Source organism: Dermacentor variabilis, chromosome 6 (assembly GCF_050947875.1).
Source record: "Dermacentor variabilis isolate Ectoservices chromosome 6, ASM5094787v1, whole genome shotgun sequence".
Taxonomy (NCBI): Eukaryota; Metazoa; Arthropoda; class Arachnida; order Ixodida; family Ixodidae; genus Dermacentor; species Dermacentor variabilis.
The window spans coordinates 148328621-148457217 of record NC_134573.1 but is presented as its reverse complement, the minus strand read 5'-3'; the positions used below and the strand labels follow the sequence as shown (position 1 = coordinate 148457217).

General features: G+C 46.3%; 4 protein-coding genes across 5 annotated transcripts; 2 read left to right on the top strand and 2 right to left on the bottom strand.

Moving 5' to 3' along the window:
- Positions 1-30969: 30969 nt before the first annotated feature.
- Positions 30970-90235, top strand: LOC142585441 (solute carrier organic anion transporter family member 74D-like). Of its 2 annotated transcripts, XM_075696212.1 has the most exons (13): positions 30970-31665; positions 63599-63932; positions 76860-77104; positions 77936-78188; positions 80004-80240; positions 81395-81481; positions 82311-82553; positions 83536-83700; positions 84445-84646; positions 85129-85276; positions 85888-86063; positions 87014-87078; positions 88134-90235. In XM_075696212.1, exons 2-13 carry the CDS (start codon positions 63920-63922, stop codon positions 88472-88474), a joined length of 2175 nt encoding a protein of 724 aa, XP_075552327.1. In that variant the 5' UTR covers positions 30970-31665; positions 63599-63919; the 3' UTR covers positions 88475-90235. The 2 variants fall into 2 exon arrangements, with proteins under 2 accessions (XP_075552327.1, XP_075552326.1); XM_075696211.1 differs by lacking the exons at positions 30970-31665; positions 63599-63932 and adding an exon at positions 65433-65793.
- A 143-nt stretch (positions 90236-90378) lies between these two features.
- Positions 90379-114076, bottom strand: LOC142585445 (enoyl-[acyl-carrier-protein] reductase, mitochondrial). Its single transcript, XM_075696215.1, has 4 exons — positions 113735-114076; positions 108836-108946; positions 106172-106446; positions 90379-91430 (listed from the first exon to the last, which is right to left on the bottom strand). Exons 1-4 carry the CDS (start codon positions 114068-114070, stop codon positions 91019-91021), a joined length of 1134 nt encoding a protein of 377 aa, XP_075552330.1. The 5' UTR covers positions 114071-114076; the 3' UTR covers positions 90379-91018.
- A 4883-nt stretch (positions 114077-118959) lies between these two features.
- On the bottom strand, positions 118960-120788 carry LOC142585446 (uncharacterized). Its single transcript, XM_075696216.1, has 2 exons — positions 120606-120788; positions 118960-119903 (listed from the first exon to the last, which is right to left on the bottom strand). The coding sequence occupies exons 1-2, from the start codon at positions 120644-120646 to the stop codon at positions 119345-119347; spliced, it is 600 nt and encodes a 199-aa protein (XP_075552331.1). The 5' UTR covers positions 120647-120788; the 3' UTR covers positions 118960-119344.
- A 129-nt stretch (positions 120789-120917) lies between these two features.
- Positions 120918-123380, top strand: LOC142585444 (chitinase-3-like protein 1). The gene has a single exon (XM_075696214.1). The coding sequence runs from the start codon at positions 121179-121181 to the stop codon at positions 122925-122927; it is 1749 nt and encodes a 582-aa protein (XP_075552329.1). The 5' UTR covers positions 120918-121178; the 3' UTR covers positions 122928-123380.
- The last annotated feature ends 5217 nt before the right edge of the window (positions 123381-128597 follow it).

The following is a 128597-nucleotide window of genomic DNA, read 5'->3' as shown; positions in this document are numbered from 1 at the left end:
AATTGGTTAATTTATGGAGTATTACGTGCCAAAGCCGCGATCTGATTACGAGGCACGCCGTAGTGGGGAACTCCGGAAATTTTGACCACCTGGCGTTCTTTAACGTGAGCCTTTAAAGAGCCCCAGGTGGTCAAAATTTCCGGGGTCCCAACTACGACGTGCCTCATAATCAGATCGTAGGTTTGGCACGCTCTGAGTGCATCTTGCAAAATTTATTAGTGTTCGATAGAACGTCGATGTGTCACGACGGCAGCGCTTCAACCTCAAGAGACGCGCCTAGGACTGTCCTTTGTCATGTTTCTCCAACAAGTGTTACTGTTTTGTCATAGTCATCATCGTCACCTTCAGCGCACACATATCAGTGCAAAACGACGACCTCCGAAACTCCTTCATTCACGCTTTCTTGCGTCAATCGAAGACACCTTATTGAGACACATTTGCAAATGTTACAACCCGTCGCCATGAACTAAGTTTCCAATTCCTTGGTCAACTGTGTAAATCCAATAGAGTTTCACTTATCTGATTCTGTTTTACGCATTACATGACCTGAAAATCTTCACTGCTTCCTGTTTATCTTAGTCACAGTGTCACTTATGCGCGTTTGACCACTGATCCCTGCTTACATCTTCGTATATTGTTTATCTTGCTACGTTGTTCAGTACGAGGTCGCGTGTGCGACCCCGGAGTCGGCGGCCGCATTCAGATCGGGACGGAATGCAAGAAACCTCCTGTATACTGTACGTTACGCGCACGTCAACGAGCCCCCCGGCAGTCAAATTTAGTCCGCAGTCCCCCACTACGGCGTGCCTCATAATCGGATCGTGGCACAACGCCAAAGCCAATAAACACCCGCATGCATGGCCCCTGCCGTAAGCTAGAAAAACGTTTGCCCACCGCTCTGAGCTCAAATAAATCTATTCGTCACTTTCAGGGCAAAGACAAGCACATATGCCATAAACAACGCTCTACCGCCTGGGTAACTGTAAGAATGCTAATAATAATTTAAAATAAAAACATCAGCATTCAGTCCGGTCCCTCGCTCCATTAACGATCCCCGCGCACGTTACGCATACACTTCCATATCTATGTGCGCGCTGGGTGCCCGAGAGTGGCCTTTGAACGGTTAGCGAACATATGGCCTCGATAAAGCAGAGAAAGAGCAAGGTCTGGATAGATACAAGCGAAAGCGCCGAGGTACCCGACTGGAGATATTGGCCTGCAGGCGTAAGCGCACAGCTGGACGCGAGAATCACACCCCCCTCAGCACCTGCCAACTCTTCGCGACGTGGCTCTGCCTTCGAGGGGCAGTATCGTTCGCCAACTTGCACTGATCTGCTCAGATTGTCGCTTGCAGTGAACGTTTAAGGCTTCCGATTGCCACCTCTGCCGAAGATGTAGAAAAAAAGGAAAATAGAGGAAATAGGCGGGGCTATCTGGGGATCGGGAGGAGAAGGTGCTGCTGAATTCCTGTTCTTGAATGCGGCCTTCGTAACGTGAGCTGTAAGGTGCTACGAATGCTTAAAATGATTTAAAAAAATAACGCGCACGCAGAAGTCCAAGATGCCTATAGAAGGCGAGGAAGCAGCGAAAATCAGCAGACTTAAGCGATTTTTTTCGGCTCCTAACTTATCTAACGCCACAACAGCAGATTGGGCCATATTTTGGAGAACAACATCCTTGCAGGGCGCACAAAGTTGCCTTTGTCCATTTCAGTATTGTTGGGGCTTCCGAAATACATGTGCAGATGCCACTAATCTCGGAGTCTGCGGTGCGCATAAACCCCAGCAGAAATTACCAAGATCAAATGTTGCGCGGTAGCCCTCTTTCGATGGTTCGTTGCAATATGCCCGATAAAATACATCACGACAAAGAATGCCTACAGCGTCTGACAGTATTTGTTTCATCCCATTAAAACGGGTCATCAGTAGTATATCACATGATTTGTTTATGGTAGTGGGACTATATTCGTTACGGAGGAGCCGCATGGTCTACAGGCACGCTGAGCCACTTCGCTCGACATGGTCCGTCTCACGAGAAGCCGCTGCTCAAGTGCGTAGCGTCGACACCACCTCTGATCTCGTTCCGGAGTGGCTTCTGTATGCTCGTGCTTGTTTGTCCGAGTTTTCACTTTTCATTGGACTCTTCAACATAGAGTGTGTTTATTGTTTTGTGTGTTTCGATAAAGTCTTCGCTTTCTTGTCTGGCGTTACAATCTTTCGGTGAAGCCGATGCGCCTGTGTCTAGATGCCATGGACACTCGAGGATCAGGTGCGCCAAGGTGTCCGGTACGCCGCACATTGGGCAGTGGTATCCTTGTAGCGTTGGGTATAGTCTGTGCATGAGTATTCCGTGGGTGTGTTAGTCTGTAGCCTTTTGAGTGTGGTACTTATTTGTTGAGCTGTGGATGAGGTGGTGGGTACAACCTGCGTTCCAGCCTGTGGTGTTGAAGGATCGCTGAGTAGGTGATGGGTAAGGTCTCTACCCCCGCTGACGCAGACCGGGCATCTCCAAAGTATATAGGAAGGGTTGGCCCGGCAGGTGCGGCCTTGGGCCGCGGCGTGTGCCGCTTCGAGTTCCCCTCCAGCCCCTCGTGCCCAGGAACCTACGTCACGCAGGTGTAGGGGATCGGATTGCTGCGGTGCTTCAATATTTTTAGTGCTTCTGTCGACGCGCGCCCCTTAGAGTAGTTCCTTACAGCTGCTTCAGAAGCGGAAAAGACGACAGCTGCGTCCATGCACGTGGTAGTTGCTAGGGTGATCGCCGTCTCTTCTGTAATCTCAAGGTTCTGTGCACAGACTGCGGCAGACGCCAGCTCTACGCCCTGACAATCTACGACGCTAAGGGCATAAGCGTTTCTTATGTCCTTTTTTTTTACTTTTACTTGCCACCTTCTTCCTTCCTCCCCGCTCGGCTATCGATTTCTCTTCCTTCTTTTACGCCCCCCCTTCCCTTTCCTCGTGCAGTCCTGTTGAAGTGACCTCGCCTGAGAGTCAGTTACGGCGCTGCACATATCTGCACTTATCTCTTCACTCTTCCTAAAAATCACTCACACATACGGGTATTTGACTGCGTCGGTGTATCTGGCGTCCGGATCTTGCCTGTGTCTTCGCTGTAGGGCATTCACTTGGGCTTGTCTTCTTTCCTTGTGGTACGTGGGGTGCGTGTTGCATGGAATCGGTGCTATGCACAGAGATTCGCGGATGTTTGGAGGAATTTTTTTTTCCTTTTCGGTCCGTAGTGGCTATAAAGGTTTCACCGTAGCTCAGCCATTGCAGCACTGATCTTCCGGTGGGCGTGAGCTTCAGTCGGTATAACTGACTGGCTTTATGAGCTTCAGTTCATAAAGGGAACAGAAAGAAAGCATAGGAGCCATGCCCATTCCGCCGGATTAAGAGAAGCTTGTGAACACTTTCACAAATGTATACAGAATATCTATGTGCAATAACCTAACCATCCGACAACAGGTAAATCATCCTCGTCGTTTTTACTTTTATTTTGTCAGGAAAAGCACTAGAATTATGATAGTTAGCAAACGTTTCTCCGAAAAGTTGGCTAGAGGGAGAAGTAAAAAAATATGCTGAGATGAAAAAGAAAGAAGAGATCGCTAGATATAGGTTGCCAAACGATTCCTCGCAAATAGTTTTTTACGAGACAGTGAGCGAATAGGCATGTTCACGAGCTTCGCTGTGAGCCGAAGTGTGATCTGTAAAACACAAATAAGGCTAATTAACAGCTGGGGAAATTCGGTTGGATAACGCTTTGAACGAAAGCGAAGAAAAGTGACGTGCATTTTCAACCACATAATAGTGGGGAGACATAAACTGAAAAAAAAAGGAACAAAGAAAAACAATTTGAGATTTTACGTTCCATCACCCCGATGCGATTATGAGGCATGTCGTTGTCGGGGAATTCGGGAATAACTTTTACCAGCTAAGATTCTGCAAAGTACAGGAACATTTTCTGAATCTCGCCGCCCCATAAAAATTCGGCTTCCGCAGCCGGGATCGAACCCGCAGCGCAACGCCATAGCCACTGGGATACAGCGACGGGCGTGGAAGGGCGTGGCACACTGAAATATAGTAAGCGGCAAGAACCGATAACGCTTCCAGCCGTTATACGTAGATCGCAGCAGATGTGCAGATTACGCGTCGGGCTAGTTTCCCTTCGCGCTCTGGCTCCCCTCCTGCACTTGGCCTATGTAAATTTCTCCGTTATCTGTAGCATATAACGAACTTTAGGACTTGGTGCAAGTCCTCCAATCCTTTCATTTGCAACAGAATTGTAGACATACATGCAGTTTATTTCGTAATCTTTTGTTTACTGTCCATAACATCATTGTGCTATTTAAGTTGCAGCAAAGAAGTATACGTAGTAATAACTCGTCACAATTTTTTTTTTTAATGAATGAGGGCAAAAACAAATATGATGTGGCTTTTCAACTGACATGAATGGTTGTTAATTTGGTGAGCAATGAAGGGAGACGTTCCTTGCTATTTCGAAACAGAACCACGGTTAGTAGAAAAGAAAATGACGAAGACACACTATGTATTAAAATAACACTTTCGACTTAACTTCAGGCTGTAGAGTATTGTTAACCTAATCTTCCGCTCAATACTCAAGTAAATCGAACTTGGAAAAAGAATACGCTTATGAGGCCCTATAGCGACTGCCTTACATATCCTAGCAAAGATTTTAGTAATTAGCACAGGCGTTACGAAGCATCGTCATAAGAGCTCACACTTGCGAGCTCATTATGGCTCATTAAGGTTTTCACAATAGCCACAGGAGTGTCCACACATTCTGGTCGGCATAAACGCTCGGGCACCATCAAAAAGCCGCACACGCAGTTTGGGCACATGTGCCTTTAGGTTGCCTTGTTGTGCTATAACACATGCCTGTGTTATAGTACAACGAAGCAACCTAATAATGATAATAGACAAAACGCAGCACATCAAGCCACGACAGGGACTTATCGTACACATATGGGCACTCATGACTGCTTTATTTTTTCCTTCCTACTCGGCGCTCGAGCGCGAGTGGTCATGATAAATGGCAAAACTTGCGACTTCCCTGCTACGCTAACATCGCTCGTGCATTTGCTGCAGGTGGAACAGGTTATCGTTAATGGGTCGAAGCATCACCTTCCGCGATGGCACTAACAACCGCTGTTCAAACAGACGCACGAATATGTCACCGCGCACGATGAACCCACTTGCACTCTACGTTTCCATGCCAGTTTCCATCTCAAAAGCTGATCAACGCCCGATGTTGCTCGACGTCGGTAATACGACAACAACCTGCATGATTAGCATGACATGGCGGATGACCATAAACGACAAATAAGTTCAAGCAGATAATGTTCCTCACACTCGCAACGTCCATGCTTAATTTCGTTACAAGGTCTCGCACGATCTCCGTCGCAAATTACGGCTATGGCACGCGCGTGAAGCACAGATTCACTCAACCGCGACCAATGTCGGGCTCTCCCTGCAGAAACTTCGCCAACCACAGCCTTCTTTCTTTTGGCGGCGGGGAAACATATGCACCACACGGAGATGTTCTGTCACTCGCGAGGTATAGCTGTCTCACTTTACGCGTACTCTTTATTACTAAATCCTTGCAGTGTTGTATACCTGTCATGGACGATCTACTACATGTGGTAAGGAGTCTTCTGGCTTTTATCGAAACGCCAATAAAACAGTGATGCTGCGCAAAGGCACCTTCCAGAAACCTCCAATCAACCTGCCCTGCGTCAAACCGAAGCAAAGCGATGTAACCACGTACTTGAAAACCCGGCGACCGCCTCAAAATCTGTGCCTTCCTTGGCGCATATATTGTTGTATACCACAAGATAACACGGCATCGATTATCCATTCGACGCGCTACAAGACCTACCAAACTTCAGCTCTTTCTTCCTCTTGAACTCAAATGTATTAGAATAAGATATGTTTGCGTTTGATAGTTAATTTTTGCCACTTGGCGTTACGCCTGCGTCTCGGCTGCGCGCCAGCAGCATTCTACAGAATCGCTTTCGGGTTAGCTGACAACCGCACTTCGAGCAGCGCACCATTTCCTTCGCCCCCCAAGGCGCAGCTGATAACTATTTCATCCTCCTAGTAAATTGCGCCGGGGCCTTTTGCAATGACGGAGGAAGCGCCGCGGTTACGCCGCGGCACGCAACCGCTTTACAATATACGTTAGTATGTACAATGTACGTGTATCGCACGTGCTATAGCACCCAGCTTCAGCGGCGCGTGCCGCCTCCGCGAGAAGCCATTAGAAGAACACAATGCGTTTAATGCTTTTGTTCTCCTTCCTCCGAGGAAACGTTCCGCAGCCAGAGCCAGGCACGGGGGGATTGGCCCATGCCGCGTACGCGCGACGGGAAGACAGGCCTGCTCGAGGAAGCGGAACGACTGGATCCCGCCCGATGATTACACCGCGCCTCTTTCGTCGCCCGCGCTGCACCCGAGGGCTGTTATTTTGTCACCCGCTTCGGGACGGGAAGGACGTGTAGTGAAAAAAACGATTCCCGGCAGAAGCAGCGTTCGCCCGACGCCAACAGTCACGTAAGAATCCACTCGAAGACGACGTGGTCTGGTCCATGGCAGTCGCGTGTTCTTCACGGTTGTTCAGCGCGCGGCGACAAACAAACAAAAATAAGGAAAAGTGAAAACGTATAATCAACCGCGCTAGAGGGCCAGTAGGCCGGGGACAGTTTGCACGCCATCGTATCTTAGAAAGAGAACTGCGCCTGACCTTGCCATATTGTCGCTCTCGACGCATGTTACTCGAGTATTGCGCCGTATTTGGGGGAAAAGAGGGGCGAGAACCAGAAAGCGCACGCATTCATTCGATTGTCTTTCCATCCAGGCGCCAATTAGTATAATTGATCGATACGATTTATCGCCGAGCTCGCCACAGGCGTTGGTCACATACATTTCTCTATTGAGACACCAACGAAACGCTCGAGGCATCTCCCGGTCAGTTCTTTTTTTTTTCCTTTTTTCTCTGGACGACAGCTTATCTGTCGTTCGAATCTTCCGAGAAGAAACAAGGTGTGCGCGGGTAATTCCATGCATTAACGGTATAGGACTTGGCGCTGGCAACGTATATATAGGATGTCGCGCTGCCCCCCATCTCGTTATTAATACAGCGGATAGGATAGCTGCGCCGAAGGAGCACTGCGATGAATAAAGTGCTGGGTTTTACGTCTCGCATGACGTCCATTACATACATCACCTATCAGCGCTTCCTGTTAAAAAGCAGACTTCGTGTATATTGATATATACACGACATGTGCAGCAAAGACTATAGCGAGTACAATACGCGTGCCTTCTTTCGCATCAAGTTCCTTCATCCTTTGTGAAACGCTTCAACAAACGCAACGGCTGTCTAAAACTGAGTGTCCGTTCAAACGGACTTGTAGTATCAGGGTAACGAAAATAAAGAAGCGAAGTAATCATGTGCTATAAAGAGAGGTAAGGAAGAGCAGTAGAAACAATACACACACAGGAAGCTTAGAACGATAACTAATATGGCTTGCTACCTTAGTCGTGAGAATTCGAACCCGGGTGTGTGTGTGTGGCGGGGGGGGGGGGGGGGGCGCAAGTGAGTGAACAAACTTTATTGCGGAGACCAAGCTGTTAATTCCCGAAGATGGGCGGCCATCCTATTCCAGGTAGCCGTGAACGTGTGCTGATAGCCTATAGACCTGTTCACCAGCCATGGCTGGTCTTGGGCTTGTCAGCTGGGCCTCCCACTGGTCATCTGTTGGTGCTTGGCATTTCTTTATCTTTTGCCTCCCCTATTTACGTGGTCTGGGAATACAAATAGGGGGCCAAAGAAATAATGGAAAAGAGCGCGTACGCCGGCACTCGATGAAAGTTCTTTTATTTGAGCTTTCCGTCTATGAGAAACAGAGCAAGGCTTTTAAAGCCTCCCACACTGTCGTCTGTCGAAGCCAGCAGCTTATACCTCTATACTGAAAAAGTAGATGTCCATAGCGCGCTGTTCGTTTTATTTTGACGCATGGTTGAAAGGTCATTCGGGAATATCAGCATCAGTAGGAAAAGAAGCCAAGTTAACGCTAACAGCACCGCACGCCATCTTGTGGATTGAATATAAAATTCACCAAGAAAATAGGACCTCACTCCGCATATTCAGTGCTAACAAAACAGCAGCCAAGCTAAAGGCGAAACACCCTTGATTAAGTAACTGCCAGTTATCATGAAGAAAATAAGCTTCACCTCATAGTTGCTCTGTCACCGGCAGTTTTGTGCTGCAACATTCTCTCCTCGAACATTCGGGGACAATACTAGGAACAAAAAAATAATAAACACAGCTTAGAGAGTACGATGGTGACTTGGTTAGCCGATCTAAGCTTTCTAGCTAGTATTTCTTGCCTCTACCCATGGTATGCACAAGGGCTACATCACTGCAAATATGTTTAAATCTCGTTCTTTTGCATTTATTTTAAAGATTTCATACACTTTTGTACATGTTTTTCAATTCTTTTGTGCATACTTTCACTTGTAAACGGAACTTCGTGTGTCTCTGAGCGTCCTTTTACATAATCTACTTATGTGCCTTCTTTTACTCCTTTGCAGAACTTCGCAAACGTCAGTGATTCACTTCTTTTTTACTGTCGTCAGCGTTTTTCAGAGCTTTCCGTGCTTTTGGTATTGTTTGGTGTAGCCGACACCACTATAGACGCCAAGCTTTCCTTAAATTTATTTAAACAATAATGATAATAAAAACCGCTTCACATCGAGCCGATCCTTTCTTTCCATCCACGCTATGCCGAGGGCCCATACCTGAGATGCGCCAAGGTCTTTCATCTAGGGGAAACGCCAACTGTATGCATCGTTTCGTATGTCCCCGTTGCCGTGTCGACTATAGCATGTCAAATTTCATTATATTGAGTTTCTGTCTCCATATGTCCCTTTGAGGAATCGCCTTCAAATGCACACACATGTCCAGGTTTCACAACCATTACATCTGCGAGCGCGTTTTCCTCTCACGAAATAAAACGGCACCGAAATATCATTGAGTAATGTGTCAGTTACGGCTGACGTTAAAGAACTGCCTAAGCAGCAGCTGCGTCGGATAATGGTCAAAGTTGGATCGGCGACTTCCTCCTCGACACCATGTCAACGACACTGGGGTATCCCTGCTCATTGCGTCAAGTCATACGTCACTTATACGTCACGTTAAGCGTCACTGCGTGCGCTGTTATGGGCGTCAAACCGTGTCATTAGGCGATGCTTTCTCTTTTACTTTTCGAGCGAACGGAGGCAGAATGTTGAAGGAAACAATACAGAAAGATCACAGCAATACTGTCGAGTAAAGAAGTATGCGCTTGCTCGAAAGGAAGAGACGAAGCAGTGTGCAGCTTTGAACGTTACGTTCAGGTGAAAAACTGTGTCAAATTATTACTCATTAACTATATGTTTATGACTAAAGGTTGGCATAATGTAACCATTTATAGAATTTCCCGAATGACGGACCCCACGCCGGTCCTTTCCAATCCCTCTTAGTTTATCGAGTGTAGCTGGGTCTAAACATATCTTATACATCAGCAGGATACGCGCTCCGCGAACACGTGAGCCATCGACGTGCAGGTCGTCGGCACTTGTTGATGGAGCACATGACTGCGTGTCCTAACAGCTGTTGCAACGGAGAAAGAGGGTCACCGGCAACACGCTCGCCGGCATCGTTGGCCAACCTTTTCCGTGGTCTGATGGTGCCGTAACTGTTTCGAGACCTCTGGCTTTCGTAAACAAGATGGACTGCACGATTGCTTCTACGCGACTGGAATTAGGCAAAGCATAGCGGAATACACAACAAACCATGCACTTGATTTCCAATTATCTTGTGATTCTGCTCTTAGAAGTGCCTTAATGTGACACTAGAGATAAACATTAATATTAGAGTTCGATTGACAGAGAGCGCTTGTCGACTTGCGACCAGGTCGACGTCAGCGTGAACGCTGCCTTGGTTTTACCAGAAAGCATCTGGGCACGAAAGACGGCTGGCGACGGTAAACCTCGAGATTCCCAAGTCAGCTGTCCCTAACGTTATAAATTTTGACAGTGAGCTTTCGGCTCGAAGTGTTGTCTGCTCTTTATCAATACGTTCCGAAGCTGGGAAAATAGGCATTAATTTGTACATCTACAAAAAGATATAGATTACATCGCACTCAAATGAAAGCAAAGAATACAACCTGACAATTTCTGTTGAGTTGTACTGCAAAACAAAAAAAAAGAAGGTGGGCGCGCGAGAAAAGTTTCTGAAAAAAATTACTAGAGAGAACTGTGACGTCTGTGTTTATAGAAGGTGCAAGTATATATTGAGGTTCATCGAGCACGTGAATGATGGACAGCACATGGTCTCATCTAAACTTGTTTTTTTTTTTTTGGCTTCAAGTGGCTTTGTGGCTTTGCAAATTGATAATGCTCTATAAAATATCGCGTTATATATGCAACGATTCCTAATGATTACGCATGCAGGCAGGGATTATTCGCCTTGCCGTGTCTGAAAAGCTACAAGTCCTTCAAAATTTAGAAAGATAACGCGTAGTAATCAACGTCACAAGAACGTTTGAAGCCGCAATCACGAATATTAAACACATTGCTCCGTTACTTTCGTCGTGCCGGAATCCTCCATTGACGCTCCCAACGAACCGGAACTTACTTGATGTTCACGTCGACGGTGTCCCTTTGACGGCGTTAATTGACACTGGAGCACAGGTGTGCGTAATGAGTGCTACCTCCGTCGTCGACTAATGAAGGTTTTCACGCCTGCTCCTTCACGAGCCCTAGACGTCGCCGATGACAGCACTGTCGCCGTCACTGGAATGTGTACTGCCCGCATAAGCACCGCCGGCCGCCGCGTTCCAGTTATGTTTACAGTGCCGACCACGACCAGATCGCCGCGGACTAGACTTTCTTACGGCGCATTCCTCTTTGATCGACTGTTCCGCCGGTACCCTTTGCCCCAACCTTCCTCCTCTCCCGCATATTCGGGCCGAACTCCCGAATAACTTTAGCACGACCACCTTCGTCCGCCTGCCGCCTAAACGTGCGACTCAACTGCGTGCGACTAAGAGAACACCTGGCGACATACAGTTAATCCGGAGCGACACAGCTAGCCGCCCACTGTAGCAAATGTGGTTGCCCCCAACCTGTTTTGAAAGATACTCAGATTATCTAGAAGGGCAACGACCAGCTAATCCGTGATACGGCAGAGGCCTACCACATAAGGTGGAGATAACTGCGTCAGCCACCCTTTGGTCTTGCTACATGATAAGGAATTTAAGTTTCTTGATAGTTAGAATTTCTTTAATTTTAACGTTGCCTCTAACCCGTGATCCTTGACACGCACGCGCAGTCAGCCCCTCTACTCCGTTTCTGCGCGCATATATTCGTTTTCTTTCAAGATGCAAGTAAACCAACTAGCCCAGTTGCCCAGCCTGTTATAAGCATTGACTTTCGTCGATGTGCTATCATCTTTCCCTGTGCCCGACGGTGATTACGTCTCACACTTGTTCCTGATGTCCTTTTGATGCGGCATATAACTCTGCCCCACTCCGTCGTAACCACTGCCGATAAAGGGACGTGCCTCCCCCATCGTCAATTTTGGGCTGACCAAGCAAGTTCCACCCCAAGGCATGTCGGTTGCCACGCTGCGTGCTATAGCACATGAACACGTCAGGACTTTTTCAGTAGTCGTCTGCTGCGATTATTCACCATGGATGCACTATGCCTCGACGCAACATTTAGCCCCATGATTGCTGCGGACCTATTGCCTGAACAAGCAGCAGCTCTATGTTGCCTTTTGATTTCCTACCGCGACATCTTCTACCTCAACAATCGGCAACTGGGGCAGACTTCACTTGTTAGCATCACATAAATACTGGTGATGCTAGTATCATTCATCGCCGACCATGTCGAATTTCCGCATCAGAGTGTAAGGTTAGTCAAGATGAAGTGAACAAGATGCTTGGCAAAGGCATTGTTGAGCACTAGTCGAGCCCTCGGGCGTCGCCCGCTGTGCTTGTTAAAAAAGAAAGACGGCACGTGGCATTTTTGCGTAGATTATTGTCATCTAAACCGAATTACCAAAAAGGACGTCCACTCCTTGCCTCGTATTGATGACGCCCTCGATGGACTCTACGGTGTCACCTACTTTTCATCAGTAGACCTTCGGTCTGGTTATTTGTAAATTTCTGTGGATGTAGAGCACCAAGAGGAGACCACGTTGTCACCTTTGATGGTTTACATCATTTCAAAGATATGCCATTCAGTCAATGCAACGCCACAGCAACGTTCGAACGTATGATAGACTCTTTGCTTCAAGGCTTCAAGTGGTCAACATGCCTCTGCCACCTAGACGACGTTCTCGTATTGTTCCCTGCATTTGACACACTTCGAGCGCTTATCATCTATTCTTCAAGTTCCCTCGTTCGCGTAGCAATATTCATGTACTGCCCATAATTCCCATGGAAGAGAAATGATCACGACGCTAGAGTTCGCTCTAGTAAATGTTGTGAAAAATTTTCCAAAAGCCAGAGGAACTCATACTTCAAAGTTTTTTTTTCTCTTTTTTTATCCCTAGCTTTACTCAACAATGCAGTATAACAAAAACAGATGGTTCGCCCTCTACGCGGATCTGTAAACGAAAATAAACCCACCTGGGAGTTTTTAAGAGGTGATGTGCCCTAAAACCTCCCCTCTCAAATATTTACTCCGATGTATGGGAGCAAAACAGCGCCATCCCCTCGTTTCACTCCGCTGGCTAGCTGCGGGAGTATTAAGGCGACATGACGCGATTTTACTCCGCTTAAAAATCTTGTTCTCCCGTGAAACTCTGATAGGGAGTTTTAGAAAACTCCCCTCCGCCGATACAGGTTGGTCACGTGGCGCTTCCCATGAGGCTGTGCGCCTCTCCAGCGACCGGGCGCGTTCGGCGGAGCGGGCAGTGTTCATGGCTGACGGTTTGTTTACGTCTGTGAAGTGTCGTTCCGTGACAGCGTTTCGTCAATTTGTTTCCCGTATTTCCTTCCAGAAAGTGTTATAGGCATGCCTGAAGCTCACTGTATCTCAGCATCAAGTACATTAGCTGTGATCGCTTTGCTGACAACGATGATTGCAAGAACCACGTTTTCAAGTGCGGAAAAAGGCTTAGGTATACCTCGAAGCTGCTCACTGGCTCGTGATGTCGGCTCACGTTCTGGCTGTGTTTTCGTGCTGCGTCACCCTGTCTTGTGTTCTTCAGTACGTGAAATGCGACTTCTATGTCCTTTTGAGTACATGCTGACAACGTCCAGTGTAGTGTTTGGAAGGACCGCGTAGCAATGGCAACAGTAGCCACTGTTCGAGCGACGACATCCGTGCTAGTCGCGCCTGTATGGCGTAACCCAAGTTTGTTGCGGTGCTGTGTTGCCAGTGAGAAAGACCGGAGTGCAAGCAACTGTTTTTATGTATCTGTGAACGGATATCCTCGCCCGAAGAAAAACGGTAGGACATAAGTATGCGTACTGAAAATAAAGCTTCTTATTGAGCGATGTGAATCGAATTGTTATCGTGCATATATGTTTTGGTCACGTCGTTGCTTCCTATATTGCATTAACATTACGCTCTATCCGAGACACTGATTTAGACGCATGCCTGCTGGCTCCGAGTTTAGGGATTCACTCGACAGATCAGCGATGTAGCTCCTTTTCGCAACCGAGACAGATTGCTCGGACGCAGAGCAAGTAGTGCGGTGTATAAAATGTATGAGTGCGCATTTCTCGGTGTTAATTATGTCGGCAGCTGCGGGTCATGCTCAAACGTAATAATTTCTTGCTACGCTACCACTATATCGCAAAATTTAATTTTGCTATGCAACACATGCACTTACATTTTTCTTGCTTACTGTAACTAACGCACTACTTTTTGGCCGCGAACGCCGGCAGTGTGCGAAGTCGCTTCAGCACTCACAGAATGGCATGATAATTTTGAAAAATTACGCCATTAACTTTTTTTCTCTCACTATTTTGAATTAACAGTGTTGTGTTGCTTAAGGTATTCTGTTAATTTCAGAGAGAGAGATCTCGTATGAACGAGCATGTGAGTCGTAATTCTGAAAACAGCACAGCTGCTCCCTAGGCGGTTTCGAGGCACACAATATCGTGGCTATATATACTGGCACCGTTGCTTCTTGAGTATCGCGTGTACGTGTGATGTCTTTCAAATTTCTGCATTGGGCGTTTCTAAAATGTTTATGTATGTCATGATATATGTGCTTTCATTGACTTGTTCCGTCGAATTCGACGCGGTCTCGTGTGCGTATTTCGAGATTTGACCAGCAGCCTCTGCATGTAAACATGTTCGCGCAAACTCACGCGATGGCTCTTTTTATACTCCCGTTGCACCTCGAAAAAACTCCGTCAATAGCAAAGCAAAAAATAAAGAAAAAACAGAAAAAAACTCTCATAATTCCACGCGAAAATTCCGCTCGTACGGAGTAAAAATTCTACTCCGATCATACGGAGCAAAAAAAACTCCGAACCGGGGGGTCGCTATAGGACAAGCAGTATACTCCCACCTCGGAGTTATTTCCGTTTACAGTGTGGAATCGTCAGCACACAAATGGCAACAATTCAGAGAATACATCCTATAGAGCCTCGAAAAATAAGGAGAAAAAAGAAAAACTGTTGAAGTAGTAATTCTGTTGAGGCAACTTCCCAAAATCATGAATCACCTACTGGCCTACACCTACACTTTGCTGTTTTAGTAATTCTTGTGTAGGAAGTGTTGTGGGCCAGGATGCGCCATACTACGGGGGGAAATTATGACGTCAGACTTGCATCGATCATCGGCGTCGTGGTTACACGCGGTGCAAAATTGACCAAGGGTAAACTTGGCTTTCACTTTCTTTTTCTGCCAACAATTACCTTCTCCTAGCAAAGAAGTGAGAATAAATTTTTTGTGAAGATGAATCTACAAGTGTGAGCTAACTTGGAGCTTCGTTGTAGTTAGCGTCCCTTTAGTCTGCGAGCTAAAGAGGGGCCACAAACCCGCCAACCCTTACTGCACAGCGTCATTTATTTTTGAGCTGATGTTCTCGCGCAGTAAAAAAGACATAAACGCGCCTGTAATAGTGTGGACAAGCGGAACGCGAACGGGATAATTCAAACCAAAAGAACAAAAAGATATTTTAGAAGAGTATGCTTACGGAAGAGGCTCCATTGGTGTGCTTTTTAATTAGACTTCGATTTGCCATACAGCGTACTTTGTACAGAACAACTGTTCTCGTACATGAAATCTAGCAACGAAGCCATTGCATATATATTTTTGTCTGCGTCCGCGTTTCATCTTTCATTTGTCCAAGATATAAATCCTTTGTGTGGCTTACCCGTCGTGGTGGCGTAGTGGCTACGGCATTGCGCTGCTAAGCCCGAGGTCGCGGGATCGAATCCCGGTCGCGTCGGCCGCATTTCGATGGGGGCGAAATGCAAAAACGCCCGTGTATAGTGCATTGGGTACGCGTTAAAGACCCTCAAATGATCAAAATTAGTTCGGAGTCCTCCAATACGGCTACCCTCATAATCATAGTGGTTTTGGCACGTAAAAATCCAGTATTTAACATATCATTTCTTTTGCTTGCTTTTCTACAGTACTTTTCACTTTTGCGTCACAAAACGATGCCTTGCCTTTAACTTTTATAAACCCATCTTTTTCACACTCACCATCATTAAAAAAAATTAAGGTATGATGTTTTACGTGCGAAAACCACTATGTGATTATGAGGCACGCCGTAGTGGGGGACTCCGGATTCATTTGGACCAACCTAGTGTTCTTTAACCTGCACCTAAATCTAAGTGCACGGGTGTTTTTCGCACCCATCGAAGTGCGGCTTCCGTGGCCGGGATTTGAGCACGCGACCCCGTGATCAGCAGCGCAACAACATAGCCACTAAGCAACCACGGCGGGTTCGCCATCAATCATCCTAATCGTATTCTTCACGTTCATCCTCATTACCACCTTCTTCTTTGTTGTCTTCTTCTTTCTTCTTTCTCAATCAAAAGTGTAGCACCACTAACGAAAGAAACTTGCGAACGTTGTAAAATAATCACGTGCCGACGTGGGCCGCGACACCCGGACTGCGCTCCGCGAAGCGATACATTTATACATTCAGGAATTATTGCCGACCCGCAGGCAGCGGTCACTTCCAGGACCGTATCGCCGGATTAGCATGTACGGCGTGCGGCGGTCACTTCACAAGCTGCTCGACACGCTTAACCACTGTCCACTTGCATCGATTTGTTAAAGCGAGCATGCCTAGTCAAGGGCAAAGCGCCGCTTGCCTCACGACGGCGGCAGCCTCGCTTCCTGGTCAGCCTTCGCCGATCGAGGTATGCGCGGCGGTGTCGATATAGTGCCCGGGTTGCGTGGTCGCAGCCGTAGCGGCAAAAAAACACACACACACACACAAAGAAGGAGATACCGAAAGAAACGAGTGCCATTACTCGTAGGTTGTAGAGATTTCTTCTCTCGTTATTTTCGTAGGCCTCATCAACTTGCATCTCGCTGCGTGTGCGTGCGCGCTTACTGCCTTTCCTTGTTCATATATAGTACTAGTTATAGTCTCGCGACACTCGGCTTAATGCGGCGCGCCGCTTACAGGAGCGAGTACATTCTTCTTCCTTCTTTTGCGTGCGGAGCCCAGATACGTTATAAGGAAGCGCACGAGCGCGCGGCCGTCGATAGCTGCAGCGCCACCTCGTGATAATTACCTGCGTTATCGACGACGGTATGCCCCACCATAGAGTTTGGTTCCAACGGGCCATTGCCTTTGGTAGGCTGGTACTGCGCACAGTTGGATGGATGGATGGATGGATGGATGGATGGATGGATGGATGGATGGATGGATGGATGGAATAACTTTACTGAAAAGTCCGGCGAGCTACGGGACGCAAGGCCCCACAGAGCGGGCTGCTCCCAAGTTGGGACCGGGAGTTTTAACTCCCTGACCACATCGTGGGCTCGCTGGACGGCCCAGAGCTGCTACGCCAGGTCCGTGCTGCGTAATGCTTCTTGTAGCCTGGCGGAGTCTTGATTCTTGTTTGCGTGGGTCCGACCACATGGTCAGAGCAAGTGGTGTACGTCTAGTGTGCTAAGACAATTTTCGCAATATGATGTGTATAGCTCCGGCATGTAGCGATGTAGTCTGTTCTGCGTGGGTACGTGTTGGTTTGAAGCATTCTGAACGTGAGGGCTTGAGGCCTGCTGAGCTTATTGTGAGGTGCGCTATATTGTGCGGTCTAGATAAAAGTTCTTTGTGATCTCCTTGTATGTGGAGGGAGGGTCCCGATTCTCGCTGGGATGGTCACGACCAGAATAGGTGGCGTCGCGGAGGGTTAGGTCTCGCGAGCTCCTGTGAGCCATCACATTGAGATTGGGAGGGGCGTCCTCGATCTCTCCGAGGTGTGCTGGCAACCAGCAGATGGTGTGAAGCTGCAGCGGTGCGGATGTGTTGACTATTTGTAGTGGGCGCAGTTGAGCGGTCGACGATAACACAGGTGGTTATCACGAGATGGCGCTGCATGCAGCTATCGACGGCCACGCTTTCGTGCATTCCTGCTAGCGTAACTGGGTTCTGTGCACCTCGCTTTCTGCACCGAGTGAAAAAAATAAGACAACCTCCAACTGCACTCTACACTGTGACACCCCAGACGCTTCTGTGGAACACTTTCTCGTAGACTGTGCACAATATGACCAGCAGCAAGTTCCTTTTCGAGATAACCCGCTTGACAAGATGTGATTTCTTATATTACGAAAGTACTTGGTTCACGGACATACTCCGCTAAACAGAGATGTTCCTTCACAGCCCTCTACGGGATTTCCTTGTACACAGCAATTAACACGAATTAAATTGTAAATTTTTATGAACTATATGTGAATTAATAGTTTATTGCCAGGACTATATGAAAAAAAAAAGATGCGTTTGTGCGTTAGGCGTGTACAGCAGTGTTTTATTGTATACTTGCATTTGTTGTATTGATTTTTTTACTCAATGCGGGTGCACATGGGTCCCGTTTTCTGGTTTGCTTTATTTCTGTTTTTCTTTTGTTTGCATTAATATCTTGTTTTGCTGACTTAGTATGTTTGTGGTATTTGTGACGTGCGTGTGTATTTCTTAGCTGTGTATTGGGATAGCCGGTTCTAATGCAGCCTACCCACCCATCTGTCTGCAGTTAATGAACGACAACAAAAATGGGCAACTTTTGTCACTGTGCATTAAAACGGATTGAAGGCTTTAATACCTGCAATAAATCCGTTTTTTCCAGTATGCAAGAAGAAAATTAGATCTTTAAATTTATAACTGAAACAGCCACCGACACGACTTGAATGCACCAATGGCCGATTTCCTTTCGCTGTAGTTCAGAAAATTTAGTTAAGCAAAATCTAAAATACAAAACATTCGCGCAGTAATGTTAAATATAGCTAAAGTTAATCCTTTCTATTGAAGTTTAAGATGCACAGACATAAAAATATTTTTGTTATCTCTTCCATTAACATCAAAACCAGAGCTTTCCAAGAGCTCGAGTACTTACATTTAGGTGTACGTCAAAGAACCCCAGGTGGCCAAAATTAATGCGGAGTCCCCCACCGTACAGCCTGCGTCGTAATGAAATTGCGTGTTTGGCATGTAACGCCCCAGAATGTTTAACGCCCTTTTTTGGAAAGTGCTCTCCATACGAAAACCTTTGTTAACTGCTTTTTTTATGTAAATTAGCGCCAGATAAAATTCATCATCGTCTCTGACAGGCGGAATGAAAAAAAGAATGTTCACTTACATTTTAGTCTGCTGATAGATCAATTGTAGTTAGGCTGTGCAGATTTGTGCTGGAACACACGGTTCAGTGCAAAACAGATAGCTCAACTTGGCGACAATATACCTACCCAAAGTAACGCTGTCAACGTTGCAGTCGCAACGGTTGTATACAAGGTTGCGCGGCCGTGCTCCTACAGTGGACCTGCTAATAAAGGCGTGATAACAGTGTTCACGCACCCCTGCAGTATCAAAAAAAAAAGGACAAAAGTTATGAACATCCAACGCACAGGCTGCATGGAATCTACGTGAAGCGATCGCTTTCGTGAAACCGTTAATGAAATGCTACACAACTAAATTCGATAAGTATACAGTTGTCTTTATTTTACTTCCTACATGCAACGTGTAACCCGTACAACGTCTATCTTTATAGGCACCGTGTACAGGTCGCAACTTCAATCTCGCGCGATGTCTATGTTTAGAGGCGCTGCGAGTATTGTGTATACAGCACTTTAATGCGTTATACTTTTCTCATGCGTCACGTATTGCACGTTATTTTCACATTTGTATGCTGTATAGGTAACCACTAAAACACTGCGTGCCCTACCTCTTGCACTGCGGCAGTGGAGAATTCCTCGTGTCGGCGTAAACCAGAGCGCTCGATAACGCCAACGTGCCATGAATATCCATGCAGCCGGCAGGTTTTCACCTGAATTATCAATGTCCTTCGCGTTGTGTATACACCCCGCTTTACTGCCGCCTCAAGTGGTATCGGCCGCTTTCAGGCAGCAAGCGCCGGCAGACCACCATGTGACAAATGATCGTGGAAGTGTTCGTAGGAAAGAGTGTGGACGCCGCCAAGGTCAGTCGTAAAGAGCCGGCGACGTACGCCTTATAGAGCGTGCGATTAACTTAAGTCGCCGGCGCCAGCACGCGCCGTAAGTGAGAGAGAACGTGTGTGTCATTTTCTTTCTTTCTCTTAATCGGCTCTTTCTCCAGCAAAAAGTTCCTTGCCTTCGCATTCTAAAGCGTTAAATTTAAGCGAGCGCCCCACCCATTTACGTTCTTGATTTGCCGGGGCGCAATTATTAGAAGCGATCGGTTTCTCAAGCCAGCCTGCCCGGTAAAAGAAGGGCAAAGTTTTACCTACATCCATGAAGCAAACTTTCACGTAACTGCTTAAACAGTGCAAATGCGGTGAAAAGTAAAACAAGCACGATGATTTGAAGCCGAATGAACTGATGCGAAAAAAAAAAGAATGTGGGGTTTTACTTGCGAAAACCACGATATAATTATGAGGCACGCCGTAGTATAGCGGCCTTGGGAATAATTTGGACCACTTGGGCTCTTTAACGTGCACCTAATTCTTAATACAATAGTTTTTTTTTTTTCAGCATGTTGCCCCCATCGAAATCCGGCCGCCGTGGCCTGTATTTGATACCGCGACCTTGTGCTTAGCAACCCCATAGCCACTGAGCTACCACGGCGGGTTGAACTGATGCGAGAGCAGTAGTGTTGCGAAATTGGCTGCTCCTTCAATCAGCCTGTCGCGCTGCTGCTTTCTATTCTGATTTACTCAGGGTTTGTGCGCATATAAATATATGTCGCTTTGCATGCAGGAATTTTTATGAGCTCGCACAGCCAGCAGTGCAAGTACAGCTCAGCGGCCTTACAAATTTTATATCTGAAGTTCAGTTACATCTCAACAGAAAGTGTAATTCAGCCATCAAAGTGTAAGCAGAAACACCGCAGAATGTCCTTAAAGGCTTTAGTTAGGGTGGCGGCAAGTTACAGTGCAGATACGGTACATTAATACTCGCGTGGCACCATTGAATGATGCGCTCGCACGCGTTAACGCACACATCTTTATTCCTAGCTTTATGACAAGGCGGAAAACAAATTTGTTAAAGTGGAAGAGGAATCTGACCACGAGCAGCGGGATTTTCTGGAGTGGATGCTGGTATCTGAACTAACCTATATACCGCATCAACGCACTGCATTGTCTGCAGATGGTCAGCAGCCCTGTCCTCTCCAATTCGCCAATTTGCCTTTCATAGGCTTTGTAATTTTTTTGTTCATACAAGGTGGCAAGTCGCAGGCGTCCACGCGAGGAGTATCATTGCTGTGTTTTATTTTCATTTCGTCGCCGAACATCACGAGCGCTCGCGATGCAAGTCTCACCTTTTCAACCGGGACAACTGACAGCAAGGAAGTGGAGAAAATGACGTTCCTATAGATAATGACGCGTAGTACACTATACTACAGCCACGTAAGACCCATTGTACATCACAAGACACAATGCATTCACTCCATTTCAAAATTAACACGGCAACAATTTCGTCAAAATTTCATCCCTGACATACAGTATGGTGCATGCAGTACTGCGTGGGAATACTTTAGTCATATTCCTACCCTGAGCTTTCGTGAACATTACCTAATTTGAAGTGGACAGTTTTGTCGTCACGCACGACGGGAAGCACCCGTATAGAGTGCATTTAGAATTGCGCTAGTTGACATGAAAATCCTGAATGTAGCATCAGCGTGACAACCTGTCACACGATGTTGCTCCCCATCTTTTTGTTTAGGCAAAAAAAAAAAAAATTCCTTCGCGCATGCGTGCCAATCTGATCCGTAGATGCATCAAAGATAACGAAGCTGTATCAGAGACTTGTCACGCCTTTCGTAAACCCTATAGAGGTCTATTTGCTGGCTGTTTTTCGTGAATATTCATCACCGACGCGCTGGTCATGCGACCGCTTCGAGGCTCCCACGCAGGCTGCGTTGCTGGACCACGCCTTCAGCTTTCACGGTTGCAGCCGCACAAACTCCGAGCCGGCCTTCAACACGGAGCCGGTGAAATGCGACGCGAGAAACCAAATCACGGAATACTGAAAAAATTGAACGGCGAGAATATATTTGTCTATTAGAATGAGATATGGATAATGTAACTTAATTCATAATCAATCATAAGTACGTCTCAAGGCGAAAATTCGAGATTCCTAGGCGGGTTGCGTTGCCTGCTTAGACCGTGCAAACCATCGCACGTTGGCCCTTCACTGCCACACGAGAACGGACGTATAACGGATATATATATATATATATATATATATATATATATATATATATATATATATATATATATATATATATATATATATATATATATATATATATATATATATATATTAATACTCTCAACCCTCATAGAGGGTCATAACAGAGAGGACAATACAATTACATACATCAAATATGTACAATGCCAATGTACGTAAAGTAGCTCAACACATGTGACTTCACAGTGAATAAGATGTTCACTTGAATGATGTTCAGCACACTTCCGACATTTATCAAAGTACTTACAATGAACATCAAGTCGCACATATCACTTGGCACTTGAAAACTAAATTTGAAACTCCCGTAAATGCGCCTCAGCAGCATTTTCAAAGTTGGTGACATCTTTTAGGCGAACAATAGCGTTTGGCAATTGGTTCCACATTTCTATTGCATCCGGGAAAAAATAGTATTGATGTGTATCAGTGTTGGTATGGTACGGCTATATATATATATATATATATATATATATATATATATATATATATATATTGAAACTGGCAGGATCTGTGTCACGAGCTTCTGAACACTTTGCAATGTGGTTTAAATCATTGATACGGGCCCTCAAAGATGTGCGACGTAGTGTGAGAATTTCTCTATCATTTACCGACAAATCATCACTGAATATTTTACGACACTAAACGTAATAGAGTTACTTTCTCCATGGCATGGAAGTGGTTCCTTCAGAATTCAAAACCAAAATCTGTTTTTCGCGTTCTTGGCGTATCAATCGATAATGAGAACCGACTTGAAGTGTGATTATGTACTTGTACTCTCTTCGAGTCTACAGAAGATAGCGCGCACCCGCTCTGTTTCAGGATCGTGAAGCCGATAAGGTAAAGATTTGTCGACCGTGGAACGCAGATGACAATCTCGAGTGGCCGAACTACCCCTTGCGTCGACGCAACCCACAGATCACGCTGTGAATCACTTCCTGTCATGAGACACGCTAAGCGGATTTGTGGCACTCAGCTCCAAGTATCAAATGATAATTTTATCTCTTTGCAAACAAATTATACAGATTGCGCGAATTTCCGGCCAAGGTCTTCGCCTCCCCAGTGGAATTAAGGATGTATAACGCTGTACTGGTTGTCGCCGCGCCAACACGTGTACGGCTTCGAGCTTTTCAGACGTTGGAGATATCACCCACAGTGGGATTAAAATGGCCGGACGATTGAGGCGTTCTTCTTATTTTTTCTTCCTTCTCTCTCTCTCTCTCTCTGTCTCTGCTTCGTTCTTACGACACAATCCTGACCCGTCTTGGTCGTCTCAAGCATGTGACCGCATTTCAGGCAGCGCGCGCAACTCCGCGCCTGTATAGAACACGCTTTGTTAAGCTATTAAGCCAATTTGCTCGTGCGTAAATCGTCTGCTCGTGACGGGGACGAAGTCAGCAGTTCTTCACACGCACACAAAGAGAACTCCGGTTGACGCAAGAACAGAAACGACTGCTGCTTTGCGATGCTTGCGAAACGTTCGATTAAACGAGTCACGTCGAAAGAGATGGATTCATGAAGTGCCCTGGAAGAAAAACGACAGTCAAAAAGGCATGCCTTGGAACCACAGCGCGCATCTTCATAAACTTGAAGAAACCTTGCATCGCTTTTTGTGAACATATCTATACTTCGAATCACAGATGGTAACTTCCGTATATAATAGCTACATCATCGTCGTCGTCGTCAGCAGTAGCAGCGGCGGCGGCGGCGCCGGAATGACCACACACCTTTCTTTTCAACCCCAGTGAATCGCCTACATACTAGACAGCAAAAAAACATGTGGGCCATTTTGTTACCATAGGATATAGTTCGTGCGACTTAATGAAGACAACAGCACGCCAAGACGAGTGCACGAGAAGAGATTGATTGGTCGATTCATTGGGTTCAACGTCCCAAGGGAACACTGGGCGTGTGAGAGACACCGTAATGGAGGGATCCTGATTAATTTCGATCAGTCGGTATCCTTTAACGGGCGCATAAATCTAAGCACGGAAGCGGTTTTTTTTTTCTATCCCGCCGTAATGCGGCCGCCGCGGTCGGGACTTACACCCGCAAACTCGCGCCCAGCAGGAGAATGCCACAGCCACTGCGCGACCACGGCAACTGCACGAGAACAGAGAAATGACACGTTTTTTTCAATAAAGAAAATGAAACGTCACTATTTGCATGCGCTCATTTGCATCCGCTATAAGGCGTATTTCTCGTTCTCCGGTATAGCGCACCTTTCTCGTTATGAGATGGACACAAAGGCGATTGGCGGGATGCCTAGCGGGTCGCTCAACAGACACTTGCATACTTGGCACCGAACAAGAGACGCGCGCGCAAATAATTTCAACGATACATCTGTCTTCCCATGTAAGCGCACAGCAACGTTTGCTCGTGGCTACACATGCATGCCCGCCGCGCTCGTTCGACGCCACAAAAAAACCGGCAAGTGGCGTGTCTACATAAACGCTTCGTGCCAGGGAAGGACCTTTTAAACTCGTTCCGCGGTGACAAACAGGGGGAAAACACCCAACTCAGTCGGGCAGTCTGCCGGAAAGCGTTCGAACGCCCCTTTCGCCCAGACGACACATTTCAATGCCAAGGTAAGTCGTGCACAGCAGATGTCAGCCCCTCTGGGCGTCTCGCCGTCGCTCGACTGGTTCACCACTCATGCGAGGAGACGACGGATTCAAAAGCTCTCGACAGTTTGAGCCTTGCGTTCGCGTGCGGCGTTCGCGTGCCCCGCGGCCGCTCGCATTGCGCCACGTGTGTTCCCCCCCCGCCCCCCTCGCCTCCCCCCTCGCTCGCCCTCCCCCGTTTCAGTGAATGGCACGGGTGAGGAGGCGCTGCACGAGAGGCCTTGGCTGAAGCGTCGCACCCTTGCGGCAGAATCTCTGCGGTGCTGAAGGCCCCTGGGCGCGGACATGGACGGCGCCAGGCTTTCCGCGACCGAGCGAGAGGGGTGGGCGCCGACAAAGAGGACTTCCGAGACCTCCGTTGTTATCAAAGAATAGGGAGCGAATGGAAACATCGCTTGGCGTATAAAGACGACAACCGTCGAATTTACCATTCGTCTGTGGTATATTGTGCGTTCCACGAAAGCCATAATTTAAACCACGCGAGGATAAAAGTTGCGCTCTCAAATGGAACACGCAAAGCTAGAGGAAATGAATGCATGTTTATTATTATTATTATTATTATTATTATTATTATTAGTAGTAGTAGTAGTAGTAGTAGTAGTAGTAGTAGTAGTAGTAGTAGTAGTAGTAGTAGTAGTAGTAGTTAAGGAGATGTTGCTGCCTATCTATGACGCCAGCTACTCCTGTTCTCTAGCATGATATCATCATCATCATTATCAGCCTGGTTACGCCCACTGCAGGGCAAAGGCCTCTCCCATACTTCTCCAACTACCCCGGTCATGTACTAATTGTGGCCATGTTGTCCCTGCAAACGTCTTAATGTCATCCGCCCACCTAACTTTCTGCCGCCCCCTGCTACGCTTTCCTTCCCTTGGAATCCAGTCCGTAACCCTTAATGACCATCGGTTATCTTCCCTCCTCATTACATGTCCGGCCCATGCCACCCCCCCCCCCCCCATTTCTTTTTCTTGATTTCAACTAAGATGTCATTTACCCGCGTTTGTTCCCTCACCCAATCTGCTCTTTTCTTATCCCTTAACGTTACACCCATCATTCTTCTTTCCATAGCTCGTTGCGTCGTCCTCAATTTCAGCAGAACCCTTTTCGTAAGCCTCCAGGTTTCTGCCCCATACGTGAGTACTGGTAAGACACAGCTGTTATACACTTTTCACTTCAGGGATAGTGGCAACCTGCTGTTCATGATTTGAGAATGCCTGCCAAACGCACCCCAGCCCATTCTTATTCGGCTCAAAACGATGAAAATTATAGAGGTCACTATTATGACAAAAAAATGCGCTGTCGTACTTTCTAAAGTACAAGATGAACGTTTCGGGTAGTTCAAAGAACACGAATGTACTAGGGAAGGCGGAATCACTGTAATAATATTCCCTCATGTGTAAGCTAGATCACCTCAAACGCTGTCCTGTCTACTTCCTTTTCTGCGCACGCGTCTTCTGTGTGCTTCAATTTAACCCAAATATGAACTTCATGTGTGCCACATTTCAAGTAAAGCATTGTCTAACATTCTCGAGCTGACCCAAGAGCAACGAAAACACTAAGATACTAGAAAACACAGGAACGAGTATGTCAGCGATTCCATAAAAGAAAAGAGTTATTATCGACGAATACGATGAGATAAAAGGCGCCCAAATCAGAGTTAGCAGCTTCCTAATGTTCCTGATTTCTCCGCAAAATGAGCCTCGGCTCAGGCAGGCAGCGTTGCAATTTTTCTGACGTCCATGGACCCAAGATTTTTCTTAAGAATATCTGCCCCCCCCCCCTCACGCCTCTACGTAAAGTCACTTAGCTTTGTCGAAAGTCTCCTGCAATCAGTGTCATATTTATTAGTTTTTCAATGATGGTTTATGGCATAATTAGTCTAACACAGCAAGAGTAACGTGACAAAGGCGATGCTTTTAAATTAAATTATGGGGTTTTACGCGCCAAAACCACTTTCTGATTATGAGGCACGCCGTAGTGGAGGACTCCGGAAATTTCGACCACCTGGGGTTCTTTAACGTGCACCTAAATCTAAGTACATGGGTGTTCTCGCATTTCGCCCCCATCGAAATGCGGCCGCCGTGGCTGGGATTCGATCCCGCGACCTCGTGCTCAGCAGCCCAACACCATAGCCACTGAGCAACCACGGCGGGTCACAGGCGATGTTTTTAAAGCTAATGAAATGCGTTGGCATGTTCGCACTGTAGCAACCAAGCTTCACGTGTCGAAAAAAACAAGCGCTTAATGGCGCTTCAACATGTACACGATGCATTGATAAGGCTGTCAGAACTGAGAGTCCCTTGAGAACGACGTTTTCATCGTTCCCCAGTGTAATAGCACACATGTCAAAAGAACAAACGTCTCTGTCTCTTCGTGTCCTGTTTTCTCTCTTGCTGTCTAACCACGTAAGATTGCAGAACTAGTCCTAGCGGCTACCAATGTGACTCGTGAGCATTACTCCGCAAAATCTGTGGCATTCTTAAGTTCCGCATTGTGCATGAAGAAGCGTACGCTGTTGGTAATCTAAGCAGTCTTCTTGAGGTTGTTGGTATTGAATTTTGATAGTTTTGCTGCATACCTTAGGGAAAGGAAAAACACGCCCCTCTCCTCTCCTCGCTCACTCCACCTCCTCCCCGGTTGCCCTGTATCTGGGCGCAAGAATCGGCATGTACACGAAGGCCTGTCACGTCAGCCTCTCGCGTTTCGGCTACTGTGATCAGAGGAATATGAGAACGCGAGTCATACAATGCCGTGGCGAGTCAGCGAAAAAAAAAAAGGAACCAAAGAAAGAAGCTCCCGAGAATGCCTCATCCGGTGTCGGTCACGGAATGCAGCAGCAAGGGAGAGGGGGCTAGCGAGAAGAGGGGAGGGGCGTGTTTTCCTCTGTTCGAGTTCTTTTGCGTTCTGTGTGAAAGCGCGTGTCAGCCTGGCAGCATCGTTTCTGCGATTGAAATTGGTTTGCTGCCAATGAATCTGGGCATGTCTGAGCACGTAAAAAAAAAATAGATAAACTTCGCCAGAAAGGGTCGTAAGTTACCAGATGCTTTCAACAACACGCCAGCCTATGTTCTTTTTTTTTCCCCCTTCCTTTCCTTGTTTCTTCGTTATCAGAAAAAACAGAAGTTGGCTCTTCATGGAGAAACCTACCGGTTCCCAGTTAAGTTGTGATAGCTTGGATTAGTCGAAAGCGTTATCTGTTTCCGGTAGCCGAGCCAAAATCAAGGTCTCCTCGATGCGTGACAGAGGTCTCCAGACTAGTCAGTCGTAATGCGCTGCTTGTAGCGCATGGCCAGCGCGATGGCGCATGATAAAGAATAACGCCATCCACAATGTCAACAGTTCACTATTCCAAGGACAAAAAAAATACAGCTGTGTTTGACCCTACCCTCACACAAGTGCCACTTGCTGCAATAATCTGGGTGCATATGGTCCCCTGGGAATATTCTGAATGCAAATACACGTCTTTTGTGCAATTGGAACACGGCCACCAAATTCCACCAGAATTATAATTTTTTTACCATTTCGCCTTTGCTTTAGAGCGGCGTTCTTTTTTTTTTTTTTTTTTTCCCTGAATATTTTGAACGTTGCTTCAAGCTGTGTTTGAGTTCACGGGGAACGAAGCCTGGCTTCAACTTTAGATTTCAAAAACGGGCTCTCCTCAAAAATTGGTTACTGTTATATGTAGTAGCTATAACCGTAATATCAACATGCCGTGGTGGCTATGGCGTCGCGCTACTAAGCCCGAAGGCGGAGGATCGAATCCCGGCGGCGGCGGCCGCATTTCGATGGGGGACGAAATGCAAGAACACCCGTGTACCGTGCATTGGGTGTCCGTTAAAGAACCCCACGTGGTCAACATTAATCCAGAGTCACACACTACGGCGTGCCTCATAATCAAATCGCGATTTCGGCACGTAAAGCAGCAGAACTAAATTTAATAAACGTAATACGTATAGCTTACCTTGCCTGGCTATTGTTTTCTAAAAATTCTATCTTTAGAAGCACACAGACATATACCGGGTGTTTCGGCGAACACTTTCAAACTTTTTTTAAAGGTGGCTCCTGTGGAAGATAGCACAATTCTAGCTCATGAGCTGGTCTATTCAACGAGGCGGAAATTAATTGCGCAAAAAAAATGGAAATGCATAATCGAGTAATTTACAAATACTTACTAATTGAGTTTTCAACTAGTTACCTTATGGCCCATATTGCAATTTACAAATTCTAGCCGTGGAGTTTGCAAGGCAGATCCACTTGGAACGAATTCTGAGGATGACACCAGTTTCGAGATATTAATTCCCGAACTTTGCGGAGCAATGCATTGGCGTTCCAGTTACCATCTTTAAGAAACGTCGTTTCATGCACTCAAGCACAAACGTAATGGTGAAAAAATCGCTGGAGTTGCCCTTTGAGAACACGCCCGAAGCGGACACGTTCCGCGTAGAAACGAGCGTACGGCGCTTACCTGGCACGTGTTCTGCGTGACGTTCTTCCTGCCAGTGCATTTCAAATAAAAACACGTTGCTTCCGCGAACGCGTCCATCTCCATTACGCAATCGCAGTACGTAGGTAACGATATACGACTGCAGCAGAAATACGTGCATCCACATCGTTTTAGAGACGTTACCGTTAGAGGCGTACTTTGCGTGCATTCGCGGGCTTCTTTCAGGCTCGGAAAAACACCTTTAAGTAGCACGTATTGAGGAACAGAAAGGTGTACCAGGAGTTTTTCATGTCGCTCTACAATTTTCTCATTGACACCTTTAATCTAACTATATATATTACTTGAAAACCTGATTAATTAATTAGGGCTAATTATCTCATTAGGCGGAATGAAAGAAAAGTAGTTTGAGTATCTCCAAGCGACAGCAAACAGCGTTACCTTTGATCTGTAAAGTTACATGGCATTTGCATATCTTTAAACTCTGGCTAAAGTTAGCTGAGACACCCTTTATATGCTATGAAGGAAAACGCGGTACAGATGGATACAGGCCGAATGTTTAGTGGCTGATGGGCGCTTGGGTAACGAAGGGTAACTGGAAAAATTGGTGGAGCGATGTAGCCAACCTTTAGTTACTTTGCTGCTGATATGGCGTAAGAATGAAAAAAGAAAGCAAGAAAAGCAAGGCGAAATGCGCTCCCTCCATATGAACGCATCCCTAACGTAACCAACCAGAAGCAATATCGTTAGTAGACAAGCGCAATCCTTTATCGCTATGTTACAGCTGAACATGTCCTTGTTTATTGAAACAAGGAGTCCCGGATCACCTTGACATCTTCGATTATACGTTTTCAACGAGACAAACGTGTGTTTACCGTAAGAGGAAGACGCCGCAACTGGATCTGCGCGTCTCACAATCGACGTTGTTGCGCATTAGCAAGGCCGAGTTAAGGAGAGCAATAAAAGAAAGTTCACCTGGGACTCGAAAGACTGATAAAATTGCACTTAAGATCGGGCATGGCTCACTGGCATACTAAGCAAGCGAATGCACGAGATAGAGCTACGCTCGTGTCCTCACACTATATACGGAGCAACAACTTCCTTTTCGCGTCAAGCGCTGAATCGATAACAACAAAAAGAAAGAAAACTCCTGCGCAATGCTAGAGACATCGCAGAGAGACGTGTAACGGAAGACCGAGGCAGTTCCCGCTTTCCTTTTCGCGAAAGACAAACTCGCCCCAATACGTCAACAAGCGAAATCTTTCCTCCCTCCGTACCGAACAGCACTGCCGGTGCGACAGTGCGCGACGAAACATGCACTGCAAATAAACGACGACGCAGAGACAGCCGACGGTACACGCAGCCCGACGGGACTTTTGCGGCCAGCGCGGTATCGTACCGCCGAGCGGAGCGCGAAACCGGAAAAACAGCGTCGAGCTGACTTCCAGAACGGGCCGCTGACTGACCGCCGCTCCCCGGCAACTTCAAACAAAAGAGAAACCAAATGCGACAACGCCCTCGTGTTGTAGAGGAAAGACAGAAGATGCTTCGCCGACGAGCAAGGAGGGAGATGGAGGCACATCCGATGCTCCTTCGCGATACACTTCCTCCATTCTACATCGCCGCTTTACAGACTTTCGGCTCTTTGTCGTTCTGTCTGTAACACACGTCACACAGCGCGGCCGTCCACTCCTCTTGCCTTGGGAAGCAGCGAGCTCCCTCACTTCTCAGTTTACCTTCCATACGAGCTTCCACGCAGCCTCCGCGCCACGCGCGTGTGCACTTCATATGCGATTTCCCCCCTCTCCCACATCCTCGAAATCGAGACAGTCAAAGCCAAGCGGCGCTTGCAGCCCTTCTTTTCTCTCTACCTCCTCCGGCTTCTCTCTCCTCCCTCCACCTCCCGCATCACACTTTCCTTACGTCGGGCGTTGCGTTTTTTCGTTTCGTCATTATATCTTTTCTTCTCGCCAGCGCCGCTTTGGCAACGAAGAGTCGACCAGGAACGTCGGCAGAGGCTAGATGTCTGCTGGCCTGCTCCGCGGTCGGAGGGCCACGACGGTTCGCAGCTAACGCTCCAAAAGCTCCCCCGACGCACCGCGAGGAACTGGAGAGTCGTCCCAGCAACGTCCTCATCGGAAGATCTCACTCGGATGCGAGGAGCCCAAGACGACGGCGGCGGCGGCGACAACACCCGTGCGTGAGTGTGGGACACAGACGCGTGGCCCCGTTTAGGAGCACAGAGGAACGCCCGATACTGTACCCACTCCCGCCGCCGTGCCTGGGCGTTGTATAATATACACACGAGCCGGCTGGAGGTGATGTACCGGGACTGCTCTTCGCCCAAGCGCTGAAAGAAACGCGGTCGTCGGGTCGCTGAGAAAGTTGTACGAAGGGAAGCGATTCGCGGTGTTGCGTTAGATCTCCTCGACGCGCGCGGAGTTGTGTTCGTGCGGGATTTCGAAAACGGCGCCTCGCACGAGTAGCGCGTGCCGTTATAACAGTGACTTCACGCTGCGTCGTTCGACCATATAGCGAAGATACTGCTGCTGCCTCGCATCTGTGCCAAGGTTTGCGAGAGAGGAAGAGAAAAGGGAAGAAAGAAAGAGTTTCCGCCGGAACTCGAGGAGAAAATTTACTCGTCTTGCATCGACGACCGGCGCTCAAGCAGGTAAGCGACGCCAAACCTCCCACCTTTCGTTTTAGCCCTGCATTAATTAAATACATTATTGGCTTAGCGCCCTCGATATCTTTTCCCTTTTTCCCCTTTGATATGCCCTTTAGTAGGTTAATTATTTTACTTCTAATCACTGCAATTATTCGTAGCATCATAGATTGCTCATGAACATGCTCAAGTTGTATATAGCATTGGCTGCGTCAGTTAGAACGTTGCATTTTCGTGCCCGATGTCAAGTCTGTGCAAAAGAAACACAAGTTTTGCTTCACAGGCGGCAGGTACAGTTTAGCAATTGCTTCTTCTAACTTCTCCATCGTGTCCCCCACATAACACTTGCCTAACTCCGTAAGCCGGACAGTTGGATAATACGTATACTGTTTTCAATGGAGGCCTCCGAATAAACTTTGACCACTTTGTGATTCAAAGACCTCGCTCTGAAATATTCTCGTGCAAGCGCTTTGCACCTTTTGCTCGAGTTGCAAGGCCACCGCCGTAACCGGGTAACGAACCCGCACGTTGTGCTCTCCCGGTACAGCGAATATAGTATCTTACTGGTGCTTATTTTAAATATAAGGAGCAGTGTTCTGACTAGGAAGAAGGTGTGCCTGACGTTCGGGTACCACTGTGAGTGACAATAATGAAGAGTCGCCCTTATTGTTAGAATATTTTTCGTCAGTGTTTACCCTTGCTTTAAGTAGAGTTAAGTAATACTGTAGTAATCCTGCGCATCACATTAAATTTCGTATTTAAAGATGGGCCAAATAACGGTCCTTAGAGTCTCAGTTTCATTGTCGCAAAGGAAAACCGCCGCCATCGCGCTCAGTGTAGCTCTCTAACGCGTCCTAGTGTCAATCTTATATATATATATATATATATATATATATATATATATATATATATATATCGTTTCATTAATTTTCATTTCCCTTTTTCTTATTACTTCTACGTTTCGATTAAACATGACAGTTAATTTCCCCTATACTTGCTGTGATTTCCAATGTTGTGCTTCATATGGTTGTGACACAAAAAAATTGAACCCTCGGGTCCTCTTAGTCTTCTTCCAGCATAGTGCAACAAAAATCGGCGCCCTCAGATTGCAAGCTTACCAGAGCGATACTAGTGCGACGTAAAAGAATGCGAAGTCTGAAAGAAAAAAAAAATACATATATATATATATATATATATATATATATATATATATATATATATATATATATATATATATATATATATATATATATATATATTCCTGGCTATATTCAGGGCAGACAACAGCTTTTATTTCCAACCGACCCCACCAGTTGCCTTTCTGGCCCACAGCGCAGACTGGGGATAACGTGTGCATCGCTGGTCTAGCCAATTTAAGATAAAAACACAGAAAGTTGAGCTAGTTCGTAGGGGTTCACGTTGAAAGAAAGTAAGACGTACAGACACGGACACAAGAGAAGAGAACCAGACGACACAAACGCCGGCGTTTGTGTTGTCATGGTCCTCTTCTCTTGCGACCGTATCTTCACGCCTTACCTTCTTTCAAGCTGTATTTAGGATATTCGCATTAATGTCATACTGCAGGGCGCACAAGTGAAAAGCCACCAGAATGGTCGTCTAACACTTGGCGCCAGGGAAGATAACAGTTATAGCGTGGCAACCGCCACCACACCTTTGACGATATATCCACGCAAACACTTCCATCTCCGCATGTGGAGTGTATATATCTCGACGTTATGTACTCTCCCAAGGGCAGTCGCTCATTTCATACGTGGCCACACCCTCGATTTAGATACGACGAAGTCTCCCGCACCGAAGCTATATAGCTGTCCAGCTGCGATAACTGACGAAACCGGCCTTGAACGTACCGCGCACTAAAACAAGCGGGTTTCACCGGCGATAGATAAAGCGGAAAACCAGGAATAACTTTCCGAAGGGCTTGGACGAGCGTTCAATTATTAAGCCATATCTTTCGCTTTTGTGCGGTCCGGATGTCTGTAGCCAATGAAACACGCGAAACCGATGCACCTGAGTTGGCACTCCAGGAATGGCCGAGGTCTACACAGGAAGTGGCGACCGGAAGGACGCGACAGCAATCCGCGGTCACCACAAGGTCGGGCGCTAAGGGCTGCTTTGTTTTGTAAAAAGTTGGGAAGAACCCATAGTACTGGCGACGACTGCGGACATTGCGCAGGGGCCTCTCAATATGGCCCGTTGTCCAGAAAATGGCGTTTTGTTGTAGGCGACAGGACTGCGAGAATTCTAGAGAGAACGAAGACGGCCTTTCAAAAGGAATAACGTTTGATTAATTCATTGAGCAACAATTTGTCCGCTCTTTAATGGCATAGATCGAATTGCAAATGGCATTATCGAATCAGATGGCCTAATCTTAAAATATACTCTCGCGTGACAAGAATTTCACCCCGCTTGCATAGAAGGCATGAGCGAAATAATGGGGGAGATATGCAACAGTTTGCCAATGTCTACAATTAAAGGTCACAAGCGTACGCAAGCGTTGGCTGAGCTTGTTGATCGGGAGTTTATATAGACTCTGAACCGTATTCGCATCTGCTGCAACCTGTTCGAAAGTTGAGAAGTTATTATTGAAAACATATATGTCAAAGAGCACACCGAAGTATGCGGCGTCGCTCAAGGGCAAATTGGGCGCCGGCCAACGCTTGTTCAGCGTCAAGGCCTTCGTGGCCGGGCAGGCTCGTGCAAGCTCTCTTAAAAGTGTGTTTGCTGTGGCGAGATTCGTCGACAGACCTTTGTGTGCAGCGATAACTGTTACGGTTACCTCTGCCAATTTTCGTGGCGTCTGTAGTAAGCCTGACCAGGATGGTTATCATTACTTTGTTTATAGATGAAAGAAGTCTCTAGAAACAAGCACCCACCGGCCCTCCTGATACGCCTGAAAGACTGGTGCGATAGCGTTGACTCCTATCATTCGGTGATTATCAATTAGCAGCCACACGAACTCTCTCTCACTCATGTGGTCATCGGTGAACTACTACGGCCTTATGATCTACTGATGCTGCCTACCACCCCCTCACAACTTTGATCTATTGATTTTGTCCCACGTACCCCGCGCGACCTTATCATCTTCTGGTTCTGTCTACTTAAGATGCATCACCTACTTGTGTCTCTACTTTGGTGATTATTACGCACCGCTTTCTGTAGTATACCGGTACCACAACGGCATAACGCCGGCTGTTCGACGAGCAAGACGTCTGATTCAACACCAGTCTCATGTTATCAACCTTGCTATGTCCGTCACATTAAAGCACTCGTGAATACCCGTGTTCTGCTCTGGCGTGGTGTCAGGATTGATCCGTCCACCCCTTTGATTAGGCTGTAATCCGTAATCAGTCCGCGTCGGGAGTTAGGTGCGAGCAATACCAACGAAGACCTGCGACTGTGCCACATAATGACGCCGTATCAAAGCTGATTATTTCCGCCTAGCATTCGAACTCAGTTAAACCACTGTGCCACCGTCGAAGCTGTCGTTGTTAGTGTTGTCATCTCATCGTTGTTATCATCACTGTCCTTGTCGTTGTTGTTCATCGCCGTACTTGTCGTCGAACCAGCCACACTGTTTTAAGTGGCGTTTAAGGATTTCCTTCCGGGGGCTCTCTGCGATTTTCTTTAATTGTTAGGCTGGCTTCTCCCCATTTTCTATCAAGCGCTCTGCTGGCGAGAGCTGGCTCTGATCATCTTTAAAACAAAGGTAGTGATAGCATATGGCAGTTTCGCGCGATGTTATCGCGGGAACCACTTCGACATCTTCTGTACTGCATAATGCGCACCGTATATGCACACACTGGTTGACTTAAAAGAAGAAAAAGTTATCTGCACCGGCATTAAATTGGCGAGCTTCTTTGTGGGGGGAAATGTAGATTAATAACGCCCCATCAGTATCGACTCAGTCCTGTCATCTGATGTAAGGCTCTTCACAATTACTGCAGTCACAATAAAAAAAAAAACCATCAAACTGGTGGATGTGTGGGGTAAGTCTGGTGTATACCGCAAATCCACTAGTTTGTCACCACTTATAATGAACCACAGCACAGCGAGCTGGACAAGATGGCGCTGTTCCTAAAGAAAGCGCGCCCCGTTCCTAACTTCTTTTTCAGCGCCGGCTTGCGACACCTAGCCGCCATATATTACAAATTTACCAAAGCCTCAAATGATTTCGATTGCCGGGATTCTACCGTGACCAGCTTTACTTCCTCACCACTTCTTACTTAAACGCCCCACATTCCTGCCCCCTTCGCCACCCTATAGGTCACAAGTGAACAATAGCGTTAAGAAAATTTTAAAAGTAATAGTAGTTGCGGCTGCACCACTGTTTGACGCATGTATCTGTCTGATAGGCCGGTCAGCTCACGGTTGTTAAACAATGTAACCAAAAACCCTGCGCGACATTATGTGAGTGAGGCCTCGGGGGAGGGGGGGGGGGAATTCCCTCCCTGTTCCACTCGAGCATCGCAGTACAGACTGTGCATGACATTATTAATTAGGATAAAATGACGATCGAAAATAAAATGAAAGTGCGCTGCGCACGACAAAAGGAACGCCGTGTTCGCTGGATTAATCCCGATATTCCAAAACATCCGTGCCGGCTGTGCACTGCGAGGAAATTTGCACCCTCAAAAGTGAATAAGGGTGTAAATCTGTCTATAACACCCCCGCCTTAGCACCATTCTGGGTGCAAGACTGTCAATTATAGACATATATACACCGTCATTCACTTTCGAGGGCGTAAATTATTTTACAGCGCGCCTTCGGTGACGCGCGCGAGACACGCCGAGCGCTTTTCACTCAGCGTAACGCTTGGCCGACATACACCACAAAGCGCTATCAACGCCACGCGGCACGTTTGTTTGTTCTCAATGCGTTCGTCCGTCGCACATTAAATCCTGCGTAGGGGTTTATGACGCCGTCAAGGCAACGGAACAGAAGGTGAGGCGGCATAGCGTAAACGTAAGCGCGCGACTTAGCCTCAATGACGTCTCCATACTAGGGCCTTAGATAAATGACGCTGGGTATGCGAGGGCACTTTTTTTTTTCTTACTGATAATCTGGCTAATGGCTTATAAGGAGCCCGCCGGACGCACGGATAAAGGTTGGAAGCGGTTAACTATCAGGCGATCTAGCGTAACCGGTTCCGAAAGAAGTGCCCGGTTGATGCGACTTGATTGCAGGCTGAAACGTCCTTGACGAAGTGAAACTGCGCTACCTCGAAGAACGCGCGAGCATACGCAGAGCGAGTTGGCGCAAGTAGGAACTTTATGATGCCGCGCACTGTCGCAACAGTGCCAATCATGCGTGCAAGCAAGTAAAGGAAACGATAGGCATGCCAGTAACAGAGTTCGGTTTATAATGTTTCTAACAGCACTCGGGGCACTCGGCATTATAATTTGGGGCGGAAATTACTATTCAATGTGTCTGTTCTTGTTATATTGTGGAGAAGTAGAAATCGACTGAATTTTCCACACACTCGGTCACTTTTTCTCTCTCTCTCTCAGACACACACACCCTTGATATTCCTAGTAAAACATGCCTCCTGTAAGTCTCACTCTTACTCACTCTGCAGTCTTAGACAACACCAATATTCGTGAGAACAGGACTCTCACGCACTCAAAACGACGTAGACCTCTCGACTTACACTCACGGACAGACCACCCCGTACAGACCTAAAAAAAAATCTGCGCGCACACAGGAGCTATTGTCATATCGAAAAGTACAAAGTAAATCAGCGTGGCTGCGTCGCACTGCTCTCGCGCCCCCCTGCGGCAATGCGCTCCCAACTCGTGTGCGCCTCAGTGCGTCCGGCGCCACCGCCAGGGTGCAGCCCAATCGCTAAATGTGAGCGCAACCCTAATCCAATAACAAGCTTCCGCGAACGCGGCGTGACCCCATTCGCTTTGAGACGACCCAGTAGGCAGCCGAAATTACGCGTAGCTATCCGAAAGCTCGAGGGAAGAAAGGAAGCGACTACAGCAAATAGGCTGTATTGAAACAGGCGTGCTCTAGGCACGTATTCCGTATACGGGGCGGGTCGAAAATGAAGACAATGACAGTATAGCATAACAACAGTATCAAGAACGGCATACACTGACGGGGTTGCAGGACAGCAGAAAAAATTACGGCCGCGCTGCTGCTTTCTTCCGTGGCAGACAATGACGGATCACTGGAAAGGACCGGCCTAGCTGTTACACGTGACCAGCCCCTAGTGACGTGCTCTGCAAAGTGCGCGCGCATTCAAATGCGTTGTCTCGCGTTGTCAGCTGCTTCGCGCTGGCGCAACTTCCTCCCGTAAAACGTCAGACGCATGCGCCGATGTAACAACCCACGTGAAACAATCTGGCGCACGCAAGAGGCGGTGGAGCGCGAAGCTACGAAGGAAGTTATAACACACGAAGGAAGCTATAACACAGGCGCACGAGCAGTTACGCAAAACTAAGGGGGCGCGGCAAAAACGCCGGCGCCTGCTATACCGCGACGTGTCAGGATTTCAAAAACAGCCCCGCAGCCTTTTTTATCGCGTGGAATCCACCACACCGCTGTCAAGCCGATCTCAGGCCAGATCTCCTAAAGGCACGTCCGTCGCCGACTTCATTTCATTGCCCCCGTTTAACCTGCGGTAGGAGATGGCTTGGCTTGGCTTACGTGTCAGGAATTGGGTCTTTCACCTGTAAAGCACTGTATGGAGTGGAAGAAGAAGCAAATTTCCCATTGCTAAGACAAAATATGTTCGAATCACTTTTTCACTGTATTGGATTGAATCTTGCCACTCCTAATATTCTTTTTTTTGGGAACCTACTCCCAAGCACATTGTCATCGGGATGCCGGGACACCTGTTGTGAAGTTTAAAACTGCATCAGGACGATTTCATTGCTAAACGCATAAATCTCTGTCTTATTTTACATTTCTCTTCACCTGTTCAAAATTTCCCGTTAGTGTTTATCTCTTTAGGTTTGACTACCTAATTTGCAAGATCCAATTCTTGGCCAATTCCCTAGCGTGCGCAGGAGCCACTCAGTGAGGAAAACCAACCGGCCAACCAACCAATGTGGGACTCACCTAGCATCGCCTTTGAGACGGGGTCATAATTCTGGTCATTTCCTCTCTCGCAAATTGTGCCACGCTGCTCCTTCGGATTCTCTTTAAGAGGTTGTCATGTCCTTTTTGGATTTCCTCACAATGGCACCATGGCGGTATTCCCCTGAAAGAAATAAGGAAAGTAGGGCTCTTGCCGTTAACATTGCGGCTTTCATCACCGTCAGAAGAAAGAGAGAGGCAGAGAAAAGAAAAAGAAGACTTGAGCGCTCTAGCACCCCATTACGAGTAAGTCTTCAAAGCGAACCTGGAACCTTCGCGTAAACAAGAAGGACGCAAGAAAGGCGACAGGACGACCGGTATAGATTTCATCATGTCGCCTTTCTCGTATCCTTCTTTTTGACGCTGCTGTTATGGTTTTAAGCATGAACCGACTAGCCCATAAAACAAGTCCTGATGGGACCTTCCAGTGGAAAAGTTGACGCCTCCAATTAGCTGTGTCACTATACATCATCATCATCAGCAGCAGCAGCCGCAGCAGCCTATTTTTACGTCCACTGCAGGACGAAGGCCACTCCCTGCGATCAGAACTTCGTCCTGCAGTGGATGGACGTTAAAATTAGGCTGATGCTGATTATACATACATACATACATACATACATACATACATACATACATACATACATACATACATACATACATACATACATACATACATACATACATACATACATACATACATACATACATACATACATACATACATACATACATACATACATACATACATACATACATACATACATACATACATACATACATACATACATACATACATACATACATACATACATACATACATACATACATACATACATACATACATACATACATACATACATACATACATACATACATACATACATACATACATACATACATACATACATACATACATACATACATACATACATACATACATACATACATACATACATACATACATACATAGCTTCCGAAGTAACTTTAGCCAAACGTTAAAAATATGCAGATACCATGTAGCTGGACAGAACAACGTAATGTTGTTTGCTGTCGCTTTGAGATACTAAAACTATATTTTTTAAGTTCCGGCTAATAACATAATTAGTATTAATTACTTAATTAACTTCTCAAATATTATAATTAGATAAAAAAGTGTCAATTAGAAAATTGTAGAGCGACAGGAAAAACTCCCGATACAGCTTTGTGTTGCTCAATACGTGCTACATAAAAGTGTTTTTCCGAGCGTGAAAGAAGCCAGCGAATAGAAGCGAAGTGCCTCGAGCGGCCAGCCATGCGGCAATCTTGCGTCTATTGGCTGGCTTCTCTCTCGCTCGGAAAAACGCTTTTACGTAGCGCGTATTGAGCAACACAAAGCTGTATCGGGAGTTTTTCATGTTGCTTTACAGTTTTATCATTGACAGTTTCTGTCTAGTTAAGATATTCGATAAGTTGATTAATTAATTAAACCTTATTATGTAGTTAGGCGGAATGCAAAAAATTATCTGAGTATCTGCAAGCGGCGGCAAACAACATTACCTTGGTTCTGTCCAGCGAAAGCGCAGCGGTATTTAGATATTTTGAACGTCTGGCTATATATATATATATATATATATATATATATATATATATATATATATATATATATATATATATATAATTGGAGTTAGCTATAAGACAGCGGTTGCCAAAAAACGGAAATGGTCAAGAAGTACTGATTGACGAGGATGAGTTTTTTTTTTTACAACGCTTCTTATCATAAAAGGTATACATAATTAAAAAACGCGCGTCATCACTAGCACATGGTTTATTGAGGCGCCATCATTTAGATTGGCACCACTACATTGTAAGTGCCTCGAGATATCCTGAGGATGCTCCTAAAGCGAGTAATTTATGCTGCCATGTGCTTTGCGCCACCGAATAGTCTTCCCACTTTTTTTTCTATTACCTTTATTTAGGCACATCAGTGCAATACAATAAATATGAAGAGAACAGAAAATGAAGTAAACGAAATAGCAAAGGAGAAGCGAACTGCTACGTTTAATTCAAATGTAGAATTATTGGGAAAATGGGAACTGAAAGTGGACGAACGGACACCTTTCAAAAGGTGGAAGCCGAAACCACCTATTACCCTCGCCCAATATACAAATAGGAGTGTACAGACAATCAACACTTAAAAAGCAAGAAGTACTCTCATAAAAGTATAAAAAAAGAAATGCGGAATAGCGACCCTCAAGCACTAAAGGACAGTATAATAGCACGCAAGATATCTAACGCCCGCACCAGTGATAACCGGCAATAATAAATACAAATTTATTCCTACATACGCTTTTCCCAACGTGAAAATCTGCCATAGCCACACAAGGACTTGAGGGGCAAAATTCAGTGTTATTTAAGACGTAAACGTGGATACTTTATTATTATAATGAAGGCTTGTAGCTTCTTGGGGGAAAGTTTCCCAAAGGAAAAAAAAATAAACAAAGGATCCTTATCACAGTTTACCTGTTTTTACATTAAAAAGTCGCTTTCTTACGTTGGTGGTTATCAGAGGGACGAAGTTTTTTTGTTATTCATCGGTCTTCTGCTCACACGAAAATAAATTTTCAAAGTGTAAATCTGACGCCCGTTTAAAGGAGGCATTCCAAGTTGTCCAATCAGGCTTTTGTCGAATTAACTTGTGGAGATAACTACAGAGTTAGCCCGCCACGATAGCGCATTGCTTTTGCCGTTGCGCTGTTAAGCACGACGTCGCGAGTTCAGTCCCGGCAGCAGCGACCCCAGGCCTATGGGGGCGGAATTCAAAAACATTCGGTTGCTGCACTTCAAAGAATCCCAGATGGCCAAATTAATTCAGCCTCCCCTCCCCCCCCCCCCCCCCACTACGGCCGTGCTCCATAATCAGATGGTGGTTCTTGCACGTAACACCGCCGAATTTAATCTATTTTTTAACTACAGAGTCCATTTTTATCTCCCAGTCACCAAAATTTTCGCCTGTATTTTGATAGATGTAGCGTTTTAACCTGTTCCATCGACCGATACAGGGTTTGCTCATTCAAGGACTTCATGCTTGTGTCTTCGCTGTACACATGCCCTGCTTTCGCATTCTTGTATGTGCGCGCCATTGCAAAACCATGCTATATCACGAGAAAATTAAGAACACATAAAAAAGAACGCGTTTTATTCCACCTTATCGGCTGTATCTTGGCGCGCACTGTGAAATTTAGTGGTCTTCTTCAATGGGGGGGGGGGGGGGGGGGTCCCGTATTCTAGGTGTTGCCTTTCTTTAGTTCAATTTTCTATTCATTCACATTCTCAACCAATATAGGCTTCGTGTGAAATACTGCCCGAGAAACACGTTATGGCCGGTGATAAGTTCTGTCCAAACTTAGCTAGCAGTCGATAGTTAAGTTCATACCTCATTTTCTTCGCGCATAGCTGTCGAAACTATTAAAAAAAATGAAATACATCCGTGGACGACGGAAAAACACCTTCGTGTTTCGGTGCCAGGCAAAATTTTCCACGCAAAGCAGAACTAGACATTTGTGAAAATAGCCTATAGAGTCCAATTGCCAAAATTCTACGCTGGTACGATTAGTTTGCTCACTGTTCTGAAGACTCGTAGAAACTGTTCCTTGGTATAGATGACTATCCTTGATGATTATAAACTTCGTGTTCTTAGTAATGCAAAACGACCAATAGGAGCGCACGAAAAGTCGCCATTGGTAGAACCGACTTCTTCCGTCTTCCATTTGTCTTTATCATGCATATTAATATTATCACAACAGTTACCGCCATTAGATCACGATGAAATCTAGAGCTCGTTGATAAACTAATGTTAATTTTTCTCTATTGCATTAGTTTGCTTTTTTTCTTTTGTCAATTGGTTTCATATCACACGGCTGTTACTAAAAAATTGAGCAGCACGGTTGCTTTGATTCTTCTGAGAAGCAAGTCGCATGTGACCCTGAAATTCAAGAACTGCGCTTGGTGTATACACTCACCATTTTTTTTTCTCTTTGTAGCTTTCTTTTTTGTACTCATGACGGCCACCTAATCGGCATTTCTGGCCACGCCATTGAACAAAGCTCCGAGGCTCGCGGCTTGCAAATGCCCGAGAAAAGAACGCGTGGTTTCTTCAGTGCCGCGACTTGCGTAACATCAACTTGTTACTGAGCGCCGGTATCCGTAGAGCGGTACATGGCGCTTGTCGGCTAAGCTTGGCAGCCGTTCAGCACACCTGGCTACCAGCGCGTCGACGCCAAGTCTGGTCTACGCATGACCTTCGTGCAGTGAGCGCAAGGCTCAGTTCCGCGGCGTGCTACAGCAGAGCCCCGTCGCAGTGCCTCCGGATGCAGTAAAGCTGCGCTTGTACTGTAGAGGCCCGTTACAGCAACTCCGAATAAGGTGAAAAATGCGTTTATGCAATAGAGACCCGTGATACTAAGCCCGGAGACGGTAGAAATCCACTTACAGTACACGCGCAACTCTCAGTACACACCGGTTTAAGTTGCAGAAAGAAAATGCGCCACGCCCCTAGCTGGCACACCGTGTGAAACGACGCCCAATTCATCGCGTCACCGCATGTGGCAGCGCGCATACACGTACACGCGATACCCGGTGTGTGATAGTTATTCAAGCGATCTGCGCACCACGCGTTGGCGTATAGTCGGCGACATGCAGACGTGAACCGGGCAGCCGATGACGGCCGATCGACTACGCATGTGCAATGAAGCTCGTTCGTTTTCGGAATCGTCGGGCGGTTTATCTTTGTTTCCGAAGATAATGCGTATGGAGAAGCGCGACAAGTTTGCTGCAGGTCGCGGCGAACTCATTCAAAACGGAACGAAGCGGGAGTTAAAAAAAAAAGAAGAAGAAAGGGGGACGTTGATAAATTAGCATAAGCTGAACTTAAAGCAGTGTAACGTGGGACAAGAATCGGATCTTGTACCATATTTAAACTAACAGCGCAAAAGTAAAGCTTAGACAGTAAAGCTTGGACAGCTTGGCAGCAGCAAACATGTTTAACAAGCTAGGCGAAATTTGAAGCCTGTTTGTACAAAGAAAGAAACAAAAGAAAGAAAGCGAGAGAAAAATAGCAAACAGCTTCAACGCTAGGTTGCAATCCAAGTGACGCGAAGCTGCTTCGAATTAGCGAGGTATAGCAGCGGTAGCGGATGACAACACGTGCACGACCTTGTCGCGTGTAAGTGTCAGTTCTTTGTGCTACGAGGACGAAGGCGACGCATTACGACTGCAGACGGAAGAGTGTTGATGACAGCTGTATGGCGCAAAGAAAGGTATACGACACACATACATTTCAAGATCGTATACCCCCTGTGTCACCATGGCACGTACCTGTCTTATGTGATTGGACAAAAATTGGACCCAGTGGCCCATACCCAGAGGTACATATACCAACTGGCCCAACTTGTCTATTCGGAGAGAACCGTTACTCACGTACGTACTTATTTACCCCAAATTTCGCAGAGGTACGCAAAGAAAGCATCTGGTTTAATGCTATTAGCAGTACTACAAAAACAGTGCACAGGAAACTCAAAGAGTCCGTTTAAAGGTGACATGCAGTCATCAAAGCCTGAATTAAAGACAGCCCTGAAGACTGGCCCGAAGTGTAACCTCAATCCTGCGCAATTCTTCTTTGCAAGTGCAACTGAATTAATGCCACGGAACATTTATCTTGAGAGGTTCAGATACTACGTCCCGCGAAAAAAAAAAAAGAACGCCGACGCGTCCTCATTCGAGTCGTGTTGTCGTGTGTGCTGCCCCCATCGAATGCATAATCGAAAACCGTTAGGTTTGACCGGTCTGTCTCAATAGGTGGCACACATACGACGTCTCAACCTTTGACCCGAGGTAAACCGCAGGCTGCAAGCATGGCTTGCGGAGCAATTGGGCCTCCGACCCCTGAAAGGCAATCATGTCCGCCGTACGAGACATCGCGTGGACTGATTACGCAACATACCAGAGTTTTATGCGTCGATGAACACATCGCAGTCGGCGGTTAGGATGAACTCGTGGTTGCGCTCAGGCCTCGGATATGGCGATCGGAACTAGTACATCATTCTTTTTTTTATTATTATTTATGAGAAGCCAACCGCACCGCGGAGAGCAACGACTTCCCAGCGTATACTCGAATGCCGTCTACGTATCCATTTTTTGCGATGAACAGGCTAGCCCCGACTAGAGTTTTGATCGAAAGCAACCCTGCAACGTCTCATGTGAGCTGGGAATAATTCGTGTCCAAGATTCTTAAAACACTTGACCAAGCTATCGAAGAAAGGTCACAACGTCGCGTTTCAGTAGATACCGGGCCAAGTGCGCTACCTCCGGCAACAAGCGTGCCGAAAAGCTGCCCGCACAGCACATAGAGGCGCGCACTGTACGTTTTAGTTTCTTTGTACGCAGCCGACGCGGTAAGGCAGCTGAGCAAGTTTGCGCGTGATATGAATTTGCAGCAGCGGCGTTCGCCTGGAGCTCAGGTATCAGCGACTGGACTCACTCGATCCGTCGATGCAACTGCGCCTGTTGCCTAATCTTATACCTTGTATGTGGAGCAACTCTGTCACTCGTGCTTGCGGGTTGCAGTCGCGAACGATTACTCAACCATGCATGGGATGGCCGAAAGGCGTCGATTCCCAAGCCTGTTCACATCCTATGCACCTGTCTTTTCTTTGAAGGTCAGCGAATTTGTTCTTTCTTCCTTTTTTCAGATGTATAAAAATGGCAGGGTATAGTCCTCTTAAGGGTCGGCTATACCGAAATCCCAAATACACTACTCAGGTTATAGAATGAAAGGGGGGGGGGCACTTAAAAGAAATCTCAACACACACTAGCGCACAACCATTGTTACTTGCCTTCAAGTGAAAGCGTTTACACTGGCGGCGAACTCCGCAAAATGACTAATATAATCCTGCGCAGAAAATGACGAAGCGATTTCACAGGGGTCGCTGTGCATTTTCATTTTAGGCTAGTTATATGCAGAGCGGAGCTCGCTTTCAGAAACACAAATCCTTGCATGGATATAGCGTGGACTGAAAGCGGTCGATAGTTGATAATCCTAAATACCTGTTGTTGCGTAGAGAGAGAAGGAAATCAAGCGATCTTGCGGGAGGCGACTGGAAAATGTTGTATGTAAATGGAATGTAGAGGAAGTCCGACGACCGTAACCCGAACACACAAATCAGGGCCATCTCTCCGCACTATCAGTGCTTAATCAGTCGGTCTTAAATCTTTAAGAAAGTGGAGCAGTGCGTATGTGGGCGTTCAGCATTGCGAAGTCCATTGAATGCGCCGCCTAACGTCACAAATATGCAAGGGCAGCTAGGAAAACGTTACGGCAAGAATGAAGTATGTCGAACTGTGCCAAGAGGGTCAAGCGAAAGGTATACGGAGCGCGTCCATACGATGCAGGTCAGCACAAATGCGCTGTATAGTACAGACATTTAACTAAAATGTGACATTCACTTTTAGTAACCTTGTTACGAGGTCCACTAAACTATAATTCTAGCTGAATCGTTTTACACTTCCGAAATTGCAAAAGCCTAGTAAGTGTTGAGAGATCTTTTTTTTTTTTCTGAACAAGGACAGCCGAAACATGCGAGAACGCTTTCCAATGCATGAACAAAGCGCTTTCTAAAGGCTAAATCCCACTACAGTCGCTGTGAGATTGCCGCATACAACACTCGGATGTCGATCGAATGGCATCACTGCGCAGTCGGACGCGAAGCGCGGACCCCAGCTCTTTCGGGTACACAGGTGCTGAGCGGGTGTTAGCCAGTCACGGCAGCTGCTGACGCGATCGCGCGCTCTGCAGGATCATTAATCTCTACAGCTGCAGCATCGGCAGAGTGGCTGAAAAGTATAATCCTGGACTGACAACTTGTGGGTCGTAAGTTCGAATCCTCCCGGCATAACGAGAATATTTGTAATTTTCTCGCAAATAATTTGGGATTCCACCGACGCCTCCAGCGGACATCAAAACGATCATGGAGAGTGAGAGCATAACAGCAAAAACAATAAACGTGCAAACAATATAGATAGGAAATTACGACCTTTCACGATCGCTCAGAGTAAAGAAAACCCACTATAAATAATATGAACTTGTCATAGAGTTTCAAATATATGCGTATCACCAGTAACGCTGAGTCAGTTGTGACCGAAGGTGTAACACGCTTGAGTATAAAGTCCGACACTGGAATAGTTCAGTTCGCGGCGAACCCCGTGAAGAGTCAGTAATGCGGAAAAGTGATCACGACAATAAGCTGAAACTAAAAACGAAGCACACGCACGAGCACACAAAATGTCAATCACGAGAAAGTCATCGTGGTGTTACCGTGTGATAAAGATTACGTGGCGCAAATAGCGCAAGCGGTTCTTGTTGGGCAAGGAAGTAGATCAAGGCTATATTAGAAGCCGTGCGAGGGGCGTGACAGCAAATAGGAGAGCCCGCAAAGTGCTTCCCGTCAAATCGGTGGATTCAAGTACGCCGCTTACAAATCTGTCTGGAGGGTGAGTTATGACGTGGAGTCGTTTTCTTTTCTCGCTCGGCCAGACGCCGACGCCCAAGACAGCGCCGGCCGGCCAGAGTGCAAAAACACGTGACGCACGCGAGTGTCGACATAATATTGGTTCGGGTGGTTAGTTTCTGGCATTTCAAAAGTAGCGCGCCATAGTGCGAATTCGTGTTTCGTTGCTTCATTCTGTACGTACGTCAATCTCCGTGTCGTCGTTTTAGCGCTGAGTCACTAAACGAGAATCTCGTCCACTGAATAGAAACGCAATTATCATTAATAGCGCTCTGCTTGGTTTAGCACGACGAAGGAAAGCAACAAGCATACGAGGCCTCCGACATAGTATGCGAATTAATTATTTAAATAATTAAGGATTCATAGACTTATTCATTGAATGACTTTTAGAAATGTTGACATTTCTAATGTGACTGTCGGAACGTAGCGATGGCTTTGTCGAACACTAGCTACGTACATAAACGTCCGTCGGACGCACACAAAAACCACGCGCTCACGCGATGCCCCCGTATAGTCTTCGAGGAGGCGTACTTGTGGATTTTCCAGGCGAGCGGCGACGATGCATGGTGCCAATACGAGACAGCCGGCAAGGCTCTTCGACGGTCACGAGGTCACGCGCCCTGTGTACCTGCGCGGCACGCTTGAGTGCGAAGAAGCGGAAACGGGTTGTTCAACGACGCTAGCATCCTTCACGCAAGCCGCGAGCGAGCGAGAGTTATGTGTGCAAGGCCCGCGGCCTTTCTTGGAAAGCGTTGCATGCTGCCGGCCCGGTGGCACTTCGTGAAAGCCTCCTCACGGGCCGCGCGACGGCCCAGCCGCTGTTTCATTCTGGCTGCCACGGCGGAAGGGTTACGGAGGGGGAGACCGCAATCACATAGCGGTATATGCAGAATCCGTGCGCGATCACGTGCCTGAGAATCTATGCGGTGCAGCGACGTTGGTCTACAGAAAAGTCCTTCCGTCTCTCTATCTATCAAGCTGCATTTGGCAGCTTTTTCCCTTCCGTCCTCTCTCATTCTGTACTTTGTTTTGAGAGAAGTAAGATCTATCTGGTAATCTATAATCTCTCTCTCTCTCTCTCTCTCTCTCTCTCTCTCTCTCTCTCTCTCTCTCTCATGCGGAAGGAGAAACTAAACAATACGCAGGCAGGGCTTTCCTTGAGGTGACGTATCGCGAATGTTTGTGTGTTGCCAACCTCCGTCGAGACGTAATAAATGTATAGCGACAAGGAAGTGGCCGTGGGTCCGGTTACCGACCGGGGCGGCCACATTTCGATAGGAGCGAAATGCAAGAACACCGTTGTACCGTGCGCTGGGTGCACATTAAAAAAAACCCCAAGTGGTCCAGAATCAACCCGGAGTTCCCCACTACGGCTTCCCTCTTAACCAGATCGCGATTTTTTCACGTTTGCCACAGCGGTTACCTGCCGACTCTGGCTATAGGAAACCGTCCAGTGCCCGTACCTCTGGCACCTGTGCTGGGCATAACACGTGTCCCGGCGTTTCAGGCGTCTGTCAGTGTTCGCAGTGAAGGCCACTCGGCCGGCCGATGAGATGTGCGTAGCAGCACGCGAAAGCAACGCCTAGACGAATATTTCGTATAGCAAAGGTGCCTTTGGGCACCCTTCGGGAGTACGCGGAATCTCGTACCTGGGCCGAATAGATGCAGACGTCGGTGGATGTTGTCAGTACGAGCTCTGTTGCACAATCGTAAGGTCATGCATGAGTGGTGTGATAAGCGAGTTGTTATCAGGTCGCGAGTAAACAATCCGCACTTCGTCAGAGACAAGGAAGGCTGATGTTGCGTCGCTGCCAGTGAATTCATTGCCGGTAACGCCACACTGACCAGGCACACACTGAAACACGATCATGCGGCCACTTCGCTAGGCAGCCGTAGTGACGCTCGACAATTTTTACAGCACCAGGATGTAATATGGCCCTCTTTTCAAAGAGGACTATATACCACCTGCAACGCTGACTGGTGTATCACAGGACACGGTCCATTTCTGAGGTGCTTGCGGTGTAAGAAACAAAGAACCTCCCTTGTGGCAGCCAGTTCTCCAGCCGTAGATGTGGCCAAATAGAAATTGCCGAGCAATAAATACCAAGTTTAGGAATAACAAATGCAGCCGTGGTGGCATATAGTGTGGCACAACTAATGGCATGTACCTTCAGAGTTCCACTGTACTGCACGGTTATACGGAACTGGGTGAGCCGCTTCGGGCAAATATAGAAGAAACGTCTACCACTTCGTAAGTCCGGGTAGCCTCAGTAGTCGGATTGGCGTTGTCGACGGAGGTTTATCGGTGATATCGGTGAAGCTTGCACGTGTAACGGTCAACTGACATCGAACTGCTTTTGAGAACTCGCTGTCGGAGTTGATTCTTGGAAATAATGACGACGTATGGGGTGGCTGTATGGTCAGCAGGCTAGTATAGGTTGGCACTCTTTCACAAGACATGTACACGTCGAATGGGTATACGCACCCTGCTTCCACTAAAGTGAACTTGGTTGTGGTACAGCAAAATAAGCCGACATACGCAATGTGTCTGCCTGAAGGTTCTCCAGCCTGCACAGACTATTTTTATTTCGTTTATAATGAATTTTCTTTCCGAATGAAGCGCTTGAAGATTACGTGTACTGTATACGTTGTATAGCGCGTCCCCCGCTGTCGCTTTCTTATCATTTCGTAACGAAAATGCGTTACCTTACTTATAAACATGTTTATTTATTTGTTTACTCGTTTTTTCCAAAGATTGGTGCGGCCGTTGTGCAGGCACAAACATCGTTGAACACGCAACAAGCATTCAACCACCATATAAAGGATTATTCGAATAGACGATCGAAAATTTCCGTAGGTGCGCTCTAAAGCGCGCTTGTATGTTAAAGTTTAGATACCATATTAGACAAACTGTCTTGTTCTGAATACTGAAGCCCGCTTTTTACAATTAAAGACGACCCACTGCAGCCCCTCTTTGGATAGAAGATTTGAAAATAAAGGTCTACTACTTACTTTTGTTTTTTGAGCAATACGCACTACTACTCCGTTGTTTGAAGGACGCATAAAATTTGTGGAATGCCAGCTCTTCGACAGTGAACACGACCATAGTCCGTGCAGTCGACAAAATATGAAGAAGATGATGTGCTGATGACGAAAGAAAGAAAGAAAGAAAGAAAGAAAGAAAGAAAGAAAGAAAGAAAGAAAGAAAGAAAGAAAGAAACGTTCCGCGCATCTTGTGCAAAAATGAGCCATTCAAGGGCAAAATAAGATCAGTTCACTGCAGTCAGTGCGTTTCATTACCACAAAATCGGGCCACATCGTTCATAGCGGAACGCCGTCGCGTACCTTTCAATGCGCGCCGTCGACCGCCTATCCACACCAGCGGGCGACACTACTGCCACCTGTAGTTCGATCTCGCGGTAAATAGCTAACCAATGAGCTAACACGCCATAGCCTCCAGAGATCGGATCAGCTCTGCTCAAAGGAGCGTTATATATGTCGCCTCGTGTCTTCCCGTGTAGATTCCGCCTCAACTTGATAGTTGTTTTTTTTTTTTTTCGATTGAGAAACCTCGTTTCGTCGTGTGTTTTCTGTTACCTGACAACACGAATGTAACAACGGGAAGAGGAGGACGAATAAATGTTTATTTTCGAAACAGTATCGTGTGGTAAGCCCCGGTTCGACTCTAGGTTAGAACACGCCAATTTTTTTTCTTTTTTACCGTGCGCCAAATACACGTCTTGATAGAGTGCAAGATCATGCGTACGTGTTGGGGCTTACAAAAGACCTTGCTACCGATAGCGCCCGCAGAGAGCATGTACGCATACAGCAGCGGAAAGCGACGACAGGCAAGGTTTTTCTAACGTGCCATTGTCCTTTGGTATTCATATGCCTTAAGTGTGGGTCACAAAGCGCTAATGCCTCGCCAAGAAAGCGACAAAAGCGGCGACAAAGAGAAGAGAGGGCGAAATGCGATTGCATTGCCGCACCGGCACACCATGGAGCGAATGGTCCTTGAATTTTGCGAAACGTGCGCGATCATTTCGAAACCAAACTCGGACTCACACATGCCGGTGGGGATCGCATACGGCGAAGTTAATTATTACATGTACAACACCGGCTATACGGATTTCAACAACGACAGACATGTCAAAGCACTGAGTGAAACCACAGGCACGGTTGTTTGGCATCGGCTACGGCTTTCAACGACGACGGACATGTCAAAGTGTCAGAACACAAACACGGCTGTTTGCAATCGGCTACGGCTTTCAACGACGACCGACGTGTTAGAGCACTGAGTCAAAACACAAGCACGTCTGTTCGATAAAATACCGACGAATTTTTGTGGACAGTTGTACTGTGTTCCATGAGTGAGTCGCTTGAACCCGTGTGGCCAATCGAAGCCTTGAAAGGACGGCTTCACCTCTGCTCTTCAGGAATATAGCAACGGCGGAAAAGGCACATGCATTTTTTTTTTTCAATGCAGGGTAGTCAGGAAATGACTGAATCTGCAAGTGCTCTCACCTCCCAATTATAACGAAAGATAAATGCATAATAACTTTTTTTACTAATAAAGTATTGCTTATAGCCCATATCACAATTGCGCACGAAGTTAATGGGACACAAGTACGTGGCACAGATTTGAATAAAAGGAGCAGTCACGTAAATGAACGTAAAGTAGGTCCACATAAAAACGCTCGAAGTCAGGCAGCATAAAGACGCATTAATGTTTCAGTGGCTGATATACACACGTCCAAGAGTAATAGCGGACAAATGGAATACATTTAATTGACGACACGTTATATTCGCTTATATTTTATCAGTTTGTGATTACACATTCTATTATCAGTCTTGAAATAATTATTCTCTCCTGAAGTGTTGCTGGCTTCAAGAAAACTCCGAAGGTTCATCAGTATACAATGTTAATTGAGAGCTCCACGCCGTTCGACTGCATTTTAGGACGTTTCATTAAGCCTCGATTATGATGCTGGAACAACTTCAAATCCGCGCAGACGGATCGGCCAGATCGTTGTTGAAGGTTACGCCAGGCGCATTTTGAATTCCATTCCTTCGCATGTATTTCACTGTTCGCATGGACTGCCTGCTGCTAACTTGCACAGCGAGCTATCGGCCACTGCATTGTCGATCTTATACGCGCTCCTAGGATAGTTGGTTCGTTCTTTAGGCTTAAGAACCGCGCAAGAATGAAGGGGCGTGCGAATGTCAAAAAGTTTGACCACGGCTCAAATAATCTTTCCTATCCAATTCACATTCCAATCGATAATTCAGTATTCAAAACTGTCTATTTCGCGTCGGTTCGAATACAATAGAAACAACACTAGGTTGATGCAAGAGGGCCCTGTCCTCAATGATTGCAGCCGCAGTTGTACGCAGAGGCACTTGTTCCAGTGCGAACGGACATGGTAGACAACACGTGTTCTATAATTTCCCGTCATCCGATATGTGGTGTCTAAATCCAGGTATCAGCGACGGCTCTCTCTAGGTTACAGAAGCTCATCTCGAAGGCCATGCTTTTGCTGGCAGCATGCGCCGGAAGCGATTGCGGAGCCGGAAACACGTCACGAACGCCACATTTTCGACATCATTTATAACACCTTACCTTTAGGCAGCGTACGAATCTCGGGCCGAATTCACAAAGTTTTTCGTGCGTAAGTGTTTATTGCCATTGGCCAGCCGCATTCGCTAATGATACGTCCAGCATCAAAATTGGCTGGAATTTGCTCTTACGAACAATTCTGGCGTAAAAGCGTTTAGCGAATACGGGCCCTGGTGACGTGAACATTCAATTGTTTCACCGATGTCATCTTATAGTGCACCAGATAAATGAAACCTGGTGCTGATCATTTGCAATCTGCTTAGGTGACTGGACGTCCATTTGTGAACAGCATTACATACATGTATCAAAAAGGTAAATAAGTTTGTTTTTTTTTCGGACGGATTCCTGGCAAGCTGAATTATATTTCAGTTTGCTTAGAAATAAGAAAATATTCAGAGTTCAATGCGACATGCGAAGATAATTTTTCTTGAATACTTTTTCTTGGTTCAATTCGTAAATTTCACCATTCGAACATCCCTACAATATATACACGTACGAGAAGGGTAGGACAGGCGCTAAGAATATAACGCCCAACAGGTCTTACATTTGCATGTCCAACCCATGTTGCGCAGTCCATTTACGGAGAGCAGAGTCTCCCGGTCGAGGACGTCACGCTCTCAATCATAGTTAGTGACAAGGAAAACGTGAGCGACAAGGAAAACACAACTCAAAACCGCGACAGCTGTGTCCGCTCAAAGGGCAGACGCGCACTTTTAACGTGTCACGCGCAGGCATCAAACACATTGACACACGTTTGCGTTTTCCAATGAAATCACCCGCGAGCACTGAAGAGGACTGGACAGATGAGTCGCGTGCTTCCTCGTTTGAACATAAAGCAAGGGTTATGTAGGCGGCAACAGAGTGAAATCCACGCTTTCTATATTCGGTTACACATAAGATTAGCTTAACCATAAACTATCCCATATAAGCTTACTCGGACGTGCGCGATGGCGCAGTGTAGAAGGGAAGGGAAGAGCAGTCGAGAACGGGGCGGAAAATTAGGTGTGATGATGAAATAAGGAAATATTCAGGTGCAAGTTGGAATCAGCCAAGAGAGCAAGTGATTGAAGATCACATGGGAGATGACTTCGTCCTGCACGACATAAAGTATGATGATGATGATGATGATGATGATGATGTATATTGTGCGACTGCAGTATGCATTACGCGTGGGCGTCATTTCACCCGTCATCAATTTCATGTGGATTCAAAGTCATGATGATGATGATGATGATGATGATGATGATGATGATGGTGTGAGGAGCCTTTCAACCGGGGTGGTGGCACAATCCACCAAAGCTCGTTGATTTACACTGCCCAGTGTATCTAAATCTTTAAACACATTCTTTTTTAATTTTTACATTATCTTTGAATGCCGCTTGCTGACGAGCTGCCAAACGCACTCGCAATATACTCATTTAGACGGTGTATATTAAAGTCCAATGACGTTTTTCTGCGAGTTCCATAGATTCTATAGCCCGTGGAATTATGACATCACATATATTGTTGTCGATTATTGTTTTTAAACTTTTTTGCAAGAAAACCCTTAGGGAGCATGTGGAGTACAACAGACCAAATACGAGTGGACTTAACTACTTTCGTCCGTAGAGAACATATGGGCCACATCGTATAGCCAAAAGCCACAAGTATAGTAAGCCAATGCAAAGGGAGCTACAAAAACTCAATATAGACAACCTAGAGACAGCGTAAATTTTTTTCCATAAGCACGCCTCTGTCTTTGTTTTTATATACATAAGCACGCTCTATTCGCTATTCAATTATTATTCAGATCTTGAACATGGGATTCGACGGTGCTGCCTAAAAAGAAGTACGCTCAAGAACACGCAATGCAATCGCTTACATCATTCATTTGCATGCCAGTTACGACAACAAACACCGCAGCTTTTGTTTTCCACAATACGCCTGAACACACACACAAAAAAATAAAGTCGGTCGTGATTGCCCGTCGCTGAAAGGGAGCAGCAGCCGGAAAGGAATTGCTGTGCAGCCTTTTTCACTGGCCTCCACGCCCGAAGCGAGACACTAAACTGCGGCATGGCCTCTGCGCGTTTCCAAGCAATCTCGGTTCTCCGGGCGTAACCCCAATTAACCGCACCACATTGCACGTAACCATTTGGGGCAGAGAGAGATAGAGAGCTGGAGGCCGCCTGCCACCCGCATTTATGCGCAGTCGCGTTTCTCAGGCTCGTTAACACAGCGCTCGTATCGCGCGAAACACGTAATGAGAGGCGGTGAGGGAAGGCAGGCCTTGTCGAATCAAGGTTCCGCGTCGGCGCCAAGGTCCGGAGACTGCGGCGGCGGTCACTGAGCGAGGTGCCGTCGCCGTTTGTGATTTCTCGCCAGTGTGTTTAGCTCGGCTGCGTGCTTGTCGCACCGGAAGATCCCCCCATGCAGCGGGATCCGATACGGAATGCGTCTGGTTTGAGTGACTGCGCCCTGTGAACGTTTTACCTGGTTGGCTAGGCGACGAGGAACAGCGAAGCGCAGTTCAAGACAACGGACGTAATGGAAGACGTTCGTGCGGGTATATAGAATCGCCAACAATCCCTTTGCCGCGGACACAAAAGCAAACAACAAGGTCCCGTGATTGATAGCGGTAGCGCAAGGGAGAGGATGCAGTCCTTGGTAAGCGGAGTTTGAGTCTGTAGTAGCTTTTGCGACCTACATAGGAACATGTGTCCGGTAAACTTTCGCGGCCGACTGCACACTTCGCTACGGCTTCATTGAAACAAGTAAAAACAACTACACACCTATAGTCAACTGTTCTCTTTTCTCGTTTCCTTTATTTTTTGTTTCTTTTTGCAATATACTATTCAAGGATGTCAAACCTGTCTAAATACTATGTCTATTTCGTTATTATTATTATTATTATTATTATTATTATTATTATTATTATTATTATTATTATTATTATTATTATTATTATTATTATTATTATTATTATTCGCGATCGATCACGTGCAAATGAAGGAGCTGCTGCTGAAAAGGAGTGGTCTCGGCTGCCGCTCACGTCTAGGCGAGAAAGTAATAAACGCTGCAGCGAGAAGACGTTCGTCCATTTGGAGCCTTGCGCGATTGCCTCTTGCACGAGACGTTCTCTCGTGTGCGCGTCTGACCAGCGCACTCCTCCTGATCAATCAAACTGCGTAGATCTACGAGGAAAACCCGGCATCGTTCGGAAGAGGGCGGTCGTTTTCTGAGCGAGGGCACAATAAAATAATGTCTTTCAAGGCTCTTTAGCGATAAAAGGGCAAATCATAATTGGAAAATTACTAAACTGTAATTACCTGAGCTCAGCGTCTGTGATTATTTGTGCGGGAAGCCAAAACACACGCTCAAAAATACTCTGTTTGGCATACTCGAAGGATATTCAAAGCCAATGGAAATACAGTCGGTTAGCGATCATTTAAAATGTTTTTTTTTTCGTAAGAAACTGCTAAATTCTGGACCGTTTTCTGCTGCACTTAAACCTCCATTTAACGAAGTCGACGAATTCCTTAAATCGAGAACTTCCTTAAGTCGTACGAAACTCGGATCATTCACGCGAATAACATTCTATTCATTCAAGAGCAAAAAAAAATGTACTTTTTGCCTGCCTACGGATTTGCGTACGCACTCGTCGAAGCCGGTAGCATTTCTCGTGCCCCTTCACCGCAAGGGCACGTCAATGGCGTCCGTGGCACAGGCATGCTTTTTTTGCTCCACGTTCTACCCAGACTTCCTTCCAAAATTTCGTTAAATCGGGTGGGACGTTGAGTTCACTTCTTTGTTGCGAAGTTTCCAACGCATCTGGTTCTATGAAAATGCGTCGGGAATTGAAACCTTTTAGTTAAATTTTAAGAAAAACATCGTAATAACCGGGTTTCCTTAACGCTAGATTTGGCTGTACATGGTTCGGAACTGGTTGATACGAACAAGGCCTTCGCTTAATTCTAAACATCGAATTCACAAGGCGTCAAAGTACGAGAATAACGCGGTCCGTGCGAGCGAAGGCGCCTGATCCATGGCTGATCCATGGAAGATCCATGGCTGATCCGCGGCCTTGAACTGTGGTTGCCACGCGGTTAAACAGAAGTCTCGAAGCTCTTCGTGACTTTGATTGCATAGGTAGTGCTTTAGCTACATAATCTTTTTTTTTTTTTTTTTGTTAAAGGTCACGCAACTTTAGCGACACACCTTTTCCATTTTATTCTGTTTCTCACTTCTTTCTGTAGTTGTACTGTAGTTGTATTAGCTTTTTTCCCGTCATTTTGCCGAGAAAAAAAAAACATTCTTTACCGCTTGCTTTGAGGGCATCTGACTCTCACTTTTCTCACAACTGCAGCTTTCAGGGAGTACGAAAGGGGTCAAACGCTGCGGTGCAGTTGTTACAAAGTTCACAGATAACCTAGCTGCATAAATCGTTTGACAAGAGACAGAGCACCTGGCGCAACGCGACACATCCAAGCATCAACTCCATCAGTATAGTATAGCCACGCGTTCAGTGGCGTGACATCCCCGTTTGAGCGGCCGTATATTTTTAAAGAATAAAGAATTATTGGCTCGAGCGTAAGAGATGTGCCTGCCTACACTTACATTGGAAATGCAGCTGCACACATATGTTAACTGAGGACCATAAAAACGAACAAAATGATTTCGCCAAAGCATTTACGACAAATCATTCACTTTACCCTGTATATATAGGGATCAATACAAAAATGAACAAATACGGTCACTGATAACAGAAATAAACATTTTTTTTAAATAAAAGGAAACCTGAAGGTCCCATTCAAATAAAAATTTGTAATAGAAAAGTTTTCCCTTATTTTTTTCACAGCTATATTTTACTGTAGTTCACTTCGCCTTAATGGTGTTCGTTTATCATATGTCCTCCATATCTTATTTTGCGCATATTTAGTCTGCTCTAAAGTGGGATATTTTTCTTGTTTATGTTTCTTCTCTTCATTCGCTTGTCCTGATAGTGGCCTTTAGCGTGCTTCTTCTGTGCGCTAGGTACTGTACAAGTGCATTATTTTGTATGCCTGAACCGTTTCGTCGACTTCGGATACGCCACTGGCTACGAGTCTCTCAGTGTCTAGCAAATAAGTGCCCGTTCTTTACCTGAGATAGTAGATAAGGCATGGTGTCGCTTTATTGTGCGTAAAATGCTCGTGAACTTTGATAACTGTGTACGGTGTTGGTGTTGTTGGATTTGGAGGCGATCCCACCGCTGGCAACCAGTTGTAAGAGTTGAGGAGGACTTTGGCATGAAAAACTTGGAGGTTTATTTGCATTATTTACAGTGAGACGATCAAGAAATTAACAGTCATAGAGACATTACGGGCCGGCAGCAACTCGGACGCTGCGGCCCGTGGCAAGAAGCTCGAAAGAGATGAGTGAAGGAATGCTCTCGGTCTCTGGCTTTTAAGCCCTTCGGTGTCTCGAAGACACGTCACGTTCGGCCAATGGGCGAGCCCGCTCAGATGACGCCATTTTCGGCCAATCGGCGAGCCCGCTCACGTGTCGTCATTTTCGGCCAGTGGTAGGTGCCCGTGCGATTGCGTCACACCCGGCGCACAGGGTCGCTCCTTGGGCCCCAATTGTCCGAGCGCTTACTTCTCTCTGCGGTCTTGCCTTCCCGGTCTGCAACTACCGTGACAAAGGCGCACGGGGGGGGGGATTGCTGCCAGGGCTTCACGGTGCATTACACCCGTCTTGCCTCTTGGACCCACGTTACCTGGAACAGTGCCAGGCTCTCGCTTCACTTTCGGGAAGAGTCAAGTAGTGAATAGCTCCAGATGCGGCGTACGAGGTGGGGGCCTACAACTTGCTTGCACGTGCCGCTCCTCGGGAATGTGGTATACGCGCTTCTGTGCTCCTTAATTAGCTGTGGCGCGATTCGATGTAGTCTGGTGAACTTGAAGGAGGCTCAGGAAAAGGTCCCGTATCTAACAGCGTGTGAACTTTCATTTCCAATGCAGACTTCTGGCCCTTTGTATATTTTTGTTTCGCCATGAGTGTTCGTTACTGATGATCGATGACTGTTGCGATATCAGGGTATCCGGCAGCTCGTATTCCATTATATGTGTCAGTGAAATTAACAGCGACGACAAGAACATATTGAGCTGCTCCATCATATTTCGCATAGCGACATTCAGAAACAGAGCTTGACATTTGTGCACCCAATAACGAATTTTACTGAAGCAAGCATGTCTAAATTACACGCAAGGTAGCTTACAAGACACAGCCAAACTGCAACTATGATTTTGCAATCAAAATGCGCAAACTTCAATTTGCAAACAACGCAACTGATTCTTCTTAACCTGGGCGGCTGCTGCACTGAGCTGAAGAAAACTGTCGTATTAAGACGATGGCGACTCGATCATGCGGTACTGGCTGCTCGTCCTGTATGGTTCAATTGTTTAGGGTTTTCGTACCGGGCCCGGACAGAATATATTTACTCTCATTTTGCAAAACCGCCGCGAGCACTCTTCATTGCGCGGATACGCGAGGTCTCGGTAATGGAGATAATGATAACGATAATGGAGATCTAAATGTAGAACAAGCGAATACTACGCCAAGACGACCTGCGCTCCTTAGCCCTCGGGGTGGCGTCGTTGGGCAGGCGCTCACCTGGCATATATCAATCTCCAGACCTCGCAACTAATGCATCCTGTTGTGCCCAGATTACGCTTTTTTTTATATAACTGGGACAGAGAGCAACGCCGCTATTTTTTGAAAGACATTTTTGATAAGAAAAAAAAAAAGGCCGGCGGGTAGGCCTGAGAGTCCTTGCCTTCGACCTACCGCTCCTCACAGGGGCAGCAGATTTGGCGAAGAGAGAAGAAAGCGGAGAAGAACGTGAGAGGGGGAACAAAGTGAACTCGCATATGCGATTGTCACACATTTATTCCGCACTAACACTTAGCCAAACAAATTATCTTGGAATGCGGTGCTGTAGATCATAGTGGCCATTTTAGCAGACAGTGTGCCCCTTTCCCCCACCCCCAGTGTAGGGTAGCAAACTGCGTGCTCGTCTGGGTGACCTCCCTGGCCTTCCTGTCCTTGCTGTCTCTCTCTCTTTACAAAAGAGCAAACCTGAAGCCATGTGCTTACAATATATTTTTCTTTCTTTTCTGTGGCATAGCTTCAGCTGAGTTCTTATTCGGCTATTCAGGGTCATGGCCTCTGCTCAACAGCGCCATCAATAGGCGCAACTTATTAAGGCTGCCTGGTGTTTGCCAACACGGACGTTATACGCCCCCTTGACTCCCCAAGTACGCCGATAATTACCAAGTAGGAAGTTGCCTGGACATTCCGTCTTCTAAAAACAAGTGCGTACAAGCGCGGCTTTCCTCGGCACAGATTCTGTCGCGCTCGTCGCCGATGATCGCAATAGCAGGAACATGGCCATTCGTTCGTTAATGCCACTCTTGTGTGGCTGAAGATGTTAAGTGCGTGCTCCGGGATCTGCGTTCCATGTGTGTTTACAAATTGAGAGGTGGTTTCTTTGTGGAATGTACGCAGGGAAGCCAGCTAGTATAGATCGTAAATGATTTAGTCAACTCTCACAACGATGCACGATGGCTGTAGAATACGTTTTATCATATTGTTTGACGCCATTGGTCGTTGCTGGCACTGCTCAAGTGAACGGGATTTATATCTTTGTTCTTTCGCGGTCTCCGTCTAGTGACTGTGGCAGCACACAATCTCGTTACTTATTTGCTATCTTCTCGTTATATATTTATTCTTTTTGTTTACTTATTGGTGTGAAACTATGTCACGAACGGCGTAGCCGAGAGAGAGAGAAAGCAAGGAGAGGGAAGGCAGGGAGGTCAACCAGACGAGAGTCCTGTTTGCTACCCTACACTGGGGGTAAAGGAAGAAGAAAGGTAAAAGAAGAAGTGTGCAATACGTGTAGGGTCCTTCGTTCTTCGGGTAAAAAGGTGACAATACCCATTTTTTTCACCCCGAACACGTTTTATGAAAATCGGGTTAAACAAGCTCTATCCCTGAATTTTCACGACTTGATGACGGGTAAGAACAAATGCAGGCGTCCACACAACCAGTGAATTCTGTTCGTATATAACGCGCTGCTCGCAACATATTCAGCGCTTGCTGGATTTGAGTGAACGAAGACGTGCTGCCAATTTAGCGGGCGCCTTTAACACACGAATGCGATAATGGCGCATCGCGTTGCACTTCCAACATGTCGCGCACGTGTAAACGGCGGCGACGGGCCAGGAAGCGTACGCAGCGCTGACGCTATTCTGCACTGCGAACGGCAGCTGCGACGTTGAGAGCACGTTTTCTCAACTAAGGTAGTACGTTCAAAGAAGGGTGCCAGATTGGGCTAGATTGTGTTCGATTAATTTTGTTGCGAGGGCGCCCAGAGCGAAGCAGTAAAACAGAAGACAGGCCCCACTGGTCATAGGATGGACAGAACCATACCCAAAATGAACATGAAAATGCAGAGCGCTCATCGATTGAAAAGCGATACTTGGAGCTTGTGACTGCCGGAACTTTCTACCTTCCTTTCTTTCTTTCCTTCTTTCTTTCTTTCTTTCTTTCTCTCTTTCTTTTTTTTTACGCCACCGGCGGGCGTTGCGGGCACTGATCATAGACATTTTTGCACAAAATGAAAGCAAGCGCCTTCATGATGGAGTCTGACTGCATTCAGCTTCCTCAGCTATCGCCTAGCTTTCACTGGTGGCGCAAAATTGAATAGCCGACAAGCGGTCCGAATTCCGGGTTTCAATCGCTGAACACTCTACGTCAACGTATACTTGTAAGATAATAAGCATCACAACTCTTAAGAAGCATGTCCGTGTGGTTTGCTGTTTGTGTTCTTTTTCATTTGCTAAAGAAAAGTGTAGCGAAGAAAGTAAACATGGGATAGGTACGAATGTTCTATTTGTTGTTTTAAATGCGTTAAGCATTTGTATGCCTATCCAACGAGAATCTTGTTCGTCCGCCACGTAATACGAATGCAATGACTCGTACCCCCCTAAACAATGACTCATATCCCCGTAAGCGATGGCTCATACCCCTTTAAGCAAGCAAAAAATGCAATGACCCATACTCACGTAAGCCAGAGGCTACAAGCGCTCAGCTAAAGTGAATAGTGAATACATTCATTGAAATCATCCGTACAACAGACAGGACAGCATACGTTTCGCTAAAGAACAAGCTCAAAACAAGCATCTAAACCGTCAATAAAGCATTGCATACCCCCCTCAGCAAATGTAGCGGTGGTATTGAAACATCTTCGCTGGACATCCAGGTTGATAACGACCTATAAGAATTGATAAGGGTCGGATCATGTTCTATGAGGTTGATAACGACCGATGAGGGTTAACAAGAGTTTATACTGGTCGGATCAAGTCTCATAATATTTTGTGACACCGGCCTGCGTGGAGATGAGCAAGTGGCACAATGCTCACACATACTTAGAAAACTCCCAGAGCAGTTTCTAGGTGACTTGATTTTTCTTTATGTGGTTTAATTAAATCTATAAATAATGCCTGCCTTCGAGAATTTGTATAGATAAGTTCGTCGCGTAACTTGCAAACAACCCTATTGCCATTGTATGTTACTGCCAGTGATTTCGCTTGTTTAAATAAAAAGTTTGTCTGAAAGGAGACCACAGCCTTTGTTCATTTTTTGTTCAAGCTACCAGGGATATTGCGTACATTGGACTGGCAGACAATATTAACCCGATTTCTCCCCGGCTTTCCTCGTCAAAAATAAAGAGGAAAGATTTTCCCGCCACGAATTGTAAAATATATAGAACCCGAAAGCGAAGGACCCTAAATAATGTTCATATCCTTTTAATTAAAGCCTTCCCACACACACACACACACACAAAAATATACAGAACGGTGGCATGTTTATATTCTCAACAGGTCAGAAATTCCTTCTAGCACGGGAAAATAGGCGGATAAGAGAGAGAGAGAGAGTGTATGCGTGTCTGTGGGTGGGAGAGGGGGGGTGAAGATGACGAGTGAGCTTGCCAGGAATAGTGAGGTCGGGCGTCCCGAGACGTCGACGCAGTTTGCGAGTGCAGTTGACCGTACCTCAGTTCATCCTTAGATCCTAGAAGCTTTCATTCATGGAGCAGCTGAGCAGACATCATTGCAGCGTAACAGCGTATGTTTTATTTTTTTTCTATTTTTCATCACTGGCGAACAGGGATGTTTTGAAGCTGCACTAAATGAAGATGCCTAGTCGAGATACACCGGTTGATTGCAGTTCCTCGGTACGAAATGCCCGACTCATGCCGCGATACCGTGGTTAAATAGCAGGAAGCAAAGTCAAATTGGAATGCTTGTGACGCGGCCGCCTTGAAGCCCCTGTCACCATGCAACGCCGCCTGATGTATAGGGGCAAAACCGGTGCCGACTTTGCAGTAAACCTCGTCTAAATCAAGTAAAGAAAAAAAATGGTAGAAAAGAAACAGAACACAACGAAACCGGAAGGCGGGACTCTGTCAGGACCAAAAACTCGCCAAGTACAAGCCAGTGGTGGGAAAGCGCGGATGAAATTTACACACACAAAAAAATAAAGGCGAAAAAGGGTAACGACGCTTTGATGAATAGGCCATGTTTGCCTTTGCCCTTCTTTCGCCTGCCGATTTAGCGCGTTTAATCTTGTGTTGTTTCCTGTGTGCTCTGCGCAGAGGGGCGACCACTGGCAAAGAAAGCAGCCAAGCCGGCACCCGCCGAACAGGATGAGGCGCTCCCTCGGTGGTGACACAATGGCGCGGAGCAGGAACAGCTGTGTGTGTCCAGCGTGCGAGCGAAGTGGTGGTCCACGCGCCACGCACGCGTAGTGAACCGACTTCGGTCTCTACGCGGTCTCTACACTCGCCTCTGGCGAGCCCTGCGCTGTTTGCCTGCTCCTTACACGCTACAGCTGCACCTGAAGCGGCACGGAGAACCGCTGCGAAAGTTCGAACAACGAGAAACCAGCGGGACTGCGTGGCTCCTCGTGCGACAAGATGAACCAAAATGGTGGGTGTTCTTCAATCGCATCGATGCGGAAACGAAGAGGGACTCGTGTAATTGAGCGGTGGAAGAGCAGTACGGTGTTGGTAACTTTCTTTTGGATAAAGTATCCAGGTTGTGGCCAAGAACACTTTGTTTGTGAAAAGATGCTAAATGGCAGTGATGATCGCCTCTCAATTTGGTCTTTTATGTTTTAATTGTTCCCAGACCCCTTCCTTACGAAGGGCACAGCTTTAATTTATCCCTGCGTAAAACAATACCCATATGTTCTGAAACGGTAGTGCGCTTTGCCTACAAAAGCAGCTGATGCAACACAGACGACTTACTGTTAAACTCTTCGGTATACCTTCAGAAGTAGCGACAAATGGACACGCACATATCACCCCAAATCACAAAATGGGGGAATGGCAACCTGCCGGCGAGACATGCAACTGGCATTTCAGATGACGGTCCACTTCTTAATTGATCCATTCCTTAGTATGTTTTTTTTTTTTTGTGAGACCCCCCAGGCAGACATACACAATCCTTTCAGTAGTACTTTTGATATGCATCGCGTACTCATTCGTGATAACGGTACAAAGTGAAGTTCTGCATCTTTAAGGCCAGTTTTGCCAGTGAGTCTGCTATTCGTTGCCAACTGTGCCAGCATATCCTGGGAACACTGCAATATCACAAGTTTCTTTTCGTATTTTTCTTTCTTTTCCTCGAGCAGCCAGAGTAGTACCCTTATGCATCACATAGGTTATTCGTGCATGTGTTTGACTTTGACAAACATCTCCATGACATGCTAAAGACAATTAGCAGTCCGTACAGATTAGCCACATTTTGTAGTCGCCAATACGTAAATAAAATATGTGGCTCCGAGTATAGCCACTAGTTCTGCTGTTGTTGACGACGAAGTGCATCCTAGCCGACAAGCGTACTTCACTCGCGGAGCTGATATCACATAAGCTGTTGCCGCACCTCCTTTGCTGGCGGAACCGTCCGTATAAACGTGAACATGTAGAGTCCTGGTGCCTGTCAAATAGTTGATGTCATGCCAATTGCTTAGCGGGTAACGTCTGGATTTCGCGTCTCCCCATCGAAGGCCTTCAAATGACGTTTCCATCTTCGGCACTCGCACAAGCTGTGGAGGATACCAGAGGCCCGATTGCCGAAAAGGTCGATCGTGAAAGTACTCATGAAACGTGGCGTGTAACAGTAAGCCATTCATTCATTCGTTTGTTCGGCCATCCGTCCGTTTTTATGGGATAGGGTTTACTGTCGTAGGATTTTCTCTCTTTTTTTTTTTTTTGCGTCGCAAACGCACCAGGGCACATGGCTTCCATAACCGCCGTCTGCCAGATGCCCAGGTCACGCTCGCTCGCCGTATACCTCGTATGTGCAGTCAGCGTGTGGGGGGAGGTGTCATAACGGCGCAGCTGCGACGCGCTACACGCGATGTTCTAACGAGGCAGCCGAGGTGGTAGTGTTCTTTGCAACCCAACGCAAGCGCTGTCGCTGCCCGTGGCCCCGCTCCGTTCGTTCCCCTAAAGCAATTCGCACACGCTACGCGAATGCAGTTGCACGCAGCTGAAGGAAGTGCTCGAACGTTTTACTTCTGCATTCTTTAGTGACACATCGAAACATTTGCTTCGGAGAGACCTCGAGCCCCGAGAGACTCCACTTTCTGCAGCTGTCGGCGTGGGTCGCCCTTGTCGCCGTCGCGCGCGAAAGACAATGCGCGCGAGCCCGACAAGAAAATCGCAGGGACGCGCGACGCGAGGATATCGGTAGCAGCCGGGTTGCTCGGCAGCGCAAACGAGAGCCATGGCTCGAAGTCAGTCCCTATTGCTCGAAGCCGCGCCCAATGCCACGCGCGCCTACGGTGAGTATCACCCTGCTGCATGGTCTATTTTTAATCGATGGTGAATGCCACTGGTCTCCGTGTAGCGGTAGTTTCGTTACAGTGATAGTTGTTAAAGGGGATATCGCAGCTGTTGTGGCGTTTTTCACAGACATCGGCATCATGGTTACTTGGCAGAAGATGTCAGAAAAGAAAACACTTTGTCGTCACTGGCGATTTGATTCCGAGCCCGTGAAATGGAAGTCGTCGTGCCAACACCGTCGTACCATCGTCATCGTTAAAGTCGTTGCACTCAGTACTCGTTCGTTTGGGGGGAAAAAAAGTCAAGATTTTTTAAAGGACATCCAGGGCACTGACAAAGCATTTTAAAAGACTAAAAGCAACATTATGATTGAAAGCGCAAAAACAAAACATTGTCAACAACGCGGAAGTTTCCTTTTGCATGGCGCACCATCTAGTTGAAGATTAAATTATGGGGTTTCACGTGCCAAAACCACGATCTGACAATGAGGCACGCCATAGTGGGGGACTCCGGAAATTTGCACCTCCTGGGATTCTTTAACGTGCACCTACATCTAAGTACACGGGTGTTTTCACGTTTCGCCCTCATCGAAATGCGGCTGCCGTGGTCGGGACGCCGCACCACCTAATGCAGTAGTACACAAAGAACGCCTGGCGACAAATTAATTACCTATCCCCTGTGAACTGCGAACTATATGAAATAGGCTTGGGTTTTGAAATTGAACCGAACTTGGGGCCAGATGGCCGAACAACATTCTGCGGAGTCCGTCGAAAATTCAATGGCCTTTAAGCACTTCGTGAAATATATTTAGGTCTCTGAGACCTTGGAAATCGCTTTGTTCTATTCAACTGTTTTCAAAGCTTTCAAGGACAGCTACGAAAACTGCAACCACATTGCCGTCGTCCTTCTCTAGAGGGCTATACTGCTGCTCTGGGTGGCACCTAAGGTTCTAGTTCCAGTGGTCACCCGCAATTTTTCAAAAAACTTCTTCGGTGGCCGCGGTGACAAATTTGTAATCAGCTGGTCAAACTGGCGAGGTCTCGTGTGTTCCTCTGGTCGCTTCAGATCAAATGCTCAGCGTCAGAGCACACTCTCTTTCGATCCTCCCTCACTGTAGTGAATCGGCCGGACATTCACAGACGCTTCTTGTAGCTATAGTCTACGCAGTTTGCAGAGCTTTAGCAATTTAGCAACGAAGCGCAACACCGCGCTGTCTCGCATGATAGCTTGAGCAAATCGCGAGTGAAAATACGTTCTGCACGCATGCGCGCCATTTGTGGAGAGGCGCGGACGCGTGTAAAAAGAAATCAAGGTAAATAAACCCGCATGCTAACAAGGGCGCGCGGCAACTACCAGCTGCAGCTGGCAACGTGTGTCAGATAAATAGAAGAATAATGCGAATTGGTCAACGTGCTCATCTTCCTTTTCGTTGGTTACAGCTTCCCGTGTAAAGGTGAAGCTGTGTGATCATCGTTATCAGCACTTGTGAGTCGCGGAGGTCACACTGATTTGCCCGCCAAGATGAGGAAACAGCGCAGATTAGATGAATGGAACGTAAAACAAACGCCGACTCTGAATACCGAAAGGCGTCAGGAATTTCTAACAATGACTACGTAACGTACAGGACAGGACAGCCGAGATGAGGACCTTATATGTGCGCGGGATGATTCGCAACAAATGAATGAGGACTTCAGCCGACTAAGTTCAAGCGTGGGTTTCGAAGATACATGCGCAAAAGGCTAAGGTAACGCTCAGTAGCCTGTAAATACAACAAGAATTCGTGATTGGCAGTAAGCCTCGAGGATCTGTGCAAGCGTACGTTTACCTAGGCCAATTAGTCGCAGGAGTTCCCGGGTCATGACAAGGAAATCTACAGAATAATAAAGACTGCTGGAGCGCATACGACAGGCATTGCGATGTCTTGACTGGCATCTTTGCACTATACTTAAAAGAAAATTGCACAATCACTTCAGTCTGCCAGTACTGAAACGTGGGGCAAAAACAAGGAGGTGTCACGTGGCGTCGGTAACTTGGCTACAGCAGCAGGAATGCCTGCGCCGCAGTCTGTGACGGCTACGAGTTTGCGTGTAGTAGGCGCGCCCAACTTACAAGCATAACGTGGCACGCGACACCTGTGTGAAGAGCCTATAGCAAGGCATTGCGCGTAACAGGTCGTTTTTTTTTTCCTGGTGAGTCATTGCAGAAAGGGAAATTGGATGGCGGGCTAGTTGGTCAGAATTTGTGCGCAAGAACTACGAAAGGACCAGACTGAAACAACTACGCAAACATGAGCTACATGTTGAGCTTGATGTGCTATGTTTTCGTAGTTGCCTCAGCCTGGTCCTTTCGTAGTTTCTGGGCACAAATTTTTGTGAGTCGTTACAACTCGGTAATGGATACCCGCCTTGGTTGCTCAGTGGCTATGATGTTGGGCTGCTGAGCACCAGGTCGCGGGATCGAATCCCGGCCACGGCGGCCGCATTTCGATGGAGGCGCAAACACCCGTGTACTTACATTTAGGTGCACGTTAAAGAACTCCAGGTGGTCGAAATTTCCGGAGTCCTCCACTACGGCGTGCCTCATAATCAGAAAGTGGTTTTGGCACGTTAAACCCCATAATTTAATTTTAACTTGGTAATGGATAGATGTGCTCTGACAAGACAAGCCGCCACAAATGAATGATTCAAGCTCAGGAATAGAAATTGACGGCCTGGTCTCGCAGGCTAAACCCACATGTAGCATCATCGTCATCACCACCTTTATCTCATTGGGGATCATAAAGAAATAGCTTGACGAAAAAGCTTGCCTCGTGAGGGCGTTGTCTCTAATATTGCATAAATATTGACATGCGTACATTGTTTATCTTTTCCCGGTGACTGTTTTTCACCGGCGAATCACGAATACAAGTTTATCGCTGGGCGCAAAACTTGCATACACGCATCGGAAGTTTTCCTAGTGTCGACGCCGATTCTATAGCGAAGTATAATCAAATTTTGTGCGCGACGAGAATAATGTGGTGTACAGTGCTCAGCACTTGAAGCACGATACCCGGACAGCATGGCGGGCGATGATTCTTGCCCCAACGGTGAGCGCCGCGTGATCGCCGAGGGGGCCCAATTGCGCTACGATGCGTGAAAATGACTGCTGTTTTCATGCGACACGAAAGTGCATCGGCTCAATGTCCCCAGCGTCCAACGGTGATGCAAAAAAAGTGCCGGCCGCCATGCTGGCTGAGTATCACGTTTCAATCGCTGAGCACGTTCTGCTATCGTGAGCAATATGAGCGGGAACACGCTAACGCGTGGCAAATGGCCGCGAAACTAAATGAGAACGATACGCGGATGGTGCTGTCGAAAACAGAGGGGAAAGGGGGACGCTCTTCCGCTAACTGTTCGCACTCCCACCGTGCCTGCGCTTGTCGAAAACGGCAGCTTACGGCATTTCACTGGCCGCCGATAGCCGATAAGACAGTTACGTGCGCAGTAACTTACAGCGACTCATTTCTTTCAGTCACGCTTTCTTTCTTTTTAAGAGAGAGAGTATGTTCTTAGGCGCCCGTTCCTGCGTTTAGCGTAAGCTATCTTCAGATTTACTCCCCGACCTGATGTATATCTTAAGGAGCGCATCGTGGTCATGCATTCCAGACAGACGGACAAGTTTTCCAGGGAAGTCGCTCTCGAACGTTTACGCTTCAAAACAGCGCTGCTATTGGCCACGCTTCGGTGCACGAAGTTATCAGTAACCGCAATATCAGATTTATCAATCGCGCTGGCGATGCGAAGTTCCGCACTTTGTATGAAGAGACGCATGGTGGGAGTGCCAACAGTTATTAGAAGAGCGTCCTCCTTTCCACTTTGTTTCCGACGGCGGCCGCCACGCATCGTCCATAGCAGGGCTCGAGGCTATCTGACACGCGCTCCTGTGTTCCCGCTCATATTTCTCCCGACAGCACATTTTGGAATGTAAGCGGACGTCCGTGACTTATTGTGCATACGGGAAGCTAACAAGCGCATACAGCCAACAAGCGCGTTGTAGCGCCCATATTCTGCAGATTCCCAGCGACCCGCCGTGGTTGCTCAGTGGCTATGGTGTTGGGCTGCTGAGCACGAGGTCGCGGGATCGAATCCCGGCCACAGCGGCCGCATATCGATGGGGGCGAAAACACCCGTGTGCTTAGATTTAGGTGCACGTTAAAGAACCCCAGGTGGCCGAAATTTCCGGAGTCCTCCACTACGGCGTGCCTCATAATCAGAAAGTGGTTTTGGCACGTAAAACCCTAAATATTATTATTATATTCCCAGCGCGCCCCCGCTGCGTCGACGGGCTACGTATCGGAGTGTCGTGTATTGCACCGTGAGCTATACTTTGAAATATATCTGAAAAATAGCGTCAGCTATATAAACAAAAAATACTTAGAATGCCGCACAAGTCCAGTATAGAGTACAAAACAGCTGTTTAAACTAGACAAAGCCTATTATCTTCGCAGCTGCATGGTAAGCACTCTTAAACTTAATCACATGTCGCGGTTAGGTTATTCTATGACTGGAATGATGTATAATGGTTTATTGTTCAGAGACCTAAAATATTGTGCTCGTCGCTCATCCAGACGAGTACCTTACACCTAAAGAGAATGCAATTGAGCGATATTACAAAGAGAAGAAGCATCTTAAGCTGTTATATTACCACACCCTTTACGGGTGTAAGGGTGTGAGTTAATGACCAATTTCAACCCTTAAGGTCTATGGTGTATACGTCAAGGTGACATACCTACGGCGCTGAGATTTCGGCCCTAAATTCAAGGATAAGTTCGCCATTCATTTTCACCAGTAATTGTGAACTTTTTCCCCGCCGAATGACTGAAAGCTGAGTTTTCCAAAAAAAAAAAAAAAAGTACCTTAGCAGTACACTGACTTGATGTCGCTGTTTGGAGTTCCTTTCAAACTCGTAATGTATGCACTGTACTGAATGACATATATACTGTTACACAATGAACGGCAGTTGTCGGCATTGCACAGGCAACAGGTCCGTGTTCCGTATTATCTGGCTGCAACTGAAGCCCCGTTTTTTTTTTTTATTTGTGCTGTGTGCACAGTCGCCGAGTTTGAAAACGCAGCTGCATTACATCGCTTTTCTTTAGCCACCAAAGAATGTAAGCACGCTTATACGGATGCAACAAACTGGCATTAGGCCTGCGAGATAGGCATCGGCTGGCAGCGTCAGAGCACGCCAAGCGTAAGCGGAGCTGTGGAAAGCTATCTGGATCAAGAATAAGAAAGAGCGGTGTGATAAATCACCATTAGCACGCCGTTTGCAATGACGCATGCTGAATGAGCAACTAGTAGTAGCTCATTAGTGAGTAGAGAACGCTGTCGTCGCTTCTGAATATACTAAGCATGAATCAATGTCAGTCTCGCGGATAGCACGTCAAACTCACATTGCTATTACAATTTTTTAGGGCGTTGGAATGCGTATATTAAGTGTTGTAAAGTAGTTTGAAGGATCACTGTCGTTATCTGACAAACTACAACCATAGTAAAAGGCTCTAAAGGGCAAGCACGTTGGCTAGAGGCATAAAAATTCCCGAGTATATATTGACGAATTATTCTCGGAACGGCTGTCGCGTCAAATGCTCGTGCCCAAAACTTAAAACCTCACGAGGACTCCTCATGAATGCTACTACAAGGAGGTGCCAATGCACAAAGATTTTCGTTCATAACTGAGCGCTGGTGATGGGCAGCGGCCTTCGCTAAACATGTGTCCAGCAATGAGCAGTGGCTAGCATTTTTTCTAAAGTGAACGTCTAGCGTTTGATCTTTTTTTTTTCTGAATAAAAGTACAGTTTCTCGATCGTCTAACCAAGCAAGCTTAATGGCAAAAAGCGGCAATCGGCGGTTAAAGAAAGGAGGAGAGAAGGAACTGAAGGATATTGGGGGGGAACGTGCCCGGTTGGCTACCCTGCGCTGGGAGAAAGAGCAAAAGCAAATGAGAGAGGGAAACGACGGCCAGTTAACGTACGTGCACAACGGAGAGGCCTAAGCGTTCCGTTACACGTTCACAAGCGGTTCAAGAGTACTACGGCCTTCCCTAAGCGCGCAGTGACACTCGATCAGCCTTCTGCATTCCTGCATGCATACTTTCTGCGGCCAGGGTGCAATGCTATTTTCGTATGTGTACAATCTATGCCACATAGCCGACTTTAATTCTAGCGCGGAGAAACACTGTCTGATCGTCGTAGAACGCACAGTGGCGTATAAAGTGTCCAACAATTTCTCTGTGAACATTAGAGTCAAGCAAGAACACATTTTCTATCTTACTCTGGAGCGTATTGAAAATGATGGGAAAGGCTGAAATGTTTTAACAATCTCCATAAGCATGGGAAACCGCGGGCGAGTCGGAATATTTTCATGTAGTCACAGGTAAGAAAATTTTATATGACCAGCAAGAGAGCTCTCTTTGGACGGCAGTTCATTTTTTTTTACTATCGTTATCTTCAACTGCCCACGCGTGTAAATAAATCTTTGGTTTTGGCATAGAAAATGAACGCTCAAAGTGACGTCATAGCCATCGCGGCGAAGTCACATTTAGCGCCTCACACTACGTAGGCCTTAGCTTAAGTTAAGGCCGAGTGTGAAGCTAATAACCAACAATTTTCTCGGGGGAATCGAAATTAGTAACCAGTGAACGACTATAACACTGTGAAACCGACCAACATTCCGCACATGCAGGCATTCTGGCGAACGTCTGATCAAAATCTTGATCACTTCCTTCTTTCCAACAGCTTTGCACGTGTTTGTAAACCGTCACGCATTGTCAACGGCGGCGAGACATGATGCCACGCGAAAACATCAGCGAAAACATCAGCAAAGTGCCGACCCTTCCACATTTACTCACAGCGAGTGCCAAGAGTGCCGCATACGTAGGTATACCTTGTCACAAATACGATGAAACAAGGCAATATGACACCGGCTTGAAACAAGAGCAAGCATGTTTACAACTGCGAACCGAGAAGCGGTACCAGGAACGCGATGATCTTGGCGAAATGGGAATGAATAGTGTATCCGCGCACAGCGCACCCTATGTCATAGGAAATTATCCTGCGTGCCTGCGCGCACCTAACCTACTAACTTTTTTCTGGCACATGGGATCCTGGCACATCGGATCGGTGCATACAGATATCGTTATTCCCCCTGCTCCCTCCACCTTCTTATTTTTACGCCTTTACCGCGACGCTTTTCGATCTGTATCGCGCAGAATAATTATATATATATATATATATATATATATATATATATATATATATATATATATATATATATACAGTGAAGCAGAAGCGCCTATGAAGCGATTTATTGACGATTTATTGACGTTTCGGCCGTTTCTGGTGAAGGCCGGACACCCCGGCCGAAACGTCGATAAATCGCGTCTACAAATAAGCGCGTCTACTTCACTATATATATCTGCCCGGATACAGAAATGTTTTTCTTCTGGTGTGTGTGTGTGTGTGTGTGTTTGTATATATATATATATATATATATATATATATATATATATATATATATAGAGAGAGAGAGAGAGAGAGAGAGAGAGAGAGAGAGAGAGAAGGCGACGATGCCGTTCATATGCTCTTGAAAACAGAAACAGTGAAGTGCCCACACTTCTTGGCGCTCACGGTATATGTACACCGGGCCTAATAACCCCTGCATGTTGGACAACAAGATACAGCTAGTGAGCGGACTTGTGTTCCTCGTAATCAAACAATAAAACCCGACATAAGACGCATACGTATACAGAAATAGATACATCCTATAGAAATACCTAGTAAAGGGTATCGATGAAGCACACAAATCCCTTAATGCAACAGCGCATGATATTGAATGGCTTAATCGATTTTCTTACCTTGCAGGGCTACCCAATTCTTAACAACTGTGTACAGTTAAGTATGGGATAACCCTACAGTACGGCGCCTCTCAGTGTCAAGGTGTTGTGTCGGGAGTTTAAACCCAATCAGTGGATCAAATAACCAATCAATTCATCTCGTAAATTTATTTGTACTGCCATCATCCCGGTCAGACGATTCTAGTCTGTTGCTATATTTGTGCAACATCACACATAGAGTCGCCCCTTCGAATGGAGTGTATTCTACTGTCAGCCCTGCTTTCACCCGCTTCCCTACCATTAGGTATCCTTGTGGTAAACGAAACAAGGCATCGTTCTTACTTCTGAACCTTTGCGTATGCTGCACGGTTCCACGGTGCGACATTTCTTTTGACTGATTTGTAAAAAAAAAAAAAACTGCACACCATGACGCAATTTATGATACTTTATGTTATTCCTACTGATTGAATCCTATCGTCAACCTTCAACTAATGATTTTGCACTGAGCGTTTCTTTTTAAAGCAAACTAACGAGAATCATACAAGTACTAAAGAACCTCAACTAATAAGAGAGAAATAGATAAACTTTATTTCCCGACTCTTAGTCCGATCCGTCGCTTTTGGAGTCCGTCTGTGGCCAAGGTTTAGATGTTGTGTCCGTTTGTTAGGGTCCAATTATGTGTTCGATGTGGGCTACCAGCAGCGGCCATAGTGTAGGATGCAGCTATTGCGGCGAGGTGGTACAGCTTTCCCAGGAGAAGGGAAGGAAGGGAGAGATGTTCAGGAGCATGAAAAAGTGCGGAGAAGAGAGCCAGTGCTCTGGGGCATTCCCATTTAATATGAAGTGAGTTGGGGGGTTTCTTCCCCCATACTTAACACGCTGGTGTGCCACGTCAGTTCTCAATGTGGTGTTGAGCAGCATGGTTTGGGTAGTGTTTGTGTCTGGCGGATTAGTGCAGCGTCCTCTCTAGTGTGATTGCGATGGGGATGGTAAGGGAAGCCTGTTGTTTTCGATGTTCAGCTCTGACACTTCTGGGGCAATAGGTCTAGGACCACTTAATGGAGTTGCTCGGAGTTAAAGGATCGCAAGCTACGGCATGAGCTAGCTTACTTCCCTCTATCCCCTGGTGACCTGGTCCCCAGTCCAAGAGGACCTGTAATCCAGGGCGTTAGTGCATGCATTAGTGGTCAGTGTAGTACGGATATAATCCGGGAGATCATTTTTTTTTTTGTAAAGGCACGTAACGCTTCCTGACTACCGGAACGAATTGTCATAACGTCACTGTCATGTTTGTGTAGGCCAATGGTCTCCGTAATGGCCTGAATATCTGCGTCGGTAGCAGACGGTATTGCTTCGTGACTGCGAATCGTCTGACTTCTTGGTCCCATGGCTACTGTAGTAGTAAGGATGCTGAGTCCATTTATATATGCAACGTTGTCTATAACAACCCCTTTAAAATCAATGCATCGCGCGTCAAAAACATAGAAACCAAAAAACATAGGCAACCATTCATAAAAAGGTCGACTGCTTGAATATCCTTAAAAAAACGCCGGACATGTATTACATTTAGTCTAAACCATGTGCCCGACCCAAAGCCTTTCTCTCTGTCACCTCCCATTGTTGTATAAAGTTCGCGATTTCCGGCTTTCTTACGCATCCCCTCCCACCTTTCTTCATTTCTTTATTAAGGCGCTTCTGCCTACACTTATCACTGAACGCCTCACGTTCTTCGAGAAAGAGCGTCTGGAAACATACACACACATGCGCTAGAAAAGAAATCGGAGGCCAGTTTCCTCCTTTTTCTTTTAACGGACGCATATGTTTACGATCTCTTTGACGTGTGCCTCTGCGACAATGCCTTTTGTGCGGCGGAAAGGCTACTACTTTTACCGGTGAGGTCGTACATGCGCGACATAAGTTTTTCATTTGCATAGCACACAATACAGGCGGCCACAATCGTCGTGTGTGCTGTTGGACGATGTATTACACTTTATAATTCTGCCTTCGTGAGAGGTTTCGTAGCGAACAAGCTATGGTGGCCTACACAAGAACAAACCCGTGCGACATCTTTCGAAGTCGCGTGGCCTTGTAGTTTCGCAATGGGGTTAGGTACTTGGTGACTAACCATGAAACATCTTTGGGTTATACGTTATAGTTATATAGCGGGCGTCCTGTATTCTTCAAATGCCATGCTCATTTTGTCCCTGTGTTCGTTGTTCACTAGGAACAACGGTTTTTTTTTCTTTTTTTCACATAACGCGCCCTAAATGTATCAGCAAGATGTCCTGATCTACTTCCAAAGCACATAATTGCTATGGTTGTATGCTTTGGCAGTAATGGTGGTAGTACAGTCACGTAGCTTCAAGAGGCGTTAGTTGGCAATCACTGCCGGCTATCACTCCGCAAGAGCGAACTGATGCTCAGAGATCAGAAAGACGTGTTGTCACGCATCGCATATAAGAACAGTCTCGCGCTTAGGTCTGAGCAGAAAGCTCTGCCTATCTGTGGGTCGCTCCTGTCTCGCCTTCATCTCCGCATTGAAATGCGAAAAGCTCGCTCCCCATACATCCTCGCGCTACTGGTCGACTTTCTAGACATCACGAACTCGCTCACTGGCACGCGCACTTACACAATGGCACACAGGATCGAGATCGAGCGAATTTACCAACACGATCGTCTTCATAGCTTGGATCAGCATCTGCAGCTCCGTCTTATGTCTGGGATACCAAAAGACTGAAACGACATGCCGATCAAGTTGAGGCTCGGCGTGGCGTTTGCGAATGCCTATTTATATCGCACTGAAGTGGCCGACAGAAGACGATCAAGAATCTCCTTTTGTGAGTGGCCTAGCTACAGCGCACCTACAAAAGAGTTTTAGAACGGGCTATACGTGGGCTAAGAAATCTCCTTTTGTCCCAGGAAAAGAGAATCCTCGGACACCGGTCCACACCGTTCTCAACACAGAAGGTTCTTAACGTTTTGCTCCGCTTCGTGGCGTGCGGATTGAGCGACAGACTGGAACTGTTGTCGCGCACTGCATCGCGTGTTATTTGCAAAGCTTTTCTTGTGTCTTTTACCTCAACTCTATCGTCCTTGATTCCCTTTACCCTCTTATCCCAGCACAGTTTAGCAAGCTGGTCCTTACACTGGCTACACCTCCCTGTCCTTCCCTCTTCCTTTCCTTCAACAGGCACTCAGAAGCAGCCATGGACCGTCGAGCGAGCGACGACGGAATTGCCGCGGTCCGACGCGAAGACAAACGGAAACGCCGCTCCAGCAGCTGGGTGTGCCCCCGGCGGCGGTGGGGCCGATGGCGAGCTCCAGGAGGAACGTGACTACATGTGTGGCCTGGGAAGCTGCTCCCCGCGTATCATGCAGCGGCTCGCCACTCCAAGGATGTTCTTCGTCGTCTACAGCCTCATGGGTGTCCTGCAGGTGATCCCACCTTCATCGCGGCATAGCTTGTACGGACGTAAGACACGTCGCGAACAATCTGGCGTCCGACCGACCAGCCAAAGCAAGTAGTATACTGCGATTGTTACAGAGGTTTGAGAGATGTGCCGCGCAGCTGCGGCGATCTTTCAGCAATGAGAAACGAAGCGAGTAGCCTCTGGTACCTCTCTACGTAAGCCGATAACTGACCTCAGCAAAGTTTTGGTAATTCTACTGTGCCTTGACCTCCCATACGGGGCTATTCTTGCCCTGTGCTGTTCTTCTTGTCCTATTTCGCCAAATATTCTCTGAAGTTGCCATGTTGAACTACTGTCAAATGGCCTCCTCTGCGACTTTCTGGACGCTCGTGATGTATTAATAAAAAAAAGGAAAAGAAAGAATAAGAGTGACAAGGTACGCTAGCTTTGATTATCTAGAAAAAGAAATATTGAAAAGACACAGAACACGAGCACTACAAGTGAAAAAACACGGCCACGGTACGCGGCATTTCTACACTATGTTATAAGAGATGATTGCCAATCCAATTCTGCAGTTTCGCGAGTCTTTCAAGGACAGTACTTGCCTTAAAAAAAAAGAAATGCCTAATTGTGTTCTTAGAAACATCAATGATATAAACTGACAGCTGACGCAGTTGTCAAATACCAAATACAACTTTCGCAAGATTGAAATTTTCTCAACATCTCAGCGCATCATGAACGTTTTCACAAGCCGCGCAAAGCATTCTGCGCCGTTTATATTGATTATTTTCTTCTTTTTTTTTCGAGCTCTATCAAGTGATCGCACAAATCCTTTCCGATCGGCGTTCACTCGCAGGGCGCGTACAAGACGTACTTCGTGGGCACGCTGTCGACCATCGAGAGGCGGTTCGCCATGTCCAGCCAGACGACAGGCATCATACTGATCGCGGACAACCTGAGCCCCATCATCATCAACATGCTGGCCGGCTACTATGCAAACCGCATCAGCCGGCCCAAGATCATGGGCATGGGGGCGCTCATCGTTGTGCTTAGCTGCTTCCTCAGCATCGTGCCCTACATGATCTACGGACCGGGACTGCACATCCTCTGTGAGGGACACTCTCCTTCACTCCCTTTCAGTTTTTACCGCGACGGCTATTAGGCCGTTTTCACACAGCCATCAAACGCCCGCCCCGTCATATATCATGGCACTGGCGTTTTCACGCAGTTTCTAGAGCGCCCGTTCCTGCGGCGATCGTCGGCGTCGTCCCTCGCCGTCCTCGTAACCGAGCGAACGAGCACAGCAAAAGATGAAATAGTGAACGCGGAGCGCGGGTGAAAGGCGGCGATTGCGAATAGAGGGCGAGGAGGAATGCGGAGGTTGAGGGCGCAGCGGTATCATGATGCAGAAAGCGGGGGAGGCGGAGGGTGCAGCGGAACCACCAGGCAGAAAACGGAGGAGGAGGGTATGACGAAAGCGGGAGACGAAACCCGTAGTACCGCGCAAGACGAGCTTTGCGGCCGCGATGGCTACGAGATGGCGCCAGAGTAGCGCGCGCCGTCTGTTCACCGATGACGCCACCAATACCGCATATGTAAACAAAACGATGCATGAGCGGAGGTCTGTCTGCGGCGACTGCTGTGAATCACGCCCGCGCGTCACCCACACGCTGCCTCTTGCGATCTCCCGATTAGCGAGGCAGTCGCGCCACACTTCGCCCCGCTTGCAATGTGCAGCACGAGACAGGTTGTCCACGCCTGCCAATATAGCGCGAAATGAAAACACGTATGCAGCTGCACTCAAATTTCGCATTAGGAAGTATCGTAATCGTCGGTTAATTTTTTCTTCGGAAATGACACGCCGGTGACGTTTACCGATGCTCTCAATGTCACCAGCATCCCATTTTTGAGCAGAAACCGACGAGAAAATGCTGTCTCATGTCAAACGCCGGCGCTGCGATGGTCACGCGACGGTCGTGCGTTTGACGGCTGTGTAAATCAGGGGGGGGGGCTTATTCGCGGATTTGCGGCGTACATTGTCATCGTAGATCCTCGATGTAGCATGGCGCCACTGTAATCACCATCTCCGCGCCGTCTTACCATCGATAAACAATTTGGTGAGAAATTGTGGAGCCCGACGAGCTACATGTCCAGCTTGCGACCGTCACGCCCATCGAGAAACAAAACACGAACGCCAGCGCTGACTAATACGAACACACAAAGAAAAATGTATTCATTGTGCCAAACACGGCATACAATTGAAGGCATGAGATTCGAGATACACGAAGTCTCTCACATTTTGATTTCTGGATGTTGTGAGCGAATTCTGGATACTAGCACATTAGTTGTCGGTGTGTCAAATACTGACACCAACGTCAGTCAACAGAAACTGTATCGCGTCGATAGTTGGCAAAACATTAGCGTTCTTTACACCAACGCATACGAAGATACGTTCACGCGAATGCTGAAGCAATAACTATAGCACGTGAATCAGCTCCAAGGAAGCATGGTCATAGAGAGTGGTTTTCTTTCTAGAAGTTTTTTTTTTTTTTGTGGCGTCGCAGACGAAACAGTAAATCGCTTAGCGGGTTACCCATTGCCGACTTTTTTTTTTATGGGGTTTTACGTGCCAAAACCACTTTCTGATTATGAGGCACGCCGTAGTGGAGGACTCCGGAAATTTAGACCGCCTGGGGTTCTTTAACGTGCACCTAAATCTAAGTACACGGGTGTTTTCGCATTTCGCCCCCATCGAAATTCGGCCGCCGTGGCCGGGATTCGATCCCGCGACCTCGTGCTCAGCAGCCTAACGCCATAGCCACTGAGCAACCACGGCGGGTTTATTGCCGACTTTTATTCTAATGTAATATAGTCTAATTTAAAAAAAAATAACATGCAGTAATTCTCTTCCTCACAACTCGCAGCGAGCACGGCGCATGCACTGGGGGCCCGACGGCGCAGTCCCGACAGCCTGTTGTGCAACTCGGCCATGTCTGGACACCGTGAATGCGGGGGCCCGTCGATGGCGGACAGCTACACGCCGTTTGCGCTCTTCTTCGCCGCAAACTTTATGAACGGCTTCGGCGCGTCCACGTTCTTCATCGCGGGAAGCACCTACATGGACGACAACATACGGAAGAAGAACTCGCCCCTGTACTTCGGTGAGCCCAACCAACAGACTCTATTCCTCGCGAATCGTATGCAGTTCGTTAGTGCGAGAAAGAGAGAAAAAAAAATAAACGGCAGGACACATTGCTCATTACCGGAGAGGCACTCAACGCTAATCAAAATGCGCCTGCAACTGGTACTTATTGAGAGACTCGCACGGCCAGGCAGGATGTATTAATGCATTCAGAACCAAGCTGGAGCTCCGCAAGTTCTCGCGAATCGACGAAGAGCTTCTTGAAAGTAACCTGTAAAAATTTTTCGAAAATCTCGCAGAAGTATTGTGGAATTCTCGCAGTGACTTAGCAAACAGGACTGCATCATAAATCACACCCGAATAAAAGAATAATGAAGTAAAGCATGAAAGCATATTAACGAGCTAAATTCATTTCGGAAAGAGTAACGGCTGATAAATTGATCCTGTATTTTGTTGTACTGCCTTTTCAATTATTAGTTGATGCGCTGTAGAGAAAGCAGCTGTGGCTAGATCAGTAAACAGGGTGAAAAGATGACAGCCGATCCGTGCATCGCTGTACATTAAGATGATGCAATCACATGTAACGCATTTCCAGTGCAGCCATTTCACACAATGTGGCGCTGAAGTAGCAATCGAGGGCAAGCGCCGTTTCTCGCAGACTAATGTGTTACTATTTCGGGCGAGATGAAGTTCCGAATCAAGGGCGGATACTCAGCGTGTAAACATGACTATGAGAACCGTATTCTAGGTCTTTCACTTTCGAAGACGCTTTCACTTTTGCGTGCACCAGCACGTCTAGCCATAGGCTGAAAGCAATGTCCAGCTAAAGCCCGTTATTCGTTTACACTAGATTACACTGCAGTGGCATATCAATGGTCATCTGCTATTTTTGAGAAACTTAAGCTACGAATACATTTGTCATTTGAACGCGTGTTCGACGAGCGCCAAAGTTTCAACGCCGGTTTTAAAAGTGACGCCTCTTTTTTTTTCTTTTTTTTTTTGTGCTAATGAAATTTTTCAGCTGCCGATCCAGTCGAGAGAATTATCGAGACAGTAAACCACCACTCTGGCCCGATTTAATCCTCTTCTTATCTGTAAACCTTTCAATCTTTTGCACGTTCTCTGTCTGTATGATCTTATCTGCAAAACAAAACAAGCTTACTATATGTGCAGGCATGGGATTTGCCTTCAGACTGCTCGGCCCCGTTGTCGGATTCGTGACAGCCGGGGTATGCCTGCGCTTTTACGAAGATCCTTTCCGTAAGTATACCCCAGGCACTCATATATCTTCTTGCTTATTAACTTAACCTGCGTGCTAATATCAGCTGTGACGCACTTGCAGCCACACAATGAAACCGTGCAGCTTAGTGCAGAGAATATTTCGTGTCATGGTTGGAGTTATGGTAACTCTTACAACGACGCTCCCAACGAAACATCGAAACACAAAGGCGACGTCTTGAGCATACCCAATCGACGGCATACCCCGACTAGGCAAATGGAATTCTACCATGACGCACCATCAGAACAAACTGAAGGCTACTATTGTGCATTCGCACTCGTTAATATTCCCACGCTCGGTATATACGTAAAAAAAAAAAGTATGGACGAGTCGGTGATCTATCACAGCCAGCCATAGCGCACAAAGGGATCGACAGAAGCAGGAAAAGGCACCCACGCGTGAATTGCTACTTCTAACAAAATGTTTTTAGACGATTCCTGCATATAAAAAGAGAGTACCGACTGTTAATAAACTTTTTTTCTCTTTGAACTAGTGCTTTTATTCATGCCTGCCTCCTTGTCTTTCCATTTTCTTCTCCTTTTTGTCTACAGGTGCGTTAGCTGCTACAACGTAGTAAATAAACGTACACAATAAGCAGCATTCCTGGTCCCTTGAAAGAGAAAGAACAAAGTAAGGCTGCGCCAAAAGTTAATGCTGCAGTTGCGGCTGATTGATTGTAGTAGCTGTGCCTTCTGGACCGCTAGGACGCTCCAACGCATTCCCTCGTAGAACTATTCGGCCCCTATCAACGTATACTGTTGATACACAAAGAGATAGTGAATGTATGTTGCACGTGATCGCTCTGCGCAGGCGATCCAGGCATCTCACCGAAGGATCCCCGTTGGGTGGGCGCCTGGTGGATAGGCTACATACTGTTCGCCGTCGGCCTCACCGTGGTCGCCCTACCTATGATGATGTTCCCGCGCATCCTACCCGCCGGCAAGAATTACAAAGTGAACCGTATGCAGAGGTTGTCCGTGGTGAAGGCGAACAAGGACTCAAAGTGCGCCGAAAGGACGGGCCACCATGGCATCAGCATCGCCATGATCAAAGGTTATTGTCATAAACTTTTATTGCAGTTAAAGGGACTGAATCACAGGTGTATCGAGCAGACTACCAAGTATAAGAGAGCTTAGCTAGGCCATGGCTTTATGGTGGCTTTAGAGTAAGAGGGGGGGGGGAATTAGAGGTACGGAAGTGGTTTAGAAGTGAATTAGAAGTAAATTGCAGGATAGTACGTCAGGCTACTTAGGATAGTGACCGTGGGTATAGTGGTTGTAGCCTGGAAGTTTGTAGCATGCTAGGCGATCACAGTGTCTGAAGTGGTTACAACAATAAATTATTCTGGTGTCGATGTCGACAGCTGCGACAATTCAGCGGGACACAACGAGTCCAGTTCTCAATATCCCCACTGACCTAAATGATGTCCTAGTTGACGTTGTGGTTATATGGCGAGTTTCTCAACTGATTGGCGTCCGTGTGAAAATATCACCGCTTGAAAAAAAGATGGTAAAGGAAAAAGGCCGTATACGAGCTGGGGTCGAAGTTAAGGCATCTTGATAAGTTGTACGTGCGCTAGACTTATCGAGCCACAAGGGCACGGACGGAAACATTTGCTTCGAGTAATTTGTGCATCGAGTTGAGCGAGCAAGGGACCCCCGATTAGTTCGCAGTGACATCGGCGGATGAGGTAGGCAGTACGCTATCTGCTGAGAGGGTCCCTAGCCCGAACCGCTTGCCAGATGACCAGGCTACGACTGGACACGAAGACGCATAACGGCTCTGCAGACTCGAGCATCTTCTTGGTCGTGTGCGTTGATGTTATCAAATGTCTGGAGATTTTGCACTCTGAAACAAGAAAAGGCCGTCGACTGCAACGGTACCTTAAAGCATAGTATGTCGGTTCTGGCTGCAAGCAAGCCAGCCGTACATCAGGAGCCGTATACAGCGGCTACTAGAAGAGAACGAAAAGCGAGTGCGTTTGCGTAATACTTGCAAACGTTCTTCCATACCGTTTCTTTTCCCTATGCTGCAGACATCATGGTTATCGTGAAAAGGCTGGTCCGTAACCCGATCTTCATGCTCCACACAACTGGCCTGGTATTCGTCTTGCTCGCCACAGCCGGCTACGGTACTTCGTTCAGCAAATACGTCGAGTTCCAGTTTAGGCAATCGGCGTCGAAGGCCAACTATTACACAGGTAAGCCGGGATGGTTAGCTGACGTTGTGCGTTTCCATTCGAGGTGATGACCTTTAAAACGGACGACGTAAGACCCTTTGGGTTGGCTGGAAATGCATGAGAAAATGCCATCATAAGTGCGGTAGTGCTTTTTGTTCGTAGTTGTTCGTAGAGTGCCTCTGAAGCACCAGCTTCGTCTTTCCCGCCCAACGCAACTTTCAACGCCTTTGTCTCAAGATGCTATAGAAACAAAGAGACGGTACCGTTCCATATCCCATTTTTTTTTAAATATAATAATTCTTCCTTCTCCGTCTCTCCATATGACACGAGCGCAAGTTATGGTGGCTGACGGCGGTAAAGACACCTTCTTAATTGCGCACGAGCCTTAATTTAGAGACCCTGGAAATGTCACGGATCAGTGGCGTAGCCACGGGGTGTAATACAGAGCACGTTGCCCCCGCCCCCGAAATTCGAAATTTCCGCGTTAATATGCGGCCTGCCACACCCCCGTCCCCGAAAAAAGTGGTCTTTCCCTCGCTATCCCCTCCCCCTCCCCCTCACCCCCATAGAAATTCTGGCTACGCCACTGTCACGGATGGCTATAGAGTACCCGCTGGCAAAAAGATGGCATACGCAAAGGCTCCTTGTTAAATGCACACGGGAGTTATGATACGGAAAATATATACGTCACGGATGGCAGGGTATCCGCAATCATGGCAGAGCAATAAAGGAAACACGGACCTCTTTCCCGTCTTTTTGATCCAGGGGCGGCCAAAGTGGCGACAACGTTGGTCGGAATCGTAACCGGCGGCGTCGTCATACACCGGTTCCGGCCAGGCCCGCGCGTTGTGGCCGGCTACTCGGCATTTGTGGAGCTGGCCATGATAGCAGGCTTCGTCGCCATGATGTTCATCGGCTGCGATAGCCCCAACATTGCCGGAGTCGCCCCCGGCAGAAACATCAGCGCGTGAGTCACTCATCTACTGTATCCTCCAATGTAAAACTCCAAACATTCATGCTACCTGGCAGATATATGTCAAAGCAGCAATATGTTCTATGCCAGTTTCCCTGCATGGAGACAACGCTTTTTCACGGAGTGTTCTCGACAGTCAGCACCCCCTTAAAAGACGCGCGGTTGACCAAGGGTTTTCTAACTTTGTCTGGTTAAGTTCGCATTTTTTTTTGTGAGTGTGTCTACTTTCTGGTTCTCTTCATGCCAATTCAAAAACACTATCTCAAGCAAAAAGCCCTGCATATAGCAGGGCTGACACGATACTGGCGCCACATTGAAGCCCACGTGTGTTGCACCCACAATAGAAAAGCCATAAAGTCTCCTAATGTTCACAGCAATCAGCATACAGGACAAAACTCGCAAAGTCGTCGGGTGCAAATTCTCGCATCTTGCGCATACCGACAAAACGTCAAAACGTACGCGTGTTCTGGTTACAGGACATCACTGCTGGACAAGTGCAACGTGGATTGCAATTGCAACACCCAGATATACGAGCCGGTGTGCTCAAGCAACAAAATGACAAGCTATTTCTCACCATGCCATGCCGGCTGCAGAAGCGTGGGCCTGTCGTCGACGAACATGACGGTAAATATAAGGAAATCTTCAAGCTCTAATTTGTAGCTGAGCTCAAAGCTCTTAGAAGGGGCTTGGGCGCAGCTGAGTTGAACGACTCCTATCTGCAACCAGCAGACACAGGTAGAGGAAAGTGGGGCTCGATGTCCTATTTCTCGGCTCGCTCAATAAATCCATCCGTGTCAGTCAGCGCTCTGCTGCATCTCACAATCGTCCCATCCTCGCGCATTTCAGCTTCTGGTTGATATCGGAGTCTTTCTTAAAAGGGAAGACATTGAGTGTCAGAAAAAATATAGAACGATGATCTGTAAGTGTTGCACCAGGAGGGGTTGTAGATTGTACAGAAGATGTCGGTAGTCCTTCAGAGCAGCCAAGTAAGCGCCCTAGATGAGAACTAACAGTTGATGCAAATACATGTATTTGAGTGGTCCCGCGTGAATGTATTCCCACATCGTGATGGACTTCGGGACAGACGCAGAAGTAAAGATAGTTGTCTGGATAGCCTGTATTCGCGTAGCTACGTCGAGTTTTAGGCACTGAGGGCGAAACATGAGTCAGCAAATTACTTCTGGTCCCATTTGCGCACATGCGCAACATATATATTGCTCTCGTCTGCATTGCAGATATACAAGGACTGCAGCTGCATCGCGGCAGGTGACCACGGAGTGGACGACTCCTATGTGACGTCGGGGCTTTGCGGCTCCACGTGTCAGCAGTTGGGCCTCTTCTTGGGCATCGTGATCGCCGGACAGTTCCTGGGCTCCACAGGTCGTGTAGGGGGCCTGCTCATCTTCCTCAGGTGCGCATAGATGCTCGCCTGAGCGTTACGCAGCGGAACTACACTATGAAAAAATATCTAAACCCTATTTTTTGTTGCCCACAGAACTCGATTAATGCTTTCTGTAGCACGCTGCACGCATTTACTGGCCCACGTCGAGCTCTTGAGATACCTTACCGTGACGTGAAGACCGCGACCCATGCCCATGTGGCAGCATCTGCTGGACGCTGTTTCGAACAATTTGTCGCTGTATAAGCACTTTAAGTAAATCCAACGCACTGTTAGCGCGTTTTATATAAGAAAAATGTGTGCTATATTTTTTTTAAAGCGAGGCTTTCTTCCATTACGCCTAGACGGAGTAACGAAACGGAGAAAAACACGAACTATTCCACCTCAGATTGTGAAGGGTAAGGTACACAAACACAAACATGGCACCACGTTAAAGTGACCACCGCTACAGTGCAGAAACATAAACATTGTTTGAAACTCGCGCCACATTGTATGGGTGACGATAAGGACAGTTGTACGCATCGCGTTTAGTTTTATGGCATTGAAGAGTTATGTAACCGCTTCACGAAAGCTTCGATCCACAGAGATTGCCATTGTGCTTTGGATCTGCGTTTGTTTTTGTTTTTTAATATCGCAACTGTTCCGAGGATCTCATTGAATGTACGTTATTAAAATTCTTCACTCACTTTTTCAAGCCTTATAAGAACGGACTACCTACTGTATGCGCGTCCTAGACATCCCACAAACGATGTCATTTCTGATACCCTGGAGCAAGAGTTATGTATAGTCAGCAAACCAATCACTAATTAATTATTATACAAACTTGAAACTCAAATAACTGCGTTTTGTCCAAACGTACACCCTTCATGGTCAAAAATAAAGGGCAAGTTCTAGTTCCCCTTGATGTGGGATTGTGTTTGGGTTTTAGGGGTTCAGAAATCTCCCTCCGTTCGATATTGCAGGTGCGTCGACCCCATCGACAAGAGCATGGCAATGGGGACCACAGGATCTCTCTTACATATGCTTGGTAAGAAAAGCAATTTTGCTCACCTGTTCTCAGTATAAACGGTGCATTTAGGTGTAAAATGTTTAAATAGATCATCCATTGGTTCTGTGCACGGTGCATTGCGTAAAACTCTAAGGTACTACCTTGTGTTCTGTCTAAGACAACCAACACTTTTTTTTTCCTTCAGGCATTAATTCACAATCAAAACTACTATAAATCTTCCCTCTCCCCCCTTTTTTTCTTTTCTTGGCTACGAAGCCTGACACCACATCCCTCTACCGAGAAAATGTGGCGTCGCAGGTGGCTCTCAGACTAGTTTGCACCTGCGAAGAGCTGCCAGAAAAACATACAATAATGCTGTCAATTTATAAACTTAGCCTTGCATGCTGCTCTTGTGGTTCTCGTTTGTTCGGGAGAGCGCGAGACAAAAGAGTTTCCCAAAATGGCAGCGTCAATGGCGACCAGCGGAAGACTGTACTTTTCAATGGCCTACGATTTGGCTTTGCTGCGTGAAGTCAACGCGCAGAAGCCATTCCCGGATTCTGCACGGTGGGAATGCAGAGCAAAAATACGAACTTTGTTTTTTAGAAAGTGTTCAGTGTGTGCTGCTTGCGCGAAAGGCTCGACCTGATTTAGGCGCAGTTCGTCGCAAATGACCGTGCCAGCCTCAGAAAGCAAGTGCTCGGTTTTTATTTTTCTTCATATGATTCGTGCATTTCATACGTATTAAAAGCAGTCTCTTAAAGGCCTAAATATAGTTCTACGAAGCGGAAACGCGGCCACACGTGATCTTGTTAGCAAGATCAACAGCGTCTAGTTCGACCGACTGTTCAATGTGCTGGCGGACGCGGCCAATGCGCTCCGACGCGCCCGGCGTCTAACGGTCGCCCGCTTACATTCGTAGGCATTTCGCAGTACTAAAAGCCCTAACGCAACACGCGCTCCTGCGTTCCGCAAAGCACTTGCGGGCTGCGTACGTATCGCCATGACGCAATACTAAAACTGTCTATTGACACTGCGTACGTTGATCATGAAATTCGAAGCGATCACACTAATTCGTCTCTCTCTCTCCACAGCCTTCATACCCTACCCCTTGATATACGGCGCCATCCTGGACCACTCGTGCTTGATCTGGGAGGAGAAATGCGGACGGCGTGGCAACTGTTGGGTGTACGATGCTGTCAAGCTGCGCTACACGCTGCATCTCGTCACAGTCATTTTTCTGGCCATCGCCGGCGTCTGCTACATCGGCCAGTTCCTGCTCAGCGGACGCATCAAGCGCTTCTATGAGGACGATCTTGCCGACGACAGCAGTGACCAGCAAGACAAGTACGAAAGCAAAACCACCATCACCGAGGGACTCTCAGTTGAAAACATCCATAAGGTTGACGAGAAACCAGAGGCTACCAGGTTTTGAACTTGGAGACTGGTGAATAAAAAATGGTCCAGGTTTCGGCATGGCGTCCGACTGTGTCTTGGCGCAAAACCGATGCTGAGTGCAGGTTGAGACCATGGGCTCTTGAGGACACTGTTTCAGTCCAGGACGAAATGTGTGCTCCACATCATTATGACAGGCCTCTTGTTAAGCAAGACTTCGGAATGTGAAGTGCCCAAAGCAGGATGTCACCAGACATTGAACTCCACAGAACTTTTGCTCCAGCACTGACTTTTTTTTCTCTCTGCAAGTGAAACTATCAAGGAGGAAAGGATACACGTGTGATGACAAAAACAATGGGAACATATTCAAGTATCCTAGCTTTGATTTAATGCCTTGTAAGGAGGCAAACTATTGCCAGCAATGAAACAAATGCTGGTTTCAAGAATGAAGATGTTCGCCCAAGAGAAAACGAAGAGCATGTTACTCCGGCTGAGTGACACCATTCTGAAGACGAATGAACTGTCTACAGTGTACTGTGTGTAGGAATCAATGCCCATGTTATTTCAACAAGTGGACATTGCAGCTATTGAGAATACTTTGCAAGAAATTGCAATGGGACACCCATGATTAAGCGCCTACAACAGTTTTTTACTGACCAATGTTTATAAACAGCAATGATGAGAACATTCTTATTATGGTACACTTATGAAAAAGTGGCATGTAATGAGTGTACTCAGAACAACCAGTCACGACAAAAAGCAAGAAATTTATGCTGGAAGCACGATTTTAAAACTCAGTGGTGGACATGAAGTTTGATTAAAGGGACAGTGCTTGCCATGATTCAGCTCTTGAATGAAGTTATATTTAGCAAAGGGCTAGATGCTGCCAATTGTTGCTTCTAGCCTGACTTCACACTTAAATGCTTGTCTTAAAACTTGGCCAATGCACCACAATCTCAATACAAACAATCCTGCTAAAAGAAGGAACTTTAGGGAACAGCCAAAGTGCAAAGTGTTAGTAATGTAACCATTTCTTTTTGCTGTTATTTATCATATCTTGAGAGTTATTCCATACTTAATCTCATGAGTAAATAAAGATGTATTGAATATTTTGAAACTCAAGAAGCGTGCATGCGCATACTAGAGCCAGAGATTGATCCTTTACATTTTTTATTCTGCATGTGATCAGGTGGTGTTGATACAGTGCTCTTAGAAACAGTGTTCTGAACAATACCGTTATACATCAGTCCATTGTCAAATACCCCAGTGGTCTTCAAGAAGTGATCCATGACACAAGCTTGTAAGTGTGACAATGTGCACCATTGTAACTGTGATAGTATGCACCACAGACCATGGCGCAGTGCAGTGCAGTGATTGTGATAACTGTGTACGCATGCTGAACTGAGCGAACCAGATGTGCCCAAGCCTCGTTCAGTGACCACAATCGTCCAGTTTGCAAGACAGTGGCCAGATCCAAAAAGCTTTTCATCCATGAGATCCCGTTGTCACTGTCCCGTACCTTGGCTATTCTATCAATGGCTATAATTGCTGAAGAGCACCTACTTCATGAACTGATCTTCAGTATGAAGAGCTTTATGAATGCGGCTGCTGTTTCTATGTCAAGTGCTTTGGCTTTTCTTGATAGTGAGAACGGGAGGGGATATTTTTATTACAGAACTGTCTCATGAACTTCCTTTTGTTCCTGAAAGCATTGAGACAAACCATGGCAATATATTTAGAATGCCAACATTCGACTGTTGGATATATTTTTACAGCAAATAAATTTTTTTTACAAATTGTTGCAACAGTACTTCTCACAAGTTCATTTACACACTACTACACCAATACCCATGGCACTGCTTTCGGATATATATATATATATATATATATATATATATATATATATATATATATATATATATATATATATATATATATATATATATATATATATATACATATATATATATATATATATATATGACTCAAGCTGTAAAAACATTTTTGCATGCATGTCATGTTTAGATACAATGAACAAAAAAGCTTTCCCTATAAGATTGAGACAAACAGATTTCCCTTAAACATAACATGAAGTATTAAGTAGGTGCCACTGACTAAAACAACACGCTATTTCGTCTTTAAAGTCAAAAAGATTTCAATGCCACAAGAACCAAGAGTAGTGCATTTCACATCTATAAGACTAGCATGACTAAATGAAAGCAAAGTCACTGTTTGCGAGACTTTGTAATGGAACGTATCCACACAATATGTGGGAATGAGTATAGTACCTGAGCAACTCCCTTATGTATTTAGTTTCCCATTAACACTTGCTAACCACAAAGTTTTTGTGCATATAAAGCTGTGAAGGTGGAAACCAAAAATAAATATTTGCTTCTTGTTACACATCAGACAACCGCTCACCAGCAAAAAAAAAAAAAAAATAAGGGAAAGAGGAGTGCACTGTGAAGAAACAACAGTGACATAAGTATTCACGAATGCTAACAAACATGATGCTTGCATCTTGGCCTTGGACACAGAATAAGTCTGTCAAATGCTTTTTCTTGCCCCATACTCCACCTAACCCTTATGCAAACCTTTCATCCATAACCAGGACCTGTTTGGCCCCAGCAAATGATTCCATGGACATTCTTACAGCATCTTCATAATTTTCGAAAGGAACCAAGTTATTTGCAGGCGGCTGCAGCTTTCCTTCCATAGAAATCTTGGTCAGGTAATCATACATATCATCATCGAGTTTGGTGTTACCATGCTCCTTGGCCCACATTGTTCTCCAAAAGCCAACCACTTTAATGTCTTGGAAGATGAGAGCCGCTGTTGACACTATGACGGGTTGCCGTGACATCCCACCATAGGTGACCATGGTGCTACCTTTCATTAGGTGGCGCATCATGTCAGTTGCATTCTTACCCCCGATGCAGTTGAGGGCCAGCTTCGGAGGTGGCACAACGGCAAAAATTTCTTTCATCACAGGTGTCCTTTATAACACAAAGGCAAGGGGTTTGGGAGTAAAGGAAATAAGCACGAATTTAATTAAAATTACTATAAATACGTAAACAAGTGGCTTCAAAAGCATCTTTTTTATAAGCTGATAACAGTAAAAGGTGTGAAATGTTAAACCCATGTCACGCAGCCATTTTAAAGGCCTTTGAACAAATGACTTGTAAACAGTCTAAAGCACTAAACTGGCAGTTACGTTGCATGTGAAGCTAATAAAGTCTAATGCATCAATAGGGTGATGCGAAACTGCGTCGAGGTCTCGAAAGCCTTTGAGCAGCACCATTGCACACTGCCATATACAATTCATTTAATGTTAACACATCATAAACAAGTTGTTACAATTAAGCTAGCACCAAAATATTTGTCAGCGTGTAGCACAAGGTACTCAATCAAGAAAGAGTGAGATGTCCTCATTACAACATACTACACTGTAACTACAATGTTGCCAAAGTGGCTAAACAGATCAGCCCTAAGTTCTAAATGTGGAGATAAAAGAAAAAGAAAAACATTTCTAAAGAAATCACTTCTATGAACATTAAAAGCACTTTGTTGCAATGAGAAAGGCCTCTTCTAAAGATTATTTTACTCACATGTGTGCCCTTTCAAGGACAGTAGTTTTACACTGGCACTATGGCGCCATGTGAGTGAGATTTACAATACAGTTCACCAAAACCAGATGGCCATGCTGTGTAATCATAGCACAACTTCTTTGAGTTGAATAACACTATTGACTTTCAAATATTGTGAATTCTATAGCCAGCAAAGAGCGTCTGAGTAACACAGGTATCCAGTAGCTAACAACATTTGTTCTCATGTACCTAATGAACTGTATGCCGAGTTTTCAATATTAATCTTTAAGCATGAAATAGTTCTATGCCCGATCAATCATGAGTGGTATTTCAAGGGTCATCCAGAGAAAAACAATAAGAATTTGTGAGAGGTCAATTATAATTTTAATAATCCAATTGGTGGTGTAGACAAAAATGTGATTCTAGGATTTTACGTGCCAAAACTGCAATCTGATTATTAGCCTTGCTGTAGCGGGTGATTAATTTTGACTACCTTGGGTTCTTATATGTGCACCCGAAGCCAAGTACAACAACATGTTCACATTTCGCCTCCCCCCCCATCAGAATGCAGCCACCGCAGACAAGATTTAGCCCACGACCTTGAGCTCATCAAGACAATGCCCTGGCTACTGCAGCAGGTAAAAGGTGGCGTAAATACCATACAGGAATTATAACTTTCTCATGCATTAGTGCTGGTGACAGTAGAATAAAAACAAAACAAACAGCTTATTGAAAGGCTGTCTTAGAGCAGATGTCTACTCTCTCACACTACAATATATGATGCACTGACATTCCACTTTTATCAAGCACTTTGCAACTTCACAATTCCCTATCAAATCACTGCAGGCATTAGAGTTTTGCACAACCTCCGAGATTATGGGACATCGTTGTCTGCAATAAGCTACACAACATGAGCTCAGACGTCATTGGTTTTGGCAAAGTGCAACCATTATTACTTGCCACCAGAGGAACAAAATGCAGTTAAACCTTGATATAACAAAGGCGGTGAAATCAGGAATTTGCTTTGTTGTATCGAAATTTCGTTGTATAAAAATTCTACCCTTTATGCAAATAAGCACAGTTGCCGATTGATTCTTCTTACACGGAAAGGCGCCTTAGAATTTTCCGAATTATCGGGCGATCGAAAAAGAAAAGCAAGTTTGAATGAGAGAAAAAATTGTTTTAATAATTTGGGAGTTGGCGACGAATGATACGGTTTTCTGCCACATACCTCGACGATATCTTCACATCGGCAGTAAGAACTAAGCGAAGCCCAGCCCTGCTCTCGTCTGCACTCCGCCCCCGCGGCTGATAGTGTCACCCGCACTGGGACGACGCTATCAGGAAAGGCGCCAGCAGCGGGGAGCGAATGCTTCGTGTGCCTCTCGCTCCGAGTGGTCACCGAAACTCGAGATTACGCAACCTAGGATACTAAACAAGGGGGAAGACAGCTTTCATGGTACCACAACGACTCGGCACACCCACACTTTGCACATGCGATAGATTACCTCTAAAGCAGGGTGCGCTGCCACATATGCGCTCAGCCGCACTTACAGCCATCTGAAGCCACAGCAGAGATGCACGCCAACTTACCTCCCAGTCCGCCCCTCGCGCGCTCTTGATCGCATTACCGCGAGCTCACTCCCCTCCCCCTCTTTCTCTTTGCTCGCGCGGGAAGGCGTCACTCGTGAAGCCGTCAACTTTCTTGCCTCACTCTCGCACACTTTCACTCGCAACTAAAGCACACAGTACGCAGGGTGCGATGGGATCTTACCGCACTTAGACTTTATACAGGACATCCTGCAGCTCCATTTAGGCAGTCGTGCGGCGCGCTATTAGAGAGGTGCGTTTGCAAGCAGCCGCTTGTAAGTCAATCATTTGACCATCTGCGTTCGCGGAAGTTTCCATTTATTGTCTCAGCAATTCCTTTGTGGCGGCAGTGAAATTTCGTTATATTGAAATCGCATACACACTTCGTTATATTGAGGTTCTAAATACATGGTGTTCTGTTGACAAAATGTTATGAAAAGTTAAATACTTCGTTATATCAAGAATTTAGTCCTATTGAAGTTTTCTATATCGAGGTTTAACTGTACCTTGTTCCCGAGCTGAAATGTCTTACAAAACCAGTCTGCTTTAATGCATAATATTTTTGTCATCTCTGTTGTGTCTGCGCAAGAGCAAATCCCAAAATACCAGTTGCATTTGCATAACAAGGTAGTGATATGTGCAAGTGGTTGAAACACCAGAGAAGTAGAAGTGTACCAACAGCAAAATTTTCTTATGAAATAGAATACAGATGTTCTAGAAAAAAAAAGACTTTCAAATATAAAATACTTGCTTATTTCTCAAGTAAGTAAAATATGAAGGTTGTATGGAGTCCACTTCATAAAAGAAAGGCTTATTTATATTATTTTATATAGTATGGAAACATGACGGTCATGTGTGATAGTGCATTATTTTTTTTCGCCTCTAAACTTAGGCTTCAGGCTATAGTAATCATGAACAAGCTAAGATGAAACCGTTGTTGACATTAACCACTGGACGTCCAGTCAACTGAGCTTGTCAAAAAGAAAGAAGCTGAAAGATGACAATGTCTGCTGCACCAAGGCAATGAAAGTAATAAAACAAAGGAACGGCACACCCCCAAATATTCGTAGAGTGCTATGCCCATTGAGGAAACTAAGAGAATAAGTACAACGCAGCATATCATTCAAAAGGAATGCAAACAAGGTGAGACTGGCCAGATAATAAATTGCATAGCCTAAATCTAAAGAACAAATCTGTAGGCTTTCTAAAGGCGAGGCATCCTTGTTCGGCGACTAGAAAATAGTGAAAAGTTATCCCTTCCACGCATTTTCCCAAGAACTGCTGTCTCTGCACAACAACCACAGCTCCCAAGCCGCAGAATTATTCTGACCCTCTTCCCTATAGACTTAAGCAGAACCCTGACTACACGACTTCCTTTGGACCACGCGACAACATTCTATAATTCAGGAGTGGTATAATCTGAACAACAATAATTGTGTACGTTTATAACACAAGGTTTCACATGACACAGTTGCAGGGAGCTTCAATTTAAACTACAAGCTAACACTGCAAAACTCAGAAACCAAAAGGGTCAAAATAGTAAATGTAAAAAAAAATACTGCAGTGCTGGTGCAACCCACACTTTATTGGAGGGATTTAGCATACTGTATGCCCTGATGTGTGCTTGCCAGCATGCTAAAGTGTTCTTTTTTGGCCTAAACACACACAAAATATCCATCAATTTCTGCTAGACCTTCTTTGAGACATGCAGCAAGAGCTTTCTTCAGAGCACAGCAACATCCGGAACAAGGTCTGCTATGACACTGTCTCCACAGATGAATCTCCAAATGCAGTCAATGCTCAGTAGCTGATCTGCAAACAAAGGCAAGAAGCATCTGTGGCATCATCTTCCTCGTGCAAGGTGGCATCGTTTTACTTGTGCAAGGTGGCAGCAGCATCGGCATGAAGCAACGTCTCTTTGATTACGCACGTACCATCTTCCACGACGACTTGCCCTAAACTGAAGCCCATCAATGAATGCTTGAGAAGATTGTGTGTTCCACTGTCGACAAAAAGCTCCAGACTGCATGTGTGGGCAGGCATAGCCAATACGATCAGCAAGCTTTCTGGTGGCTAATCAGTTCAATCTTAGCCTATCCTTTTGTTCTTTCCATATGGGCTGCTTTTACCACTGTTCACTCTGTGCGCATTGCATATGGGAATTACTTTGCTCGGTCACCACGGCAACCTTCTTCGCAAGAATGGCTTCAATGACAATTCTGGAATCTGCAGGTCGTTGACGATGCTGGCTTCCGTGGCTCCATGCCATTTCTCTGCTTCTTCAATGATATTCCACTTGTCTCCAAGCATTAGCAATGTTCATTTCGAGGACAGTGCGAGTCACATTTGCCAGACACGTCATTCAGGGCATACAAGGAGACGATTCAGTTACTTGGCTGAGCAATGTTCCCTCCTACCACAGCACATAAAGAGAAACCACGGGGGACACTCATGACAGGGGTAGGCACTGTTGGACAGGCAGCCATATCAGCTACAGTAAAACCTCGTTAAACCGTACCCGCTTAAACAGTAGTTTCATTTTAAAAGTAGTAAAGTCAAATCCTCGACTCAGCAGCCATTGGACATAATGTGTTGTGTATCCGCATAAACCGTACCAGCTTATTGCGTACGTATTGGAACATGTAGTGTTTCCATTTTTCATCGCGCAAACACAGTGGTGCGTCGTCTCCATCAGGTCGCCCGGCAGAACAACAAGCCTCAGAGATTGGAACCATGGACCAGAACAGCCTCCAAGCGCCCTGTGCATTTGCGCATGAAGCCACATCAACATCATTTCGGCGCTGTGCCAAAGAGCGTTGTGGCGTCGTACAAAAAAGGGCTCGTGTCATGCCGAAGCTCGGATAAAAAAGATGTCAGGTGCTCGGAACAGAAGAAAAATTAAGACTTTGTTCATGCTATCGAAAGTGACACGAAGTTGGCGCTGGCACACGACAGGGATCTACTGTTGACTATGGTGTGTGGCATTAGGAATGCAAAGCAGCGGTTCCTCGGCAGCACTGCTGCAACCGCGAAGAGATGTTGGCTACAAGGTTCGACATTTCGCCATCGTTGTCTCTGTTGTTGCCAGAGTGTCACCTAGCAACAGTGATGAGGACGATGCGGAAAGAGACAGCACAGGTAATTCAGGCCCGACAGTGGCAGAAGCTGCACGTTACATCAGCATCAAGAATGCAATCATCACAACGAGAGCAGCACCCCGCAATAAAAAATGTGTCCCGCGACATCTGCAGTGCCACCGCACCCATGCATGGAGAATATGCAATGCCAACGAGGAATCTGCCATGCGAGTGTTTGTCGATAAGAGGGGCTGGCTGAAAAGCTGGCTCGCAGCTTCAGTAAGTTTAAGACTGCGGTCGTCGCTGTTAGGCCGCTGTGGCATCAAGCGAAAATATTACTTTTGTCGATCAAAGTGAATAAATACTGCATGTTTTTTTCCCTCTTTCATCGCACTCTCTCTGAGTTCCGTTTTTGACAGGTAAGTCAGCGATCACAGGCTATTTTGGTTAAGCAGTACTACTGTTTAGTGCGCACTTTTTCCGAGCTCCGGCCAAATACGGTTTAGCGAGGTTTCACTTTACTATATATAATAGCTTATGTGGTGACAGATTGACTTAATTTGAATCTAAGAGTAATCTGATTGCATGACAAATGTGAGCAACAAATGGTGTTTCCTATGTGCCGGAATGCATTCACTGGACAATTACAAGGGAAAATCATCGAAGTGCGCGTACTGCTTCAAAACAGGCCACATTGGCACAACTTGCTTCTGTAAATTAAAGGAATGGAACGCTGCAGCTAAACAACAGCAAACATGTGCATCCACAGCACCTCAACAACATGGGAATCACCAACTGATGTATCAGATCGACTCAGTGGGAGATCTCTTCACCATGAAGAGTGTGAATGGGCATTCGTGAATGCCGATCATGATCAAACTGACATGGCAGCCACTGCTGATGGAGATAGATTCCAGAGCATTTAATTCGGTGATCAGCAATGAGGATTTTCTACACCTCTGGCCTGCACCTTCTGCAAAGCAGCACAAACACATAGGAGACCAAAATCATGGAGGAACTGCACCATCGCATGTGGAAATTCTAAAGTGCAAACAGAAAGTAACATGCGCATACAATGCAGCCGGTGCCACAGACTTCGGAGAGGCAGTACAAGAGCCACCAAGAGGTGTACCGAGCCTTCATGCACAGGCAACCAGAACAGCAGGTGACACCATGGCATCACAAACACATTTGACTTGTAGTGGTCACCCAATCAAGCCACCCGACTATTACAGACACCCAGTCTTCACCGATAAGGGGAGACGTGATATATCAGTATGTATATATATATGCTGTTAAAGAAATGGATGCAAAAGGACCAAACAACAAAGTCGTGCAACTGACGTTGTTAAGCTGTCCAGGAAGATGCACTACCGTGTTGGCGCCTGCTTGTTGAGCGGGAGTGGGATACTGGACAGCACAGGTTGTGTATAACATTGCTCCATAGCGGGGAGCGGCTTCCCCCTGGCTGACGCACACTGTTGTGCACTTTCTGGTGCCTGAACAGTCTGTTGCATGGTGCTAACCTGCATACACGACTTTTGTACTGCTAGGAAATAAACCGTTGCTACTTTATGAAGACTTATGAGTCTGCAATATGTTGGTTATTAATAAAAAATGTTTGGACCTGCTTTGTATGAACACCACTATCAGCAACCACACACTGCCTCTACAATACGTTCACAACTTTCTTCTTTTTGTCACTTTAACTGAGCTCAACGCAGTGCCATCATGCCCATAAGGAATGAAACTTGCCCATTGTCATACCAAGCTTTTATGTCAGCACAAGATTGTGTAATGCAACTCACTCGCACAGTACCCAGTCTTGGAGGCATGAGTATAGGCACAGTGGTGTCATCCTCAGCCACCAGATGGCACCACCAAACCATGACTGATGAGATTTCTGTTCTTGTTCATTTGATTCTGCTGTAAGTGCTGGTTAGTCATGGCATTTCAAAGCATCTGGCCAACAAACATAGTAACTAAGCATGTGAAGGAACACACAAGGAAAAGTTACCGGATTTTCTGGAAGTTTATCGACAGGAAACAGCAGACAGTCTTTCCAATGAGACCATAGGCTTCCTTCTATGGGTACAGGAATAGTGGGCTCAGATGTTCAAGCGAGCATTGCTTACTGAATATGCACGTTTAATTACTATGTTGAAAAAGAGCTGCAGGGAATTTTTGAGATAGAATCCCCGATCCAATGAAAGAAGATTGAAATCTAACGGCTATATATTTCCAATTGAATGAAAAGACACTGGGTACCGAAAAAAGCTTGCTTGCATTCTGATAGGAATTTCATTCATTGAGCCAGGAATCCAAAAGGTATTTGAGATCCAATGGAAGTTATGTTCACCAAATTCCATAATAAATGAAAAACCTTTTCTCACTGGCAGCAGCAGGTTTAACAACCTGGCCACAATGCCCAAATGCAGCTGAGAGCTGGATACATGAATTGCCGAGCTATCAACCAAATTGCAACAGCGTGCCTGCCAAGTTGACATTTCCAAATTCCCTGAGTTTTCCAGGTTTTCCGAGTGCCTTTGCAAAATTCCTTGGGTGACACATAACTTCCATGTTATATCAAGACGGGTTGGCACTATGTTGCCCAATGCTGTCACGCCCTAGTAAGCACGTTAAAAACAAAAAAAAATGACTTAACCCAGTCGAAATAGTAAGGAGTAGTGTTTATTTTCTTCAACAAGAAAACAGAAGGGCAGGGTTAGTAAAATGCACAGCAAATAAAATATCTTTGAGAAAAATGGTAAACCCAACCCATTGCAAATCGAATCAAACATTCTCTATATACAAATAAAAAGGAGATGAATACAGAAGCAAATATTTTTGAATATGAGCTATTGCTACCAACTGATACCAAGCTCATTGGTATGAGACCCAAGCTTTGCCATAAGTGTGATTCTATTTCAGCAGCTGGAAGGTCAACCTCAACTGTCCTGACATACCCTCAGCCCGTGCACAACACCTCAGTATTGAGTTTCCCTGCTTTAAAGAGTTTATTTTGGTTCGAATGAGGGACACCTGCATCTCAGCATCAGTCAACACTTTGTTTCTTGAGCTTAAAGGGACACTAAAGCAAAACAATAAATCAGTTTAGACTAATGAAGCATTGTTCGAGAACCCTGCAGGCAGTCATTTTAAAGAAATAGTTTGATTATTAGATGAGAAAATGAAGGTCCAAATATCAGTATTTGAGTTTCGCGCCGAAACCCCAGCACCGGTACGTCAGCGCGACGTCAGGGATTCCAAAGTATGTTTTCGCATTTGGGCCGCATTGGCTGAATAAAGGTTTCCGAAACTTGCCATGTTTAATATTTGGTTTCTTTAGAACACAATGTAGTCAATCTGTACTGCTATATATATTTAGTAGGCCCTAGAAGATGCCATCAAAATCTAAGACGTCACAGCCCCCGGGTGCGGGAACTTAAGTAGGCGTCGTCACCCGTATTTCGTTCTTGCGCTTTTTGTGGCTTACCAAACGCCTTATCGTTGTAAGAGTGGTGTTTTTGGTGTTGTAGAACGGTAATTTACTGATGCAGAAGAAATCATTTTTCCCTTTAGTGTCTCTTTAAGCTCCTTCAAAGAAGTGATGGCACGCTTCTTTCCCCATTCATTTCTCAGTGCGTAAATCGTTTCTGTTCTCATCCTCTTTGCACCATGCGTTCGCCCCACGGACCATTTGAAGCATCCTCTTAGTCAGTTTTACAGACAACATCCGATTTTCCAGACTTCCTAGGGGTCGCGAAAACGCTCGAGAAATAAGGCAGTTCGACAAGATGAATGCATGTCTTTTACTGCCCTTAGGGGCTCAAATCGCCAAAGGCACATCCGAAAAAACTCTGAAGGCCTGCCAGAACAATTATTAGGCATATCGATGCTTGTACTGTGACAGGAGATGGCGGGTGCACGCGTGCATAATTAAAGAATCTATACTATCACCCGTGACAACTGCCCCTTCACACGCTTGTCATGCTTCACCGCAATACAGTCGCGTATGCTTCTTCACGTAACAATGCTGCATAAAGGCGAAGCCGACTTTCGGGAACCGGCATTATCAACGCGTCGTGTTTTTCGAGCTACGAAGCGCGAGAACAACAAAGGCAGAGTCGGTGCCACTGCTAACAGCGGCGAATTCTTTTAATGACAAACACGGCACATAACGAAAAGAAGTTTAATAGCGAACGTTGAAGCAACTAGGGCTAACGTTGCCGCGATGGCAGCTGCGGCTGCCAGCGAATCTGCGTGTTAGAGCGCCGGTTCGAGGCGGCAAGGTAATCAAAATGGTGCCAGTGTGGTGGCTTTAATTAATGCCGTTCCGAGCCTGCGGTCACGGCAAAAAGTCCGGAAAATCGGACGGTGAGGGGCTCTCGCGTCCGAAATTTCAGACGTTTTTATACGACTCTACGGGGGACGTAGTGGTGCCGCGAAGCCGTCCGAATTATCCGGCGTCCGAAAAGTCGGTCGTTGACTGTACACTGGCAACTATTCCGGCGGTGGACACGGCGTCAAAGAGGATTCGATATGATTTCTCTTTCTTACTCGAGCCAGCATTACCGCGACTTTCGTTCCCTTTCAACAAAATTACTGCTCATTTTCCATGACAGAAGCCCAAATTCCCCGAGTTTTCCCCGAGTATTTCCAGACTATTCAAAATCCCCGAGAATTCCCGGCTTTTCCTGTTGGTAGACTTCCTGTGCAATATTTGAGCTAGTCTGCACAGAAAGTGGAATGCAAATAATGCAGCATCAGATATCAGGGCCATTTACGTACATATTTTGGAAGTAATGGTAGAAAAATGTAGGCACACAGGCATGGTTGCCATTCACTGCAAGTTCTGAACTAGGAGTGGTCGAAGTTATTGTGCCTCATGGTAAGGAACAAGAAATGGTGAATATATTTAGTATGTTTGAAAACTTCAGTACTGTAAGAATTCTGTTTGATAAAAATGGCACTTACACAGTGATTAAATGTTTCACAGTAAACTAGAAAAAACACAAAATAATGAACAGCCTGGTAGGCTTTGTACGGTATAAATACCTTCACTGTTCTGAGGATTCTGTTAGCACAGCACTTTCTCAAGCGGTGGACAGGCAGTTTAGAAAGGCCAAAAGACCACTCCAAAGTCTCTTACCTGCTCATGTAACTGCTACGTGAAATGGTTAAAGGAACGCTAAAGAAAAATAGTAAAGGAGCCTAACAGCCCCTTTAAAGAGCAATTACAACGATTTCTTGACCATGTCAAGCAAGGTATTGGCATTTTTAGGTTGCCGAGACCCCCTTGTCATGTGTCTGATAATAAGATTGCTCTGTAAATTCAAAAATATTTTTGAATAAGCAAAAAAGCACAAAAACAAAACTGAGACCTAACGGAGCAGCCAAGCAAACATCTTCATGTGACGGCACAAAAGGCAGACCAGTGGGGAAAGCGTGCAAGGCATGTTGGCCCCACAAGCACGGAGCAGATGCTCAGTTGATTAGCGACCTCGCCAGAGCATTGGCCAATGTATTCAGGTGACGATACTAGCTGCCCCAACTCTTGGAGCTTTCAAATAGTGACAGCTATGAATCCGACAAATTCAATATCCATAAACTGCCCTTCACATTCAAACTGCCCAGCACAACATATTGTGCTGCAACATGGGTAGCCCTAGAATGGGTAGCCCTAACCACTGATCTACGTACTGCTTGCTATGTGAGGTGTTTTACCCCTTTTTAGGAAAGTGTTTCGCATATTCTCTATAAGATGTAATGGCTCTCCGCATTTGTATGTCGATTTATAGAGCGCATAATTTCCCAGAAGAATGCCACTGAGTGTACAAAGCACTCACCGGTGCAATTGTTTACGTTGGCATGGTACAGTGACCGCTCGTTATTCGCATGAAATATATGCAAGTCACACATCAGTGACATCAAATAATGTCAGAATATAGAAAAACATGCAGATTTCGTGCAGGAAAGCTCTATAGCATCACTCTGAGTCATGCTGATATGAGCGACTGGACACCTTCAAAAACAGAGAGCAGGGGACCGTAGTATACCGTATTTACTCGCATAATGGTCGCACTTTTTTCTTTAAAAAAATTGACGCAAATTCAGGGGTGCGATCACTACGTGTATTAAATTTCCCGCGAAAAAAAAAATTTTTTTTCATCCCGTTTTGCTGCAGGATGACAACAGGTCAACAAATAGGTGGCTGCCGCTGTATGTAGTGCACGACACCAAAGCAAGAATGGCGGCCGGCGGAGCAAGCCGCACGTGCCAAACAAGAGTTTCTTTTCTTCTCGTGAGTACGTTATGTGCATTGAAACAGTTTCTTCCATATCAGTAATGAATAATAACGTTAATATCAGCAAGTTTGTGGCAATAATGTAGCCATGTCCACTTTGCGGGAACAGAAACAGATGGGCGCGCTTAGCTGCCAGTGACAGAAACACATGGCCGGCACGCTGTGGAAACTGCGGCATCTGTTTTCACTACTAACCTAACGCAGCATGTTTCTGCTAAGGGTGAACAACTATCTTAGCTGTGTTACAAGCGTCGGCGTATGAATAGGGTATACTTCTAACATAGTGTAAATGTGGCTACTATCGTTGCCGCTCACGATTTGTTGCGTGCCCACGAGTGCAGATGACAAGAATCGAAAGGCGCCTTTTTTGTTGTAGTTGACCACAACCATTACAAAGCCTAAACATAATAAAGGAGAGTTTGGTTGTACCTCATTTCGTCGTGGAAGTGCGGCAAGTGATGAAAGTAATGAAATGGGGCATCTACTTAACCAATGTTTGGTGCGTGCAGACCACTTGGTTTGTCTTGAAGAGTCGTTCGCGTAGCATTCGACAGATGGTAAACGCGATCATTATTCGCTAGACTTGGCACACGACATATTGCTGCGGCAAGTTCGGGGTGCGTTCATTACACGGGAAATTTTTTAAAAATCTAATTTTGACGACAAAACTCAGAGGTGCGATAATTACGCGAGTGCAATCATTGTGCGAGTAAATACGGTATATGTTATGCTGCCTATTAATGACTCTTTGTACTCTTTTCATGCAGACAATTCATGTGCTCCGCAAAGTAGACATAGATTGAGACTTTGTTTAGAGAATATTTTGTTTTCTTGCGGAAATGCCGATGCAGCCACTGACGCCGTTGAAAGCTGAATCAGGCGATTGTTTACGCTGCTTTATTACAGGGACCTCAGTTTGTTGCCCATTTCGAATAAGAGGCAAACAGTGCATCTCAGAAGCTAAATAATAAGTTAGCATAACAATGCGTAAAAAAATACCCTTGTGTGTAGTCACATATTTGATTTATGGAAGTGCCGCCGAGAATGACTGGCAGCCTAAGAGAACGGCAATCTACCGATGTTAACAGTGTGCCATGTCCTCACTTCTTGCTATGAACCTTTTGTGAAGAATAGACTATTTCAAAACTATATGGTCAAAACTGAACCACAAAAGCAGTCTTTTTAATCCAAATGGCTTAATTACCTTAAGGTAAATCGATCAGGTCCGACTGCACGAACTCGACGACTGCGATAAGCCTAACCTCGGCTGAGCACGATTGACAATGGCTCAAACTGTATGTGCAGGTGGCAATAGTGAAGTTCGTGAAGCCAACAACGTAACATTACTTGCCAGCCATCACCTGCCCATCCACACAGAATGCAACTTCTCATGACAGCTACTTCTCTCTACAGCAATTTCTCGTGCCAAACACAAGAATGAACGCCGCCTCCTCGATGCTGTTGTCTGCCATTAATTCTCAGCATGCTTTGTATATGCCACCCTTCACATCATAACACAATGTAGCCAGTAGATGTGGAGCAGGCAAGCAAGGCGGTTTGAAGGAATTAACAAAATTCTTTAGTAAAAAATATGAACAACTTTCAAACCTGCTTTTTTTTCAGGATACGACGGAAGTGTGCAGATAAATGTACCCAGTAAAATTTATTCACATTCGCTGAAATAAAACAATTGCAGGAGGTGACCTTTATAAGGGTCATGACACGGTCATTCAACTATCTTCAGTTCATCATTATTAGAGAGTAGACAGCCCAATATGGTTATAAAACACATAAGAAAACTTGACATGCATAAATTTGAACCAGAAATTTTTATCTGTAATCAGAGCCCATAAGTCCCTTCCACTGACTGAACACCATGTGGGAAGGGCTGCATGACATAGGGAAATGTGGGGCCTCCGTTATGTTGTCTGCACCAAAACAGTTCAAGACCAGATTGGACATTTCACTCCCCATATTGTGGCAACCAACGGAACAGCAACGACATCGCCATGACATTGCACCCGCAATCGTCTCACTTGGCTGGTGAAAAGCCAGAACAGACTGCTGAGATGCACATCTAAAGACAACAATGCATTCCAGCGATGACGTATTTTCAGTTCTTGCAATTGCTTCAGTGCATGCAGTACACAAAAGTACGGCCGTTGAGATCGGCTTCTATTACTCTGACGGAGCCGTTCCTGGGAGTGCAATTGCTTTTCATTCCCACTCAATGTTCCCAGACTGCTGTATGGCACAGCAGTGATATAAAAAAGATTAAAATACACATTTTCTACCACACCAAATACACTCAAATTTTGCTAGCCTGCTCTGTGATGCATATGGTTTAACATGCAATGCATAATTCAAGCTCAGCAATTTACTCTCATGGCCAAATTAATCAAAGACGTGGAATGTGTCTCTTATGAACGGGCTTCAAAGCTTTTTAAATACATGAACAATCTCCGATTGTTTTAAGTCACCATCAAAGTGTTGGCTATGGCAAAGAACTATAACGAATAGCCATTCCAGAGTGCTCTGGCAGTTTTTGAGCTTAAATATTGTATTCCAGAATGTGCACAGCTGTCAGTATTTATGCCTAGGAGATCAGAAGGGCATACTGTATTACCGCTCTGCTCATTGCAATAGCATGAAGAGGGAGGCCACAGCTTCCTTACATTCAGAATTTGCTCTCAAGACGTGCGATTACTATGCAAGCTACCTTCATAACAAATTTTCCCCCATACAGATAAGCAGTAGTCAATAATCGTTGAAATGATTGCATTGTAAATTCCAATCTTTGCTGGTGGTAGAAGTGCAGTCCTATTTCGACAAAGAACACCGTTGATTCAATTAGGTTTCTTGCACACAATATGTGCATACTAGGTTAAAGATTGGGAAAAGAGTATGCCTAAGCATTTTATTCATTGTGCAAAATTGATCTTGTGTCCCATTACAAGACTGCAATTATTGCAAATGCTATCATATAGCTGATAATGTACAAATTTCACTCAGCTAGAGCGACTGTTTAAAGTTAAATAGAATATATTGAGAGAATATAGTGAACTAGACCACTTGCTATGAACTCATAAAACTTATCTTAGCAGTGTTGCAAATCAGCAGATGCACTGTTATCGCAAAGGTAACAACAAAATTAAATTTTAGGAAGTGTCCCTCACCTCAGCTCCTCTTCAGTAACCACATAATCAGCTCCAAGAGACTTTAGTTTATCCTTGAGCTCTTGTAAATTGGGGCGGTCACGTACAATGTTGATGGAGTTCAGGCCCATACTCTTGCCTATCTGGATAGCTGCTTGTCCAACACCACTGTTGGCACCATTCTGGATGAATGTGTCACCTGGCATCATTGTCACAAAGTCGTAGAGCATGCGGTAGGCTGTCGGTGTATTCACTGTCATTGTCGCTGCTGTCACTATGTCTAGCTTGTTAGAAATCTGAAATATTTGGTGCCATAACAAAAAGGATTAGAATAGGGGTCTACAACTAAGTGACACCATCCCAAAACATCAACAATTCAAAACGAAGAGAAAGCACAATGCATAAATCAGTGCAGCTGTAGTGGGCTCTTCGATGGCTAGTGGGACGAGTTGATCTGACTTTTCAGGGCAATTTCAATGCACTGTAGCAATGAAATATAGCTACTATTATTCAACATTTGCGTGTGGCTACATTTCTGCACTTCTCTCAAAATGTTTTGTTGTTTTATTTGCTTTTTTTTTTAAGCCACAAAGAAAACGAAGCCTTTCTTTAGGCAAAAATTTTCTTGCATTACAGTAAAAGTACAGGAAATGTTGAAGCCCATTTTCCCCCATGTGCATTGACTGAAGATGTTTGAAGACATGTATTCATGAGAGCTGAGAGTATTTTAAACATTTATGATTTTAGGCATCGCAATTTACGGTATCTGCTCCTACTAATGATAAACCAGCCGCTTAGTATTAGCGCCATCAACACATCACGGCACCATGAGAAATACATGTAGCCTTTGAGGCGCTCCAACAAGCATCCATATTTTTCTAAACTTCTGTAATGCTGGGAAGCATTGAGAAACAACACTGGTACAATATGAGCTCAATAAACTCAACGGAAGCATGTAAAGCATGCATTGGTTGCTTGCACAGTGCACTGGAGCACATAAACTGCTTCTGCTCATGTGACAGGCATCAATAATGAGGTAGATATCGGAAACAGGGAAAAACGTCTAATTTGATTAAAGAAATGGTCTATGTGGATAACGGGACATACAAGTTTCCCTTTTTCCTCCTATAGGATATGTTTCTCAGGTTTCTTATTCCAGTTTTTGTGTATGCCTCCTCATCATAAACGCACTTGTAATGCTTTACACATATGGCAATTCCTGTTCTTGCTATATCCATCATAGGGTTAAATGCTTCTCATAAGCAAACTATACAAAAGACTAAGGACCTATATGCATACCATTCACGCTAAGACTAATGTTATCAGAGGCTGTATTCTGGGACGGTCACTTTTAAGGATACTTTCACTTTAGTGTGATGTAGTGTCTGGCATGACACTTTACCAGAGCAACAGGCATTCTACCCATCGGTGTGAGTCAATCAACATCCACTAAAAGACATATTCATGAATGCGATAGACCGATGATATAGCTCCTGCCTGTGTTCTTAAAAGAACTTGCAGATTCAAAAATGCCATGAAGAACTGACAAGGAGAGCTCACACAATATTATTTGCTGTAAACCTCACATTTTATGTAGTATTACTAGCAAGAAGCAGTTCCTGTCGCTTGCTAACAACTCGTGCATGAAAATTTTGGCTTGGGTTAGTTGGTCTATTTCTAAGTACAGTACTAGAGGCTAAGCAGTGTGCAAACAACACTAACAAAGAAGAGACCTGACCTGTTCCTTTTATTTTTTTCCCAGTATTTTTGCACGCTGCTTGGCCTATACTAACTTTTACATCACTGTCAGGCTAGCATTTGGTTTCATTAAAAATCCTGGGGTGTAACATGTCAAAACAACGAATTGATTATGAAGAGTGCCATAGTGGGGGACTCCAGATTAATGTTGAGCAGCTGCGTTTCTTTAACAGGCACCCAAAGCACAGTACACAAATATTTTTGCATTTAACTGCACTGAAAGGCAGCTGCCATAGCTGAAAATTGAAATCAGTATGTAGCCAGCCCACCCACTCATACAGAAGTACTTCAGCATAAGCTTGGACAGAAGTTCTGCACTGAGCAATTTAGCTTGATTAGCCTTCAAACTGAGCTTCGTCTATGCAGCCATGGGGGGCGTATATTGTGAACCATAACTACAGAACCCTTGTGTCCTACTGTGCTCCCGAAAAGCTATCCAGCTAGACCATGATCATTGCTCCAGCGCTGTGTGCCATCCTGTGAAAATATTTCTTTAGGAAGTGTAGAGATTTTCGGCACACAACACACATTTTCTCTTTGGTATGTACCATTTAGCCTATTTTTATAGTTATATTAGGAAGCAAGAACTGTGCATTGCACAATTTGCACTTAAATAGATAATTATGCCATAGACTGCACCGAAATGACAACGAACAAGTAAAATGTGAACTGGGAGTCCCCACTACCCAAATACAAACCTATATGCACCAGATGACATTTCTAACACAAATTTCTCTCAGCTTTGTTTCCTGTATTAAATTTCTATACATTAACTTGCGTTCCTCACATGCATTTTTCTTATTCAGAGTGACTGGTATTAAGCTGCTGCAGCTCGACAAGCAAGTTTCATTGCATCAGTGTGCCAAGTGAGTTGCCTCTTAAGTTTCAACATGTATTCTTCCATGTGCAAGTTCAAAGGATACTCACTTTTCGAAACCTCTTCTGGTCCCCTTTTCCAAAGTTCCTCCATGTCCCCCATGAATCACCAGGTAGAAGCACCCAATTTCCTGTTTCCAGGTTTTTAACATGTGATCCAACCTTGCAAGAGGAAAAAGGAGGATACCTCCATTTCAATACTTTTTATAACATCACGTGATGGAAACTTCATGTGACGATTTATGTATATAACAATAATGATGGATGTCATTGAGATGAATAAAATGAATTTGAGCTTCAACTGCAACCCAACACTTGTATGACTGTAAATTAGGCAACTTGCACATTAACTGATTCCCAATGAACTATGCACACCTGTTATTGTTGTGATGGTGGAAACGTAGATAGCATCATTGCTACATTGCCGAACTTGTGCTTTACAACATGCACAGAGAAATAGTTGAGCACATCTTCTCACCCCTGTACTGTTCGATAAGCTCCATTTGAGCCAAAATTAACATAAATCTCTCTACAGAAGACTTATTTCAGGTTACAGAAATATTACTTCAAAAGAAACGAAATGCTTTTGTCTGACAAAAATGCAAACAAATGCATCCCCTATCTCTGCAAACTATGGTGCCAGCCTCCTGTATTAGGGGAATGACACCTACAAACAAACACTACAAAGCAAAATACTATCATCATTTCTTTCCGAGCATTTCCTAAACAGTCAAGTAGCTCCTGCGACTATACCTGCAAATAATAGGGTAAGAATATCACTGAGATCAGGTCTGAAAATGGCCAAAAGCAGAAACACCTTCCAGGAAAATGTGCACAGAAATATGCCCAACGTGCTACTACTTGCATGAAATATTTAACCTGTCGTTTATCACCAAAATTTATGTTCTATCCCCTCCCATACAACAAAATTTTAAGAAACATCTCTATCATCTATTTGTCTAGATGGCAGCATTTTTTGTTAAAGCCATACTGACACTAAGCTCTCGAACTGAGATGTTTGTGTCATTCCAATTCATCTGCACACATTGATATTTCTCACTTTGTAAAAATGGCAAATGCTGCTGAGAACGTATTTTATTTTCTCAGCTCAAAATGCAAGATTGCAGACAACTTGAAACTGCAGCCCATTACAGCACTGATATAGACATGACATGTTATGGCTCCCAGTTTCTCTGTGAATTCTGTGGTAGTTTTATGTGCCAAACCCACAATCTGATTATGAGACACACTTTCGGGGGAGACACCAGATTAATTTTGACCACAGCCACAGCCAGGATGGAGCCTGCGACCTCAAGCTCAGCAGTGCAGCGCCACAGACACTAAGCTACTGTGGTGGGTGGCATTGACTAAGATGCCTTCGCAGAGCAATACTGAACAAAAGGCTGCTTCTCTACCACACTGCTTTACTTGTTTCTGACTCCTAACTTTCCTGTGCGCAACATCATCTATATAAATTAGCACAATTCTTTGCTTGAAAAGAAGGCCGTAATCATGGGACATCAGCACATGGTAAAACTTTGTCCCTTAATACAAAGGAATGGCACTGCAAAAAAACACAAGTTTTTCATTTGTTTCCCGAGATGAAGCTCCAGCGTCAGGTCAAGTTCATTTGCAGCGGTGAACAGTGCAGGGATGCAACTGTTTTTTTCTCGCCTCATTCTGCAGCTGCATCTTGCCAGCCGAACCCAGTGCTTTTTGATAAAAAAAGCATGCTGAGCATGGAAAAAAAAATTGAAGCAATTCAGAGCAAGAGAATGAGTCATACAGCTTACAACTGAACATGGCCAATGTATGCGTTTACGTCCACCTTCACTGCTACTTGCAGTGCCATCACTTTTTGATTCACTGCTCAGCAGTAGAAAGAATTGGAAATGGTTTGTTAAAATTTATAATAGTGGTGATGCCAGCTTGCAGGAAATTATTGGCCGCAGCTCATGAAGACAAAGAAGGTGATTATCATTCAGATGGCGATGAGTCAGTGTAAAGGTGCGTGGCTATCAGATGAATTCGACAGCTGGCAAGTGAACCAGCTGACCGATCTGCTGTGCTCCTTGGCATTCTTGGTTTGTGAATCCACGTGATCAGTTGCTCTGATCACGAAAATATCAGCCGCAATCACCACTGAGCAGCACTGCTTGTCATAATTAATGACACTATGAGTGATTACTTCTCAAATAATAGTTCTCGTCGGGTCAGTCCTGTTTAGTGGATGCAAAGGTACTCATAAAAGTCAAGAAGTAAATACTTTGTGTTAGTACTCTTTTGACAGGACACAAGGACAGTAGTTGCTGCTCTGACAAAGACAAGTCCATCTGTCTAAACGTTGGCCACAGTGACCTTCCTTATTCAACCACTGTTCATTGCTACTGCTTTAGCGTAATCTCATGTCCCAAAACATCACAGTGCTTCTACAAAGATAAGTACATTGCTCAGTGATGGTAGCTCTATATGTGTGCCATCATTCGGATAAAAGCCGCAGAACTATAGGCAAAGGAAAAAAACATTGTTTCTATACATGGATCAACCGATAGAGTTAACAATTCATTCAAACTTGCTCTCCTAAAACGTCATTGCTGCAAACTGCTTAGCATCCACAGGTACTATAGTGCTAATACCCATCTGGTTTTCAAATGGCGTAGGCGGTTTTAGCAAATTCGTTTCTGATGAGCATGCATTTGCCACTTTTCTGCCTTGAATAAAGAAATGAAACAATTACAAAGATCCAACGTATATTTAAATCTATTTGAAGTGGGCAATTAACTGCTATACAATTAAATGCAATGTATACAACTGCATATTGGCCAGCCTGCGAACATTAAAGTAATATAAATCTCACAGACAGCACCAGGAATGGAGGATATAACATGTAACTTATATTTTGAAGTTTGCCTTGAGCCTCTTGTGGTATACAAGCCTCTTGTGGTATACATACAAGAGGCTGCTACCCCCTCTTGTGGTATACATAAGCACTTAAATGATGATTTACCTTTGAACAGAGCATACAAGCATCAACAAACTTGGATCAACAGAGACTGATAAGCAACACATTGTTCTTAAATCACAGGAACTTTTTAAGCAATGTTACTGTTTCCAATTTTGCCTGCAATAGGAACTTGTCCGAACAAACTTGTTCGATGCAGATACTTCTCTGACATCCTTTCACCACCAAAAGACTTCCAAGGGTACAGTGATACACTAATCAAAGGAACTTTTTTGTAAACACAAATTTTCACAATCCTTGATCCAATATTTGTATAAATGCAGCGAACATAAGTTCATAAAATCTTGGAGATATTCAACTGTCTTAATTTTGCCCTCTGCAACATGTAATCTCGTGCAGTGTTTATGTTTCTGCATTACATCTTTCGCAAGTTATGCTGGAACGCACCCATTAGTTTATGTGAATGCATGCCGTGAGATGTCAGCACACTGACCTCACGAGTGCAAAGGTGATCTTTGATGCGTGTATGAGTAAGAAAGGTGAGGAGAGGTGTAAGCAGAGACGAGCACAACACATATGTAGATACGTTCATGGCCACTTGTGTCACGGTGGCACATACCCATTCTGAAAGATTGGCCGAGAATGGGCACATATCCAGTGGCCCAAGAATGGATTAGGCCAAATATACAAATAAAGAAAACGTCAAAGAATTCATTCACTATCACACACAACTTCAATAACAGATATGTGTGAATTATAGCTACCTATGTGAGCTTACATCATACGTACAGGTCTTGGGCGTAATTTTTTTTATGTTATGCAGAACAGAGTTGGGCTCACTACACTATGTTGCACAGCGCTCAGTACTAATAAAGGCCAGTTGGAGCTCGCATTCAACACGCATATAACGTTCATAGTTATATACAGCAAGATACTGACTGAACCAGCAGCAGCAGCCACGCCAAGCCGAGAGGAGTAAGGTAAAGAAAGCTTTGCTTTAAAAATATATTGCATCAACGTCTGTCACATAGGCAAAGTGGATTAGAATATATGGCAAAATGAGTGAGAAAAAAAAAATGCTTCCAAGTTCTCACAGAACGACTTTAACAAAAGTTCAATAATTACATTTCACTACGTACTGCCCGCAATTTTCGTGCATGTTGAATGTAACGTGACATGCATGATTACATTGCATTATAGTTCTCTTTTCTTAAACTAGAAGATCAGAGAAATAAATGTGCTACGCTTTTAAGTTGTACTTGCGTATAACGTTTGCTCTTGCTGTATTTTTCTTTTTTCTGTGAATGTGCGGCACTTGTTCATAGCAAATCTACAAACAATGCTGCATCGTTCCCATCAGATTGCAGTTTCCTGTCGTAGCAAGTGTGGCCTTCGTACCTACCGCTGCCCCAGCTGTTTCTAGCTCGCTCCGTCCAGCTCCAGTCTTCAGCCCTGAAGCCGTGTCCGGAAGGTAGTGGTAGTGAGCAGGCTAGCGGGGCACATTGTAATCAGAGGTAGCGTGACCCATCATTCGTCTCTCGTTTCACATATGGCGGCTGTTAATTGAAGGCAGGTGTGCAACACCTGCCGCTACACACGATTCGAACGCCATGATGGGACGTCCGAATCGCACACGTTAAGGGGTGTCCGCTAGTACTCCGTATCGATAAAATAAATTATCAATTGGGTGAACTGTACATTACGTGAAGGCCTGTTTAGTATCGCAACATCTCACTGAAAACATGAACTGGCACAATCTGCGAAATGCCGGAACACCAAACTATAATTCAGAACTACCGTCGCCATATGGTAACGAAAGCCCAGCTGGAAATAAAGTTAAAGTCGCTTGGCAGATGCCTAGTACCTCGAGGTGTCACAAAATTGAGAGAAATTAAAAATCAATACTCTAATTAAGATGCGAAACAAACCATCTCGACTGAGGAGCGAGCTAGATTCAAGTCAAGATGGAACAGAAGCGTATCACATACCTTTACGACTTCCCCTACACCTTCCAGTCCTGCTTTCGCAGGAAGGCTCGGCTTGATTCCGTAGGTCCCTTGTATTGTGTTTATGTCTGAAGGATTTATCGGAGCCGCTAAGATCTTAACCAGGATTTCGTCGGCACCTAGTGTGTCGGGGACGGCGTCTTCCACACGCTCCAAAACTTTGCATGGATCTCCGAATTCCTTGAATTGTACGGCGTAGCTGTTCTTTCTTGACCACGTAATACTCATCGCATGACAAGGTTTGTAGGACGAGCAAAGCGGGGATCTAGATCCAAGAACAACCCCAAGAAAACGCACGCACCTCATCGACGCTGCCATGTTTGTTTTGACTACGGTTGCCAGATTGATTCACCTTACCCCGCTGCTACGGTGATTACGGTACCGCTGCGTTAAACTGCATTAAAAAAATAAGTTCTACAATGAACTAGTTTCATCATGTATTTACTAATGTTAAGTTAATTTATTTATATACTGTAGTTGTTGAAACCACAGCAAATATTCCGTGATAGCGCGTTTTAAAATGTTCAAAAAAATTGCGATAGATGGCGACACCTACTCAAAAAGTTGGTTTGGCGCGTTTTTTGAATTTGCCAGAATGGTGTTTCAGAGACGACACTAGTCGAGACCAGTTGAAACATGCACCAGCTATGCTATGTACTAAGTTGACAGCCCGATATATATATATATATATATATATATATATATATATATATATATATATATATATGTGTGTGTGTGCAATATATATATTGCACCCAAGGCCCACGCCTTGGGTGCAAGGGGCCAGTAGGGGGGAGGGGGGTGCCATATACGTCTGAAGACACACGGAAATTGTTGATCCTCCCCTTTCTCGACTACACACGAGGGGGGGGGGGGGGGAGAGGTGACAGAAGACCTATGGGCCCCGGGTGCCAGACGACCTAGCTACGCCACTGGTTGCGCGCCAGCTGTCTCTTGTGCCTTGTACCCTTGGTACTACCCCATTCACAATGCCGCCTCGATACAGCACGTCATTCACGAGCAAGTTTCTGAGGTTATACCTGCAGCCCCTGCGCTACCGGTGACTGCTCCGCTCAACTAGGCGGGGTCCGTCGTCACGCCTCTGCCTTGGCGCACCTACGCCGAAGCCGTAGTCACATCTCGGCCGGTACCCATCGCCAACTCCTACGTGCCAACACGCACCTTTATTGCGTCGCCGAACCTTCAACGCACGCCGGTCGCCCTCACCTCGTCGCCGTTCCATTTCACCAATGCTGCGACGCCCTGCGCCTGGCCCTGAGTAAAACTAGAAGCCGCAGTTCCGGCGGCAAGAACTGCGCAGTTTTTTAACTATTCAAGACCTCGTTTGTACCCTCCCAATGTTGTTGCCGTCTGCGTCGAAGGTGTGCCTCTTCTAGCCCTTGTTGACACCAGAGCCGCGATGTCTGTAATGGCTGAGAAACTTTCCCGTGAACTCTGAACAGTAATGACTCCGCTTTTTGACTTTACATCGAGCACTGCGAGTTCACAACGAATCCGATATTTCGCGGAGTGCACAGCACGCGTCGTTATTCAAGATGTTTTGTACACCGTCGACGAGTTGGCTGTATTTTTGCAGTGCTCCCACGATTACTGGTCTGGGACTTCCTTTCCGCTCACCATGCCGTAATCGACTGTGCTCGCGTCGAAGTCGAGTTTTCGCCGTTGTGTGACCCCGCTTTCGTCGACTCACCGCCTCTGCCTGCAAAAGTGGTTGTTGCTGCTGACACTGCGATACCCCCTTTCTCATCTACTCTGGTATCTTTCTCTTGTGACGTCCCTACTGGCTCAACCGTACTTTTTATTCCCTCTGAAACCGCTGTCCGTCGCAAGTGCTTTCTGGTTCCCTTCGCCGTACCGACAATTGACGATACTTCCACTATCATCTATGTTTCCAATCCGTTTCCCTGTCCCTCCACTTTACTGCGGGGCGAGTGGCTTGGCAGCGTTGAAGAACTCGACCCCTTTTCTACATGCGTCGTTCCTGACCCACCGTCTTCTTTCCAGACTGGCGTCATTGATGCTTCTGTTCTACCCTCTCCACCATCCTTTACTGACGTCCTTGCTCGATGCGTCGACGTACATCTTACGCAGCAGCAACGTAGCTCATCTCCTTAATTGAACGCTTTCGCGCCAGCTTCGATTACTTACAACCTTCTTTGGGCAGTACAACCGTATAGCCCACCACATCGACACCGGTCTCCAAGCTCCTTTACGTCAGCGCCCATATCGTGTGTCAGCCTCTGAGCGCCGCATCATCGCAGAACAAGTTGAGGACATGCTTCAGCGCGGCGTCATACAGCCCTCAAATAGCCAACGGGTTTCACCGGTTGTTCTCGCAAAGAAAAAGGACGGTTCAATAAGGTTCCGCGTTGACTACTGTCCGCTGAACCACACCACGCACAAGGACGTCTATCCACTGCTTCGCATAGATGACGCCTTAGACTGCTTACAGGAGCCGAATTCTTTTCTTCATTAGACCTGCGCTCCGGCTACTGGCATGTCCCCATAGCTGAGGCCGACCGCCCTAAAACAGCCCTTGTTACTCCCGACGGCTTATGTGAATTTGATGTGATGCCATTCGGGCTCTGCAACGAGCCTGCCACTTTTGAGCGCATGATCGATAACATCCTCCGCCGCCTCAAGTGGGAGACGTGCCTATGTTACCTGGACGATATTGTGATCTTTTCGCATGATTTCAAGACGCCCCTCGACCGCCTAGAAGATATATCCTCACTTTCCTGAGTTCCGCTGGCCTACAACTAAATTTAAAGAAATTTTGCTTTGATGCTCGGCAGCTGCTTAGTCTTGGCCGTGTCGTCTCCCGAGATGGCGTCCTTCCGGATCCAACAAAACTGCGTGCCGTTTCCGAGTTCCCTAGATCGACCACAATGAAAGGACTTCGCAGCTTCCTCGGCCTTTGTTCATATTTTCGTCCTTTCATTCGTAAGTTTGCCTCCATCATAGCATCTTTGACTGAGCTTCTCCGCAGCAGCCGCGACATTTCGGCGTGGTCACCAGAATGCGACGATAATTCGCCACACTGCGCCAGCTCCTTACGTAACCTCCGATCCTGCGACATTTCGACCCATTCGCCCCGACCGAAATCCACATGACGCTAGCGGGGTTGGCCTCGGCGCTGTACTTGCCCAGCGTAAACCTGGCTTTGACCAGTACGTCGTTGCTTACGCCAGCCGTGCGCTCACTAAAGCCGAAGCAAACTATTCGGTTACGGAGAGAGAGTGCCTAGCCATCGTATGGGCCGTAGGAACGTTTCTCCCTTACCTTTACGGCCGCCCATTCGACGTGGTTACAGATCATCATGCGCTATGTTGGCTTTCCTCCTTGAAAGATCCATCTGGTCGACTCGCCCGTTGGGCATTACGGCTCCAGGAGTACGACATTCGCGTCATCTACCGATCGGGACGCAAACATTCTGATGCGGACGCTCTGTCCCGCTCACCTCTCCCACCTGGTGTTGTGACCCCGTCTGTGTCTCCCTACGACGTGTCTTCCTTAGCCATCACTGACATGCTTCAGGAGCAAAGAAAGGACGCCTGGCTTGCTTCCCTTATTGACTCGTTGGTTCAACTCACGCTGCGTCCTGTCTTGTGGGAAAGACGCCGTCAAGCTCCCCACTTCGTTCTTCGCGACGGTTTGCTTTACCGTCGCAACTATCTTCCCGAAGGACGCTAGTGGCTCTTGGTTATTCTCCGCCGTCTGCGCTCTGACATGTGCGCCGCCTTCGATGCTGACCACCGTGCGCACATGCCGGAGCATTGAAAACTTACACCCGCCTTCGCCTCCGCTACTATTGGCGCGGAATGTACCACTTCGTTCGCCGCTACATCCGATCTTGTCTCGCTTACCAGCGCCGTAAGAAGCCTCCCTGCCGTTCAACCGCTCCTCTACAGCCGTTGCCTTGTCCTGCGAGCCCTTTTGACCGCGTCGGCATAGACTTGTACGGACCTCTTCCCATCACTCGTGCTGGCAACCGTGGTATAATTGTTGCCATCGGCCATCTCACGCGATGCGCAGAGACTTCGCCGTTGTCATCTGCATCGGCAGTGACGTTGCCTCCTTAATTTTAGAGCACATTATCCTACGGCATGGTGTATGACATAAGCTACTTAGCGACCGAGGACGTGTCTTTCTTTCGGACGTTTGGTTCTCAAGCAATACCACGTACGTTTTTCGTCGAACTACCACTGCCTAGTATCCTCAAACGAACGGTTTGACAGATTTATTCAAACATTGGGCGATATGCGGGCAATGTACGTCGCTTCCAACCACTCAAATTGGGACCGTGTTCTTCCCTTTGTGATGTATGCCCATAATACCGCTACCCAGACCACCACTGGATGCTCTCCATACTTATTACTTTAAGGACACGTGCCCTCGTGTATACATGCTAGACACCCTCCTTCAGTACCACCCTGACGTGAGTGAGTCGACAACAGTCTCTCAAGCCGCTAAATACGCTGAAGGGTGTCGCCAGATTGCTCGCCCCCTCACCACTGCTGATCAGCAACGCCAGAAACACCATCGCGCTGTCTCGGAGGCTCGATGTCTTATACCCCCGACTCACTTATATGGCTCTGGATCCCGTCAACCAGTTCCGGTCAGTCGACGAAACGTGTTTCGAAGTACCGCGGTCCTTACCGTGTTGTCAAACTTCACCGGTGAATTACGCCATCGAGCCACTTGAGCCGTCTTCAGATCAACGACGCCGAGGGATCGCACATATAGACTGACTAAAGCCGTATACTGTGACCCTGCTGCCCCTAAGTCGCCAGGATGGATCTTTTCCGTAGGGGAAGTGAATGTAGCGAAGAATAATATCGATAGTTGGAGAAGCCCAGTGCGCCGCTCATCCAAGATGTTGATGACGGTTGAGAAGCTCGAGGCTTTGGCGCTGTTTTCTCCCTTTGTCGGTTCGCTGATTACGACAGTGTCTATTTTATAAAAGTAGTAGATTAGTAGTAGTAGTAGTAGTGGTAGTATATATATGTATATGTATATACGAAAGGGGGCGGGACGGGAGACTGTACGTGCCCCGTGAGCATGACAGGAACACTATAACATTCTTGCCCAAAGCGTTGGTGTTTTGACCTTTATGCAAACGACGCCGTGTGCACTTGTGTAAAACCTGAAATAAAAGTTTATACTACTACTACTGAAGGAGAAACATGACACGAACATGCTCCATACTTTCCTATCAATGCCACGGCATAAATGCAGGCAACGTAGAAACTGTCCAATTGACCAGTTAACTGTGCAGGCCATCAGAAGTGCGTGTATAGCGCCACTTCGTAACGAAGCAAACGGATAACTTATATTTTCAAGCTAAAGAAAATTATTAAAGAGCTCAATTCAAGAAAGCCCGGCTCATTCGCGATAGCATTAGCCGAGAGCATAATCACGTGTTCACAAGCGCGCCCTGCTGACGTTTTTTTTTTCTTTTTGTTAGGAAGCTCAGCTTGGTAAATCATGCAATACGAGCTTAGCGCTATAATATGCACATCATCGCTTGTTCGGGACCACAGTATACGCTATACGCAATGCACGGCAACATCACTGCTTCATAAGGTACAGCCACGAGCTGGCCTTGATAGTGTTCTTGCGCTGGGCCAGTTCCTTCCTCATGGCCTTCATGACCATAATGAACTCTACATCGGCGTCCTTGGGACGCGCCGCCTTGGCCAGCAGGCGGACGTTCATGACTGCAAACTTGCTTTGCGTCGGGTGCAGGCACTCGTGGTGGGCTATGCTCTGGACGCTCTTGAGCAACTGTTCGAGCACGTGGCCCAGCTCGGCGGTGGCGTTCTGCGGACATCGGATGCCAACCTGCGTGAGGAGCATGATGATGCTCTTGGTGACGTACTTGTACAGCAGAATGAGCACTTCGCGGAACAGCCTCTTGTCCGCATTGGACGCGCTGCCCCGCGGGTACTTTCGGAAGGCCCGCTCGATGGTGGTCTTGGTCCACAAGAAGTCGTTGCAGACCTGGATGAGGGCGCTGAACTGCGGCTCGCTCATCTGCGCTTCTCCCAGCCGCTGGAGGAACTTGAGCGATTCGAAGCCTTCGTCGAGTTTGGCCAGCGTTTCCACCTTGAGCGTGTCGAAGGAATTACTGCGCACGGCGTCAGCGGAACAAAAATATAGAAAATAAACGCTTTAGTCTTGAACACAATGATTATTTTTCTTTAGGGGGTGATAGAACTTGTCACATAGTGACTCTGTAAGTGACTCTGTGGTGTGAGCTAATTTGTTATGCACTAGAGGCCTGCTGTGTTGGTATACGGCCTTGCTGGTAGTGCTTCAAGCAGCGACTACATGGAACGTACTTCGGGCGCATTTTCGGCACGGGTGTTTCTCGTCGTCGTAGCGCGTGTATTTTCTCGTGCCGCCACGATGGTAATGATATCATTGAAGCCGAAATGTGTTTCTTGTGATTATCAAACCTGATAACCCATGACAGCACACGCGTGTTGGACGTGATAGTATTAACAAGGGGTCCGCTGCCCGATTCCGGCGCCAAAGGCCCGTCAAGAATACGACACTTTGCAGCTCGCTTTCCCACTTTGAGACGGACGTTAAGCACCTTTTATGGCAATGAAGAAGAGGGCGATCACTTGTGTTAGATCGGTATCCGCGACAAGGGTGCATCAATAGCAGCAGCAATATCTGTAACCGGTATGACATATAGTATACATCACGGCGTGCATTAAAGTACAATGCGCGCCCATCGTTACATCTGAAATCCCTCAGCTGCAAGAGATATATCAGTCAAGGTACAACCACGTAACCAGAAAATTTATTGTCAAAACCTCACCTTTTTGAACCTTGCCTTTCGACGTGGAGCTTTGAGAACATAATAGCTCAAGGGTGACTCATTTTGCAGCCAGAGCGCTCGTCAAGCTCTTCGCAGACAGCCCTAACGCAGACGGTTGACACAGCCCTGAAGAAAGAGGCTTTCTGTTGCTTGATTACGAATGCAGGAAGCCGCCAAGCGGCGTGAACTTGAAGCGCCGCGAATTTCACAAGAACCAACAGTTTGCATATCGTTCAAAATAACGATAATTAAACGCGCTTTGCCAGAATATTGTCACAATCGATAGATAAAATACACCACTGGTAGAAGGGTAGTACATTTATGTCTAGACCATGCATATGCAATTGTACGGTGCGCTTCGCGTCTCGAGAAAGAGGAAGAACTGATCGCTGCGACCATGTCCAGACCAATACTTTATCTCATGTATAGATAGTTTATTTTGCATCTTGGATTATTGGTATTCCTTTCTTTTTTCGTGTTATTTATTTATTAACCAATTTAGTTTATTTTATTTATTGAATCATATTACCACCCGATTCGTGGCCTATCCCCCTCAGTGGGTTTGTGCATTAAATGAGGCTTCATCATCATCATCATCATCATCACCACCACCACCACCACCACCAATCGCCCAGAGTGGATACGAGCCACTATTTTAGGGACACCATCATCATCATGTGGAGTGTGGCCCTTCGTGGGTACGATCCATGTTTTGAGGCAACAACAACAATGGACGTTTGCTACGAAAATTTAGACAAAAGGCCCACCGTGCCGTCGTCTCGCAAACTGCTTCAAACAGCGAAAACGTCTCGAAGAGCAGCGAGATCTAAAGATGGGGCAACGCCACCGCAGCAGCACCGCAGGATGTACTACGTCTGGTTCTTCGCCAACATGGCGTGGGCCGTTCTAGCTTTCCCCTTAGGCGTGGGCGCCATCTCGCTGGCTCGTAACTACCAAATGTATCGCGACCAGAAGGACCACGTCTTGGAATGGAAGACAAGGTGGGCCCAGACCACTAAGCCAGCGCCGGCGTTCCGTCATACCTGGAGTGGCGTCGCCTCCAGGTCCACAAGAGCGTCGGACGTGCCGTACCGAGAGTCGAAAGAGTGCCGGAAGCCGAGGATGCTGCCAGAGTCACCGTGGAAGCCGCCGTTCACTGATCCTATCGAAGACTACCCGGCGGCTGATCCCGTGGACGGTCCGATCCTTTGCGTCTTCAACCACAGTAGTTACCGGAGGGACAAGGAGCGGGCCTTTCGCACCGGTCTCGTCAACGGCCATCTATGTACGCACGTCGTCTACGCGTCCGCCAAGGTCACCGGCGACGACTTGACCAGCGCGGATCCCGGCTTCGACCTGGTCAAGGAGGGCTTCAAGAACTTGGCCCTTCTGAAGACCAAGTATCCGCACCTGAAAGCGCTGGTGTCTTTCGGCGAGTACGAGAGAGGCAGCGCGAACTTAAGTAGCCTCGCCTCGTCGGCGGTGCGGAGGTCGAAGTTCGCGCAGAACGTGCTCTCTTGGCTGATCGAAAACGACTACGACGGAGTGCAAGTCCACTGGACCATCGCGGACGCCGGAAGATGCGGTTCTCTGCACGACGCGACGCGGCTTGCGAAGCTGGTCGCCAAGCTGAGATCGACTCTGACCCGCAACTACACTATTGTGCTGACGATTCCTCCATTCAAAACTCAGAGGAACGGCTACGCGCTCGACGACCTCGTGGCTAATGTCGACTACTTCGTCGTTCGGACGCACGACATTCACGGTCCGGACGCGAACGCGACGCACTGCGCGTCGCCGTACACCAGCAGTGGCCCATCGCTCACGAAAGCTCTCGTCGGCGTTGTCGAAGACCTGCCACCGTATACGACTCAGAAAATCTGCTTTAGCCTGTCTTTCGCAGCACTGTCGTTGCAACTCGGCAATAAGCCATCCGCGAAGAGGAATTCGGCGCCCGCAAAAGTTCTCGGACCGGGCATCGAAGGCAACTTCACTCGCACGAGAGGTCGCATGGCCTTCTACGAGGTGTGCGCGCTTGGGGACCTTGGCGCGTTTTTGGATTTCAAGGAGATTTGCTCCTACAGGGAGATCGGAAAGAACTGGATCGGCTACGAAAGTCCCACGTCGCTGTCGTCGAAGCTTTCCGAGATATTCCGAAAGTTGAAGGTATATTGCGTCGCGCTGTGGGACATTGATATGGACGACACGAAAGGGACGTGCGGGCTAGGTCGCACGCCTCTCCTGGCGTCTGTCCACAAGGAGCTCGTCACGGCCTCGTCCCATAACCGAGCTACCTCAGTTTCGGCACAGGAGTCACCATAACATGCGGAATCAGCACGCGTAAAAATGCTGCCCTTCTTATATAACGAGATTGCAAATTAAAAAAAAAATTTAAAATGCTTTCACTTAGCGTGTAGCACTGCAAGATCTGAATAGTATCATTTCAACCAGTTCAGCACCCGTTGATCAAAAAACAAGTTTCTTTGTTTCTTGCGCTTTGTCGTGATCGAAAATAGTGGCTCTCATTAATATTAAAGAAATAACACAACTTACACAAGCAATGTGTTATTTGTTTTGATAATCGTGCATCTCTCGATACTTTATATGTGGCGACAGTTGCGGAGTTTGTATCTCCGAGCTGGTCACCCAAGTTGTGCGACATGTTTTTAATTATGAAATGACGAGCAGAAAGCACAGAAAAGTCAAATTATTCAGTACAAGAAATTATTTACATCTGCCACGTTTTATTCTTTAAATTAGGAGCAGCAATATATCATCGGCCAATGTCCACCTTTCTAAACGCAATACGTTCTTAATCGAGAGCAGCGGGGGCAAGTTCGAAAGCTCTACCTTCCTCTAATTCGAACGGAATATCGTTAATTAATCTGAAGATAATTAAAGAGATAACAATCGTTATTAATCTGACTTTTAGGGATATATTAAAGAATAGGTGCTTTTAATATTGTTGGTATTTATGGTTTTGTTTGGCTTACTTAGATGTAAAGAAGGAGTAGTGAATATATTGCAGTAAGAATGCATCAATGAAAGTTTAGCTTATCGCCAATTCCTACGCACTTGTAGGATAAACCTTCTTTTTCTTTTTTTCTTTTTTGTACATGAAGTTAAGAATTCTTTCCCTGAACGTGAATACCGACTTAGATGCGTTAATTTCAACACCGGAACAAGAACGTAACAGTAATGCGGAGCAAATGAAGAGTGTCGACAGGCCGCCCTTCGCTCGATCCTACCACGATATCTCTTCCACACGCGTCACGATTCTCAAATAACCGTACCGGCACCCCGGCGTCTTCCCCAACCTCTGCAGTACGTCGCCACTCCACTTAGCGCGCATTACTGCCTTGGAACGTCATCGGCACATCGAACCTCAACAATGGCGCAAGTTCTTTATTTGGGCAAAACAAATACAAGGTCTGCGCGCAAGGTAAGGCAAAAAGAAAGCGTCGAAAGCTCTCATATACGTCGCGCCACGAGGCATCCCACGCGTAATCGTCGATTCCATCATCGGTCCCTCGTTAAGCGGCCGCAGAAGTAATAATAATAATAAATAAATAAATGATAATAAACTATTCCTTCGAAACAGCTCCGCATTCCGTTGTGGGGGCGCGATCATCCATCCGCCTCGGGGACGTGATCGTCCCGACAGGAATTATCCGGCAAGGCACGCATGCGCCTACGCCAGTTCTATACGGTACGTACAGAAGCAGGATGGTGGCGCGGCTGGCAGATGCCGACGGCGCATCAAAGGAGCATCAGGCGGATAGAGCGCAAAGTGCACGCAGTGTGTGTGTGTGTGCGTAGACTGAGGCTGCAGGTTGCGGGGTGAATACGTCGGGGAGGTGGTTTGTAATGAAGGGGGCAAACGCAATGCACTGCAGCAGCAGCAGCAGAAGCAGGAGCAAGCGCGGCAGCCATGGGACTTGCGAGGAAATTCTTTCGAAATTAGCCTCACGCACTCGCGTGGCGCGCGCGCGCGTGCGCGGTGGGTGAGGCCTTGCGTGGCCCTTCTAATCGCGCCAATCTGAGGCTGAAATGAGCGCGTTTTTTTTTGTTCTTTTGTTTTCGAGGTTTGGCCTTGGAACCCTGGTGAAGTCCCGCACCTCCCTCCTAACCACCTCACCGACCCCAGTACCGCCTCCTCGCACTCCGTCGCCCCCCCCCCCCCCCCCCCGCTCCTGTGCTTCAAGAGAACACGTAGAAGAAACGAGAGAAGCATGCAGGGCCGCCGCACAAGACCGGCGTGGGATGGCCGCACATCCGCTGTTGATGTTGATTCCTTTTCAACGTCCGCGGTGTTTCTTCCTTTCTTTTGCGCGTGGCTGATAAGCAAGGAAGATCAAGTGCGAAAGCTTATCTTTCTAGAGGTTTTATCTCTTTCGTGCGATCCTGTGCAACGATATAACGATGAGCAAAACTTGGCGAGCGAAGCGAGATTCGCGCTATGCCATAATTCACTAAGCGCAGTAACGCTTTGGTTGTCGTCGTTGTTGCTGCGAAGTCCAGCGGTGCGTCGCAGTGTGATGTATTAAAACTTCTTGATGGGCTAGTTGGCGCATTGCTTAGAAGAACCAAGTTGCCCGTTCAAGAAAGGACAACCACGGGAAAACGCGACGGAGATGGAAAGAGCCTTTTCCTGTGGTTGTCTTTTTTGAGCGCGCAACTTGGCTCTTCTAAGTGATGTATTAACTGGCTGCTCTGTTCTGTTATACAGGGTGTCCCAGCTATAATGCGCCAAGATTTAAAGATATGCAAATGCCACGTAGCTCGACAGAACCAAGATATTTTTGTCTGCCGTCACTTGCAGATACTCAGACTTCTTTTTTTTTTTTGCATTCCGCTCATTTAAATAATTACTCTTAATTATATAACCAACTTCCAAAATGTTAGAAATAGATGAACAGCTTGAGAAAATTGTAGATCAACATTAAAAACTCCCGATAAAGCTTTCTGTTGCTCAATACGTGCTACATAAAAGTGTTTTTCCGAGTGTGAAATAAGCCCGAGAATACACGAAAAGTATACCTCGAGCGGCCACTCGCGCGGCAATTTTGCGTATATTCGCGGGCTCCCATTCCCGCTCGGAAAAAAAAAACATTTTTATGTATCACGCACTGGGCAACAGAAAGCTTTATCGGGATAATTTAGAGGCCTCACCAGAATGAAAGCAATAAGGAAAGAGGAGTGAGAACATAAGTGGTAAGAAAGTTTCTCTTAAGTGCATTCAAACGCACCACAGATATGGTTTCCACGTATAACCGCGTAGTGCTCATGCCCACCACGGAGGAATGGCTTAATGGCCAGGAATCCGGTGGGATTAGATGAGTCGCCACTAAACAACGAATTCTCCTCGAAAGCAGATTGCTCGTGCGCATATGCGTATGTTACCGATACCGATAACCGATACCACACGAAAGCGTGCAAGACCTATTGCTGATAATATTGCCCCAGCTATCGCATCACTGCTTCGCATTATAAACAAGGTGTAAATGTCTTTCTTTCTTTCGTTCCTTCTTTCTTTCTTTCTTTCTTTTCTTTCTTTCTTTCTCTTTCTTTCTTTCTTTCTTTTTGCTAAGGATCAAAGCCACTGAGAAAGCACAAAAGTACAATTCCTGTATACTCTGTTTTATGACGTCATGCTACTACGGCCGACTGCCGGAAAATCTCATGGGAATGCTACCGAGTAAGTCGCAGTGGTTTTGACGTCACCGCTTTCGTCCCGCCGGTCTTGGAAACGAAAATTTCGGTCCCAGTAGCATGACGTGACAAAGCAGAGTGCATAGGTCTTGTGTTATTTACGTGGAGTTGTAAGGATCCACAAAACGATCAAGAATTCGCAAAGCGGCGAAGCCCACTTGTCGACTACTTCTCCCTCCTCCTCGTCCTCCTCCTCCTCCTGTGGTGGCGATCCCTACGTGGACGCGTGCCACGCTTGGCCCGACGCCAATCAAACGGCGAAGTGCCGCCGCACCAGCGGCGAACCGGATCTACTGCGGCTGTGGCGCACTGTGTTGCGGTGTAGTGCTCGGAAGCCGCCGCCACCGCCCCGCCGCTGACGGTGGCGTTGGCCGCCGGTGGGCACGCCGGGTCACGACGGGGTCCGCCGGAAACGAGCCCCCGACGTGACCTCGTGGGTCACGCGGCGTGGCCCGGACCATAGAGTACCTCCGCCCATGTCCGGCAGGATTATGCGTTCGGTCCGAAAGTCTAGCGGGCGAGCCACCCCTGCAGGAGGAACGGCGGCAAAATGTGCGAGAGTGGTGGAACCAGCAGCTTGTCCAGAAGTAGGAGGTCCCCTTACAGCCTCGAGCTTTGCTTAGAATAAATTTCAAGTCTGGGGCTTTTGAGTGGCTTTACCACAAAACGTGAACATTTTGTGATCAAGTCACTTGAAATTTATTAGAAACATCCGGTTATGTCAAAAAATAGGGCGTGAATTTTAGCTTTTATAGAATTCCCTGTCCTTTTTTTTTTCGAGAAACACTAAAAGCTCGATAAGGGTTAAGGAATGACACAGTTGTCCTGCTGTCCGAAGATTCTGCCGGAAGCACGCATATACCTGTATATAAGATTATACGTTCAAATCATGAGACCTCCAAATACGTATTAAAGTTAGGGAGAGATAGTGGAGATGGTGGTGTTGGTGATGACGGTAATGGGGATATTAGAAGAAGCGGGTTGAGCCCGGCGGTCGAAGCCGGCTATTGCTCAGCCACTAGGATATGCTGTCACTAGGATATGCTACAACACGTCGATTAATGCAGTGTCTCTTGGTAATGCAAGGAGACGCGGAGATTCCTTGCGGGCTATATGCGTAATAGAGATTTCGGGAGTGTTGCAAGCACGAATGCGGAAGGTCTTTCTTCTGTAGGTTCTCAAGAAGAATGTTCTATGATTTTATTTTGTGAAGAAGAAGATAAGAAAGAAAGAGGTTCAGCAGGTTGCTGCTGGCTCGTCACTCAAGAAAACGCACAGAAAGACGCTATACACTGGCGGGCTGTCGTGGCAATCCCTGAGGTCAGATTTGTTGCTACGCTGATATAAAGGCACCTTTCTGTTTCTAGGGGCTGAGAGAAATCGTGGGACGTAAGAAGCAGTGCAGCCCCGATAACTGTCATTCAGTTCCACGTGAAGATGAATGGCGGCGGAGTGAGTGAAAGCCAACGGCTCTTACTCGGGAATGGCATAAACGTGCTCGCCCTGTTGGCATTTACGGCGGTCGCTCCGTTTCTATCATTCTTTCTTCTTCTTCTACTACTACTTTTCGGCACGGCGCATTATGGTAACGCCCTTTCATCGGCACGCACGCCTACGTACTATCCGTCGCAACGTCGCACACCCCGTGGCCGCCCCTCGAACAAGTGAGAATCCTCGGAGTGCACGCATGCACGCTGCGGCCGCACTATCCACCGTTTCACGCAAAGCCAATCCGCGGGTCACGCTTACGCCCTTGATCCGTCCCCGGTTCACGAAGTTGCGGCGCAAAGACAAGTCGTTCCTTTATACTGCTCTCTCTCTTTCTCTCTCTCTTTTGCATTTCTCTTCTCGCTTTCTACATCCCAGGATCTTGCGCGAGTTTTCGTCGTTGCCTTTATAGACTATCTTCCCTCCCTTTTTGCTTTTTCGTTCGAAACGGAACACCGCTGAGCTAATCGACTGTTCGAAATCCGAACGACGAAACGTATATATAGCGAGCAAAACGAGGGTCACGACAAGCTTCGGGAATTTTTCTGAATGAACGCCTTCCCCTCGGCCTCCACACTTCTCTCCTACGGCTGGCCTCTCTTCCCCGCTCCCTTGCCTGCCGTCTAGTCGAAGCCGCCGCTTCGAAGCTCGAACTGTGCCCCGACTGATCGAGCGGCGAGCGAAATCAGAATCGAACAGCATAGCCGCTGCTTGCACGCACGAATACTTATAAATAATAACATGACAGCGACCGGCGCAGGGGGTACGACGAAGGTTGGGGGGGGGGGGAGG

What these genes read in the sequence shown, in the direction of transcription:
- LOC142585441 (XM_075696211.1), top strand. Translation starts at nt 65,736, where the DNA reads ATGGCTCGAAGTCAGTCCCTATTGCTCGAAGCCGCGCCCAATGCCACG. An exon ending in CCCGGCAGAAACATCAGCGC is followed by an intron (nt 84,647 to 85,128) that starts GTGAGTCACTCA and finishes TTCTGGTTACAG; the next exon opens with GACATCACTGCTGGACAAGT. An exon ending in ATCTCTCTTACATATGCTTG is followed by an intron (nt 87,079 to 88,133) that starts GTAAGAAAAGCA and finishes CTCTCTCCACAG; the next exon opens with CCTTCATACCCTACCCCTTG.
- LOC142585445 (XM_075696215.1), bottom strand. Translation starts at nt 114,070, where the DNA reads ATGGCAGCGTCGATGAGGTGCGTGCGTTTTCTTGGGGTTGTTCTTGGA. An exon ending in ACCAGAAGAGGTTTCGAAAA is followed by an intron (nt 106,447 to 108,835) that starts GTGAGTATCCTT and finishes CAAATATTTCAG; the next exon opens with ATTTCTAACAAGCTAGACAT. An exon ending in GTTACTGAAGAGGAGCTGAG is followed by an intron (nt 91,431 to 106,171) that starts GTGAGGGACACT and finishes TGTGTTATAAAG; the next exon opens with GACACCTGTGATGAAAGAAA.
- LOC142585446 (XM_075696216.1), bottom strand. Translation starts at nt 120,646, where the DNA reads ATGTTCTCAAAGCTCCACGTCGAAAGGCAAGGTTCAAAAAG. An exon ending in GAAAGGCAAGGTTCAAAAAG is followed by an intron (nt 119,904 to 120,605) that starts GTGAGGTTTTGA and finishes CGCCGTGCGCAG; the next exon opens with TAATTCCTTCGACACGCTCA.
- LOC142585444 (XM_075696214.1), top strand. Translation starts at nt 121,179, where the DNA reads ATGAGGCTTCATCATCATCATCATCATCATCACCACCACCACCACCAC.